This window comes from Suncus etruscus, chromosome 4, assembly GCF_024139225.1.
Source record: "Suncus etruscus isolate mSunEtr1 chromosome 4, mSunEtr1.pri.cur, whole genome shotgun sequence".
In the NCBI taxonomy this organism is placed as follows: domain Eukaryota; kingdom Metazoa; phylum Chordata; class Mammalia; order Eulipotyphla; family Soricidae; genus Suncus; species Suncus etruscus.
In genome coordinates, this window is record NC_064851.1 from 241,626 (window position 1) to 379,753 (window position 138,128).

Below are 138,128 nucleotides of genomic sequence, written 5' to 3' on the forward strand. Positions count from 1 at the left end.
TAGCTTGAGGGACAGGAGTGAGGGGTCCTTCTGTGAAAAGCTGCTGGCTGCAGGAGGATTCTCTGGCTCTCCTTGCCCGATCTTTTAAACCCTATCGTTCTTGTCTGTGTGGATTATTACTTGCTGCGGATAAATATTACCAAGGCCTTCCCCCGAAAGGGGACAAGGGGATGGGAAGTAATTTCTCATTCTGGGGACTGTTCTTGGATTCACAAATACCCAGCCAAGATAACGGCGAAGGTACCCTAAGACCCACCCATTTCTGGGAGGGGTCTGAACCGGATAGTAGGTGTAACTTTACCTGCTAGACCTCCCATTTCTGGGAGGGGTCTGGAAAAGGATAGATAAACCTCTGAGCCAGGGGATTCGGCCCTTTTTGCCGTTTCTCTCTTGGCCCGGCTTGGCTTCCTGGCTTTTGGATCTTTGGGCCGCATGGAGCCCAAAGGGAAGATGGCTAACAGGAGATAAGATGCAGGGCTAGCAAAATATTGCTGAATGCTTGAAAGGTTGACATAGGCCACACACCTGTGGTGGCAAGGGCATGAATAAAGATGATTCTTCCTGAAGCCTGCCTGTGAGTGATTTTACCTGGGCCTGAAATCCGCCAGCTGGATGGGGATGAAGCCACGTGGCTGGGGCCTAAGCACAAAGGCCTCCATCCATCGCCATCCAGCCCCATCGTTAATTATTTTATGCTACAAATGGCGCTCCGAACTTTGACCTGAATCCTGGACCCAACAAAACAGCAAAAATGGTGAGATTTCTGCTCTTTTGTTTCATTTTGGCTCTTTTCGGGTGCACTGAGCCCAAAACACTGGGCCACGTGGAGCCATGTTCAAATATGGCCGTAACCCCTTCTAGGAAAAGAAGGGCAAATAAAACAAGAGAGGTGGAAGCTTTCATCACCTCCAGCCCAGGCCCAGGCCCAAAACTGAAACTTTGTTACAAGAAACAAAAACCTGGGCCTCTTCAAAGACTTATTAAAAGCTTAAATTGGAAACGGAGGAGAAAAAAGACTGTATTTAAAGTGGACTGATTTTCTAAAAATGACCTTTGGCTTGAATTTGGATTTCGACATTGGAAATTTCGAACTGAACTTTTAGTTTAAATCACTTGGAACTCTGAACATCCAAAGTGCTCCCAGAGGGGAAAAAGGCAGCGGTGAAGCCCCTGCGGCAAAAAGCTCCAAGCGGCAAGCTCCAAGCAGCTCGGCTCGGCTGGGATCTCGGCTGGAATCGGCTTGGCTGGGCTCAGCTTTGCCCGGAAAAGCGAAAAACCTGGAATCCTCGCTCCAGATCACAAACCGGCAGCGGAGCCTGGAACTACGGAAAAAGGCCACGTGGTAAGATCAGCGTGGAACAAACCAACATCTGAACTTTAAAAGTTTACAAAAGCCACGTGGTGAGATCAGCGTTGGACAAATTAATCTAAACTATGGTTTTAGGTGTAGAAAATTAGTGGGTAATAATATTTTACTCATAGTTGGTAGTTGGTAATGCAAGAAGTTTTACTTAGTTAGTAGTTAAAAAATAAAAATAAAAGGGAAGTAATTCAGTTTAGCTCATTTAAACATCTAATTTCTAACCACCTGCATCTTTGTCTTAGTCATTTTCTTTATAATTTAAATGTGTTTTGTTGTCTTTCAGAGTTAATATTTTCAATTGCAAAATGTTTTACTGTGTATTTTAATGTACTTAGCCTGTTTTTAAAATGTATGTTATGCATGTATGCTGAAGTACTTGTGTATAGGAAAAATATAGGAACAGTAAAGTTCCCCCAATATAGTTTAAAAATATAGGAACATGAAAGTTCCAAATAGTGCTTGGTAAAAAAGCATTAATAGAATTTTAGGTTACAGGTGTAAAGTATATTTTGCAAATGATATGTTTTGAAAAGGGCTGGTATATTAATTTTCACTTTATTACGTTGGCGCATGAAAATATTTAAAAAGGGGGAAATGTGGTGTACCCTAAGACCCACCCATTTCTGGGAGGGGTCTGAACCGGATAGTAGGTGTAACTTTACCTGCAAGCCCCTCCCATTCCTGGGAGGGGTTTGGAAAAAGGTATATAAGGCTGGGACCAAGGGAATTCGGCCCTTTTTGGCTCTTTGCCCTTTTTGCCGTTTCTCTCTTGGCCCGGCTTGGCTTCCTGGCTTTTGGATCTTTGGGCCGCATGGAGCCCAAAGGGAAGATGGCTAACAGGAGATAAGATGCAGGGCTAGCAAAATATAGCTGTGCTTGAAAGGTTGACATAGGCCACACACCTGTGGTGGCTAGGGCATGAATAAAGATGATTCTTCCTGAAGCCTGCGTGTGAGTGAGTTTTGATTACGCCGATTACCTGGGCCTGGAATTTGCCAGCTGGATGGGGATGAAGCCACGTGGCTGGGGCCTAAGCACAAAGGCCTCCATCCATCGCCATCCAGCCCCGTCGTTATTTATTTAACACAACAATACCTTGTGGCATAGACACATTAAAATGGGAAAATCTTACATGTGCAAACAAGTTCTTATCTAATAGAGATAGGAACACATACATTTTTTGTTTTGTTTTGTTTTGTTTTTGGACCAGACCCGGTGACGCTCAGGGATAACTCCTGGCTATGGGCTCAGAAATCACTCCGAGCTTGGGGAGCCATATGGGATGTCAGGGGATCAAACCACGGTCAGTCCTAGGCTGGCGCACATAAGACAGATGCCCTACGCCCTCCACCACCACTCTGGCCCAGAACACATAAATTTTATATTGCAGTGGGGCTTTACACCCTGAACACTTGTCATGGAGTCTTGGCTTAGGCTTCAAAAGATTGGACATTGACCCCTGAACCTTGGATACCATCTACAGAAACAACCATGGTTTTCACCATCACCAGGAATCAAACTTCTACCAGGGAAGACCCTATTGCTGCCCTACCATCGACTTACTCCCAAGAGGATTCTTATGACATCTTGATGACTTGATAACAGTAACAACCTGCTTTCAGGGCAGGTTACTCTGCATTGCCACCTAATGGTGAGATGAAACCAGAGGACTCTCCATGTCACCCTGACTTCAATGTAGGATCTGTACACAAACCAGGATCTCTAACTACAGAAACTGACAGCAACAACTATGATTGTCAAGAGCTTTTCCTGAGAAAAGACTTTGGGGTTGGACAACCTAGTATGTCTGGAGCCTGGAGGTCTCTGTTTTTAGGCCAAAGGTTTTTTCTATTTTTCCCATATTTTGCTTTGCCTATGCAAACAATAACAACTGCCACACACACAACTTTTTATTGTATTTTTATCTCTTATCTTAAAAATAAAAAGCTGACTAAACGTTTTACTGTTTTATTAATGACTTATTGGAGATACAATAATTTTCACAAATATACTTGCTACTGAACTTTTTCATCTTTCTTTTATTTTCTCTTCCATTTTAGTTTTTCTTTCTATTTTTAATAACTTTTTTTTTTTTTTTGGTGTTTGGGCCACACCCGGTGATGTTCAGGGGTTACTCCTGGCTATGCACTCAGAAGTCGCTCCTGGCTAGGGGGACCATATGGGACACCGGGGGATCGAACCGTGGTCCATCCAAGGCTAGCGCAGGCAAGGCAGGCACCTTACCTCTAGCGCCACCGCCCGGCCCCTATTTTTAATAACTTTGCTTTCTGTCACCTTGAAAAAAATGTATTATGATCAGTTATGTCAACTTTGTTATGCATTTTCTTTAAGTAAAAAAATTTTAATTAAAAAAATAAACCATAGAGGATAGAATTTTTTGTATGTTTTGGACACTGCAGAGCAGCAGTTACTTCTAGCTGTAGGACAGTCAATGAGAAATGCTAACCTAGGTTTGATTCCCCAAGCACTACCAAGAGTGATTCCTGAGCACAGAGTCAGGAGTAAGCCCTAAGCATCACCTGGCCTCTCCCCCAAAAATGAGCCTCCAGCCAAGTTCTTACCCCCAGCTCCACTGAAGGGCTGAAGGTCAACATGTGGCCCCATGTGGTCAACATGTGGCTGTTTCGTGGTTTGTTCCATGATTTGATCGGTTCTGTGGTGTGTGCCATGGTTTGACCAGTTATTTGGTCAGTGGTGAGTCCGAAGAGAGGCAGTGTCCTCTCCCTACGGCTCAGAGATCCAGGAAGGGATGTGGGAAGTGCAGGACTGACTCTGCAGTGGACGCCCAGCAGCCACTGAGGCGCCTCTCGTCAAGGCTGGTGAGTTCCAGCATGTGGAGCAGCAAGGGAGTTCCCCGCCCTGCACTTGGGGTCTCACCCAACCCCCACAACCGCATGTCTTCCTCCCTGCTCCTCCTCACTTGAGCAGTCCAACTCGAACCTCGTCCTCTTCTCAACCTTATCCTGAGGCCCAGAGCGCAGCCTTTCCAGGCCAGCACTGAATGGGAGATGTGTGGGAGAATGGCTCAGAGCGGCAGCTCTCCAGAGCCCAGAGATGGTGCTCTGAAGCTAAGACAAGTGAAACAAGTAATGCAGGAGTGAGAGCCCCATGTGGGAGGGGAAGTCTTAATTCCAAGGCTTCCAGAGCCAGACATACACAGCCGCCCCACAATCTGTGCGCTCCAGGAATGGGGCTTTCCGGGGGCCATTTTCATGGTCACCTGGCTTCCACACTCACCATGGAAAGTGTGCCTTCTTCCAAGCACCTCCCAGGTCCCTGCAGCTGCCCATCCTGACCCCAGTCCTCAGGTCCTGCCCAAGCTATCTTCCCCAAGGCTTCTTTCCTTTCCCTTTCCCTTTCCCTTTCCCTTTCCCTTCCCCTTCCCCTTCCCCTTCCCCATCCCCTTCCCCTCCCTTCCCCTTCCCTTCCCCTCCCCTCCCCTCCCCTCCCCTCTCCCCTCCCCTCCCCTCCCCTCCCCTCCCCTCCCCTCCCTCCCTCCCTCTCCCTTCCCTTCCCTTCCCTTCCCTTCCCTTCCCTTCCCTTCCCTTCCCTTCCCTTCCCTTCCCTTCCCTTCTCCTTCCCTTCCCGGGGTGAGGGTCCTGTCCATCTTCAGCTTACCCCTGGCCTGCCTCTTGTGTCCTTTCCAGACCACTGCCCACTTCTCGGCAGGCACAGGCCTCCCCACTTTCTGTCACTCCGAACTCACCTGGTGAAATTGGACAGGAGGGAAGGGGCTGGGCCCGAGGATACCCAGTCCCCTCCCAGGCCTCATCCCATGGGCAGCCTCCACTGGGGAGTCCAGAGAGAAGGCGAGTTGGGACTTGGGAAGCTGCAGAGACAGAGCACGGGGAGGTGGCCAGTGCATGTCTGTGTCAAACAGGCCCCTGAGCACGACTTCATTTCTTATAAATTTATTTCATAATAATATTATAATAATTATCGATAATAATAGTATAAGAAACATAGATCTCTGTGGGGTGTATCACAACGGCAGGGTCGGGAGACCGCAGGACTGGAGCGGGGAGAAATCCCCCGCGGACTCCATACAAAAGGAGGGGGAGAGCGGGGCTGACCCTGGGAGTTAAAAACCCCAACGGAAGCGGACGGAACCCCACAGGAGACTGTGTGTGCAGCTGCCGCGGGCTGCGTGTGGGACCTGGTCTGTCAGGGATTCTGCCCAGGGAAGCGGACCGCTGGGCCAGACAGGGTGGCAGGAGGGGGGAGGGCACAGACCGGCGTGCCAAGCCCCTGGGCCGTGAAAACTTGGTTTTCTGGTTTTTTCTTTTATTAAAAAAAGCTAGAAATAGAAACAGAAACTTGAGTGACGTGGATGGAGCTTGGTCTGGACTCCAAACCAGGTTTAAAAACGTCCCAGTCCCCACCCCACAGACATTGCTGAGCGTGAGGAGTCACAGTAAGGGGCTGAGAAGCCACAGGGGTCTGGGCTTTCCGCAGGGCTTGTGACGGCCTGCTGAGGGGTCCCTGATGACACCCCCGGAAGCCTGAGGGGGCGTCACTGCCTCCGAAGCCCTCGTGGCCTCCCCAGGCAGCTGGGCGAGGCTCTGCAGGGAGGGCCAGGCCAGGCGCCAGCAGGACCCGGTGCAGGACCGGCCTCGGCTAGAGTGAGGTGGTCGCTGTCTCGGGCACACGCCTGCGCGCTCGTCCAGAGCGGCCCTGTGGGGACCACTCTCCTCCGCACAGGCACCAGGCTTCGCGCACACGTGTGCGCACGCACGGGATCCCAAAGCACCGGGCTTTACACACGTGCGCACACAAGATTCCTGGGGCCCCAGGCCTCCCACGGCGAGTGCACACGCGGGATCCCAAGGCACCGGACTTCACACTCTCGCACACGTGTCTGCACACACAGGCTTCCAGGGCTCCAGGCTTCGTGCACACGTCGTGCACACACAGGCACCGGGCTTCACGCGTGTGTGCGCGCGCGCACAGGCTCTGGGGCACCAGGCTTCACATTCACGTGTGCACACAGGCGGGATCCCGGGGCACCAGGCTTCGCACGCACACGCGCACGCACACGCACACACACACACAGGCTGGGAAGCCGGGCTCTGCGCCGAGGCAGGGACGCTTCTCTGCTGCGGTGGCTCCATGCACGGGGAGGGTCCCGGGGGCGACGGCGGGGTCAGGTGTCCGGCCCTGCTCCCCTGAACGAGGGTCTCCTGAGCCGCCCGCCCTTGCCAGTGTCCGCTAGGACACGGCCACCCCTCCTCGACGCAGCACCTGAGGGGTCTGAGGGGCACAGGACAGCTCGGCGCGAGGAGGGGGCCGAGCTCGGGCCCCAGGGTGGGCTGCCAGGACCCTGGCCAACCCCAGACCAGCTGGAGCGTCCCCTGCCCCGTGTGGGGTGGCAGTGGCAGTGAGGGGCCAGAGATGGAAGACTGGGCAGCCGCAGCGGAAACCAGAGGTACCGGCGGGGAGTGGAGGGGAAGCTATTGAGGACAGAGATATTTGTTCCTTTTCTTGTTCCAAATATAGAGTGGATTAAAATATGCAAAACGGGGGCTCCTTGGCCCCCAACCAAGAACCCCGGCGTGTCCCCCTCCCCCCGCGTCGACAGGGTGTGTCCTGACTCGCATGCTGGACTAGGTCCCCTCTCTGGGAGGGCGGCCCTGGAGGAGCTGGGGGGCGGCGGGCCCTCCCGCCCCGCTCCGCCTCCGGCCCCTCGCCCTGCCCGGCCGCGCGGGGCGCTAAGCAATGTACAGGGCGAGCCTCGGGGCGCGCGCCGGCAAAGGACACTCATGCAACATTCCTGGCCCGGGCGCCGGAGCGGGGCGGGCGGGCGGGGCGGGCCGAGCCGGCGGCCCGGGGCGCGGCGGGGCGGGGGCGGGGGCCCTGCCCGCAGGGCGCGGGCGGCGCGGGGGTCAGCTGCCGTCCAGCTGCCGCAGCGCGCGCTCGATGTTCATGCGGTGGCCCACGCGCGTCACGCCCAGCTCCACGAAGTCGTCCTTGGTGAGCGCGGGCAGGTGCGCGCCCTCGATCTCGTGGTCCTCGAAGCGGTCGCGGTGCTCGCCCAGGTGGATGCTCTCCAGCCAGTCGCCCACGTCGAACTTGCTCCACAGCTGCAGCGGCTTCTGCTGGAACGGCCGGCGCGGCCCCGGGGCGCCGCCGGGGCCCGGGCCGGGCGCGGGCGAGGGCAGCGGCGACGGCGAGGGCGAGCGGCTGCGCGCGCTGACGCTGCGCACCACGAGCGCACCTCCTTGGGCTCGTGCGGGATGGAGAGGCTGGACGACTTGAGGATGGTGGGCGGCGTGAGGCCGAAGGGCCGCCCCACGCCCCCCGCGCCCGCCCCCAGCCCCTCCACCCGCTCCAGCGACGCGGGCTTCACCGGGCTCGGGGCGCGCCTCGCCACGGGGTAGCGGCCGCCGGGCCGCACCGGGTAGGAGGCCCCGCCACCGGGGGCCCCGGGGCTGCGCTGCGCGGAGGAGGAGATGGTGCTCAGCTCACCGAGGCTGCTGAAGAGCCTGCGGAGGGAGAGGAGTCAAGGCCAGGGCGGGGGGCGCCGGGGAAGGCAGGCCGGGGGCTACCGCGGTGGAGGCGGCGCCCCTGAGGTGCGCAGGGGAGAGCCGGGGGAGCCCCAGACCGACGGACGGGCAGGGGAGAGCCAGGGAGAGCCCCCAGACTAATGGACTGGCAGGGGAGAGTTGGGGGAGGCCCAGACCGATGGACGAGCAGGGGAGAGCCAGGGGAGCCCCAGACGGATGGACGGACAGGGGAGAGCCCCCAGATCAATGGGTGGGCAGGGAAGAGCCTCCAGACTGATGGACTGGCAGGGGAGAGTTGGGGGAGCCCCAGACCGATGGACGGGCATGGGAGAGCAAGGGGAGCCCCAGACCGATGGTCAGTGGGCTCTGCGTGTGGTCCTCTGGGCACTGCAGGAGCAAGCCAGAGTCTCCCTGCGCTGATCATCCCATGTCGGGCCTGGAGCATATTAACCTCCAGGGGGGGGCTGCCTTAGGCAGTAATGACCCCGTTCCTGCCTGGGCAGTATTAACCCTGGAACATACCTGGGGAAGAATTCTCCCCAGGTATGCCCAGGCAGCATCAACAGCTGGGTATGTTGGGGCAGCATTACCCCCCCCCCAAGGTTTGCTTGGGGTTATGTCATCCCAGGGTTGTCCAGGGCAGTACAAGGCCACACAGAAGGAGCCCAAGGCAACCCAGCTGCTGGTGAAGGCTGGTGGCAGCAGGACACGATGGGACCGGTGACATGGAGACAGACATGGCAGCTTTTCACCCGTGGAGCAGCTCACATGCAGCACGGGGTGAGGCGAGGACCCTGGGCCTCAGCACTGGTGTTCCTGACATGCAGCAGCCCGAGAGCACGCCGGCACACAGACACATGCACAAGCCACAGGCATGCGATCAGTGCCCCCTTCCAGCATCACCTGCCAGGCCCCAGGCCTCCAGCCCCTCTAGCAGGCACCAGGACAGCCATCCTGGCAGGTTCCTCCAGGGACCCTTCTCGTGGGCCCTCTCTGCTTCCTTCCCCTCCTCTGCTGCAGTCAGAGGATGCCTGGGGCGAGCAGCCGCTGGGGTCCTGAAGGCTCCCAAAGCTGACAAAGCCAAGCGGAGCAGAGACCCAGAGGCCAGCACAGCGCATGGACGGCATGGAGAGGCATGGGATGGGCATGCTCACTTACACGGCCGCCGCTCGGGACCACCGCGCAGCTACACAGAGCAGCCACATGCAGATGGGCAGGAGAGAGCAATGAGAGAGAATGTTAGCCTGGGGCAGGACCATACCCGGCCACCGCAGCAGTGTGGCCGATACCCTGCCACGGAGGGACTCAAGATTCCAAGAGCAGCTGGTCAGGGCCCGGTGGCGTGGCCTGCACACTGGCCTGTGAAGTGCCTCGCACAGGCGGCCATGGTGCCTGAGCACTGCCAGCAGGGCCTGGTCCACCTCCAACACACAACCCATCTGCACAGGCGGCAGCCACACAGCAGCAGGTCCCCTCAGTCTTTTTTCTCCTACTGTGTCTTCACCCATGTTGGTTTCATCCCGTTTCCCAAGAGCCAGCTCTGCCCCTCCATTGACCTCTTCAGCCCCAGCCACTGGGCAGCCCTCAACTCCTGACACACATACCCGGGGTAGTCATGCAGCTCACACCCTCTGCCCCCTGAAGAGGATGCCCGGGCCCTGGGGTATACTCAGAGGATGCTGTCCCTGCGCCCCACCTCGGTCTCCAAGGGGGTAGGAAAGTGAAGGAGCAAGAGGAAGGGCAGGTCCACAGGTGGAGGCTGAGTTCAGTTCAGGCACCACTGCAGTCCCACCGGCACTCCTGTACTTCATAAAGCACCCCAAGGACCCTGCACTGACAGATTAGTTCGGCCGACACCATGGCTGCAGAAACCACAGGGGTGAGGAGGGAAAGGAAGGCTGCAGAGACACTCCCCGGAGACTGTGGAAAGGGAGGATAGGTGAGGCATAAAAGCCCCACTGGGTTGGCAGGAGATCGGGGAAGACAGAGGAGAGGGGCAGAAAGTGGCCCGCTGACCCCAGGGCAGGAAGCAGTGAAATGTCCCTGCACACACTCTCTACTACCCTTAGTACTGCTGGCCCTGACACGCCGACCTCACCCAGCACCCACCGAGCTGGGATCCGAGTGGGCCCACCCTTTCTCCAAGCATGGCCCGTGGTGGCCAGCCAGCAGTGTCCTGCTCCAGAGCCCCTCCAAATGCACCCAGAGCGCCCCCATCTGGTCCCACCCAGGTGCCATCCCTGTGGCTCCTGTGATGCTCCTGAGCAGCTTTCAGGAGCCCAGACATGCTCTGTCTCTCAGGGGCACCTCGCTGCTGAGTGTCCAGCCTACCTTCTTAGCCCCTAGCCTAGCCTACCCGTGCACAGGCCCACTTGCCCCACCTTGAGGGGACTGGGGCACATTCCCAAACCATCAGGAGGCCCAGAGGCGACAGAGTGGTAAAGATTTGGGCCCGGAGAGATAGCACGGCGGCATTTGCCTTGCAAGCAGCTGATCCAGGACCAAAGGTGGTTGGTTCGAATCCCGGTGTCCCATAGGGTCCCCCGTGCCTGCCAGGAGCTATTTCTGAGCAGACAGCCAGGAGTAACCCCTGAGCACCGCCGTGTGTGGCCCAAAAAAAAACCCAAAACACCCCCCCCCCAAAAAAAAAAAAAGATTTGTCCATATGGGAGTACCATGGCCAACTGGGCGCCAAGGTGGGCTGAACTTGAGACTGCAAGGTTGTGTGGACTCAAGGAGGGGTTCCCAGTGAGGACGTGGGGCTAAGGGTGCCCCAGAGAGGAGAGGAGGGCTCTCAACCGTGGGGTCCTCCCTGCCCACCAGGTGGAGATGAGGCGGGTAACCTGGAACCAACATGCCCAAAGCCAGAGCTATGAACTCCCAGAGGGTGCTGCACTCGGGTATGAATTGGCGTGGGAGGTGGACAGGTGAGTGTCCACTGGAGAGCCAAGCCTCAGCTTGACCTGGAGGTGCTCAGGCAGCAGTGACCCTTAGGCCGCGGGGGATGAACAGGCTCTGGAACGTGCCTCCTGGGGGAAAGGGTCTGCTGAATGGCAGAAACCCGTGAGGACTTCTCTGCACTACTGACCAAGGGAGGACTAGGCTAGATCTGGTCAGGTCAGAGGACATGACGGAAGGAGGCCTGGACAGGAGCAGAGGAGCTCAGTGGTGAGGGGTGGCAATTCGACTGTTGAGCCTGCAGCCCCGTGTCTGGCACTCACCGCCCTCCCACCCATGGTGAGCAGGTATGGCAGTGCTGGGTGTGGGGTTCCTGAATAGCATCCCCAGTCCATCCTGGGAGGCCCCTTTGAGAGACGGCAAGATGAAGTTTGGGCGTTGGCCTTATGGCCACCTTTGGACCGGGGTGGCTTTTTTCTGCCCACCTCCCAGCAGAAACAATGGGCATGGTGCTTCTAGGGGGAGTTTCTCCTTCAGAACCCTGCAGCTCCTTTGCAGTCAAACTCAGCTGCTATTCGGCAGCTCTGGCCGATGTGACAGGATGTGTGAGAAGATCCACGGACCATGGGCAGGACCTCCCAGGCTTAAGAAGCTCACTTTCTGGGCCCAGAGAGATAGCTCAGAGATAGCTTTGCCTTGCAAGCAGCCGATCCAGGACCAAAGGTGGTTGGTTCGAATCCCGGTGTCCCATATGGTCCCCGATGCCTGCCAGGAGCTATTTCTGAGCAGACAGCCAGGAGTAACCTCTGAAGGGGCCTGGTGTCTCCTTGGGAGCAAGGGACAGGAAGGGAGGGGCTGGAGGGAGCTGGCCAGGTGCAGCAACACATGGTCCCAGGGTGGCCACTCATGCCCATGTGCCCTCACCCTTCTGTCCCCTGGGGCAAGGGCAGGTCCGGGCAACCTCGGGGCTAGGGAGGGGCCAGCCAGACTGCTCACATCCCCACTCCTCTTCACACCTGACCTGGGAAGAGGCTACCAAGTCTCACTGCCGAGGACCAGCCCTGAACCCTGCCAGGAAGGGGCCCATGAGACTGATGTGCAGGGAGGTAGGAAGGAGAGAGGTGGTGGCCTCCACCTACTCCCAAAAACCCCAGAAAGGATGGGGCTCTGGGGTGCAGAAGGCAAGACAATTGGGAAAGGGTCCCCAAGGACTTTCCAGCAACCGAGTCAGGGGCATAGCACCTTCGCATCCCCAAAGAAGCACGTCAGCCCACTTAAGCTCCACTTGCTTCTCACGTCCCACTCTGGGAAGGGCAGGGCAGGGGGACAGCACGAGAAAGAAACGAAGATGGGATCCCTCTAACCTGGAGGCATTATGCACTCTGAAGCCCATTAGGGCAAGGAGTGGCAAAGAGTATTTGTATGCCCTGACCTCGAGAGACTGAAGTCTCCGTTATGGGCGACCCGGAATGGGGCTACGAAGAAGCCAAGTAGCTGGGAGGGGAAGGACAACTCCAGAGCGAACCCAGCACCAGCCCAAAGGACGGTGGAGGCGGCACAGGCTGGCGAACTGCAGAGGGGGTGTGGGCAGCAGGCCCGCCTGGGTGGTCTCTGGTGGACGTCACCCCCTTCCAGCTACAGAAGAGCCCGCAGGCAGCGACTGTCCGAGACAGACACAGCAAGCCGGGTGATGACAGAGCAAGGGGCGGACAGGACAGGGCACGGACAGTTGGAAAGGCTGAGGAGGGGAACGAGAGACAGGACACGGGGGGGGGGGGGGAGCAATGGGGCACGTCCCTCCCCACACTGCCCTGCTCCACCGGGCTGCAGCGATGGGCGACTTCTTGGAAGGGTCGAGCAGGGCCCCCAGGCCACCAGCGGGCTCCTCCCCGAGGGAGCGCGTGTCCTTGTTGAGCTGCTGCAGGCGGGAGCTGAGCTCGCTGATCACAGTTGGCTTGTCCTCGTCGGACCCGGAGAGCGTCCTCTCCACGGGGTCCCCCACAGCTTGGACCTTCTCTGGAAGAGGTAGCGAGGGCGAGCGGGCCCAGCAGCCGAGGCCAGCCCGGCGGCGGCGGCGGCGGCGTGGGTGCTGGGCCATGAGCTCGCTGTCCGAGGACTGCTTCAGCAGCGGGTCCCTGAAGGTCACCGGCCCCTTCCCCAGCGGGGGCTTGAGCTTGGGCTTGGGAGGCACTGGCGGCTTCTCGAGTAGAAAAGTGTGTCCGTTGGCGAAGGAGGTGTGGGTGTCGGTGAGCTCCCCGCTCTCGGAGCTCAGCGTGGACATGCTGGACACCGTGGAGATGGTGCTCGTGGTTTCCAGGTGAGGGTCGCTGGAGCTCCGCGTGTCGGCCTCCTCGACCCCCGAGTCTGCGGCCGACTCGGGGGCTGGCGGCAGCTCGCTGGCGGCCTTCCCGGGGACGGCGCCCGGGCTGGGCGTGGGCGAGGGGCCTGGGCCCGGGAGCGGCGAGGCCAGCAGCACCCCGTTGGCGAACTCTTCGGGGGGCGGCACCAGCCCGATCCGCGCCAGCTCTTCCCGGGTCTCCTCGTCGCTGGACGACAGCTGGGCGGGCGGCAGGTTCATTGGCGAACACCAGCTCGGGCTCCTCTTCGGAGCTGCCCTGGCCCGGGCCGGGATCCGGCGGGGCGGGGACCTGGGGCTGGGCCCGGGGGCTGGGCAGGGCTCCGCCACCACCGCCGACTGGACGGGCGCCGGGGCCAGCTCGGGGCGTGCCTGGCCGCGCCTCCTCGGCCGCCAGCCCCCCGGGCTCCTGCCCGTTGCTGGTGGCGTGCCACCACGATGAGGGCCCGCGGGGCGCTGCAGGGCCGTGTCCAGCACGCTGAGGATCATGGCCTTCTTGTCGTCGGGGGACTTGCGCTCCTCCCGGGGCGCCTTCTCGGGCTCCCTGCGCGCGGGCACCGGGACCCAGGCCGGGCTCCTGGGCGAGAAGGGCCGGGAGGCCCAGTGCCGCGCGCTCGGGGTCTCGCGGCTGCACGTCCACGAAGAGCGGGCCAGGGCGGTCGGCGTCGGGGCTGTGCACGGGCGTGGGGGCCCTCGACGAGGCCTGCGAGGCGAGCGCGCGCTCGCGGGCGGCCAGGGCCAGCGCCAGCGGGGAGCTGGGGTCCAGGGGCTTCCCGGTGAGCGGGTGGATGAAGGTGGAGCCGGACGGGCTCAGGCTGGGGCTGCCGACCAGCGGCTTCAGCGCGGACACGGGCGACGGCAGCAGCAGGTCTCGGGCGGGCGCCAGCCCGGGCCCCAGCAGGCGCTCGTCGATGGAGCGGGACGGCTGCAGCGAGGGCAGCTCGGCGGCGGGCGGGGGGCTGCCCTCCACGGCGCCCACCGACAGGAAGACGGTGGAGCGGCGCCGCTCCTCCAGCCGGCGGTCCTTGGGGCCGCCGAAGGCCAGCGCGGGGCCGTCGGCCGGCCCGTAGTCGGCGGCGCCGGGCCGCGGGCCGCGGTGCGTCGGGGACGGGTCGCGCGCGAAGCTGCCGCCCATGGGCCCGGGGCTGCCCACGGCCAGGCCGGCGCGGTCCTGCGCGTCCTCCACCTGCAGCTGCTTCACCAGCGGGCTCTTGCGGCGCTGCGGCTTGGACGGCGCGAAGAGGCTGGCGCTGAAGGCGCCCAGGTTGGCGTAGGGGCTGTCGGGGCCCGGCGCGCGCGGCCGGCGGCGCGGCCGCTCGGGCGGCGTGGCGGCCGGCCCGGCCCGGGGGTCGCCCGCCTCGGCCGCCGCGTCCTGCAGGATGATCATGGAGCGCGCGCGCCGCTGCCGCTCGGGGTAGGGCAGCGGGCCCAGCGGCGCGCCCGCCTCGTACAGCCCGGCGCCCAGGCGCGCCTCCAGCCCCGGCTTGAAGCTCGAGCGCGCCGTGTCGTAGGCGCGGCCGGGCGGCGGCGGCGGCGAGAAGGCCGGCGGCGGCCCCGAGTCCAGGTAGTACTGGGCGGGCGGCGGCGGCGGCGGCGCGGTCTGCGGCGGGGGGCGGGATGCCCCGCACCTCCCGGCCCGTGTCCTGCATGGACGAGCTCACGAGGGAAGCGCCCCTCCAGCAGGGATGCCAGCTTCTCGTCCTCCCCTGTGGGGACAGCACACGGACAGCGGGGTGAGGGGCGGGGGCTCGTGCAGAAGGTGCCGAGGCCGGAGGAGCACGGACAGGTGGGGGAGAGGTGCAGAGGCGCCGGGCGACGGACGGGAGGCCAGGGGGTGCGTGGACAGAATGGGACAGAGGGCCACGAGGCCGAGGAGAACACAGACCGAAGGCCATGGGGCAGAAGGGGCTCAGTCTGACCCTGACCTGAAGGGTGGTAAGGAGGCCCCTTAGAAATGGGTGAGAGGAGGCCAGAGCGACAGTACAGTGGGGAGGGCGTTCGCCTTGCATGCGACCAACCTGGGCTCGACCCCCAGCATTCTACGGGGTCCCCTGAGGCTGCCAGGAGTCATTTCTGAGCGCAGAGCAAGGAGTAACCCCTGAGCGATGTCGAGTGTGCCCCCAAAGAGAACTAGTGAGAGCAAGCGTGGGGGGGGGGGGCGGGGGGCTGAGCATGAGCACTTATCCCTGAGGCCCCCGGGCCTGCACTTCCCAACACTTCCCTCAGTGCTGCCTGCCTGAGGGCTGTGGTGTAGATGGGACAGCAAGCAATGGTCAGACACAGACCCACCAGCTCTGGGGCCAAACCCCAGAGCCTGACCACTAGCTGGACCGCTAGATCAAGGTCAGCCAAGTTCAGGCCCCAGAGCCGAGTGGGACCAAGCTGTAGGGACAGAGGGTCTGGGGCATCTGCTGCACACTGGCAGGGCCGAGAGGCACTGAGGGGCAGAAATGGCTGACGGGGTTGGAGAGGTAGACAAGGACACAGAGCCCAACAGGGGTGATGCCTGCTAGAGACCCTGGCTGGGGCCTTGTAGGGATGAGCCCACTTGTGGCAAAGAGCCCTGGATGGGTCATGGGAGAATGCTGGACAGCAGGATGTAAGGGAGCAGTCTCGCTTCACTCCTGGGGCTTGGGACCGCTCAGTGCAGATCTCACCACCTCATCCAGTGCAGGGCCAGGGCCCAGAGTCCTTGTCACCTGCAGCCCAGCCTTTCCGGCCTCCTGAGGACCTGTGGGCACACACCAGCCTATAGGGCCCTTCCATGAGGCTGTGGGGGTCAGAGACAACCTGAGAGATGCAGGTGGTTCCTTCACGTGTTTGGAGACCTGGGGTGTGTGTGTGTATGTGTGTGTGTGTGTGTGTGTGTGTGTGTGTGTGTACCTGTGATCATGGGTGTGCATTCGTGTGTGGCAGTGTCCATGTGCACATGATGTGTACTTGATGTGTGCACATGTCCATGTGTGCCTGAGTCTGTGCATGTGCCTACGTGTTTGTGGGTGCAAACATGTACACATATGTATATGCCTGGGTGTGTATATATGTGCACTATGTGCATGTACTGCCTGACTTGTACACGTGTGCACACACGTGCACATGTCTGTATGCGTGCATGCCTATCCTGGTCACCAGATCTCACTCAGGGCTTGCTCAAAACTACAGGCTCACTTCCTGTTCCCAGAATTCTCTGTGGCTACCACAGGTTCTGGGCTGTGCAGGCAGGGGGGACTTTGGTGGACAGCCTCAGCCTCAGGTGCAAATCCTTGTTCTCTCCGGGCATTGTCTGATGTTCCTACCCCTTAGAACCTGTTCTCCAACCTCAGAGGAGCTGCCGCCCCCAGGTGAGGGCTGTGGTGAACTGGAGCTATTTAAAGCTGACAGCTCAGGGCAAAGCACCCAGAAGCATCCCAGAGGCAGCCCGGGTCGTCACCGGCTGCACCGCTGTGGCTTTGTCTGCCTCCACCAGCGCTTGAATTCAAGCAGGCTCTGCTGGGCCAGCTCCTGCAGTGACCAGACTGTGGCTGCACTCCCTGCCAGATGAGTCACTTGGCTGAGGAGGGAAGGGGGACCCAGGGCAGGCCTGGTGACAAAGCAAGAGAGGGCGGTCTCTGCTCCACCTGCTGTGACACACACACAGCAATGGCACACGGGTGTGCTGGCAGGGCCCAACAGAGGGCAAGTGCTCGGCGGCTGCCATGTGAATGTTTTCTTTCAGGGACCCGTTTGCATGCCCAGGGCCACAGCCGTGGCCAGTGGCTGCTCCGGCCAGCAGGCAACAGAGCAGGCTTCTTGGTGCCCTGGAGGGGCAGGGAGGGATGAGCCAGAACTGGGCAGGGGCCGACAACACGCCACAGGCAGGGAGGACAGCAGACTCAGACAGACAGAGAAAATGTCCCCAGAGAAATCAGAAGTGGGCTGGGCTGCTCCTCAGGAGGGTGATGGGTGATGCTCTGCAGAAGTCCCTGCTATGCTGGTGGAGGAGGGGGAGGGGGCTTTGGGGGCAGAGGCAAGTTGGGAGCTGATGCACGAGAAGCCAGACAGAGTGATGTGGGGTCACGTAAAAAGGCATGCAAGGAAGAAACTGCCCTTCTGAATCTGCAGAGGCCAAGCATGAGCGGCCTGGAGGTGAGCTTCAAAGTGGTGCCACTCACCATTCCACCCCCAGGAGTGAGTCTCCTGTGGGATCCCCCACCCATCCTGTGAATTCAGGCCCCAGGGCCTCCTTCTGTAATGTCCAGCGTGGCTGGGTACAGAGCAGGAGCACTTCCCCCGAGGAGCCCCAAACCCCACCCCGTACCCAGAGTGTGAATCGAATTCTGGACAGCTGGTCAGAGGACAGCTGAGGGAGTTGTGAGGCCTGGGACAGGCCACTCTGTCCCTCATCAGGTTCATACCATTAATGCTCCCTTCACAAGCTTCCTCCGAGTATAAGCAACCCCGTGCTCAAGGCAGTGTCATAGTAGGTGCCCAGGAGCCTCTCCTCTGCAGGTCCCAGACTGCAGGACTGCACAGACAGACCGGTGATGGGACAGTGAGTGGCCAGATGGACAAAAGCAGCAGTGGTACAGCTGGCTACATGACACAACCTGGGGTTGGAAGGGGCCACTGACAAGTGTGGGCTGTGCTGAGGCCTTGAGAAGGACATGTGAGGGAGTAGGGGTGACAGAAAAGCCAACAGCCTGGGAGACACAGAAAGTGCCCGAAATCCCACGGCCAGCTGAGGTAGGGGAGAAAGCCAGGCCTACAGGGGCAGGTTCAGGTAGGGTAGTTTCAGGGTCTGAAATTGGACATATTCAGGCTATCAGGGACAGCCTGGAACCAAGGAAGGACACAGAAACAGTGACCCTGGTGTCTGCAGGTCCAACCCTGCTCAGGAGCCTGTGTACGGGACACCTCCGGATGAACACACCGTGGATGAGGAGTTGAGGACAGCCACCCACTAATAGGGTATCTGTATGAGGATGGGGCTGTTGAGAAAGCAGGAAGCCCCGGCCCTAGCATGGCCACAAAGGAGAGCCCTAAGCTGGGTTGAACGTGTGCTGGGCTCAGAAATACCAGCGTCTCTGCGGATCATGGGAGCCGTCCGTCCAGTCCCATCCTCCCGCCCTGCTCATGCAGCCCCAGCCATACCTACAGACTTTGTCCGTGGAATCCCCTTCCGGAGGGAGCCTGGCAGCTTCTCGGGACCTGGGAGGCCTTGGCGCTCAAACAGTGGACTGTGGGTGGGGTGCGGAGGTCAGAGGGTGCTACGGCCTCTGGCCCCAGACAGCCCCATCCATCCTCAAGGCCTGAGCTCAGGCACCCCTGTGAGTAGGTCCTCGCTGCTGGAGCCTATGACCCGGGGATCAGAGCAGACCGGGTGCAGGGCCGAAGGGTTAGAAGGTCAGGGGCCAGAGCAGGCCCCCGACGGGTGTAGGGGCTGATGCGGATGGTGTGAGGGAGGTTGGAAGGGTGCGGAAAGCACCAGGAAGAGGAGTGGGTAGGGATCAGAGGCAGTTTGCTGTTCCAGGCAGTGACCCTGAGGGCACTCAGGGCTGGAATTGGCACCACCTGTCTCCAGAAAGAGGCTTTCCCATGGGTCTAGACCAGTGGTTCTCAAGCTTTTAAAACAGAGGGCCAGTTCACTGTCCCTCAGACCATTGGAGGGCCAGACTATATAGTAAAAACAAAAACTATAAACAAATCTGTGCACACTGCAATATCTTATTTTGAAGTGAATAAACAAAACAAGAACAAATACAAAATGTGGCCCGCAAGCCGTAGTTTGAGAATCACTGGTCTAGACTCTAGAGGAGGTCCAGGGTTGGGTCTTTTACACCCCATGAATAACACACACATGCCCTCGCTCGCATGCTCATCCTTCCCAAAGCTTACACTGATCTCCGCGGGCGTGATCCTCCGGCTGGTGGGCCGCTGCTTAACAGTGGCTGCTCTGGAGTCGGCATCAGCGATGTCTGGCCTCCAGCGTGGGCTCAGCGGCCGCCGCCAGAATCTCGTCCCAGTTTTCTCTGCAGTCGAAAGGTCTCACCTTCAGCCCTGAGCTCTCAGGGCAGCCCCCTGTGCTGTCCTGAGACCCCTGAAGGTAATTCTGCGCGGGCACACGTGCCACCACCATCCATCCATCCCAGAGCCACCGACTCTGTCCCAGCCCCACCTTCCATCCTCAGGAGATACAGAAGACTGATTGTCCCAAGGACAGGAGCTGGGACAAGCCTCCAGAGGCGTCTCCCTAATGCTGATGCACCCCCGCCCACATCCCATCTCTGTCCTCATTGCACCAGAAGCTGCTCCTGGTTGGGTGGCGCCCAGGACCCCAGGACAGATCCTGTATCCTCAAAGGACCCTATTTGGTGCCAGGATCAAACCAGGTAGAACACCTTCATAGACACCCAGAATCAGGTAACTGGATCTGGAGACCCTTTGGGAGAACATTTTGCACCTAGGCAAGAAGCCAAGCACTGCCATCTCTGGAAGAACAGCCCCCACCCAAATGTGGGTGCAGAGAAAAGGGGGGCCAGTCATAGGAGTAGGGAGGGGGCATGGGTGTCCAAGGAAGCCATCAGGAGCAAAGAAAAACTGAGCTCACACAGTCTGGTTGCTGGTGGAGAAAGCCTATCTGTAGCTGAAGCTGGATAGCACTAAGTTAGGGGCCTCCCTTTCAGCAGGGCGTGCCAGCAGGACCCACCATGCACCTGTTGCATCCCTGAGTCCTTTATTCAGCAGCCCACCTTGTTCCATCTGTCCTTCAGGTTCTGATTCACAAGTTCAAGTCCTATTTGCAGGTGTCTGTGCCGAGAACCTGCTGTCTCCTTGGCCCGAAACACACCCACCGACTCTCCCTCTGCAACTTGTTCAAAGTTGGGGGCCTGTGGAGATCCCAGAGATGCCCAGCACCCAAGTAGATGTACTCTGAACACAGATTTAATCTACGGCCATGCCACCCTGAAATGCGCTCTATCTCGTCTGAACATAGATTTGTTTTTGTTTTTTGTTTTTGAGTCACACCTAGCAGTGCTCAGGGTGTTACTCCTGTCTCTATGCTCAGAAATCACCTCCATGGCAGGCTCGGGGGACCATATGGGATGCCAGGATTCGAACCACCGTCCTTTTGCATGCAAGGCAAATGCCTTACCTCCATGCTATCTCTTGGGCCCCTGAACACAGATTTAGTCCTGGATTAGCCTTGTGCCACTTTCCCTGGTCTGATAAAACAGACTTAAATACGGCAACTGAGTGTTGGAGAGATGCTCAAAGGGTTAGCTGAACTCGGGTTCTGCACACAGTGCTAGGGAGCACTGCCAGGTGTGACCCCAAAAACCAAAGAAACAAATAATTTTAAAAAAAAGACTGGTAACCTGGGTCAGGATGAGTTTGGAGAATGAGCACAAATGTAGCCGGAGCCCCAGCTGTGGCCAGCCCAGTGGCACTGAGGGCACGCGGCTGCAGTCCCTGTGTCCAAGTCCTCACCGGGCTATACCCAGTCCTCACTGCTGGCACAGGCTGGCATAAAGGGAGATCTTCCTGGCTGGTTTGCAACAATGCCATTTCCGTCAAGAAACGGAATCATCGTCTCTCAGACCCACAGTCACTCTGGGATCAGAAGAGCAATGACTGGGATCGGACCCATCACTGGCCTCCTCTCCTAGGAAAAGCCAAAACAGATGAAAACTGAGGGCAGGGTTCCCATGAGAGACAGGTGAGGTTCAAGCCCCCAGTGACCATCCAGAGGTGCAGATGCCTTTGACAGGGCATTCCCGGGAAAAAACAGCCCAGTGCTCACGGTGCGGGCCTGTGCCCACCTGGCCTGTCAGGGCCTGTCCACACTGGGGACTACAAACTGCTTATCTAGGTCCAGAACGACTCCATTCTAGAGGCCCAGCAGAGCACATTAATTGAGCAGAGTGTCAGGCCAAGTGAAAGCTGTGAGCAGGAGGTGGAGCTGAAGCTCTTCAGGGCTTGACAACGAAGACTTGACACAAATGTGAGGCCCTGAATTTCAGCCCAAACACCACAGAAGTTCTATAGCGTTGGGGCCAGAGCAATAACACAGCGGTAGGGCTTTTGCCATGCATATGGCCGAACTGTGTTTGATCACCAGCATCCCAGATGGTCCCCAGAGCCTGCCAGGAGGGATTTTGGGGGGGGCCACACCCGGTGGTGTGGTTGCTCAGGGATTACTGCTGGCTATGCGCTCAGAAATAGCTCCTGGCTTGGGGGAACATATGAGACACAGGGGGATCAAACCATGTCCATCCTAGGCTAGTGCACGCAAGGCAGATGCCTTACACCCTGCACCACCACTCTGGACCCCAGGAGTGATTTCTTTTTCTTTCTTCTTTCTTTTTTTTTTTTTTTTTTTTGGATTTTGTATTTTGGTCACACCCCAGCAGCACTCAGGGGTTACTCCTGGCTCTATGCTCAGAAATCGCTCCTGGCAGGCTCAGGGGACCATATGGGATGTCGGGATTCGAACCAATGACCTTCTGCATGAAAGAAAAACACCTTACCTACATGCTATCTCTCTGGCCCCCCAGGAGTGATTTCTAAGCATAGAGCCAGGAGTAAACCCTGAATGCGCCACCAGGTATGGTCCAAAAACATAAAAAGTTCTAACAGCCTAAGGTGCCAGAACGATAGGACAGCAGGTAGAGTGTCTGCCTTGCACATGGCTGACTCAAGTATGATCCCAAGAACCCCCGTGGTGCCCCTGAGCCTGCTAGGAGTAATTCCTAAGCACATCAGGTGTGAGTCTAAAACAATTCTATGGCATATCAGTGAATGGCATGGGACACCAATCTCCAAAAAAATCAGAAACCAGACTCCTGAGGGCTTTTGGTTCCTGTAAGAAATGACATAGAGGGCTAGGGGTGAGGTGCTGGGATGGCTGTGTCACTGCCGACTCACTGGTGCTGTGTGTGGTCACAGCTGGGTCTGAGCTATCTGCCCTCAGGACCACCTCTGAGTGATGGTCCTCGGTTCCTCTACAAGAGATATGAAGGATGACACACAGCACCCTGTGGCACACTACCGAGCCAGAAAGAAGCCTTCCAGGCAGGAGATCCATAGGTTGGCAGCTAAAGGTTTCCCAAGGAGAGGGTGGGGCAAGATGGCAGAGCTAGGCTGAGTGCTGGGGGTTCCGGTGAGGGTGGGAGGATTCGTGGACATGTGAGAGCATGCCTCGGTGACTGTGGGGCCAGTGCAGCAGCGGGAGGCCCGACCCTCACCAAGTGTGGCAGATGCCTGGGATCTCCCTGGCCCAGACTCTGGCCCCACACAACGCTGCCACTCCGTGCAGCCAGGAGGATTCCTAGGCACACTGGGAGCCTCAAGGACAGGGAAACCTGGCAGAAGCTGAGCTAAGGAGCGAGGCCAACATCAGGGATGTTGAGCACAAACCTGGCCCCACTGAACAGGCAGAGGAGCCTCCCAAGGAGAAGCATGAAGAAGCAAGGTGACTAGGAGCTGGGCGTCTCCTTCCCCCACTCCAGGTCACCATGGCTGCCCAGTACAGCTCTGGCCGCTGCACAACAGCAGAAAGGCCCGCCCAGCCCACAGACCCTCCTCACACATGGGCACCTGGCAGAACAAGTCAAGCTGGGCCAGGAAACAGCAAATGACTCACCCCCTTTCCTTCTCCGCATGGAGGCTTGGAACCAAGAAACAGAGCAATGGGGTAAGAGGTAGCACCGTGGCCCCACACCCAGCCTCCCCACAGCCGGGGCCTCCAAGATGGCCCATACTGCCCCGGCCTCCCTCTCTGTCCAGCACACACAGCAGAGCTGTCCAAACAGCAAGTCAGGACAGACTGGGAGCCAGTGAAGCAGTGGGCTCCCTGCACACATGCATACACGTACATAGAGAGAGCTCTCCACATATGATAGATCATAGTCCATTCTGTTGGTGCCTGTTCCGAGGACAGAGCTCACAAAACGTGCCTGGAGGTGGAAGGAGGTGCTTCAGGCCCTGAGCATTCCCAGTTGCACCTCAGCAGAGAGCAGCCCAGCATGTGTCCAGCCAAGTACCAGACACTGTGCCACCTGCCCTGACGTTCCCCTCCAAGGAAAAAGGTGCCCGGGTAGTTTGCAGGAAACATATAAACTGGGGGCTCCTGCCTCAGGCCGCCCAGCTTTGCAGGTAGTGGCCACAGATCTGAAGGTCCCGGAGTGTCTGCCCTTCCTCTGACACAGCCCATCTCAGGAGCATCCCGCATCTGTAGCCCCTGTGGCCTGTTTCCTCTGGGCCCACCTTTGCCTGGACCACGAAACCTTCTCCTGTGAGACCCACTTCCCCACACCCACAGTAGCCACCTGCTTTCCCTTGAGGTCCCTCTCTTGAGGCACTTTGGTGTGGCCCACAGACCACACTCCTGAGGGTGCCGTGCTCCATAGGACCTAAACAGTCCTGCCAGCAGTGTGGACAGAAAGCTCTTACCAAGCCACTCTCTGCCTTTCCTCAGATTCCTCCATGGGAAATGCCAGCGTGGGCCCACTAGCATGAATACCACTGGAAAAGCCAGTCCCAATGCAGACCGCAGCAGGACTGGGGGGAGGTCGGCTGTGAGCCCCTCTCTCCAGATAGAGGGGCCCAGGAGGAGAGGCAGTCCTTTCGCTGCTCAGGCCCTTGATGTCACCATGTTCTCAGGCCATCTTCGCTCCTGCGAGTGCAGAATGAAGAGGGTTCTCTGCATCCGTGCTCGGACTGCCGATGGTCATGGCACTTGCATTCTCCACTCTGCCTGAATACTGAGATATGCTTGCATGCTTACTTGTGCTTGTATGCCGAGTTGTGTGCACATGTCCAGTTGTACTTTATTCTTAACTTTGCTTGCACACTTGGCTGTACTTGTACATGCAGATATAATTTATTCTTCACTGCTTTCACACTTAGTGGTGCTTGCACACCCAGTTTGGTTTGTATGCTTGGTTGTGCTTGCATGCCCAGATATGCTTTATTCTTCACTGCTTTCACACTGAGTTGTGCTTGCATGCCTGGTTTTGTTTGCATGCTCGGTTATGCCTGCATGCCCAGATGTGTTTTATTCTTCACGGTGCTTGCACACTTGGTTATGGAACTGTCATGCTCAGGCATGGAGATTGCACACTCAGATGCACTTGTACACTTGGTTGTTTGCACACTTCATAGTGGTGCTCCCACTCTGCCCCACTAGCTCCTTCTCAGTGTTCAGCTGTGCTTGCACATCTGGCTGTAGTTCTTGCTAGGTAGGCCCCTGGTTGTTCATCCAGCTGTGGTACTGACATACAAGCTGGCTGTCATGCTGAGTGGGGTTGCTGTGGCATAGAGGCGAAGCCAGAGTTTGTGTGTGTTTCAAAAACAACATCACCAGGTATCACACATTATGGTGCTCATACACACTGGCTGAGCAGAGATGTGGGTCCCAAAGAGCAGAGTCTGGGGTCGGAGCGATAGCACAGCCCTAGGTGTTTCCCTTGCATGTGGCCCACCAGGATGGACCTGGGTTTGATCCCCAGCATATCTGATCCCCAGCATATCGTAGGGTCCCCAGAGCCTGCCAGGAGCAATTTCTGAGCCAGGAGTGACCCCTGAACACAGTCAGGTGTGGCTCAAAAACAAACAAACAAACAAAGAAGAGCAGAGCCACCTCATCTGCCATACTTGGGGGAGGGAGAGCAAATGTGCAGCCTCGCACAGGAAGGTGACCCTCCTGCCACCAAACCCCTTCCTGGGACTGGATTATGGCTACTCTGTCAGAATGATTGACCCTAGAGAAGCCTAAGGGCTCTGGGATGGAGCTCTAGGGTGAGCCACCTTACTTACTGGCTGTAGATGTCCAGGTGGAAAGGCATTTGACTCAGGACTTGAGGCGCAGCTTCTAGCGTCTCCGAGTATCAGCTCGACATAAGCAAAGTCACTACGGTGTCCCCACAATGGAGGCCCCAATCAGCCAAAGGCACGTCCCTACATGCCCCAGGTGCTCAGGTCCTAATAAGGTAGGCCGAGTTTGTTCACCTGTTCTTCTGCTTGGGATTTTTTTACTCTTTTCAAGGCTTGTTCAATCTTGGGAAATTCTGAACAGCCTGGTATTTAAATCCCTGGCTCCTTTTATTCTGCCTTGGAACACCCATGTGGCTGCAAATTCCTTTTCTTTGTTCCCTCTGACTCCCTGACACTTTGGGAGAAATTTCCAATGTGCCTTTTAACTCGATGTTTCTGTAACTCAACCTGGTGCACAATCTATCCTGACTCTAAACAGTGGCTCTAAATCTTGGCCTCAGTGACATCTATTGATTTGCTCTTGAGCTCCCTCCTCAAAAAGAAATTTTTGTTTTGGTTTGGTTTGGTTTGGTTTGGTTTTTGGTTTTTGGGCCACGCCCCTGATACTCAGGGGCTTAATCCTGGCTCTGTGCTCAGAAAACGCTCCTGGCTCAGGGAACCATATGGGACACCGGGGATCAAACCCAGGTCTGTCCTGGGTCAGCCATGTGCAAGGCAAACGCCCTACCACTGTGCTATCACTCCAGCCCCTCATCAAAAGTTTTGCTGGTTCTCTTCGACTTTATTTTTTTGATTTTGTTTTTGTTTTGGGGTCACACCTGGCAGCAATCAGGGGTTACTCCTGGCTCTAAGCTCAGAAATCTCTCCTGGCGGGCTCGAGGGACCATATGGGATGCCGGGTTTCGAACCAATGTCCTTCTGCATGCAAGGCAAATGCTCTATCTCCATGCTATCTCTCCAGCCCTTCGACTTTATATTTTACTTTTTTTTTTTTTTTGGTTTTTGGGCCACACCCGGCAGTGCTCAGGGGTTACTCCTGGCTATCTGCTCAGAAATAGCTCCTGGCAGGCACATGGGGACCATATGGGACACCGGAACTCGAACCAACCACCTATGGTCCAGGATTGGCTGCTTGCAAGGCAAACGCCGCTGTGCTATCTCTCCGGGTCCTCGACTTTATATTTTAACGTCAGTTCTCCTTCGGACTCTTCCATGAGTTCCTGTTGATCAGGGCTTTTGTTCTGGCGTTCCTGCCTCTCACGAGCTCACAGTCATCTTGAAGTCATGGGGCGGGGTGGGGGGAGCATTAGACCCTCGTCACCTTGGCCAGAACTGGATCCCAGTCCTCAGGGAGCACAGATGCCTCAGTTTCCTCTTACTCTGGCTTTCACTTCTCAACCCGTTTCTGGGACCCAAGAATTCCTCTTCCTTTCCGGTGAGTCAGTCATTCGAGGAGTTTCATTTCATTCAAATGTTCTTGGGGAAGAAAAGCCTTTGCCTGTCACCTTGTTTGTCTCAGGAGCTGTCTCCCACCTGGAGCTGAACTGCAGCGAAGAGCAGCCCCTTGGGAAGAAACATCCAGCCCGTGGCCAGAAGAGGCCAAGGCTGCGAGGCAGGTGGGGGGATACCGAGGCCAGGGAAGCTGCACCAGTGGCTGGGGCAGAACCAAACTGGGCATTAGCCCAGACCCTGAAGCGAGGTTCCTTCGGTGCCTGGAGCCAACGGGTGTCCAGCCTAGGCCAGCCACTGGGTCACACCACAGGGGGACAGGAGGGCACACGAACAGCCACAGTGAAAGCGGCGGGTGCTCGTGCATGGCAGCGGCTGCTCGATCACATCACATATGTCAGGGCATGATCACGTGCTCCCAGGCGTCCCGTGGACATTGCGGTGAACGGTCACAGAGCAGGACATGCCAGGATAAGCCAGTGCGCTTGCACAGCTGCTACATGCCCGCGACCCCTTTCCCGTGCCCACAACATGCCCCCCCAGCCCCGCACACTCCTATGGAGATCCTGCGCTCACAAGGGCACAGGGCTACCCCATCAGCCAGTCGTGCGCGGGCGTCGGAGGCTCGCGAGCAAGCCCACAGCTCCACCGTCGGACTGGACAGGGACAGGGGCTGGACACGGTGCCCGCCACCCAGGTCTGCTCAGTAGGACGAGAGTGCAGGGAGCCCGGCTGGAGCCACGGGGCACAGCGGCACAACACGCACACAGCATGCAGACACACGCACCGATCTTCGTCCCAGTCTCCGCGCCACCCCTGGTCCGCCCTCCCGTCCACCATCTACCTCTGGCCCATCCCTACGTCCGTCCGTCCGTCCGTCTGTCTCCACCGGGCCTTCCCGGCCGCTCACCCAGTTCCTCCAGTTCGGCCGTCATGGACTTGGAGCGTAAGGTCAGCGTGGTGCTCGGGGCCCTCTTGGGCGGTGGCGGGGCTGCAAAGAACAGGGAGGCCTTGGCCCTCCGGTCCAGCAGCAGGCAGCGGGGCGTGGCCAGGTGCAAGTGCCACCTGCGCTCCACCGCCTGGATCTCCTCGTACTCCCGGGACGAAGAGTCGCACTGCGCCAGGATCTTGTTCAGGCTGCGGCTGGACGCGAACTTCTTCATGGTGCTGGGCGCTCGAGGCGCAGGGGTCGGGGCGTGGGCCCGGGGGCCTCGGGGGTCCGGGACCCCACGGGGTCAGGGTGCTGCTGGCCGAGGCCTGCTCGCCCAGCCCGGCGGTCCCGGGGCCCGAGCGGGGCGCAGAGCCATGCGGTGGGGGCTGGGAGGGTCGCGGCCGGCCCGGCGGGTGGAGAGCTGCTGGCCGGAGGCCGCCCCCGGGGGCGCCCGGGGCGAAGCCCGCAGGGAGCGGGGGCCTGGGCCGCAGGGGCCGCAGGGGCCGCAGGGGCCGGGCGGCCGAGCCGACCTCGGCAGCGGGCGGGCGGGCGGCGCGGGGAGAAGACGCTTTTCCTGTTCCCGCAGGTGCCGCCTCCCCCTTCCCTTCCCTCGACAAGGAGGCAGCGTCAACCTCCCGTTACCATGGCAACTCCGGCCTCCAGGCAGCTGCTGGCGGAGTCTCTTCCCGCAGGGCTGGGGGACGGGAGGCAGGGGCGGCACGGGGCCGGGAGGGCGCCCTGTGGGCGCGCGGGTCGGGGGTCGCGAGCGCCAAGGCCCCGGGCGCCAGCGCGCGCGGCCCCTCACCTCGGCGACGCACCCCGTCCTCCTCCGGCTTCCGAGTCACAGACACCACCTTCATGACCAGCCGGTTTCCGCCCTGGCGGATCAGGGCCACCACCTGCTTGTGGCCCACCTTCACGACGTTCACCCCGTTCACCTGGGAGGGAAGGGGGCCGTGGGTGCCCGCGCTCCGACCCCGCCCGCGTTGGTGCCCAGGCCCAGGCCCCAGCCCCTCACCTCGATGAGAAAGTCCCCTGTCCGCAGCCCGGCCCTCCAGGCCACGCCTTCCACGTCCACGGACTCCAGGTACTGCAGCGCCGGGAAGGCCGGGGTGGGTGTGAACTCCTCGATGGGGGTCTCTGCTGCGGGGCAGGCACAGGCCATCAGGAAGCAGCTTCGGCAGTCCACCCCCAGGCGGGGTTGCCGCCGCACCACATCCCCAAAAGGGGCCACTGGGGCATCTGGGCTGGGTGGGCCCTCCGCACAGGAAGTGCTGCCCTTGGAGCCGGAGGCCCTGACCACGCTAGACACAGTGGCCATGGGGCTGAGCAAGAACACAGCGGGAGGGCATTTGCCTTACACACAGCTGGCCCTTACTCCAGCCCCGGCAACCCTAGAGTCTGAGTGCAGAGCCAAGAAGAGTCCCTGATCACAGCGGGGTGTGCCATCCCCAGAAAAGAACAGGGAGGCCTTCATCGAGCCTCCCCAACTGAGAGCAGAGTCCCAACATGGAAGCGGAAAAGAAGCGCAAGACCAGGGAGAGAGGTGAGGTGTGGGAGCGAGCAGGATGAAGAAAGGGACAGGGTAGGTAGGAGGGGATAGGGTGGGGTGGGAGGGGTCAAGGGAAATGCTGGGGACAGGGTGGGATGAGAGGGGACGAGGTGGCCGCGTTGCAGACCCAGCTGCTAAGAGAAGACTCAGTAGCCTATACACCGATACACCCAGTCCCTTACCTTTGGCCCCCCTGAGCACGAACCCAAATCCCTCATGGTCCCGTTTCTGCAGGACAGCCACCTTGTCGTCGATGACATAGTCACTGGTGGGTGGGGAGAGAGCAGGCGTGAGGGGCCCCGAGCAGGCTGACCCTGTTTCCTGGGCAGGATCCATCCCACAGGGCCAGCCCCCCCACCCCCCGGTCCACCAGTACCTGTGGGACGTGAGGCTGTCGTAGGACCCCACCGTGTAGTGACGGAAAAGTCGCTTCGTTCGGTCCTCCCGGGTTTCTGAGGGAAGAGCAGGAGCTGCCGGCCCCTTGACCGCACCGGCTCCACCCTCTGCACACGCCCCCTGGGCCACTAGGCCTCTGTTCACATGGGGACCCAAACCCCGGCCGGGGTCATGGTCCAGAGACCCCAGAAGGAGGGGCTTCCAGGAGGTCAAGGGCCCAACGCCCTTCTTCCCTAGAAGCTGAACACAGCAGATGAGCGAGGCCCAGCACCCCGAGTCACAGAGCCCAAGTGTGAGAGCAGGGAGAAAAACATGATCACCTGCCTGCGTGTGACCTCAGCCTGGGTCTCACACACACGTGCTTATGTGCTGTCAGCCACGTGCACACGTAGGCATGTCTGCATGTGTCACTGTAGTTGTGGGTTTGTATAGGTGTGTCTCTGAGTGCTCCCACGGGAATATGGTACCCACAGGCATGACCATGTGAACCACAACCATGTCTGCACGTGGCCACACAGTTGTGGAGTGTCTATATATATCCAGTGTCAAGTGTCTGTATGTGTCCAGAATCAAGGTTCTATGAACATATCCATTCATAAATATGTATTTGTGCATGTCCAGAGTCCCAGGTTCATATACACATTTCTGCATGTGTCCGGAGTCATAGGCTCATACATACGTGTCTGTGAATTCCCAGTCATGGGTTCCTACAGGCTTATCTGTGTGTCCAGTCACAGGTTCAAATGCTAATGTCTGTGTGTGCCCAGAGTCATGGGTCCATACATGAGTTTCTGTGTGTGTTGTGTCGAGTCAGCGAGTTCATATGTGCACATCTTGTGTGCCCAGAGTCATGGGTTCACATGTGAACTTATGTGACAAGTCAATCGGCTCATATGTGCATGTCTCGTGTGCCCAGAGTCATGAGTTCACACGAGAATTTCTGTGTGTCGAGTCAACGGGTTCCTAGGTACAAGTCTGTGTACCCAGAGTCCCAGATTCCTACAGGCTGTATGTGACCTGTGTCCTGTGCATGCATCCCACCACATCCCCACTACACTGGGAGTAGCTCTGCATCTTCACGGAATCCCTCCCCACAGCCCATCACCGCTGCATGCCAAGGTGCCCCTGGCTTCCTATGGCCTGAACGGGAGATGCAGGGGGATCTAGATGTCACCTTCCTAATGTCACCCTCCCCCAATGCCAGTGGTCTCAGAACCACCACACAGAAGACCGACTACAAGCCTTCAGGTTTCGGCTCCCTTTGCATCAGATTCTGCTTCCTGGTTCCCCAGAACCAATTTCCAGCATCCCTGAGAGCCACATCATCCCTCGGCTGCACCCCACCTCCCGCCATCACCACAGGACTTCTCTGAGTTGGGACTCTGAGTGCCCACTGTACATCAAGAACACAGCTGAGCACTCCCCAGTGTGTCTCTGAAGAGGAGAGATGGAAAACGGTGCCACACCGACATGTCACGTGCTGTTAATGTTGAGATGTGAGCAGAAAGGGAGCAGTCTGTGTCACCGGGCAGTTGCCATGGGATGCAGCGGGAAGGGAAGGGAAGGCAACAGGCTGGTCACAGGTCTGGGGCAGCAGAGACACTCAGGGTGCCGACTTGGGGTGCACAAGAGACACTGAGCAGGCTTTGTGGGATGTGAGGCCCAAGCAGGGAGCAGGGCTCAATTATGCTCTCCTGCACCCTGTGGTCAGGCAGGGGCAGCTTACACTCTGGTCAACCTGTGTCCTCTGAGTCTACCCTAGAGGCACACAGTGGGTCAACAGAGCAGGCTCTGAACACTCAAGGGGGAGGGGTGCTTTCGGGAGGTGACATAAAAGCAGAAGTGAAGGGAGGCTGACAGACAGGATGAGTGGAGGGGGCTGGGTGAGTGGAGAAGAGCGACTGCATGGCCAGTGGCTGGAAGGGAGGAAGAGGAAGAGGAGGAGGAGAAGGAAGAGACCTGCGGGTGTGGAAGCACAGAACTGGCAGCTGTCCTTAGACATGTGGAAGACTCAACACATAGCCTGCTCCCCCCCCCCCGCCCCGTGCTCCAGCACCACCTTACGTGCCCATGGGCCCCATTCCCTCGGGGTCAATGCCCCATGGTCCTCTCCAAGTCCAGCATCTACAGCCACAGCCCTCGTGCCAGCTCTGGGGCCACCCTGCTCAAGCTTTGTTCTGGGGGAGGGTGTTCCCCAGCCGTGGCCAGGGTGTCAGGAGACCCGCCTGGTGAGACTCGGACATTGGCCAGACAGTTCGATGCAGAGGACCCCAGGGCCACGTGCATGGTGCTGGGGGCCACAGGGGCGCATAGATGAAGCACCCAGGCCTGAAGTCTCTGCAGCCTGGTCTGCTCAGGTTCTATTTATTACATAACAAGTTCACTTTCCACTTTCATTGATCAGACACACACACAGAAGCCGGCTAAAGTGAAACCACCAGCACCAGGGCAGGAGGGCGGTGGTGGTGGCTGGTCATTTCTCTTGGGGTCCAACCCCCGCCTGCCTTCTCCACGCCACGGGCTCACACAGCCCCACCGTGACCCCAGGAGCCCTCTACCTGAGCCTCTCTCTGCCTCCAGCCCAGGCTCAGGGGCACCTTGTACACAGCTCCAGGCCTGCTGGGAGCTGGTTCACATCCTGGGCTTTCCTCTGGCCTCTGGCCTCTGACCTCTGCCCTGCAGCAGGACTTGGTCTTGGAGCCAGAGCAGCTATGAACAGAGGTGCCCGCTCCCCCATGAAATTCTCCCTCTTTCATGAATTCCTGACACACCGTCAGTGCCATCCCAGCCAGGGTCTGGAGGCCTGCCACTCTCCTGCCCAACCCCAGCCCCAGCCCCAGGTTCCCACCAGCTCTCCCCTCCCTGGAACCCGAATCCAGCAGGAGAGGGAGGCCCTACTGCCCAGGCCACATTCCACAAGATGGCCCCCTGTGGCATGAGTTCAGAAACAAGATGGGCTGGGGCAGCAAGAAGCTTTCACGACCAAGTGCTTAGAGCAGTTCAGGCCAGCAGTGACCTGTCCTCTCGGCTAAGCACTGGAGCAGGGTCTCCTGCCTGTGAAATGCCACTGAAAGACTGAGAGCACAGGTCAGGCCTGCAGGTGTGAAACGGCAGAAACCACTGGCCTGAGCCACTGTTTCTTGACCTCTCACCATGCCCCCTGCACTGGCGTAGGGACCTACAGCCCAGACGAGAAATGCGAAACCAGCCTTCAGGCTTCAGCACTAGGTCCCTCCATTGGCAGCCTTCGGGGCTCCTTCACACAGGGACACCACAGCTGCACACAAGTGGCCCCTCTGCTCTCCTGCTCTCAGGCTCTGTTCCAGGCTTGACAGTTTCTGCTGCTGCCAGCTTCACATGCATGCCCACGGGGTCTGGAGCCAACTTCTCAAATCAGGGTGCCAATACCCTGATTCACTTTAGAGTAAGTAAAGTCGCTTTACTTTTAAGTAAAGTCGACCCCCAACCTCCTCAGATCATGGTGATACTCCACACCCTCCTCAGACCATGGTGACCCCCACCTTCCTCATACCAGAGTGACCCATCTACCCTCTTCACACCATGGTGACCACCCACACCCTCCTCACACCATGGTGACCTCCCACATCTTCCTCACACCATGGTGACCCCCCACATCCTCCTCAGATCATGGTGACCCCAAACCTCCTCAGCTTATGGTGACCCTCCTCACACCATGGTAACTCTACGCCCTCCACAGCTCTTGGTGACTCTGCCCACCCTCTTCACACCATGGTGACCCCTCCACACCCTCCTCACACTATGGTGACCCACCTACCCTCCTCAGATCATTGTGACCCCCTTACGTTCCCCTCCTCAAACCATGGTGACCCCCCATATGCCCTCCTCACATCATCATGACCCCCAACACCCTCCTCACATCATGGTAACTACTCACACACTCCTCAGCATGGCTACCTCAGATCATGGTGACCCCACCCACCTCTCAACACCATGGTGACCCTCCTACACTCTCCTCACACTGTGATGACACACACCCACTCTCCTACCTATGGTGATCCACCCACCCTCTTCACAACGTAGTGACCCATTGACCCTCCTCACACCATAGTGACCCCTCCCACCTGTTCTCACATCATGGTGACCTCCCACTCCTTCCTCCCAACCTGGCACTGACCACAGCCTCTCTGGGCCCATTTGGCCTCATTTCCTCTGGGCTGGCAGAGCCCTCCTGCCCAGCCCACCTGGCAAACTGCCCACTCTGGGAGGAGGCCTCTTTTCTCAGACTGACCCTTTGTTGTCCACCTGCAGGCAGCATCACCTATGCCAGCACCCAGTTTTCCTGCAGGGTTGTGCGCTGGGAGGCCCCACACCCATCTGAACCTGGGCACGTGTGGGGGCTCCCAAGCATGTGTTTTACTGGGCACACATGTGATTCAGTGCAAATGTGCACTAAACATACCACGTGCACATGTGACCCTATTAGATGTGTGTTCTAAACGCTTGCAGGTATGCATGATTCTTTTGCACGAGTTCTCTTGGTATGCACATGTAACCTCCTAGGCACACGAGACCCCTCTGTGTTCATGGGATTCGTGTATGAATACATTCTTCCTTTAATCTGCACGTGTGGCCACATGTTCTTCTGGTGAGCACATGATTTCGCACGTGCGCATGTGTTCTTCACAAATGCATGTATATTCGTCCTGTGTGCGTTATCTCCCTGTGCACTGCTCTTTATGTGTCCTCTTTGTGGACAGATAACCTCCCGTGTATGTTCTCTGTGTACATGTCACCACCCTGCTATGTGCACGTGGGTTGCTTGTGCGTGTACACAATTTCCCATGCTCATGCTATTTCCCTGTGCATGTGTGTTCTTTTTCTTGTGCACTTTTTCTTGTGGACATGGTCTCCTATATGCACACGAGCTTTCCCAGGTGGACATGTGATTTCTGTGTAAATGCGTTTTTCCCTTGCTCATGTGATCCCCGTGGGCACGTGTGTGCATCGCCGCGTGTCTGGAGCAAGTTCGTTCAAACGCGTGTGTCGTGTCTGAGGTCAGCTTTTCCCCTGTGAGCACCACACCAGACCCGGGGGCACGACCAGGGGCACGGGGACCACTCACCATGCCTCGTGTCATGCTGCCTCATCTGCACCTCCTCCACGCAGTCGGCCGGGAACCAGCCCGTGCGGCCTTTCACGGTTCCCTCCCAGAAACCGCCCTCCCCAATGCTGAGCACTGTGGGGAGAGAGAGAGACCGGGCAGGCAGTGAGGGCAGGGCAGCCGGGAAGCCCTCCCCGCCACCCACCGCTCCTGCCCTCCCTGGCCTTTTCCCGAAGAAATTCTGGGAGCCACACAGGAGAGAGGAAGGAACAGATGGGCACAGCACAGGATGGGCATGTGGGGGACAGGGACGCACAGATGGACGCAGGGAGGGGGGGGGGACAGGAGGCAGGAGCAGGGCCACGGCCCGCGGCTGCCCTCCAGACAGACGGCCATCCTCCTCCCGCCTTGTGACCCAGTGGCCAGAGCTCGGGCCACAAGGTGGGCCGGGGAGATGGGCCCGGCTCGGGAAGATGCCGGAGCCCTGGGGCGAGGGGCGAGGGGCTCGAGGCCACGGTCCGGTCCATCCACCGGGAGGGTCACGGTCCGGGACAGGTGCCCACCCAGCAGGAGGCCCCGGCAGGACCCCCCGCCCCCCAGAGGGGACCCGGAGGGACCCGCGAGACGGCGCCCCGGCCATCCCCGCAGCGGGCGCCCCGGCCACCGCCCCCCGCCCCGGCCGGCCCGGCCCGGCCCCGCGCCTCGCTCACCCTTCACGGCCTCGCCGCGGTGCAGCGGGATCTCGCCTTCGCCCTGCGGGCTGTGCGCCTTCACGGCGATGAACTTGCGGCCGGGGACCGCGCTGTAAAGTTTCCGCTTCGGGCCCCGCGGCGGCGGCGCGGGGGGCGCGGGGGACGCGGGCCCGGGCGCGGACGCGGACGCGGGGCCCGGGCCGCTCGGGCTGTAGACGAACACGTAGGTGACGGACGCGATGCCGGGGGCAGCGGGCACGCGAAGCCGGCGCCCGGGGCCTCCATGGCGCGGCCGGCCCGGCCCGGCCCGGCCCGGCCCGGCCCGGCTCGGCTCGGCTCGGCTCAGCGCAGCCGCCGCCGCAGCCGCAGCGCCCGCCCGCCCCCCGGGCGCCCGGCCCGCAGCCGCCCCATGGGCCGCCGCGACCCCGCACCGCCGCGCCTCGGGCTCCCGCCTCGGGCCGCGGGGCTGCGCTCCGGGCGGCGGCGGCGGGCGGCGGGCGGGCGGCCGGGCGGCGGGTGGCTCGCTCCGCGCCCGCCGCGCCCCGCCTCCTCGCGCGCTCCTCCCTCTGCGGGCGCGGGGCCGCCCCCCGATCGCCCGGCCGGCCAGCCCGGGGGAGCCGGCGGTCGGGGGGCGCGGGGCGCGCGGGGCGGGGCGGCGGCCGCATCCCACCGGGGACCACCCCCGGGGCACGTCCACGCCCCTACCCCGCCTGGCTTCCCCGAGCCGCCCGCCCGGGCCACGTGGGGGGCTCCACGCCAGGCACTGCCCCAGATGTCGCTGCCCTCCCAGGGCTGGGCCTCCCCGGCCAAACGCCGGGGCCGCCTGGGCCGGACGGGGGCGTGGGCTGGGGGGCGGTCCACCTGCTGTCTCCCCTGTAAACCCTGCAAAACCTTCTCTGGCTGGCCGAAGCCCCTGTCCTGCCTCTCCACGCTCAGCCCAGCCCGCGGCAGGAGACCCTCCTCTGCTCCTGCTCTGCCTGGGCCCAGCCTCGAGACTCCGGACCCCCGGGCATACACAAACCGGCCACGGGTCTGCAGGACGCTGAGGGACAGGCCTGCGCCCCACAGAGCCTGGCCTGGAGTTCCCTGGCAGGTCTGGTTTCTTGCTTTCAGGCACCATGAGCGAGTGGAACCAGAGACCCAACCCAAGAGAAAGCCAAATGTGCCAGGGGCAGTCCTTGCAGGTGCTGGTGTCTGGGCAGAGAAGGGCGCAGCAGAAGCCATGAGCGGGACGGAGACCACACAGACGGGCTTGGAGGTGCCTCTGCTGAGTGCCCGGGGTGGAGCTGGGATCGGACACCTCAGGGCCTATCTACATCCTCTAAGCTCTGTGATTCTGGCCTGGTCAGCCTGTGAGGCGTGTGCCTGAAGCAAGCACAGCGCACCAAGGCCAAGGCACGGGGGCTGCCGTGCCATGCCCAGCCCAGCCCTGCTCCTGGGACCAAGTGCTGCTCCCACGAGACGTTCAAGTCCTGCCAGCACCTCCAGTCCGCTGCTCAGGACAGAGCCCACAGAAAGGACTCAAGGCTGCCATCCAGGGCGGAAAGAAGGACTCCAGGGTTCCAGAAGGCCCAGGAGCCCCATTCATCCCCGTAGAGATAAAGTGCAGGCTCAAAGTGGTCAACTGGGGCCATGGCCAGTGGATTCAGGATGCCCACATTTGCCACCAGTGTCCAAACCCCTCTTCCCACTGTGCACCTAGGCCATGGGCTCGAGAGTTTAGGGGATGCCCCGTGGGCCCCAAGGTGCCTGAGGAATGCCAAGGAGACCACAAGGCTGAGAGGGAAGCTCTACAGGCCACACCTCACCCTTTGGTGCACGCCAGCAGCTGAGACACCCAGGCCTTCCTCCCGACTGTATCTGCCGACCACAGGCCAGGCAAGACTGTCCTCCGAGTTCCCCTGCCCGCTGCCCGCTGTTCAATAGGGCTCGCCTCCACCTTCTGCCACTCTCCAGGGAAGTCTCTCGGGATATCTGGGGTCTCCCTCAGTCCATCCCAGTCTCAGTCCTTCTTTGCAGAAGTACCAGGCCCCCGGAGAGATAGCACAGCGGTAGAGCATTTGCCTTGTACACGGCTGACCCAGGACAGACAGTGGTTCGAATCCCGGCATCCCATATGGTCCCTGTGCCTGCCAGGAGTAACCCCTGAGTGCCACCAGGTGTGACCAAAAAAACCAAAAAAAAAAAAAAAAAAACTACCAAGCTCACCAGCCCCTCCCTGGCTCCCCGTCCGGCTCCTGCTGTTCTGGGTCCGGTGCCACCTACCTGATCTTGCTCTGGCTCCCCCAGAGTGGGGTAAGGCTGCCAACTTCATTGTGGTCACTGTCTCGGTCCCGGTCCTTCTCTTCCTGCAGCCTCTGGAGCAGCAGCTGGTGGGGAAGGCTTCGCAGTGTGGGTCCCGGGGAGGCTGCCGGCTGTACCTCACCCTTCAGGTTGATGTCACTGGCCGAGCGCTGCAGAGGCCGAGGGGAGGCCAGACCACTGGGGCCGGCCAGCCGCCGCCGCTTCGCGTAGCTGGGGGTCTCCCTAAATGGTACTGAAGGAGGGGAACAAATGAGGCTAGACAGGGTGGCCAACTCGCCTTGCTGGGCCAGGCTTTCTAGATTTTTAAAAGCCAAATCCTGGACTGGAACAGCAGTACAGCAGGGAGGGCATTTGCTTTGCACGCTGCTGGTTAGGTCACATCCATGGCACCCCATGTGGTCCCCTCAACTGCCAGCAGTGATCCCTGGATACAGAGTCAGGGGTGACCCCTGAACATAGCCACGTGTGGCCCAACAGTTCAAAACCAATTGTTTTAAATAACAAAAAAATAAAAGTTTAGACCAGCCCCAGGAACAGCCAGCCAGGACAGCAACCACCCAATCATCAGGTCTGACATGGGAGCCCACCCCAAGGTGCGGCGCGTCTAGTCTAGTTCGGGCAAATGCCTGCACCACCTGTCAGGTTGCGGAGTACCAAGACCCCACACAGGCCACCCAGCTGCTCAGCTGGCTGGAGCTGAGACTTCTGGATAGAATCCCAGTGCACAGCTTCTGACGGCTGTGGAACAGGTTGGAGGTGTTGGAGGTGCCGAGCATGAAGTCAGGGGTCAGGAGGTGGACAAAGGCTGAGTGTGTGCTGTGATTGCAGAAGACCAGCGCTTGGTCACGGTACAGAAGGGCCCCTAAGCACTTCTGGAAGTGCCCTACAATGGTGGGAAAGGCAGGACATGAAGACAATTACCGGATGGTTTCGCTCATCTGTGAAATATAAATAACCCAAGCAAATGAGCTTGCAAAACCCAACAAAAACAACTTTGGAAAACTGCAGTGTTATCAGAAGGATGAGAGGTGGAGGGCAGGGTGTCAGATCTGTGGCTAGTGCACAGAATCATACGGGTGCAGCGAGCTGGGAGGCTAAATTATCTATACTCCTGAATTCTCCTGATACTGTAAACTGATGGAAACCTAATATATATATATTAGTTTTGGGTCACCCCCCGGCAGCGCTCAGGGGTTACTCCTGGCTCTACATTCAGAAATTGCTCCTAGCAGGCTCAGGGATATGGGATGCTGGGATTCAAACCACCAACCTTCGGCATGAAAGACAAACGCCTTACCTCCATGCTATCTCTCCGGTCCCAGAAACCTAATTTTTAATTTTTTTTCTAAATATTGGGAATGTGGTCCAGTAGTTAAGCACTTGTTTCACATGTCTGAGGATTTTGTTTGCTTCCTCAGCATCAAGAAAAAATTATTTTGGGGGGCTAGAGCAATAGTGCAGTGGGTAGGACATTTACCACAGACTTGGCCAACTCAAGTTTGACCCCAGCATCCATCTGGTTCCCTCAACACTACCAGGAGTATTTCCTGAGTGCAGAGCCAGGAGTAATCCCTGAACATTGCTGGGTGTGGCTCAGAAACAAACAAAAATAAAACAACTTTTTTTCCTTTACTATTTCAGACTTTGTAAGTCACGTAATTTCTGCTGCAAGCCTCTCTACCAGGAAGACGGCCACAAATAACAGATAAACAAATGAATGTGGCTGAGTTCCAATAAAACTTTATTTAAAAAGAAGAGGTCACAATGTGCCAATATCACAAGCCAACTATATTACAAAATCTCACTGTAGCTCCAGAGATGAAGTAGGTTTAAAATACAATTGGGGGGGGAGGGATTGCAAAGGGTGAGGTGCTTGCAAGGCAGGAGCCCAACTGAGGCTCAATCCCCAGCATCCCATATTGTCTCCTGAGTCTCATCAAGGGTGATCCCCAAGTGCAGAGCCAGGAGTAACCCCTGAGCTACTGCGGATGTGTCCTCCAGCCAAAAATAATAATAATACAATACAGGGACAGGGCTGGAGAGAGAGGTCAGTGGCTGAGTGCAGGCTTTGCTTCCAGGAGGTCCAGGTTCCATCCCTAGCATGGCCAGGAGCCCCTAGCACCACTCGCATAAGCTAGCGAGCACAGGGCTGAGCGAAGGCTCTGAGCACCACTGGGTATAGCACCAAAACAAGAACAACAAACTACAAAGACTCAGAAGGATATTTTGTGTAAATGGTAACTGAAAGAGAGCTAAGTAACTAAGTAACTATTTTTTATCCTGCTTTTGGGCCACAGCAGTCATTGCTGAGGGGTTACTCCTGGCTAAGCTCAGAAATCACTCGTGGCAAGCTTGAGAGGCCTGCGGGATGCCAGGGATCAACCCATAGTGGGCCATGTGCAAGGCCAGCACCCTCCCACTGCGCTGTTGCTCCAGCACCTAAGTAACTTGGTTTCGTTCTTGTTTTGGGGTCACACCCGGCGGTGCTCAGGGTTTCCTCCTGGCTCTACACTCAGAAATCGCTCCTGACAGGCTCAGGGGACCAAATGGGAATCGAACCCGGGTCCGCCCGGGGTTGGCCATGTGCAAGGCAGACAGCCTACCGCTCCGCTATTGCTCTGACCCCTAAGTAACTATTTTTTAGTGTGAAAGCTACATCCAAGGGTGCTGGGCCCCAAATGCACAGACTCAGCCCACCGCTTTGGCAAACCAGCCCAAGTGCCCATGCAGGAGCAGGAGCTCACAACAGGAGCAGCCATATTAAGATCTGACAAAATACACATTTCAATGTTGCTGCAGATAGTAAAGGACTTGTGTGTTGCTAACAATTGATCAAGTAAAGCTCGGAATAATATAACCCACACAACGAAGCGCCAGAAATAGGAAACTAGTCCTGGCACTAGAGAAGGAAGTGGATATGCTGTGGGCCTTACGGTGTCAGCCCCACCTTCAGGCATGGCCTTCCTGAGAGGACACGGATGCCTGGACCTCAGACCCATGTCGAAGCAAACACACCCGAGCGGGAGCAGCGCATTAGTCCCAGGAGCTGTGGAAGGCTCATAGACACCTTGGGCTATGTCACGAACAGCTCTGAGGACACACAAAGGCTGGACTCGAAAGTCTCTTCTTCAATCCCAACGGAACAAAGCTCGGAATCAAGCACAGGGAACAGGGAATATTTCACAAACATGTGGAAATCAAACAACCGCTCTCAAGCCACCCATGTACGAGAATAGAAATGAGAAAAATTAGACAATGCTTTGGGACAAATGAAAACAAGAAGAGGCTAAAACAAAATAGAATCATAGCTACAAAAGCACTTTTTTTTGTTTGTTTGTTTTTGGGCTACACCAGGCTGTGCTCAGGGGTTACTCCTGGCTATCTGCTCAAAAATAGCTCCTGGCAGGCACAGGGGACCCTATGGGATGCCAGGATTCGAACCAACCACCTTAGGTCCTGGATCGGCTGGTTGCAAGGCAAATGCCGCTGTGCTATCTCTCCGGCCCCAAAGCACTTTTATTTTTTTATTTTGGTTTTTGGGTCACACCCGGCGGCACTCAGGTGTTACTCCTGGCTCTGCACTCAGAAGTCGTTCCTGGCAGGTTCGGGGGACCATATGGGATGCCAGGATTCGAACTGGGGTCCATCCAGTGTTGGCTACATGCAAGGTAAACGCCTTACTGCTGTGTTATCACTGTGACCTCGCTATAAAAACATATTAATGGTGGATTAGCCGAGGCAAGTGAAGCTCGAGGCTGAGCCTATCACTGGCACCACAAAGTGCTCTGAACATAGCTGGGACAGCCTGAGCACTGTGCATGGAGCAGTCCTGCAATCCACTGGTTTGCGTGGCCCACAAACCAAAACTCACTGAACCTACATCCAAGAATGTGCCAAGCAGATGGCTCAAAAAGATCTGATGCCTGGCGTGCTCGAGGCCCTAAGTTTGATTCCAGCATTGACTCCACCTCAGTACAGTGCTGCCGTGTAAGGTCCAGCACCTGAGTCAGCTCAGCTGTCAGGCCTAAATGCTGAGGTCAGGAGCAGGGACACCTGGACTGCCCAAGCACTGCTGGGGAGGCCCCTCCCCAGACATGTTTTTCTTCCTTTTTCTTTTTTTTTTTTTTGGGGGGGGGGCGGGAGAGGGTTGGTTTTTGGATCACACCCAGCAGCACTCAGGTCAGGGATTACTCCTGGCTCTATGCTCAGAAATCGCTCCTGGCAGGCTCGGGGGACCATATGAGATGCTGGGATTTGAACCACCAACCTTCTGCATGCAAGGTAAAACGCCTTACCTCTATGCTATCTCTCCAGCCCCAATGTTTTTCTTTTTTAAAATCAATAACAGGGGGAAGGAGGTGTGGTTCTGTGGTGAGGCACCAGTGTCGTCTATGTGTGGTGCCAAAAGTCATCCCCAGATCCACAGAATAAAGACCCAATAACCTGATGGCACATCTTAAGGAACTAAAAAGAGAATTCAAAGTTGGCAAAAGGAAGGTCATAATTACGTTTACACAGAAAATAGGAAACAGGAAAGCAATCGATAAAACCAAAAGTTTCTTTAAAATATCAACAAAACTGGGGCCAGAGTGATAGTGCAGCAGTAGGGTGTTTGCCTTGCACGAGGCTCACCCAGGACAAACCTGGATTCGATCCCCAGTATCCCATATGGTCCCCCAAGCCAGGAGTGATTTCTGAACGCATTGCCAGGAGCAACCCCTGAGCATCACCAGGTGTGACCCAAAAATCACACACACACACACACACACACACACACACACACTCACACACAAATCAACGAAACTGACAAAACTTTTTACTACACAGACTAGGAAAAAGATAGAAATGACCAGACAGACTATAGTTCAAGCCTGCTTCACACATGGTCCTCACCACCAGCTGAGCACAGAGCACTGCACTGGACTGGGTCCAAACACCCAAAAACAAATGCATTAATATTTAAAGAAAGAGAGGCTGGAGAAATAGCACAGTAGTAGGGTGTTTGCCTTGCACACGACTGATCCAGAACGGACCTGGGTTCGATCCCTGGCATCCCATGTGGTCTCCCCCAAGCCAGAGCGATTTCTGAGCGCAGAGACAGGAGTAACCCCTGAGCATCACCGGGTGTGGCCCAAAAACAAAAACAAAAACAAAATTTAAAAAAGAAAAAAGAAAAAGCTAGGAATAAAATGTGGGCTTCCAGCTGATCTAATAGAATTAAAGGAGTATAAGATTGCTCTCTAGGGACCAGAGAGATAGCATGGAGGTAGGGCGTTTGCCTTTCATGCAGAAGGACAGTGGTTCAAATCCCGGCATCCCATATGGTCCCCTGAGCCAGGGGTGATTTCTGAGCTTAGAGCCAGGAGGAAACCCTGAGCGCTGCCAGGTGTGACCCAAGGGGGAAAAAAGAAAAAGAAAAAGATTGTACTCTAAATAAATGTGTGATGACAAATGAGATGAACTAGATGATGACATTCACAAATTTCTAAAAAAACACAGATTTGCCAAAACTGACTTGAGGACAAACAGGTAATACAAATGGATCTTGATAAACAAGGACTGACCAGTATCAAATCCCCCACTGCCTGCTGCCTCAGACAGTGCCACTGATAAACATCTGTCACTATTCTGTGGTCACACTGGGCAGTTGGGGATGTTGGGGGGACAAGCGGGGCCGAGGGGAGTCTGGGTGCTCTCTATTCTGCCAGGTATCTGTCCTGTCTCTCAAGCCACAGTCCCAGGCCAAACATTCAAAGAAATTAACAGCAATCCTTCTTGAGTTCTTCCAAAAAAATACAAGAGGAAGTTCCGAATCCTTCCTAACTTATTCTAAAAGCAATTAAGAAATGAGCGAAGGACTTGACAAGAAACACGCGGCCAACGAGACCACAGGAAGGTGCTTGGCCTTGTAAAGATCAGGGGAAAAAGCACCCACGAGCTCCCACTTCACACCGACCAGAATTCAAGACACGAATCTTAGGGTCGGAGTGGTGGCACAGTGGTAGGGTGTTTGCCTTGCATGCGGCTGACCTACGACAGACTGTGGTTCGATCCCCGGGTGTCCCATATGGTCCCCCAAGCCAGGAGCGATTTCTGAGTGCAGAGCCAGGAGTAACCCCTTAGTGTCACCAGGTGTGTCCCCCCCCAAAAAAAAAAAAAAAAGAAAAGAAAGGTCAACAGGAGCACCACATGACTCAGTCCCAGAAAACGGATGCTGAGGTGAGGACAGGTATGTGAACACGCACACACCGCACCCTCCCCAGGGGCCTCATGGTCAAAGCACACCCTCCTGGCCAGATGCGTGTGGGGTACACGTCTGTACAGACCCTGGGGCTCTGCAGTCATTGGAAAGGGACCTGAGTGACAGCGGAGCCATCACTGGAGAAGCACTGCTGCAAAGGATGCACCTGGGCCACATACTGTCCACAACAAAGCCAGGACATCAGGCAGGATGCACGATGAAGACAGCAGGGCTGGTGGAGCTGTGGGCTGTCTTTGGGGTCGACAGAGGCAGTTAATGGAATAAATACTATCGGGTGCTTCTAAAGTTCTAGATTGAATGTGTGTGAATTTAATTCCAGATGACAATAAATTGAATTTAGTTACGTATTTGAGGCCACGAGTACTGAGATATAAGTGCCAAACTTCCATGTTGAAGCCTCAATCGAGCTTGAAATGCCTACTGTGGACGGGATCTGGCCGGGGGGGGGGGGGGGGCTTATTCTAAGCCCTGTTCGAGAGCCCAGTGTCAGGAAGTCTGGGCCATTCAGGAACCCCACTTGCAAGTTGAGCTGAGTCTCAGGCACCACCCTGGCCTGCTGAGTCAGAATCCACATTTAACCAGAGTGTGGGACTCGGAAGCAAGGTACAAGTTCTTCGCCAAGGCCCGGGAGAATAGAAAGAACAAAATCTGGTGAAAGCCAAGGCCATGAGCCTGCTTCTCCTCCAGACCAGTCTGTCTTGAGGGGAGGCTGCAAAGACTTGGAGAGGGTGACAGTTCCCATCGTACCAGACTTTCCAGGGCCCCTCTGTGCAGGCCCACCAAGGCAGTGACCCAGGTGGAAAAGAACACACTTGAGCACAGTTGGCTGTCACTATTGTAGGATTGAATCCAGGGACAGGGAGAGTCCCTTCTGTCCCTTGGGGCTCAGGTTCCCAGAGTGTAGAAACAGCCTCATGTTTAGCCTGGGGACTGTTGCAAGAGTGAATGGACTGAGGGCAAATGTCCACAAATGCACTGTCTGTGGCCTAGGCGATGTGGACCCTGAGTGAAGAGCCACACACAACCCATTTAAAGGGCAAACCTTGTGCACCCAGATGCCTGTGCATGACATAAGACTGACAAACCTTGGCGCCAGAGCAATAGCACAGCGGTAATGCATTTTCTTTGCACGTGGATGACCCAGGACAGACCTGGGTTCGATTCCTGGTGCCCCATATGGTCCCCCAAGCCAGAAGTGATTTCTGAGCGCAGAACCAGAAGTAATTTCTGAACATCACCAGATGTGGCCCAAAAACCAAAAAAAAAAAAAAAGACTGACAATCCAGTTTCCAGACACAGAGGGATGCACAGACAGACATAAGCTGCCTGAACCTTGGCACAGCAAGGCCCCAGCCCACCCAGAGGTGCTCAGAGGGCTGTCCAGCCTGTCACAAAGTGACCTCAGAGTCAAGGACTCGGGCACACTGGGAATATGAGGATCTGCAGAGGCATAGATAGGCTCCCTCTCGCTAACCTGCCTGGCCAAAGTTCAGACCACAGATTCGAACCCACGAAGATGGGGATGGGTGGCACTGGGTGCAGAAAGTCCTGAAAACCCTACTTTCACCCAGAGTGAGGCAAGAACACCTGCCAGCAAAGCTGATGGCTCACCCTATGCATGCGAGGGCCTCTACTGAGAGACGATGGCCAAGCTCACATGACCACACCCTCCTCACGCCCTCAAAGCCCACTGCATCTCAGCCAGATCCAGGCTAGTGCACTCTGCCTCCCAGCCCAGGCACTATAGTTCGACTGCAGTTCATTCCATCCAGAGGTGCCACATCCTGCGTACCACACACCCAGGGGCCACACTCTGTGCCACACACACCTCCGTGGGCCCCAGCCTAGCCTGGGGGCTAGGATTCGAAAGCAGCCTTCTGGGGCTGGAGAAATAGCACAGTGGTAGGGCCTTCGCCTTGCATGCGGCCAATCCAGAAGGAACCCGGTTCGATTCCTGATATCCCAGAAGGTCCCCAGCCTGCCGGGGTAGATTCTGAGTGCAGAACCAGGAGTAACCCCTGAGCACCACTGGGTGTGGTCCAGAAACCAATCACTCAACAAAGTTTAAAAAAAATTATGAAAAGAAGCAGCCTTCCGTCAGGCTGGCCAGCTTGACAGGTCCTCCAATGTGAGCTTGGCCCAGCTTAGCCAAAGTTCCCGAGTCTAAGTACAACTTCCCTTGGAAGCAGGAAACAGCTTCCAGATGCCCAGAACTTTGCTTCAACGCAGGCTTGGTGCTCACCCTGCATGCAGCTAACCCACATCGTGCCACCACCACATGGCACCCTGATCACTCCTAATCCGGAGTGGCCCTGAACAGAGCTCGGACTGTCCAGATAACGGGACACTGAACTTGGAGCCAAAAGACAGCCAGGATTCTTGCCTGGAGACTCCCCCAAGATACCCTGAGCCCACCAGGACAGGGAGAGCAGGGAGGTCCATCCTCCCGCATCGGAATCCCAGCATGGGGATGGTGGCAGGGCCAGATTTGTCCAGACTACACCCACAGAGACCGTTCCTGTCTCCCCAGGACCTCCCGGCTTTCCAGGGGCTGAGCTCCCCTGAGTGCTCAAGGGCCCTCAGCAAGCACAGACCCACCTCCCAGTGACTCCTTCACAAGTGCCTGTGCATGACATTGTCATAAACCACCCAGGCCACTAATGGTCACTTCCTTTTTTTATAGGGGGGAATAGATAGGGGCCCTTTTTTAAGGGCTGTGCTCAGGGGCCACTCCTGTCAGTGTCATAGGGAGCATATGAGGTGCCGGGGATGGAACCGGGCTCTGTGGCATGCAGGTAAGCACCTTAGCCCCTGTGCCATCTCTCCAGCCCCTGAACTGGCTTCCCTGATCTGGAGTAAGCCTTCAAGCTAAGGCTGAGACCCAGGCAGGCCCTCAAGGTAATGCACTCCCATAGGTAATGCACAGTGACCTAAATGCAATCCACACTCACCCCTAGAGGGACTGAAACAAGCCCAGCTTCAACCACATCCTCGCCAGCCACACGCTGGGCCCTGACCCTTGCCAAGGCCTTGCCTCTGTACATTCTCATCCCTGCAGGGGCACCACTGGACCACGGGCCACAGAGAAGAGCCTGGAGCCTTGAAATGGGGGTGCCCTCATGAGCCCCCTTGACAGTGCCCCCTGCCCGGCACAGCCAGCCCACCCCAGGCCCTGGGCACGACTCACCGACATCAGAGTCCTTGTGGGTCTTGATAACCTCTGCCAGCTCAAAGTTCCCCGCAATGATGGCCACCTGAGAGTGGGCAGGAGAGTCAGTGGCTCTGGGGTTCCTGAGATCGCTCTCCCCACCTGGGATCCCAGGCTCGGCCCCTGTCCAGTCTCCCGGGGACAGAAAGCTCGGAGCTCATCTGGCCACACCACAGTCCTCCACGAGGCCCTCCACACCCTCTTTCCTCAGTCAGGAGCCCTGCCTGCATCCCCTCAGGCTTCTGTGGCCCCTGTCTCGGCATACCCACCCCATCTTCTGTGGTCGCTATCTGTGATGTACCCCAAACCCCGGGCCACTCTGAGACTCTGTCTGTCCATGCTGGAGCCAGCCTCTGGGCCAGCCAAAGAAAGGGCCCATCACCTGGTGTCTCCTGAGCAAGGGGCTTCCCAGCTCTGCCTCCTCCAGAGCCCACACCAAGGCACTCTGTCCAGCAGGTGCTGCAATGAACAACTGTATGTCCCGCCCCTTCCCACCCAAGTCAAGGATCCCAAGTACCAGTACGCCCAACGGCATTTCATGCCCTGTCCCTGCACACCTGGAAGGCCGTCTGGCTGTTGTAGTTCCGGACGTCCTTGCTGGCCCCACGGAAAAGCAGCACACGCGCACAGCTCTCCTGTTTGGGGGAAGGGGGGGAGACAGGGCTGAAGGGATCAGTGCCCGCACATGGGCACTCACCCATTGGAGGGGTCAGCACCCACACCGGCCTCCGAGCTCCTCCCAGTCCTTCATCAGGTGCCTGCGTGGGAGCCCTCCCCCAGGACTGAGGGCCCCACAAGTTCACACCTGGTTGTAGAGGGCGCAGATGTGCAGGGCCGTGTTCCCCGATGCATTCTGGGCACCCATGTCAGCCCCATAGAACAGAAGATGCTCCAGATGCTGCACGTGCCCGAAGCGGCAGGCCTGGGAGAGGAGGGCGTGTGGGACCAGGCAGAGCCTCGTCTCCCCAATCCCCAATTGTACCCACTATCGCACCCAGTCCCCGTTCCCAATCCCCACTCTGCCTACCTGATGGATCTCCTGCCAGCCGTTCTCATCGGTGGTCCCCAGCTGCGCATGATCGTGCAGGAGCAGTTCGCAGCAGAGGGCATCGCCCCCCCCAGGGCACTGTGGTACAGGGCTGTGAGGCCCCGGCTGTCCTTGTAGTCCGGTGAGGCGACCAGGTCCAGCAGGTATGTGGGCAAGTAGCCTCAGCACCAAGCGGGTCAGGTCCGGCCCACCCCAGGCCACGCCCACGTCTTGCTCCATCCACCCCACCCACCGTCCAGTTCCCCGGGCCCTGCCCACATCCCAGCTACCATCCCGCCCACATCTGAGCCCACCCCCAGCCACACTCCACCCACCCCTCCCCTCTGGCCACGTCCCCACGCCAGTCCCATCCCACCCCACATCTGGTGGGGCACCCACGGCCAGGCCCGGCCACTCGCCCTTCTCACTAACCGTCAAGGCAGCTGCGTTCCTCTGGCGGGTGGCACAGTGCACAGCCGTGAGCCCATCCCGGGTACGGAAATCCAGGTGGGCCCCGCCATTCCTCAGCACCTTCAGTAGGTCCGTGGTGTGGTCCAGCTGGGCCGCAAGACTCAAGGGACACTCTGAGATCAGCGATAGAAGAAGGTCATGGCCCTGGTCACCCCGGGGTCCCGGCCCTGCCCACTCTTCAGCTCACCTCCTGAGTCGGGGTCATGAAAATTGGGGTCCAGCCCCTTGTCCAGCAGGCGGGCCACCTTATCTGTGCTGTGCAACTGGATGTAGTCCATGAACTTCTTCAGGTTTGCCTGGAAGAGCGGGGCAGGAAGGTCAGCCAAGACCACACATGGAGCCAGTGCCTCAGGCGACCTGGACGCAATTTTCCTGCGTGTTTTTGTTTAGGGGCCACACTTAGCAATGCTCAGGGCTTACACCTGGCTCCTCACTCAGGAATCACTCCGGGAGGTACTCGGGGGACCAGATAGGATGCCGAGATCCAGCCTGGGTCAGCCACGTGCAAGAAAAGTGCCCTCTCCACTGTGCTATCTCTCCACCACCTCTCTCATCTAACTGTTGCCCTAAGTGTGGCCTGTCCCACATACTCCTCTGGGCCAGATTCCACACAGGAGTCTAAAGCCCTTCCCTGCACCCCAATACTCCCAGCCCCTCATCACAGTGCCAGCTCACAGCCCACCCCCCTTGCCCACCACCCTGTGCTCCCCTAGGCCTCGGTGACAGCCTGGTAATACCATGCCACACCTCCTCTCTCCCAGGAGGGTCTGTCGCTGTCTGGTCCCGAAGCAGAACTTGCCCTGGGACCTCGCCACCCCCAGACCCTCCCACAGACATGGCCTTTGTCCCTTCACCAGCCACACACTGAAGAAGCAGCAAAGCCCCATGAGCGGCAGATACTATGAGGACGGAAGCACAAGCCCAGTGGCATTGACCAGAACCCCATCACAAGCAGCACTGGGCATATAGGTAGGAGGAACAAAATGGGGCCACACCGATACCAGGCGGCAATGAAGCAGAACAAGGGGGCTGGAAGGGAAGGGACCTCAGGCAGGCCCAGTGGGTAGTGCTAAATGGATAGCCCAAACTTCCAAATCAAAGGGGTTGAGTAACTTGACTTGAGCAGCTTTTTTCGCTCTTTCTAACTTGCAGGCCATACTTGTGCTGCCATGAGAAGGTGGCAGACCAGTACTTTTCCCTTTCTACATTGGAAGACCACACCTGTGGTGCCATGACCAGTGGCAGAACAGCACGCTCCACCTTTCAAACCACACCTGTGATGCTGTGACCAGGTGGGCAGACAGCGCTCTCCACCTTTCAAACCTGAAGACCACAATCGTGTGGCCACGACCAGGTGGCAGACCAACGCTTTCCACTTATCTACACCTGCAGACCACACCTGTGCTGCCATGACCAGGCGGCAGACCATGACCAGGTGCTGCTATGACCAGTGGCAGACCAGCACTTCTCACCTTTCTACACCTGCGGACCACACCTGTGCAGCCATGACCAGCGCTCTCCACCTTTCTACACTCGGACCACACCTGTACTGGACAAGCACCTGCTCTGCTCTCTACCTTTCTACACCTGTGGATGGTATCAGCTGTGGAGGGGTTCAAGGACACGCATTCGGCTCAGCAAGGCTTGCCAAGAGGCAAGTATTCTGCTGGTCACTGAGGATGTGTGAGGTAGTGGGAGCCATGGCGAGAGCTGGGATGACCGGCATGGTGGGCCCAGTCACACACCCTGCAGGGAGTTCAGAAGAGCCTCGGGGTCACAGAGGGGACTAGTGGCTGAATGATCCCAAAGTTCCAGACACTCAGGAGTCTGCCCACAGGAGGGGTGAGCATCCACCTCCACATGTCCAGACCTGGCAGCGAGGGGATGCCCTGAGAGCTTTGGGGGATCAGTCTCCACTGGTGACAGTGCCCAGAAGCTTGGTCCCAGGGATCTGTCTTAAGACTGGCTCAGGGGCTGGAGATATAGCTAGAGGTAAGGCATTTGCCTTGTGTGCAGAAGGTCGGTGGTTCGAATCCTGGCATCCCGTAGGGTCCCCCCGAGCCTGCTAGGAGCGATTTCTGAGCATAGAACCGGGAGTGACCCCTGAGCGCTGCCGGGTGTGACCCAAAAACAAACAAACAAAAAAAAAAGACTGGCCCAGCCCCCACTGAGAATAACTTCTCTGAGACTCCGCCTCAACCTGCTCTAATAGAAACCAGAGTCCCTCCCACTCCCAGGAGAGAATGGAGACCCCGTGACCACAGAGGCGAGTGACTGCGAGTGCAGGGCACCGTTCTTCCCATCTTTCCTCCTCTGGGACCCCCGCAGCATTCAGCCCATCACAGTCTGTTCCCCACAAGACCTGACCAGCCCCAACGCCTAGGCATCTGCACCCAGGGAGCTGCCCCCAGCTCCCCTGTCACCCACCCCTGCTCAGTCCCAACCAACCAACAAGATGGAAGAAGGTGGGCCGTCGGGAGAAGCGTGGCCAGCTGAGTAGGGAAGGCAGCAAAGCGGGTCCCCTGGGAGAGAACTTCTAAGAGACTTTGGAAACTCACAACACCCAAGCAAGACCAGGATGGGGTGCTGACCCAGAAAAGACCCCTGGAGGCCCCTCCCTCCCCACAGCGTTTCCTTACCTTGGTGTGAAGCTTTGCAAACTGCTTATCATCGATAAGGTTCTGGGCGTACACGCGTCGCTTATATCGAAACTGCTCGGGGAAAGGAGGCGCGGGGAGAAGGACGGTGAGCGAGCAGGTGCTGACCCCGTATGCCCCGGTGGGCAAGAACGCCCGGAACAGTCAGACTGCGCCTTGGGCTCCCTCCTGAGCCAGACGCCCAGGGAACCCACTCCTCTGTGGCATCGTGCTCCAGGATGACTTTCCAGACAACCATGTGCCCCCATTAGGGCAAAGGACTTGGGGTAAAGGACCCCAGCACAGCCCAGAAGCCCAGAGATCCCTGAGTCGGGGCTCTCTGTGGCCTCCGTGACTGTGAGCAAGGGGACAAATTGGCCCGCTCAGAGCACGCTGTGAACCCGCTGCCCTCACGGGACTGCAGAGGAGCACAGAGGCTCGGACTCCGCCACTCGCCACGCACGCTGAGGCGCACTCTGCTCCCACTGCAGGGCGCTCCCTCCTCGAGCTACCTGCCCACCACGCACGCTGCTCCCGGCATCCAGTCGGTGCGCAGTGCTCCCCGCACGCGCTGCACACACACACACACACACACACACACAGCCTTCCCCGCGCACACTGCTTCCTGCAGCACACGCGTTCGTGCAAGGCACATGCGCGCTCTGCACCGCGCGCGCGCGCGCACACACACACACACACACCTTCGTGCACGCACACACACAAACATACACACGCGCGCGCGCGCGCATCGCCCTGGTCGCGTGCAAACTCGCGCGCCCTTCCCGGGCCGTGACACCCGCGCCGCTCCCGCCGGTCCCCGCCGCACGCGTGGCGCCAGCCCCCGCCCGCCCTCCGTACCACCCCGGCCCCCTCGCCCTCCGGCGGCCGCGCGCACCTCCAGGTAGGGCAGGGGCGTGTCCAGGTCGGGCGGGTAGTCCCGCAGCAGCCGCGCCTCGTCCAGGAACTTGCCGGCGCGGCCCCGCGAGGGCGGCTGGAAGAGCCCGTAGTTGAGCGCGTCCTGGAGGCTGTGGCTGAGCGCGCAGAGCACGCGCTGCTTGGCGGCCCACACGGGCGCCGAGGGGTCGAGGCGCAGGCACTTCTGGGGGCGGGGGCGCGGCCGGTGAGCCGGCTGCCCGGTGGGCCGCCCGCCCGCCCGCTGGGGAGGCGAGGGCCGGGGAGAGGATGAGGACAGGAGAGGAGAGGCGGGGAGGGAGAGGAGAGGAGAGGAGAGGAGAGGAGAGGAGAGGAGAGGAGAGGAGGAGAGGAGAGGAGAGGAGAGTAGAGGAGAGGGAGAGGAGAGGAGAGGAGGAGGAGGAGAGGAGAGGGAGAGGAGAGGAGAGGAGAGGGAGTGGAGAGGAGGGAGAGGAGAGGAGAGGAGAGGCGAGGGGCGGCGGGGGGGGGGCGCGCGGGCCGCCGGGGTCGCTCACTCACCGTCTGCTGCAGGTCCGGGATGCCCACGCGCACCACCACCGTGGCGGCGCCCGCCGGGCCGTCCATGCCCGCGGCGGCCAGGAAGGCGACGGGGGGTCCGCGCGGCGCGCCCCCCGGCCCCCCCGGCGCCCCCGCGGGGGGCCCCGTCGGCCCGCGCTGCGCGGGAGGGGGCGGGGGGCGCGGGGGGCTCCGGCCGGGGCGGCGGCCCGGCGCGGGCTCAGCTGCATCGGCCCCGGCCCGGGCGCGGCGCGGCGCCGGCTTCCCCTGCCCCTTCCCCCGGGGGCGGGCGCGGGGGCGGCGGGGGGCGCCCTAGGGCCCGCGGGCGCGCGGGGGCTGCTGAGCGGCGGGGCCCGCGCCGCGCTCCCGGTGCCGCCGCCGTGCATCCGCCGTGCGAGCCCGAGCCGGGCGAGCCGGGCGAGCCCGAGGCGCGGGGGTCCTGCGGGGGCCGGGCGGGGAGGACGCGAGTCAGAGTCGGGCGGCGGGGGGCGCCCGTCGCCGTCCCCGCCCGCGCCCCGCCCGGTCCGGAGCTGCGGGGACCCGCCCCGGCCCGCCCCGGCCCGGCCCCTGCCCTGCCCTGCCTGCCCTGCCCTGCCCTGCCGGGCCCTGCGCGCGCTGGCCCGGACCGGCGCCCCCGCGACTTCGGGGAGTTGTCCCGGGCGCGGCCCCGCCCCTCGCCGCCCCCCGCGCCCCCGGCCCGGCGCCCCGCTCCGAAGCGTCACCTTAGCGACGGCAGGGTGGGGGGCGCGACCCGGGCAGGGCCCAGGGGAGGGGGCGCCGGGTTCCACCTGCCACCGGAAGGGAATTTGAGCTTTTGCGCGTTGTCGTGGCAACGGGAAGGTTGGCGACGTGGGCGGAGAGCGAGCGCGCTGAGCGAGGGGAGGCTCCGCAGGAGAAGCTGCTCGGCCGCCGCCCGCCACGGCGCGCCAGCCCCCCGGCCCGGCCCGGCCCGGCCCCGCGGAGGCGCCGCCCGGTGGGACCCCTGGCAGGGCGGCCCGGCCCGGCCCGGGCGAGCCGTCCTGCGCCCACGGGCCGGCGTCGGTCGAGCCTCCAGCTGGAGAGGCTGGGAGGAGGCTCCAGAAACCAAAGACGCTCCCTCCCGGTGCCAGCCTGGTCCCCCGAGAGGTGCTTCGCGCCCAGCGGGCATCCCCGTGTTCACAGACAGTCCTGCCCACTTGAGCCCTGCGCGCGCGCGGCCCCGCTTCCCTGAGCCCTGCGCGCACAGCCCCCGGCCCGCCCTCAGCCCTCTTCGCGCAGCCCTACCCGCTCAGCCCGCGCGCACGGCCTCTGCCCGCCTCAGCCCTGTGGGCCCGTACTCAGCCTCCCCAACTCAAGCCTCTGCCCCATCGACCCCCACCCACCCAGACAGAGCCTGGGCCAGCTTGGGCCCTGCTCTGTGCCCAGGGGCCAGCCCTGACCCCCCATTCACCAGCCCAGAAGACCCTGCGCCCCAGGACCCCCACTGACCGCCGAGCGCGTGTCCAGCACTGTCCAGAGACACCGTGTTCCTGTGCTTTCTTCCCAGGCCTGGGCGGACCCTCTCTGCCCGGAAGTGTGGCCCCAGGATGCCCAGACCCACACCCCACACACACACACCGAGCTCTCCAAGGCCATAGCCCTGGCCTGAGCGGGGAACCGAGGGTCCCCTGGGGTCCCGGCAGGATGGGAGGGGGTGTGGGGGTGTGCAGGAAGGGACCGCGGAAGCCCCCTTATCTGCAGGAAGCACCGGTGGAGACTTAGGCCAGCTTCCGACCATGGCCCTCTGGACAGGAAGCCCGTGCTTTTCCCGGCCCTCTCCCACCTCCACCACCTTCCTGCCCAGCCTGCTGTCCCAGGTTCCAACATCCCGGCCCGAGCCCTGGGGTGCTCTCAGGGCTGAGGCTGCTCCTCCAGCCAGACTCAGGGCCCCTGGATGGCCCTGAGGCTTCCCCACAACATCCCCAGTGGGTGAACCCAGCCAGCTCGAGCCTTGTTCTGTGAGAGAAAAGCACACTGACTGAGGGTGGCCAACAGCTGGCACGGTCCCGGCCCTGGCCGGGCGGCTCCGAGCTCTTGCTCTATCTAGGCTGGCACCCACCCAGGATGGGCCCAAGGTGTGTGGGTCCCAGCCTGCTCATCCTTGGCTCTGCCACTACTGCTGAGGTGCGTCACCAACTTTCCGCCCATCCTCGGAGTCTGTGGCCCCTCGTGTCTAGAGAGAAACCCTTCAGATCACCTGTCCCGCAGCGCCCCTCCTGCCTGCCTCCCCTCCATCCGAGACCCACAGCCAAAGAATCCAGAGTCCTGCGCACACTCGGGCACACTGTGTCTCCTGCACAGATGACAACAGGGGGCCTTTGGCTCCAGGCCCAAAGGCCGAGGACCTGCCTCACCCACCGGAGCACCGGACGCCAGACCGCGTCCCTCCCTCCTTCGCACGCTGAGGTCACTTCCCCAGTGCCACAGGCTGCTGAGCCTCGGTGGGCATATGGGAGCCCCTGCTACCCTCCCCACCCTCATCTCCAAGACAACTGGGAGGCAGCGGGTGTCCTGCTGGCCTGCCCTGCCCTTCCGCTGCTGACCCGATTTCCTCCCTCCCTAAGTATGCCCTGCTCTCCACCCTCCACCCCTTCCTCTCATCTGCTCCTCCCCCATGCACCCCTGCCTTCCCAGAAGCCACTTGTCACTGGGACAGGCGCCTTCCTGTGGCTCCCTTGAGCCCCTAAATGGCCAGAAGTTCCGCAAAGGCTGAGCAGATAAAGCAAAGCCTCCACGTCGTCTCCCAGGTGCCTGCACAAAGCTGTGCCTGGCCCTCTCACCATCCAGAGCAGCTGGAGGCTGGAACTGTGAAAATCCCTTTTTGTTGTTTTTGTTTGTTTGTTTTTTAGGTCACACTTGGTGGCACTTGGGTAACTTACTCCTGGCTCTGTGCTCAGAAATCACTCTTTGAGGGCTTGGGGGAATCATATGGGATGCCAGGATTCGAACCACTGCCCGTGCTGGGTTGCTGCTTGCAAGACAAATGCCCTATTGCTGTGCTATCTCTCTGGCAGCTGAAAATCCTTTTTTTTTTTTTTTTTTTTTTTTTTTTGGTTTTTGGGCCACACCCGGTAACGCTCAGGGGTTACTCCTGGCTATGCGCTCAGAAGTCGCTCCTGGCTTGGGGGACCATATGGGATCGCCGGTCCGTCTCCTAGGCTAGCGCAGGTAAGGCAGGCACCTTACCTCCAGCGCCACCGCCCGGCCCCTGAAAATCCTTTTCATAAGGAAACAAATGCTCTATATTTGGGGGTTTTGTTTTTTGCCACACCCAGCAATACTCAGTGCCAGGAACTGACCTCGGGGCTCCTACACCGGAGCACCTGTCCTCATCGTTGGTGTCATCCCTGTTGCCTGTCAGGGATGTTTTCTGTGCATCCATTTGGCCTCCCCAGCACTACTCAGAGGCCTGCCCACCCCCCAGAGACACTCAGACAAAGGGACTGGTGGCTCAAGGCAAGGGCCTGAGGATGTGCTGCTCTGCTCGGGGGGCCTCTGTGCTGCACAGGACTGGACCATGGGACACCAGGGGTCAAACTGGGTGGACCACAAATAAACAAGGCATGTGCCTTAGTCACTGAACTCTTTCCGGATGGTTTCATACTCCTACTTATTTAGTATTTATCAATCTGTTTACATCCTATTTAATCCTGGTTTTCTTTTTGCAGTTTTATTTTTCTAGGAGGATAGTGGGTTGGGTTTTGGTTTGGTTTGGGGGACAGAGGCACATCCGGCTGTGCTCAGAATTTACTCCTGGTTTCATGCTCAGGGATTACTCCTGGAAGGGCTCAGGGGATCAAATTCTGGTTTTCCACATGCAAGGCAAGTACCCTGTCTATCTCTTGGAAGTACTATCTCTTGGGCCTAGAATACAAAAAAAAAATTTTTTTTTTTTTTAGTTTTTTTGGGTCACACCCGGCAGTGCTCAGGGGTTACTCCTGGCTGTCTGCTCAGAAATAGCTTCTGGCAGGTACGGGGCACCATATGGGACACCAGGATTCGAACCAACCACCTTTGGTCCTGGATTGGCTGCTTGCAAGGCAAACGCCGCTGTGCTATCTCTCAAGGCCCTAGAATACAAATTTTTTAAAGAATTGTCCATCTTGTTTATTCTGTCTCTATTTCTTTTCTCTCTACTTTCTCAATTTTTATTCTTTTTCTAAGTTTTTAAGCTTACACATCTCATTCATCTTTGGTCTTTCTCTTTTATCTTTTAATTTATTAGTTATTTATTGGGAGGTTGGACCACACCAGCAGTTCTCAGGAGTTCCTCCTGGCTCTGAGCTCAGGAATCGCTCCTGGCAGGCTCAGTAGACCATATGGGATGCCGGGGATCGAATCTGGGAAGGTCAAGTGCAAAGCAAATCCTCTACCCACAGTGCTGTGGCTTGAACCCCTCTCTTTTAATTTTGTATTTTGGTTCTTGGGCCACACCCAATGGTCCTCAAGGCCCACTTCAGACTCTGTACTCAGGGGTTGCTCCCAGTGGTGGCTGTCTTTCTCTTTTCTGATAGAGCATTTCAGACTGTAAAGGTCCAAGTACCACTGTAGTTAAGTGGTACTGAGAAGTACTGAGAAGTTTAAATGTCTTACCTCCTTCTTGTCTCCTAATATCGATTATATATGTTTTATTTAGGAGTTGGGGGGAAGTTGTTCCTATTTGATTTTTTTCTGCCCTGCCCCTATTTAATTTTTTAAACTTGATTGATTGATTGATTGTTTTGGGGGGCCACACCCAGTGGTGTTCAGGTGCTACTCCTGGCTCTGCACTCAGAAATCCTCCTGGCAGGCTGGGGGCCCATAGGGAATGCCGGGAATCGAACCGGGTCCCTCCCGGGTCAGCCGCATGCAAGACAAATGCCCTACCACTGTGCTATCTCGCTGGCCCCCCATTTAAATTTTCAAATACATATGTCAAGTTCTGAAAAGTACTTTATTCAGTCTAGTTTCTTTGTGACCTTGAAGAGAAGAAGAAATTCTAGGGACGCTGAAAGAAACACTCTTTTGAGAACCCACCCTCTTGTTTCACATAGAAAAGCTGTGGGCCCGGAGAGATAGCACAGCGGTGTTTGCCTTGGCAAGCAGCCGATCCAGACCAAAGGTGGTTGGTTCGAATCCCGGTGTCCCATAGGGTCCCCTGTGCCTGCCAGGAGCTATTTCTGAGCAGACAGCCAGGAGTAACCCCCGAGTTTTTAGGTGTGACCTAAAAACCAAAAAAAAAAAAAAAAAAAAGAAAAAAAAAGAAAAGAAAAGCTGTGCTTGTGCTTGTGCTGATGCTCTGGGGTCCACCAGAATACTTCGTGACTTGGGGCTGTAGTGCCCCAAGAACTCAGGTGAGCCACACACAGCTGGTACTGTGTTTGCCTTCCAGGCAGCTGATCTAGGTTCAAGCCCTTGCGGTCCCTCGAGTCCTCAGGAATGACTCCTGAGCACAGAGCCGGAAGTAACCCCAGTGCATTGCCAGGTGTGGCCCCAAAACAAACAAAAACATACAGCAGACTCACAGTCTCCCCAGCCCAGGCCACAGTTTCCAAGAAGTGAGCAATGGCCTTGAGCGAGACGCTCATCTTGGGTTGATTTGACCGAAGTTTCTGGCTTTCCATTGTGCTGCTGGACTCGGGAGGTGATCTAGATAATACTGATTGAGCTCCTAAAGACAAAAAGAGCAAACTTAGAAGCTTTGGACTTGGTTTAATTAGTCTCTAAAGTCTCCAATTTACCAAGTTAGGTTTTATGTATTATGTACCTTTGTTATTAAGTGCTATCAGGTTTAGAATTATAGCTTCCTGGGCCTGGAGAGATAGCACCGCAGCGTTTGCCTTACAAGCAGCCGATCCAGGACCAAAGGTGGTTGGTTCGAATCCTGGTGTCCCATATGGTCCCCCGTGCCTGCCAGGAGCTATTTCTGAGCAGACAGCCAGGAGTAACCCCTGAGCACTGCCGGGTGTGCCCCCCCCCCCAAAAAAAAAGAATTATAGCTTCCTGATAAATTATTCCTTTTATCATTACATAGTACATTTCTTTATCCCTAATGCTTTTCCTCTTGTTTTTATTTTTTTTTTCTTTTTTTTGGGGGGGAGGGTTTTGGGCCACACCCGTTTGACGCTCAGGGGTTACTCCTGGCTATGCGCTCAGAAATCGCTCCTGGCTTGGGGGGGGGGGTCGTATGGGACGCCAGGGTATCAAACTGCAGTCTGTCCTACGCTAGCGCTTGCAAGGCAGACACCTTACCTCTAGCGCCACCTTCCCGGCCCCTTGTTTTTATTTCTTATTATATTTATTCTCTTTCTAGTCATTAAAACAGCTACCGTATTTATGTGTGCATACTGATCTATCTTTTCTTTGTTTTTCTTTTAGCCTATTTATGTGTTACGTAATTTTTTTTTTTTGGCAGGGGCACAACTGGCTGTGCTCAAAGGTTACTCCTGGCTTTGCCCTCAGGGAACAATATGAGATTCTGGGGATCTACCCAGGTTGGTCATGTGCAAGGCAAGTGCACTACCTACTGTGCTATTGCTCCAGCTTTATGTTATATATATTCTTTTTTTTTTTAACTTTATCGATTGATTGGTTTTTGGGCCACACCCAGCAGTGCTCTGGGGTCACTTTTTTTTTTGGCTTTTTGGGTCACACCCAGCCACACTCAGGGGTTCCTTCTGACTCTACGCTCAGAAATGGCTCCTGGCAGGCTCAGGGACCATATGGGATGCTGGGATTCGAACCATTGTCCTTTTGCATGAAAGGCAAATGCTTACCTCCATTCTATCTCTCCGGCCCCTCAGGGGTCACTCTTGGCTCTGCACTCAGAAATCATCCCTGGCAGACTGGGGTGCCATGTGGGACTCTGGGAATCAAAATGGGTCCCTCCTGGGCTGGCCAAATGCAAGGCAAACGCCCTACCACTGTGATATCTCTCTGGCCCTTGTTATATATATATTCCTTTTTTTTCTGGCCACACCCATTTGATGCTCAGGGGTTACTCCTGGATAAGCACTCAGAAATTGCCCCTGGCTTGGAAGGACCATATGGGATGGGGGGGGGGGGGTATCCTGGCTAGCGCTTGCAAGGCAGACACTTTTTTTTTTTTTATTATTTTTGGGCCACACTTGGGGGTGCTCAGGGTTTACTCCTGGCTCTGTGCTCAGAAATAGCTCCTGGCAGTAACGGGGGACCATATGGGACGCCAGGATTCAAACCATCCACCTGAGGTCCTGGATCGGCTGCTTGCAAGACAAACGCCCGCTGTGCTATCTCTCCAGCCCCTGTTATATATATTCTTATGTGAGCTAAGTAAATAGCCATGTTAGCTGGCCCAGAAAGTAAATTCAATCTAATTATGTCCAACGGTTAGTGTTGTGTCTATTGTAACCAATGATATTAAGTTTAAATTCATTTTTATCATCTAGCTTTATGCAGTTTTTATGCAGTTAAGCTTTATTTTTTTTGGGGGGGGGGTCTCACCAGGCAGTGCTTGGGCGTTACTCCTTGCTCTATGCTCAGAAATCGCTCCTGGCAGGCTCGGGGGACCATATGGGATGCCGAGATTTGAACCACTGTCCTTCTGCATGCAAGGCAAATGCCCTACCTCCATGCTGTCTCTCCAGCCCCTCTCCTTTGGCTTTGTTTTAAAAATATTTTTTCTTTAGTTTCAAGTTGACAGTTCTGCTGTAGGTATTATGAAGGGCTTCCTACCCTGTTCTTTGCTGCAGACTCACTTCTGATGGTGTTTCTGTGACCTGATTTTATGTGGGACTTGTGTCTGCAGAGAGGATGTGAGGCTGCTTTTATGTTCATTCCTTAACTTTAGGGTTCTGGGGATATGCAGAGGAGAGAGTTCAAACCCCAAAACTGGTAGAGGAAGCACAGGGAGGCCACCAGACCATTTTGTGAGTGTGGCCTAGAGTGAAAGGCTTTAAAAGCATAAGTGCTGGAAGTGATGGGACTCTGCAAACCCATATCATTCAGCATAATTGGCATGTCTTCATTCCTTTGGTTATGACGTGCTCCTTTTCAAATTCAGCATATCTTTTTCCTTTCTTCTCTTTCCTAATCCTTTCTGGTAATTTCTGATTCATTGTTCAGGTCTCCAACTGCATTTGGGGGGGGCAACACCCAGTGGTGTTCAGAGCTGCCTCTAACACTGTGCTCAGGGATCAGGCCTAGTGATGTGTAGGTGGTGATATAGGGTGCCAGGGTTCGAAACCTGGCCATCGCATGCAAGCCAGTGCAGTGCCTTTCCACTGTGGTTTCTCTGGCCCCTCCAACTGCACCTTTTGTCTCTACGAATATGTTGGCATGCTCACTCGCACATTTGGTGGATTTAGACGGGGTCTGTGTCTGGCTGATCCATTCTCTAGGGCCCTGGAATGACTAAGTTGAGACTGGATTTCCCCTGCCAGCATCAGATGATTTGCATTGGCTCCTGCTGGGCACTCATGCTGCCACCTACAACCACTTGAATTTCATTCCAAACCGCCCAGATAGTATATATTTAAACTCACACCATTTGAAGGGAAGTCGATGCTGTGAATTCTGAAGGGAGACTGCTTTCCCCAGGTGGTGAGGTGGCTACAGAATCTATCAACTCTGCTTTATCCTTTCCCATAAAGCAGATTTCCCCTCCTGGGCTTGTTGGCCTTTCCCTGAGACAGTAGATCTTGACTCAAACTCAGATTCGATCCTCAGTTCTTTTGAGGGGGCACATGGTGCTGGAGAACTGAATGCCTCATTCAGTCCTGGGAGATATCTCCCCTGATCCCTATATTCCAGCTTTCAGGGTACATGGCCCCACCCTGCAATCAGAGTTCTGAGTTCCTGGAGTTTTGTTCGAGGGGCCCCAGGGTGCCATTCGAACTTGTCACTTCAGGCTCCACTTCCTTGTGTGTCTGAGGAAAGCACTTGCCTCCTCCTGACCTTTCAGAAGATGCTGCTTGTACCTGTCAGCATGTCCACACATTCATAGAGAGTTTTAGGTTGTATTCTGGAGTTTCTGATTCAGCCACATGCATTTCATGACTCTCCTCTGGGCAGAAAGCTCATAAAGGCAAACACACAGAAGGACATGCTGCATTCTGAGCCAGTTCTGTTTGTATGACACAGGAGTAATGACATGATCAATGGTACAAAGTGACATTTCATGGGGGGGGGGGACACAGAGGGAGGTAACAGTGAAGCTCCAAAGGCAACATAACTAACCACGTAGTTGAGTATTAAGTTGGAGGGGTGAGAAGGATGCGTGATGATGAGTTATGTTGAAATTATGTCCATAAAAATTATAATAGCATTGTAAACCCCCTAAAATCAACTAATTAAAAATATTAAAACCAGGGGCTGGAGTAGTGGCACAAGCAGTAAGGCGTTTGCCTTGCACATGCTAACCTAGGATGGACCGTGGTTCAATCCCCCGGTGTACCATATGGTCCCCCAAGCTAGGAGCGATTTCTATTTTTATTTTATTTTATTTGGTTTTTGGGCCACACCCAGCTGCGCTCAGGGGTTACTCCTGGCTATCTGCTCAGAAATAGCTCCTGGCAGGCACGGGGGACCATATGGGACGCTGGGATTCAAACTAACCACCTTAGGCCCTGGGTCGGCTTCTTGCAAGGCAAACACCACTGTGCTATCTCTCCGGCCTCTAGGAGTGATTTCTAAGTAACCCCTGAGCATCATAGGATGTGGCCCAAAAACCAAAAAAAAAAAAAAAACATTTAAAAGCAATGAATACAAAAAAGAAGAAGAAATAGCAATATAATATATTTAATTTTTGACCTATTTTTTCTGGTAAAATATGCTATATAAAGCAATAGAAGTGACTAACTTGTGGATATGTTAAGACCTTGCTTTATGGAACAATCTTGCTACTGATTTAGTTGAATGCATACTTATAAGTTCACTATTTTTTGGCAGGGTGGGGAGGTCACACCCGGCAGCACTCAGAGGTTACTCCTGGCTCTGCACTCAGAAATCACTCCTGGCAAGCATGGGACCATATGGGATGCCGGGATTTGAACCACTATTAAACTAAAACAAAGCTTAAAAAAAAAAAAAACAAAAAAAAAAACAGTGGGCCCAGAGAGATAGCACAGCGGTGTTTGCCTTGCAAGCAGCCAATCCAGGACCAAAGGTGGTTGGTTCGAATCCCGGTGTCCCATATGGTCCCCCATGCCTGCCAGAAGCTATTTCTGAGCAGACAGCTAGGAGTAACCCCTGAGCACCACCGGGTGTGACCCAAAAACTAAAAAAAAAAAACAGTGAATACAAAACAAAGACAAGATCAAATGAGTTTCACTTGGCCAGCCACACTCTGCTCTGCTGAGCACTTTGGCATCTTGGTCCCAGTTTGCTGTTCACTCAGGTTGTGCCTTGGAGTCTTCCCTGCCAAGTCACTCCCATCACATAGGCTGTAAGTGCGAGGATATAGATGTACATTCCTGACCCAAGTGTTGGCTGCTTTGCGTACATAGTGGTTTGGTTATTGGTTTAGTTGTTTGGAGCTGTCCCTGCAGTGCTTGGGATCACTCCCAGCTCTACTGGCAGTGCTCAGGGAAGCAGGTGGCATCTGGAGTTGAGCCCGGGATTCCTGCTGCAACGTACGTGCTCTGATAACCAAGCTGTCTCTCTGGCCTGAGAACTGTGACTCCATCATGGATTAGTGCCTGCCAAGTCTTGAGAAGAGCTGATTGAGAGCATGTAGGTCCTGCGTCATAGGAGCTTCTAGAAACACTGACCCCCACAGCCTCCAAGAATCAACTTCCAGGGAGCCATTTAGAGAGATGAGAAACTTGGGGTCCGAAAGTTGGCATCCCAGTGTTGAACCAACTCCTTCTGCATGAGGACCTGTTTTGGCATCTGAGGCTGATTGCTCTGGAGTGAGGTATAGGCTTTGGTCACCTCTGCATTTTCCCTCTGAGCCCTTGTTTTTTGTTTGTTTGCTTGTTTGTTATTACAATTGGCAGGATTTCTTTTATTTTAATAATAACTTATTTATTTAAGCACCATGATTACAAAAATGTTCATAGTTAGGTTTCAGTCATCAAATGAAACCTTCACCAAGGTCACTTTCTTTTTTTTTTTTTTTTTTTTTTTTTTTTTTTTTTTTTTTTTGGGCCACACCCGGTGACGCTCAGGGGTTACTCCTGGCTATGCGCTCAGAAGTCGCTCCTGGCTTGGGGGACCATATGGGACGCCGGGGGATCGAACCGCGGTCCGTCTCCTAGGCTAGCGCAGGTAAGGCAGGCACCTTACCTCGAGCGCCACCGCCCGGCCCCAAGGTCACTTTCTTACCACCAATGTTCCCCCTTTCCCTGTCTTCAGAACAGGCATTCTACTTCTCTCTCTCTCTCTCTCTCTCTCTCTCTCTCTCTCTCTCTCTCTCTCTCTCTCTCTCTCTCTCTCTCTCTCTCTCTCACCCTCTCCTCCCCTCTCCTGTTTTCTGCTCCCTGCCTGTGGGTATCCAGAGTAACTCTGGCTGAAAATACAACATTTCTGTTTCTGTTTGTCTGGGTCCCTGGAGCACCACAGGGAACAGAGAACACCCCTGTCCATTTTGTAAGCTGGCTTTTCTGTAAGTAAGAAATCAATGCTATTCTGTTAAGTCACAGAGATTTGGGCTTGATAAAAGCTGCTGCTCCCTGGAGCTGGAGTGGTAGCACAGTAGCAGGGCATTGGCCTTGCACCCAGCTGACCCAGAACGGACACAGGTTTGATCCCCGGCAGCCCATATGGTCCCCCAAACCTACCAGGAACGATTTCTGAGCACAGAGCCAGGAGTAACTCCTGAGTGCCACTGGGTGTGGTCCATAAACAAAACAAAACAAAACAAATAAGCTGCGGCTGATGGGGGGAGCTCTGGGCTTCCCTGGCCTGCTGCCCCGTGCACCTGCTCAACCTCATGCTTGAGAACTAGAGACTAACATGAATGGGGGACACACCCAGGCCGCCTCTGGCCTGTCCAGTGGCCTACCCAGTGGCCTCACTGAGCCCCTCTGGTTAGCCATGGTGGTCTGATGGCCTGAGAGTGGGGTTAGCCTGCAGTGGCGGCACTCGGAGCACTTGAGTGCTCCTCCCCATGGGGTGGGCAACAGGGGACTCAGCGTGCCCAGCTGTTTGTGCAGGGCCCTGGACCCACGGTGACTCACATCCAGGAATTGGGTGTACAGTGCTGTGAGTCAGCTAGGCCTCTTTCCAGAGGGTGGGGGTTCTCTTCGCTGCCCCCATCTCCCCTGGCAATGAGCACTGCTTCTGTCTTGGATGGTAAGCTGGTAAGACTAGCCTGGCACCTGCTTCTGCCTCCCTTCTGCCCTCCAGACCAACTGTCGTTACCATACAGGCTCGACATCACTTCGACCGGCAGTCACAGGTCCAGAAACTGTGCTTAGTTCAGGATCATCGTGAACAACACTGATCCCTACTCTTGTTTCTCTTCCTCTTTGCTGCTTCGGGTGGAGTTTGAGAAATTCCCCCATGCTCGGTGAGTGCTGAGCCGTGTTGCTGCAGCACCTCTGCCAACAGCCACCCCGGACAGTTCTCCACTGTATCAACCTGGGCCTGCCCATAGTCCCTGCTTGCCCCAGCCTGTGGACCTGAGTATGACGGGTCCTTTCACCCACGGCCTGACCTGCACCACTGGAGCACCACTGCTTGCCTTGCACAGAGTCCAGCCTGGGACCCCATATCCTGTCTGCTCTTGAAGATGGTCTTGCTGAGCTTGGAAGCAGTGGGACAGAACGACTGCCACCTGCTGGCCGGGCAGAGAGGCACATGTCTGAGCAGACACCCACAGACATCCCACTGGCACCAATGTCCTTTCTTCACCTACTTTGTGAAGTAGATACTTTGTGAAGAAGATAAACACCTACTTGGGTGTTTATCTTGCTGCATGCTCTATTCAGGGATGGTTCCTGAAAGTTCTCTTGTCCGCCCCAAGGATTATCTGAGGTGTTACTGGAGCTTCCCTTGCCCAGCCTGAGCCTCACCTGCCTGATGCTCTATCTCCCACCCTCACCTGTTGTCTCCCAGCCCTGATGTCTTGGGCCCTGGCAGCCCCATCCAGCAGCTGCAGACACTGACAATGTAGCAGCGATGGGGGAAACTTGGGTCAGGTTGTGGTTCCAGGGCGGAGCACATGCCTGGCAGGTGTTCGACCCCCTGGCCCAGAATGTGACTGAGAATAACGCTGGCTCGGGCTAGCTTCCAGCCTTATACAACTGAGACATGTCCCTTCTAGGGGAATTCCTTTCTCCTCCCACCACAGACACTAAAGGAACAGTGAGCACAAAGGGGAGAGAGGGAGGGTGCTTGGACTGAGAACGAGACAAGTGAGGGACAGAGATGCCAGCTGAGCCAGTGTGAGGTCTGGATTCTGAAACGAAGCAGTCCTGGTCCCTCATCTGCTGTCGTCCCGGCCTCAGCCTGAGCCTTGCGCCCAGGACACCCACCTGGACACCCTTTCCTGGATGAGCCTTTGTCCATTTTTTTGTTTTGTTTTGTTTTGGGGGGGGCCACACCCAGTGACGCTCAGGGGTTACCCCTAGCTGTGCACTCAGAAATCGCTCCTGGCTTGGGGGGCCATATGGGATGCCGGGGTCCATCCTAGATCAGCCATGTGCAAGGCAAACACCCTACTGATGTACCCCTGCTCTGGCCCCGAGTCTCTGTCCTTGGCTCTAGCTCTCACCCCTTTCGAGGGTTGCTCCTGGTCATTGCACCATGCCAGTGGGTGTTATGAGAACCCTCAAGAGAGCATTTTTTGGGAGGGTCACACCCAGTGGCGCTCAGGGGCTACTCCTAGCTCTGCACTTAGAAGTCGCTCCTGGCAGGCATAGGGGACCATACGGGATGCCAGCATTTGAACCACCATCTGTTCTGAGTTGGCTGCATGCAAGGCAAATGCCCTACTGCTGTGCTCTCTCTCCAGCCCCAAGTCAGCCATTTTTTGTTTTATTTTATCTTCGAAATATCTTTACACTAGACAGTACTCAGGATTCCCTCCTGGCTCTGTGCTCAGGGATCACTCCTGGCAGGGTTCCTGGGACTGTATGAATTCCAGGGATAGAACCCATGTTGGCTGCATGCAAGGCAAGAATCCTCTCTCCCCAGCCACGGGCAGCACCTCATGAGAGATCACACAGATCTTCATGGCAACCTGTAAGATGGTGAGATCCACTTTCTCAGGAGCACTGCTTTAGGGAGTCCAGACTCCAAGATGCCACATGCCACCTTGCCATGAGGAAACTTGGCCATGAGAAAGATTGGAATAGCTCTAGTAACAGCAGAAGCAACAGGGCCTTCTAGGGGGTGGGTACAGAGCCTGGCACCCCACATGGCATGAGAAACAAGGCCCAATAAGGGTGGCAGAGCAGGTACAGGAAGACATTGGCGCCAGGGGCTGTCACAGATGGAGAGTGAGTGCCCTGAGCTCAGCCCACCTCACTGGGGACCCCTCCTCCCCAAACCTAGTGACAACCACTCTGACCATTTTTTTGTTGTTGTTGTTGTTGTTTTGTTTGTTTGTTTTTGGGTCACACCTGGCTGCACTCAGGGGTTACTCCTGGCTCTCTGCTCAGAAGTCACTCCTGGCAGGCACAGGGGATCATATGGGATGCGGAGATTGAAACCACTGTTCATCCTGAATTGGCTGCATGCAATGCAAATGCCCTACCTCTGTGCTATCTCTCCAGTCCCCACTGACTATTTCTTTTTTTGATTATTCAAACAATGTAGGGGCAGGAGCAGTGGGGCAAGTGGTAAGGAATCTGCCTTGTCCATGATAGCCTAGGACAGACCGTGGTTCGATCCTCCAGCGTCCCATATGGTCCCCAAGCCAGAAGCGATTTCTGAGTGCACAGCCAGGAGTAACCCTTGAGCGTCACTGGATGTGGCCCAAAGAAAGAAACAAAACAAACAGTAGTTACAAGGTTGTTCATAATGCAGTTGGTTTTTTCCTAGATACAGTTACTCATGATTGAGTTTCAGTCATGCAGTGTCCAACACCTGTCACCAGCACACATTTCCTGCTACTAAAGTCCCCAGTTTCCCTCTCCCGCCCTCCCCTACTGCCTGTGGGGCCTACATTCTCTCTCTCTCTCTCTCTCTCTCTCTCTCTCTCTCTCTCTCTCTCTCTCTCTCTCTCTCTCTCTCTCTCTTCTCTCTCTCTTCTCTCTCTCTTCTCTCTCTCTCTCTTCTCTCTCTCTCTCTTTCTCAGACATACTTCCTCCCCCACTTTTATTTTTGGGGGCGTCACACCCTGAGGCGCTCAGGGTAACTCCTGGCTCTATGCTCAGAAATCGCTCCTGGCAAGCTCAGGTACCATATGGGATGCTGAGATTCGAACCACTATTCCTCTGCATGCAAAGCAAACACCTTACCTCCATGCCCCTCTTCCCCCACCTTTTAGACTCTGTGGTTTGCAAGATTGTTCCTGAGGGCTATCATGCTATCACTTCCTCTCCTTTCAGTACTGAGGCTGTCAAAATGGGTTTTCACAACCAGAGGGACCTGGGGGAAGGTTCCAGAGTCTGAGTCAAACTTGGTCAAGCAAAGGACCCTGGTCCATTGGCCTCTCTCCTCTGTGAAGTTCTGCACATGACCCCTGGAATTGGGATCAAGTGCATGGAGACCACCTGGACAGGTGGGCATAGGAGCAGGGAAGATGGACGGTGGATGGAGCATACCTGGGCAGGGAGCCCTTCGGGGGTCCTGGGCCCCACAGGAGCGCGTGTGGCACCTCTCCTAGCTGGTGGCCTGTTTCCACTGAAGCAGCCCACACCAACCCCACCCCCACCCCACCCAGGCAGCCAGCCCTTGTGCAGACTTCTCTGGCCCCCGTCCTAGGTGCTGAAACCACCTCAGCGTGGGTGTTCGTCCCAGATTAGCCACGTCCCAGGTATCCAGGCTGCTTCCTGACCCTGGTAGGCCACCCCCCACCAGGGCTCTGTCCCAAGCTGACTCCCCTGCCCACGCCACAGCAGAGCCAAAAAAAACTCACAGCTCGGAAAAGACTGCCTCCTGCAGAGATTGGGCTTTGAACAAGAAGAGCTGGCAGCCCAGCTCCCACCTGCTCAGGGCTGGGCGCTCAGCGGCCCTGTGCACGTGCCTGCCCCGGGCCCCAGAAACTGCAGGGGCCGCAGAGCCGCCTGGCTGCAGGCTCTTCCTGAGAACGAGGCTAGTCCTCTCAGTCCTCTGGCGGCAGAACTCCCTAGCCGGCGTCCACAGTAAAGAGAGTGCTTTGGTGAAGAGCTTTAAAAGTCCGATTCACAGCACCGACCAGCTGTGAGAGCTCCAATTACAGGTTCAAAGGTTTCTGGGCCATGGAAAAGTTTGTCCCCGCAGCACAGCTGCTCCCGTGCGGTCCCATCACACGCGGGAAGGTCACGACAAAGCCATGTCCCCGGTGTTGGTTCCGCAAAGCCACAGGGCCCGCCGCCAGCCCATCTCAGGGTGCAGGGGGCCATGCTGCTCTCCAACATGATGCCGCAGCATTCATTCCCCTCAGTGCCCACACAAGTGCCCAGGCCCATCCGAGGCAAACCCTCTCCCCTTCCTGCAGGTTTGGAGTCGCAGACGCCCTTCCCACTCAGGGCCTCCCACTGCTCTTCCTGCAAGCACCCACTTCAGAAGATGCCCTTCCTGCTTTCTGGGGTGTCTTCCCTTACTTGGATACCATGAACCAGGGACCCGAAAGGCTACTGATGTCGGGCACAAGGCTTAGTGGCAGACACCTGACTCAGGAGCGAGGCTGCCGCACCACACCACGAATTCTGAAGGATGGCATTGTTGGCCCAGTGCTCTTCGGGTCTGGAGCCTGGACCCAGGCACCTCCTTTCAGATGACTGTCAGGCCAGACACAGACGCACAGCGCACCTGCAGCACACAGTTAGGTGGCGTGCATGGCGCACACAGGGCACACAGTATACGAAGTGACACACGGCACAACCGCAGGTAAGCACGCAACACCAGCCCACACGCCCCAGCCCGCAGCCGCAGGGAAGAAGGAAGGCGCCAGGAATGGGCTGTCCAGGAGAGTCCGGGAGCCCAGAAGAGCGGCAGGCAGGTCAGGCCTATCTACCCCTGTCCCAGGTTCGCGCCAGCAGCTCGGCCTCAGCGGGCAGGCCCTGTGCGCCTCTCCCGTGCCAGGGCCCACTCCCCGCGCGCCCGCGACCTGGGCACCAACTGCCTTGGGGCTCGCAGCGCGAACTCGCCCGCATCCCGCGCGCACCCCGCGCCCCGGCCTGGCCGCCGGGGCCTCCGTAGAAGTCGCCCTCCCCGACCCGTCCCAGCCCTGCCCGCCCCGCCCAGCCGCGCGCGCTGTCACGGGGCCGGGGCGGAGCGGGACGCGGAAGCCTCGGGCCTCCGCTGCCGGCTGGGCCCACACAGCTCCGCCTCGCCCGGCCCGCACCGCCTCCCGGTGACCCGCAGGGCTCGGCCCTGCCTTGCCCCGCGTCGCCGCCGCTGCCCTCGGCTGCGCCTTGGACCCCCGAGCGCCTGCCAGGGCCCCACGCGTAGGGGAAGCGCCTGGATCCCAAAGGGGACGACGGAGACCGGGCCGAGGGCTCCCGGGGAAGGGCAGGAAGTGCCAGGGGGTCCCCCGCGGGGCGTCTGTGGGTCCGGAGCCCGCCATGGACGCCCTGTGTCTGCTGGCGCTGGCGGGGGCCGCCAGCTTGGCGGCCGCTCTGCCCCCCAACATCCTGCTTATCTTCGCCGACGACTTGGGCTACGGAGACCTGGGCGCCTATGGGCACCCCAGTTCCACCACGCCCAACCTGGACCAGCTGGCGGCGGGCGGGCTGCGCTTCACCGACTTCTACGTGCCCGTGTCTCTCTGCACACCATCCCGGTAAGTGGGTGCCCAGGGGTTCCGGGTCAGGGCTGGGGGGCTCAGCCTCCACCCACCCTCCCTCCGCGCGTTCCTCTGCAGCGCCGCCCTGCTGACCGGCCGGCTCCCGGTGCGTGTGGGCTTGTACCCCGGAGTCCTGGAGCCCGGCTCACGGGGAGGCCTGCCCCTGAAGGAAGTGACCCTGGCAGAGATGCTGGCCAGCCGGGGGTACCTCACAGGCATGGCTGGAAAGTGGCACCTTGGGGTGGGCCCTAAGGGGGCCTTTCTGCCGCCCAACCAGGGCTTCCACCGCTTCTTGGGCATCCCCTACTCCCACGACCAGGTAGGAGCACCTGTTGCCTCCTTCCGCCCAGCCCCCCCAGCCCCCCACTGCCTGCCCAGCCGCTGAGCCCACCCCTGCACCCCCAGGGCCCTTGCCAAAACCTTGTCTGCTTCCCACCGAACACCACCTGTGAGGGCACCTGTGACCAAGGCCTCGTGCCCATCCCACTGATGGCCAACCTGTCAGTAGTGGCACAGCCGCCCTGGCTGCCCAGCCTGGAAGCCCGCTACGTGGCCTTCGCCCGAGAACTCATGAAGGATGCCAAGCGCAGGGGCCGCCCTTTCTTCTTGTACTTCGCATCGCATGTGAGGGCCCCACACCCCCAGTCGCCCCGTGCACGTGAACACATGCAAACGCACGTACACGTGTGACCGTGCACACACACCTGCCCTGCCCCGCCCCACCCCCGCTGACTCCGCTCTCTGCCCCCAGCACACCCACTACCCTCAGTTCAGCAACCAGGCCTTTGGGGGCCGCTCCAGCCGGGGACCTTTCGGAGACTCGCTGATGGAGCTGGATGCAGCGGTGGGGGCCCTGATGACAACCGTGGGGGACCTGGGGATGCTGCAGGACACGCTGGTCATCTTCACAGCAGACAACGGGTGCGCTCAGGCCACTGCCGCCCGCTCCTTCCAGGCCCCCGTCCTGGAAACACGGGCCCATCGGGAGTGGGCAGGGCTGGGTGCCTGCTCGATGGCTGACCCTGCCCATGTACCCCAGACCTGAGACCCTGCGCATGTCCCGCGGCGGCAGCTCTGGCCTCCTGCGCTGTGGGAAGGGAACCACGTTTGAAGGGGGCCTCCGACAGCCCGCCCTGTTCTCCTGGCCAGGCCACATCACTCCGGGTCAGTGCTCACACCCAGGTCTCCTCCTCCCCTGAGCCCCTCCCGAGCCGGTGACTGGTGGGGTGACGGCAAGGCGCCTCCTCAGGTGTGACCCACGAGCTGGCCAGCACCATGGACCTGCTTCCCACCCTGGCAGCCCTGACCAAGACCCCGCTGCCCAACACCACCTTGGATGGCTTTGATCTCAGCCCTGTGCTGCTGGGCACAGGCAAGGTGAGGCACTGGGCAGCCCCTCGCCCGACAGACCTGAGCCACAGCACTCCCACCCTGCTGCTTATGGTGGCCTCTGGGGCAGGTGTGAGGGGCTGAATCTTGGAGCAGCTGCAAGGGGAGGAGCCCTGGGGCAGGTGGAGGGAAAGCAGCTGCATGTGACACTGTCCCCACCTGTCCCCCAGTCCCAGCGGCAGTCTCTCTTCTTCTACTCGCCTTCCCCAGACATGGTCCGCGGAGTGTTTGCAGTGCGGCATGGGAAGTACAAGGCTCACTTCTTCACCCAGGGTGGGTCTCAGGGTCTCAAATAGGTACACCCACAGCCCTCATCAGCGCCCAGCCCAGCGCCCCTCACCCTCCACCCTCCTGGGCCCTGTGCACAGACCACTGCCCTGTCCCCCTTCCCCACCCCTCCCCCAGGCTCCATCCACAGCGACACCACAGCGGACCCCGCTTGCCATGCTACAAACATCCTGACGGCCCACGAGCCACCGCTACTCTTTGACCTGTCTGAGGACCCGGGTGAGAGCTACAATCTTCTGGAGAGGATCTCGAGCGTGTCTCCAAAGGTGCTCCAGGCACTGAAGCAACTGGAGCTGCTCAAGGCCCAGTTCGATGCTTCTGTGGTCTTCGGGCCCAGCCAGATGAACCAAGGACAGGACCCCTCACTGCAGATCTGCTGTCAGCCCAGCTGTAGCCCACGGCCCACCTGCTGCCACTGCCCAGAGTACCCGCACTGAAGGCCCCAGGGGAAGGAGGGGGGCATGCCTGAGAACCAATAACACCAGCTAACACTTCTCCTGTGCTCTTTCATCTAGTCTGGGCAAACCCAGAGCTGGGCCAGACCCTACACTACCTATGGGGCCTGGGGCCGGAGTGATAGCGCAGTGGTAGGGCGTTTGCCTTGCATGCAGCTGATCCAAGATGGTTCGATTCCCGGTGTCCCATATGGGTCCCCCAAGCCAGGAACAATTTCTGAGCGCAGAGCCAGGAGTGGCCCTTAAGCGTCACCGGGTGTGGCCCGCCCAAAAAACAAAAACTACCTATGGAGCCTGTTCCCACCAGCAACTCTCCTGGGTGGGACAGGAAGAGGGTTGGAGCTGAGGTGAGCAGGTGCCTTGGAAGCAGCTTTGGGGAGGCAGGACCTGAACCAGACTCTCTCCAGGTGAGTGGGGGCTGAAGTTCCCCTGGGCACACCTGGCCAGGGATCCCTGTCTGCATGCTCTTCCTGTGCTCTCGCACCTTTGCACAGAACACACTGGGTCTGGAGAGGCCATCAGAATTTATCCCGGACGGAGCAATGGCACATTGCGCACAGTCCACCTGGGTTTCACTCCTGGCATCCTAGAGGGTCAGAGTAATTATTTTTTAACTTGATTGATTGATCGATTGGTTTCTGGGCCACACCAGTGGCACTCAGGGGTTACTCCTGGCTCTATGCTCAGAAATCCCCCCTGGCAGGCTGGGGAGCCATATGGAATGTTAGGATTCGAACTCCCAGGTCGGCCGCATGCAAGGCAAATGCCCTACCACTGTGCTATCTCTCCCAAGAGTGATTCTTGAGTTCAAAGCGGGAAGTAAGCCTGAGCATCGCTGGGTGTGTCCATATCTCCCCAAGGGGCTTGCCCTGTTCCCCTTTTCTTCTCAAGGTCTAACATAGAACCTGGCTGGCCCTGGGGACATAGCTCACAGGGTCACCTTCCCTCCTTACCCCCAGAGGGCTGCCCCCTCCCTGCTCCTGGGCCTCCACTTTCCTGGGGCAGGTGCCACTGATAGCCCCATACTTGGTGCAGGTCACATGCATGGGAGGGGCGAGCCCTGGGTCCCTGAGGGTGCTGAGCCTGGGCCAGACATCTGCCCTGCAGAGCTCTCCACTCTCTGGAGGGAAAGAGGATTCCAAGTGGAGTGCACAGGGCCTAGGGGCAGGGCAGGGCAGGGCATGGGAGCAGCCGGGGCAGGTTGGACAGTAGGCTCCACAGCTGCATTCTTGCCTCTGATGGTCTGGAGGCTTTGCTGCTGACCAGGACTCCAGGAGTCCCGCCCACTGCTGACTGTGAGCTCCATGTGACTCTCCAGGGCACACCCCCACTTCTCCCAGTGATGCTGACTGTCCCCTGGTGGCGCAGGAAGGTAAGAAGCCAGACTCTGAGTTTCTGAGTATGCATCCTCCTTTCATGCATGTGACGAGCACACATGCATGTTCACAGATGTGCCCGGGGGCAGCTCTCTGATGCAAGATGTGGGCAGGAGCTCAGTTGTGGCTGGTACCAGGAACAAACTCCCAGGCTCCAACTAGCAGGTGGCCCAACAACCCCTGGGAGGCCTCCAGCCCCTGCTCACATCTTTATCTCCATCTGCAGTTGCATTTCCCAGTTGCTCCTTGGTGCTCACTGCTTTCTCGTCTCTTCCTGCTGCCATAGCTGGTGAGCCGGCTGTGGGTCTGTGGGCTCATTGGTGGGGAGGGTGCCTGGGGAAGTGTCAGAGGCTCTGACTCCTGAGTCTTGCAGGCATCCCAAGCCCCTTGACAGCTTTCTCTGCATTCCAGCGCCTGACACTTTGTTGTTTTCCTTTCCACTGACTCTTCTGCCCTTCATGACTGCATTTGGAGGGGCTTCTGCAAAAGCAGTCACCGTACCTTCACCCTGCACCTTGCATTTTCACCTGCCCAGGGCTGAGCACAGTGCTTGAGGCACAGCAGCATGCATGCAACTGGGAAAACAAAGGCAGGACTGAGAGTCCAGGACCAGAGAGGAGCCTGCTGTTGGCACCTTTCAGGCTCCTTTCACACCAGGTGCACTGATGCATCCAAGGTGCTCCTGGTGTCTCCTGCATCCCATCCCTGTTATGTTCTCTGAGTGACTTGTACCTGAGACATGGGGGAGACACTTGGGAGAATGTCACCATCTCTATGGAGAAGACGCAGCTATGGGTGTCGGGTGAGGCCGCCTGTGTGTGAACTGAGGAAGAAGCCACATCCAATTTGGGCCACGCAAGTATCAGTGGTGGATTGGGGCCAGGGAGAGAGAGGCAGGCAGCATGGCGGGAGAGACAGAGATGGGACCAGGGAGAAGGGACCACAGGAGTGTACTACAACTGCCTGAGCACCACCAAGAGTGATCCCTGAGCTCAGCCAGGTGTGCTCCCAAATCCAAATAGCAAGAAATTGGCTGGTGGGACCAGAGCAACAGCACAGCAGTAAGATGTTTGCCTTGCACGCTGCCAACCCCAGACAGACCCCAGTTCAATTCCCGGCACCCCGTATGGTCCCCTGAGCCTGCCAGGAGTGATTTCTGAGTGCAGAGCCAAGAGTAACCTCTGAGCGCCACTAGGTGTGACCCAAAAATCCAAAAAAAAAAAAAAAAAAGATTGATGATTCAGGGACCAGCAATTACCACATGGCCACCGAAAGGTGACCTCGCTCCGTGGCTTCCATCTTTAACGAACAGCCCCCTTTTCTCTGACCTCCCAGATCAAGAAGCAGCAGCAGAAGGGAGACCACCAGGTGCTAGCCCGATTTTATGCCTTCTCAACATCAACGGTGCTGGCCAGCGCTGACCCAGGGCATCCCGGCCTGGCAAAATCTGGACTTGTTACCTCAGTGGATTCTCTGCAGTTTCCAGATTTCCTGTAGTAACATTACTCTCCTTTCTGGACACCGAAGAAATTCTACAGCCTGTGATGCTCAGAAGGATTAAAAAAAAAAAAAAAAGCCACCAACTTGGTGGGCCAGGAGACTGCATTAACAGACACACCTTTACCTTCCTATGCTGAGTTTTGGGGGCTGTTCCTGTTTGCATTGGCTGCCTCTGAGAAGTGCCTGTGAAACAGCGAAGATGTGTTGGCTGTGGAGGAAAAGGGCGTCCACTTGGGCTGGCCAGGACTGCCCCCACAGGGCCCCGCACTGCTTTCTGCCACCTGTGGCTACACACTTTGCTTGTTTTGTTGCTGTGTCGGTGACACTAACCCACTTATATGTTGGATAGTTCCCCGAGGTAAACGTGCAGCACCCTCCTTTAGTTCCTTCTGCTGTTCAGACCACTTTCATGCTCGCCGTGTTTTCAGCAAGACTCTACAGAAAGCTTTTATTGCAGATGCTGCCCTGAGCTGGGCTTCCAGAGCTCAAAGTCCCAGGACCATGAGGCTCATGTATTGGCCCCGAGCCCACGCAGTGTCTAGGTCCGCCCCAGGCTCCAGAGGGCAGGGACAGAAAAGGAAGGCCCTGGGTAGACATGGCACAGCAGGCCAGATGGGGTCTGCAGGAAGCCCCCCTGAGAGCAGGATGAGGATGAGGCTGGTGGGGGTCTGGATTAAGCATCTCCAAGGCCAACTGGAGCTCAGCCTGTTTCTGGCACACATGGCTGGAAGGGTGGCTGGGTCCAGTAGGCAGGGGACAGAAGAGGGCGTGACAGAGCAGAGCACAGGGGATACCTAGGAGGTTGCCCTAGCAGATAGTCACTGATGGTGTTGCCCCAGGGAGTCGGGCTGGAGGGGCAGACTAGGATATGGTTGCACTCGGGCACTCTGAGGCCTAGGGAAGGAGAGGCAGGTAGACACAGCTGAGCAGGAAGGACTAATAATCCAGAAAGTGGAGAGATGAGGGAGGACAGGATCAGAGAGGGTGGGCTGAGGGCCAGGCTAGTGCAGGGCACAGAGGCCCACACACCTTCCCATGAGCGCCTCCTCTCCAGGCTCCTCTGGACTAGCAGAGATTCAGAGGGTGGAGTGTGGGAGATCCCACGGGTGTCCAGGGAGCTGCCTATAGTCCAGGGGCTTCTTTCTCCGGGAGGCAGCACCTCCGCAGGTCTTTCAAGACTCCCCTAAACTCCAGCCTCCTGATCAAAGTTCTTTGTGAGCACACCAGCGTGCACACACAGCCATGCACACACACTCCAACTCAACCCCAGCCACACCAGTCCTTGTCACCTCTCCCCCAGCTTCCACATGGGAGGACCAGATATGGCAGGAAAAGGACCGTTTCTGGGGGTTCAGCTCCCCACGCGAGTGTAACTGGGGAGAATTCTGGAAGGAATCACAGGGACACAGCCTGTTCCGCAGAGCACTGGGAGTCACTTGCCAGGACCCCGCTACCTGGTCTGTCCACCATCACCCACAAAGGCCCCCACAAACAGCCAGGGTCACACCAAGCAGAGAGTTTATTGAGGCGCTGGTCTGCGGGGAGCAGTGCAGAGGCGAAGCGGTCGCTGGTGTGGCCAGGGCCAGGCAGGGTCCCTCCTCCCAGTAGCCCCGGTGTGCTCGGGCGAGCCTCGGCCACTGTCTTTTTTTCAAGGCCCTTCCTGGGACCCCTCCCTGCTCCCGAGCTCCACCTGGGGTGTTAAGGGGGTCCCTCCCTCGGTCCCCATGGTCAAGGAAGCAATAATCCCTGGAGATTCACTATAAAAATTAAAATTCCTTTATAAATCATGGGGAGGGGCAGGGAGGGGCGCCTGGGGGCCTGCATCTCTACCACCTGCTGCCTCCCCTCCCCCCCAGTTCTGACCCCAAAGTAAAGAGCAGAGGGCTAGAATGTGCAGGCACAGAGGGGACAGGGGGGGAGACGAGGCGGGGAGCGGAGAGGCAGGCCAGCCCAGCCCGGCCCCACGGGCCCCCAGTCCAGTCCTGTGGGCTTGAGAGCCCAGCCCCAGCTGCACGTGGAGCGCTAGGCGACGGCTACTCCAGGTAGATGTCCTCTGTGGGGCAGGCGTACTCCAGGTGCTCCTGGTAGTACTCCAGGAAGGCGCGGCTGCAGACAGGCCTCACTTCAGCCCTCGGCTCACCCTGAGTGCCTGGGCCCCGCCCTGCCTCTCCCTGTGACCGAGCCCCCGCACTCAGGCCAGCCTGATTTGCTCCACCCGAGGGCCCCACTCACCCCACGCTCTGGGCCACGGCCCTCATGGATTCCTGGGAGACAAAGACGTGGCAGGCGAAGCGGCTCAGCAGTGGGTGTTTGGTTATGAAGCCAAAATAGCTACAGAGTGGGGGGGGGGGTTGTCAGGGGCACGTCCCCTTCAGAGACCACCCAGGCCACATCCCACTGGATCCTGCCCCTGACAGGACATGCGCCAATTTGACCAACCCACACACCAAGTCTCTGAGACCTGCCTCTCGGGGTCACTGCAGATGCAATTCCCAAAGGCCCACGTGGAGCACACACAAGACCCCCAACGGTGAACTCTGCTTCCTGGGAAGGCTGGTTCCACCCCACATCCCACGGACCCCTGCTGGCTCTTCCCGAGTCCCAGTCAGTTCTGTGGCCGGACACCACACACACCACGCACACTCACACACATTCACAGACACACAATCATAGACATACAGATACGTGCACAGGCACACACAATCACACAGACACATACACACACAGTCGCAGACACACACTTGCAGACACTCACAGACTTTCACATACACACATTCGCACAGACACATTCACACCCAACAGACACACGTTTATGTACTCATGAGACTCACATGCACCCTGCCAGACACTGCAGCGCACACACCTACATTCACATGTCACACACTTGCATACACTCACACAACCCTACATACACGGCTCCCTGTGATCAGTGTACTGGATTGGGGTGTTGTGGCCCTGTCTATGGGAGCCCTCAGGACACCTGCCCCGTCCCTGCACTATTAGGGATCCACATTTGGGGGGAGCCACACCAGACGGCACTCAGGAGTTACTCCTGGCTCTGAGCTCAGAACTCGCTCCTGGCAGGCTCGGGGGACCCTATGGGATGCCGGAACTCGAACCACCATCTCTCTTGGGTTGGCTGTGTACAAGGCAAACGCCCTACCACTGTGCTATCTCTCCAGCCCTAGATAGGCCCACTTTTTGGGCCCCACACTCAGCTGAGACTCCCCTTGGCCACTAGGCACCACTCCCACCCTGCTGTGCATGCAAATGCCCCCTCCTCACACACAGACACCCCCTCCATGCACACATTGAGGTGAAGTAATGCTTGTTCTGGCTCCAGAGCACACTCTACAACTGTGGCGAAGCTGCTTTTCTGCCTCTGGCAAGGGACACTGTCCCCCCATCCACCACACAATGGCATAGCCAGATAAGCCCCACCACAGCCTTGCAAGCAGAGGCCCAGCTGCCCTGGACACGCCTCACAGTACCTGCGTAGTAGCCCAAAGTGTCTGACCACCTTCCTTCCCAGACACGAGCACTCATGCCCCACCCACAGGAGACAGGGCCATGGCAGGTGCCCCAGCACTGGGCGATGGCCTCTGCAGCCATCAGCCCTCCACATCTGGCCGTCCCGTTCCTCTGGCCTCTGCGTCTCCAGTCTCAAGGCCTGGCTCTGCACAGCAGGCGACTCGCCTGTCCTGCCTCACTGGCACATCCCTCCAGCTTGCCCAGCTGAGCCCTGGTGGTCCTTCCTCACAGGGTCCCTGCTCACCAGCTGTTGCGGGGGTGGCAGCCACAGAAGGAGATGTTCTTCATCTGGAAAAAGTGGCTACAGCGCTGGAACTAGATGGCACGGGTGTAAGAGTGGGAGGACGGTCACAGTCCTGTCAGGCACCACACCCCACTACACCTACCCACCCCGGTCCTGCCTCTCTCCACCTCGGGGCCCCCACTCAGACTCAGCTTGACACCCCGGAGGGAAATCTCCAGGTCACAGGAGGCCGGCGGGCGCAGGTGGACGGTCAGCTTCCGGGCGGTGGCGATCTGGGGAGGAAGTGGCCGATGGGGGACAGGAGACTCCCAGGGTTACAGACACCCCCACCGGGCCTGGGGACAGACACTGGTGCTGGGGATTCAAACTCCTCCATGCAGCCCTCGGGCAACTTAGCCCGGCGTGCGTCTTTCCTGTCTGTCCATCCTCCCTGCCTGCCCAGGACTTCCTCGCCATGCCAATCCAGCCCACCCAGACAGGTGTGGATGAACGTCTCCAAAGGGACCCAGGCAAGAGAACAAAGGCCACAGGGCAGCAGGGTCAGTGGGAGAGAGTGTCCCGTGAACTGGAGAGGAGGCATGGGGGCGGGTGTGGGCTCCGCACTGACCTTCTGCATGGCCGCACAAAGGATCCCATTGCCCTGGTGGCAGGGCACCTCCACGGAGCCCAGGAACTGCACATCGAAGCGGTCCACCCAGCATGGGCCACGCTTGCTCCCTGGGGAGGGACAAGTTGAGGGGAGTGAGGTCTGGGCATGTCCGGTGCGGTGAGGCCTGGGACAAGTCAGGGTCAGGGCGGTGACGTGTGAGACTTCAGTGGGGCGGGGGGTCTACGGCACCGCCCTGACCCTCACCCAGCAAGTCCTTGGCAGTGCCGGGCACAGCGTGGGCATAGAAGGCAGGGAAGACGCCACGCTCGCCCGTGCGCATGTTGAAGCCCCTGAACCAGAAGTCGTCCTCCTCCACCTCCACCAGCACCGGGTCATCGACGTCCAGCTCCAGCTCGTCAGGGTGACGCGGGATGAACCTGAGAGAGGGACAGGGGGGCATTACGGGGACTGGGGGATGTCATGGGGACGGGAGGCTCACAGGCACAGGCGCCCCTCACCTGAAGACCGCCCGGTGGGTTTGCTCTCGCTCCTCTCCGTTCACAAGGCAGGAGAAGAGGCCGAAGGACTCTGTGCCTGAGAGGGGACACTTGGCAGGAAAGGCCACAGCCTCTGGGCCCCCAGTCCCTCCTTCTGCCCACATTGCCGTGGCCCGCGGGACCGTCCTGGGCTGGGGGAAGCAGGACTGGGACCCTCGTTGGGTGTTGGGGCTGGGCCGCGGTCACTCACTGGAGGAGCGGGAGGTGCTGTTGACAAAGACGTTGAGGAACTTCTTGGAGAAAGTGAGGTCGGGGCTGTCGGGGGACTCGACCCGGGGGTCCTGGTCGGCGTCCAGCAGGGCCGCGCCCGACTCTTCCTCGCTGGCCTCGCCCCCGCTGTCCTGGCTGTCGTCGCCCAGGCCGGCGCAGCGCCGCAGGCTCACCAGCTCGAGCTGCGTGTGCTCGTCCACCACCAGCGTGTACTTGACGGCGTCGTACACCAGGGACGCGTCCAGGGCGGCCTGGCCCGGCGGCCCGGCGCGGCCGCCCTGGTCCTCGTCGACCTCGTCGTCCTCGTCCTCATCCTCCTCCTCGTCCTCCTCCTCGGAGCCGGCGGCCGAGCAGGCGCGGCCCAGGCGGGCGTTGCGCCCGGCGGCGCGCAGCGGCGTGATGGTGTCGCGCGTGGGGTTGCTGAGGAAGAGGCAGGGCGCGGCGGGCTCGGCGGGCCGGGCGGGCTCGGCAGGCGGCTCGGCGCGGCCGGCGGGCGACAGGCACTGGCCGGGGCAGCGGATGGGCGCCGAGCCCTCGGACAGCATGCGGCTCACGAGGTTGCTGAGCAGCCAGGGCGAGTCGGCGTCCTCGCTCACGTCCGCCTCGGACTCGGAGCCCGACTCGTACTCGCTGTTGGTGTCGTCGGGGCCCACGGGCAGGAAGGCCGGGCGGCGCGGCGCGGGCTGGGGCGCGGGCGCGGGCTCGGGCTCGGGCTCGGACGCGGGCGACGACGCCTCCTCGATGGAGTTGGTGAGGTGCGACGAGCGCCCGCTGCTGCTGCTGCTGCTGCCGCCGCCGTCGCCGTCGCTGCTCAGCTCCAGCTCCGTCTCCGAGATGGACGAGATCATGCGGCCCAGCCGCGCGCCCTCCGAGTCCGAGCCCGAGCCCGAGCCCGAGCCCGAGCCGGGCGACCACAGCTCCGCGCCGCCGCCGCCGCGCCGGCTGCCCAGGTCCGCCTCGATGCCCGGGTCGGACGACGACGGCGACGCGCTGTCCGGCCCCGGGCCGCCCGCCGGCCGGTTCCCCTCGTGGTCGCGCTCGTGGGCGGCGGGCGCGGGCGGGCGCGGGGCGCGGGCAAGGGCGGCGGCGGTGGGTGCGCGCTGGACCGGCGGCTCTGCGGGGAGAGCGCGGCGGCAGGTGAGCTCGGGGGCGGCGCGGTCGCCCGGACGCGCCCCGGACACGCCCCGCTCTCGCCTCGCCTGGGTCTGGGCCCGCCCGGCGCTGAGTCGCGCCCCCAACCCGCCCCCGTGGACACGCCCGAGAGCTCGTCGCTCGGTGCCGCGCCCCGCGCCCCGCGCCCCGGCCAGCCAGCGGGGCCCAAGGCTCCGGAGAGCTCCGCCCAGGCCCCGCCCATTCCGCTTCTCGCCGGCCCCGATCAGCCCCGCCCCGGACAGCCGCTCCCAATCACCTCCGCCGCTGTCCGGTGGCCCCGCCCCGCCCCGTTAAGCCCCGCCCATGTCCGCTCCTCCTCGGCCCCGCCCCGTCCCCGATCAGCCCCGCCCCGGACAGCCGCACCCAATCACCTCCGCCGTTGTCCGGTGGCCCCGCCCCTCCCCGGTCAGCCCCGCCCCAGACAGCCGCTCCCAATCACCTCCGCCGCCGTCCGGTGGCCCCGCCCCTCCCCGGTCAGCCCCGCCCCGGACAGCCGCTCCCAATCACCTCCGCCGCTGTCCGGTGGCCCCGCCCCCGGCCCCGCCCCTGCGTCGTTGGCCCCGCCCCGCCCGTCTCACCTCGGAGCGGCTCCCGGGCGGGCGAGCACAGCTCCGTCTCGGACCAGGCGCGCGGCGGGCCGGGCGCGAAGCCTCCGTTGTTGTTGAGCGAGTCCTGCGGGCGGGCACCGGAGAGAGGCGCTGAGGAGGGGCCCGCTCTCGGGGCCGGGCCAGGCTGCGAGGGGCGCCGAGGACGGGGGCTCACCTGGGCTCCCAGCTTGGTCAGGTGGAGCGTGGTGGGCCGGTGCTTCGGGGGCTTCTCCAAGGCCGGGGAGGGAATCAGGGGCGCGGGCGGGCCCTCGGGGCCTCCGTGGTCGCCCTCCTGGCCCTGCCTGCTGCCCTCCTCGTCGTCCTCCTCCTCGTCGTCCTCCTCCTCCTCTTCCTCTTCCTCTTCATTGTCATCGATCATCTCAAACTCCTGGAAATCGTCCTGGAAGGAGCAGATGGGGTGCAGCTGCTCCGAACGCCCCAGGGAGAGGCTGTCCTACAGGAAGGAGACAGGGCGGAGCTGGGGAGGGGAGGACGGGCGCCCCCACGCCTCTCCGCTCCCACGCGGGGGTCTCTTGCTCTGTGAGCGCTTCGGCACGCGGGCCAGAGACGAGGCTCGGGGGCAAAGCAATGCCCGCAGATTCTATCCTGGACAGCGGGGCGCCTGAGCACCACGGGGTACAGTCCTGGGGGCCCCGAGCCTGGCATGCCCCCACCCCCAATAAATCCGCTTTGGTAACATCCATAAGGATCACTCGATCTATCTCGGGAGAAGCCCGAACTCCTAAATACAGGATGTGAGAGGCCTGGCCTATGAACACCGCAGTCCCACTTGCTCCAAACCCCGTAGCAAACACCAACTTCTCCTTGGCATCAGGACCTGTACACAGCTGTAGCAATTCAGCCCCTGAAGAGGTTGACTGATGGTGGGATGGGGTGTCGGCCCTACCCAGACAGACCCCACCCGGATGAGGCCAGGCAGGAAGCTCCTCGCAAGCAAGAGATAGCAGGGCTGATCTCAAACCCCCCGCCCCCTCCAATCCCCACCAGCTCTGCCAGGCCTCCCTAAGGACACGGTCTGAGCGCCAGCCTCGTCTTCCCCTGGAGGCCTGTCTAGGCAGGGCAAGCTGCACCTGGGGCCTCCCTCAGGAATCCAGCCTTGCCTCCCTCATCTCCCCTGCCCCGCCGGGAGAAGAGGTGGGAGAGCCTCGGTGGCAGCTGGGAGAGGCTAGAAAGAAATTCGGGGACCAAGGCCAGCAGTCACACACACACACACACACACACACACACACACACACACACACTCACTCACTCACACACACACACACTCACACACGCGCGCACGCACGCGCGCACACGCACAACGGCCCCCACCCAGCCCAGCTGTCTGTCTGCCGGCGTCTGTGGGGGCTGCGACCAGCTGAGGGGCCCGGCAGGAGAGACCCCAGGCCAAGATGCTGTTAGCAGGTCCTTGGGAGGCTGAGCTTCGCCCACCTGAGGCCCAAGCAAACCCACACCGGTGGGTGGGTGGGCAGGCAGCGACCCCCCTGCCCACCTTCTCGCAGTGGTCGGAGTCATAGCTGAGACCCAGGCCGCAGTCATCGGTGATCTCGGACAGATCTTCGTCGTCAAATTCTTCCAGGCTTATGTCCTGGGGTGGCCTGGAGGGAGACGGGCCAGCGGGCAGGTGGGCCCTCGGGCTGGTCCTCAGGCGGCGCCGGGGGTCGTGGGCCAACTCAGGGCCCCTTGTCCTGCCACCATCTTGAACCCTGAGCACCGCGGTCCAGCGGTCCCCGGGAAGCTGAGCATGACCACTAGGGCTGTCCCCGCCGCCACCCTCTACCGGGAGGGCGCCGCGGGAGGGAGAGGAAGGGATGGCGCCAGGGCGGGGGCAGGGTGCGGGTCTGGGGTGCCCAGCTCCCGGCCCTTCCCCAGGGGCCCTGCCAGCCAGCCTGACCCCACGGGGAGGCTCCGCGCACGGCCACAAGGACGCGGCGGGGTGGCGGCGGCGCGGGCACCGCTCGGCTCGGCTCGGCTCGGCTCGGCTCGGCGGGCCCCACCAGGCCTGGGATGCGGGTCCCCGCGGGGCCCAGGACAAAAAGAGAGGGAGGGAGGCTGAGCCCGGCAGGGGAGGGGAGCGGGGCCGAGTGGGGCCTGCGGCCTCGGGCGGGGCGGGGTGGGGGCTTCGGGCCTCCGGGCCGCCGGGTGGAGTGCGGGGTGGGGGCGGGGAGGGACGGAGCGGAGGATGCGGATGCGGATGCGGCGCGCTGGGATGAGGAAGAGGACGGGGACGGGGATGGGGATGGAGCTGGGGCTGGGGAGGATGGGGATGGGGATGGGGATGAGGATGGGGATGGGGATGGGGATGGGGATGAGGATGGGGATGGGGATGGGGATGGGGATGAGGATGGGGATGGGGATGGGGATGGGGATGAGGATGGGGATGGGGATGGGGATGGGGATGAGGATGGGGATGGGGATGGGATGGGATGGGGATGGGATGGGGACGGAGGTGCGGGTGCGGTGCGGGTGCGCGGGGCCTGCGGGCGCGCGGGCCGGGGCCCGCCGGGCCTACCTGCACCCGGGCGGCGACAGCGAGTGGAAGGTGGACAGCGAGAACATCTCCGCGCGATCCGCCATCTTCTCGGAGCCGCTGCGGGGGAGGGGAGGAGGCGGGAGGAGGGACGGCCGCTCGCGCCGCCCGCTCGGCCCGCCGGCGCCCCGCGTGACACGCCCTGCCCTGCGACACCGCACGGCTCGACGCGCCCGGCCGCGCGACTCCGCGCACCGCGCCGCAGGGAGGCGGGGAGGGAGGCCGCGGGTTGGCGGAGACGCGGGGCCCGCAGACCGGCCGGCCGGGGCGGGGCTGCGGCGCGCGGGGCTGCGGGGCGGGGCGGGGCGGGGCGCGGGGCCGGAGCGGCGGGGACTGGGTGTGGCGGCGGCCGGGGAAGGGGTCCCAGGCTGATGAGGACCGATCAGGGCCGGGGAAGAGGTTCCCAGATGCACCGGGGCTGATCAGGACGGAAGGAGAGGTTCCCAGGCTAATCGGGGCTGGGGAGGGGGGCCCGGGTCTGGCCGAGGCCGGAGAAGGGGGCCTGGGGCTGATCAGGGCCGGAGAAGGGGGCCTGGGGCTGATCAGGGCCGCAGAAGGGGGCCTGGGGCTGATCAGGGCCGCAGAAGGGGGCCTGGGGCTGATCAGGGCCGCAGAAGGGGATCCGGGGCTGATCAGGACAGAAGACTGCCGGGGCTGGAGAAGGCTCGGGGCCTGAGTGCTCGCCGCCTCCGGTGCTGCCCGCCTGCGGCCTGGAGCTGTCCTTCCGGCAGTGCTGACCGGACCGTGCTGGGGAGCTGCTTCCCAGCCGCAGTCCAGAGCTGGGGGAACGTGCCCCTGCTGCTTGCCGCGGACCTCGGTCAGCACTGGCCACACGGACTGCCGGATCGGGAGTGGGGGGCCGAGGTGGAACCTGCAGAGCCCGACGCCTACCCGGCTGGTGGGTGCGGGAGCTGACGGGCACCCACAGACATCAGATGCCTGGGGTGGAGTGTTCCAGAAGATCTAGCTGGATGGTGGCTGTGCATAAGGACAGATTTGGTTGTGAGCTGTGGGGCTCAGGGCTGTCAGCTGTTAACAACGCAGTTAGGAGATCCAGGCTGGGCCAGCATGTCCTGCCCCCTCCATGAGGACTGTGCCCAGAAACGTCCCGGTATGAATGAAAAAATCATTTCTATGAAAAACGTGATGCCAGGGGCCGGGCGGTGGCGCTGGAGGTAAGGTGCCTGCCTTACCTGCGCTAGCCTAGGAGACGGACGCGGTTCGATCCCCCGGCGTCCCATATGGTCCCCCAAGCCAGGAGCGACTTCTGAGCGCATAGCCAGGAGTAACCCCTGAGCGTTACCGGGTGTGGCCCAAAAACCAAAAAAAAAAAAAAAAAAAAGAAAGAAAAACGTGATGCCCTTGGCCATCAAGCTTGGGTGCCCTGGGGCAGCTCATGCAAATGAGGAAGGTCATCCTGGAGCGGAGGTAGCAGAAGAACCTTGTGGGGTACCCTGGTACCAGCTTCTGTTTTCTTGGTCTTTTATTTGTTTGTTTGTTTTTGGACCACACCCGGTGACGTTCAGGGTTACTCCTAGCTATCTGCTCAGAAATAGCTCCTGGCTTGGGGGATCATATGGGACGCTGGGGATCCAACCAAGGTCTGTCCTGAATCAGCCGTCAAGGCAAACGCCCCACAGCTGCTCTATCGCTCTGTCCCCTGTCTTCTTGATCTTTTTTTAAGACTCTGGTGCCTGACTTCACCCCCGTTCTAGTGACTGAGCCTGGGCAGAGCTCAGACTCGCTCTTCACTCTCCAAGCCCCAAGCAGTGTCCGAAAGCATGCAGCAAGTGCTCAGCACAAGTGAATGAGGGGATTGTGGCTCTGCAAGGCTGGCACACCAAGATGGTGCCATCCTGCTGCTCTTTCCACTTCAAAAACACCGGAGACCCTATGAAGCCCACCCTGGCTTTGTCCACAGAACTCTAGGTTTCTTCCCAGAATTTGCAAAGTTGGATCCCAACTTCCCTAGTTTCCATCCGAGGTTGCCTGTCACATAGAACCACTGTTCCTCCACCTGAATCTGCCAACCACAAATCCTTGTAGTCCTAGATTTCATCACTGGCCATTGTAGTATTAAATAATTAATTATGGTGCTGGATGGAGATGGATGGAGGGATCTTTCTCTGCCATCCCAGGCCACGTGGCTCCGCAACCCCCATCCAGCTGGCGGGTCCCAGGTTTGGGTGAATGGCGGAATCAGGCTCATCCAGAGACAAGCATCAGGAAGTATCATCTTTATTCATGCCCTATCCACCACATTCAGTCATTCTTAGCTACCCTGCATCTTAATTCCTTTCAGCCATCTTTCCTTTCACCTCCATGCTGGCAAAAAACCAGAAGCACGAGAGCGCCAGCCAAAAGCCCTAATCCCCTCTGGTCCATACCTTATCTACCTTTTCCAAGACACCTCCCAGAAATGGGCGGGGTCTTGCAGGTAAGGTCAAGTTACCTAGGGAAAAGGGTGGGGGGTGAGGCTTCAGCCATCACCCCCCAAATTTCTCCTATCCTTCGCTCCCTCGTATGAAATGCCTTGCACAAGACAGGAATAGAAGATGGAGAACTGTTGGAGACTGTTTGGCATAACTAAAAGCCCTTTTTACTAAAATCAAAATGGAGTCTCTGAAAGTCTGAGCAAAAATGCCTACGTGACAATTAGCAGGAGCTGCCAGCCTGAGCAGCTAGCAGATGTGGCCTTTGCCCTTGGACCTAAAGAAAAGGGGAGTTGGGCCCGGAGAGATAGCACAGTGGTGTTTGCCTTGCAAGCAGCTGATCCAGGACCAGAGGTGATTGGTTCGAATCCCGGTGTCCCATATGGTCCCCCGTGCCTGCCAGGAGCTATTTCTGAGCAGACAGCCAGGAGTAACCCCTGAGCAATGCCGGGTGTGGCCCAAAAACCAAAAAAAAAAAAAAAAAAAGATAAGAAAAGGGGAGTTACTGCATGCCTCAGAACTAGGGGAGTCGACCACAGACACCAAGATGTTCCCATAAAGATAGGGGCTGGTGGGCCTAAGCAGAGATTAGATCTTATACTTTGTTGCTCTAACACAATGTGGGCCTCATGATTGATGAATGCCAGCCTCATGATGTATAACCTTGTTAATTTTGAAAAAAACAAGATGTGCCTATGGAAAGTTACAGTTATTCCAAGAATGCCTTGCCCCCTTTCTCTTTGTTTGGCCTGACTATATAAGGTCCACCTTTCCCCACAATAAACGGACTCTTGATCAGAACTTTTCGCCTTGAGTCTCTTTATTTCCCAGCCCCTCTTTTCTTTCAGGCCGGAATCCTCTTCGTGACTCGTGAATAACTGTTGTGGTCTCCAGCCTCTCCCGCAGGTCGGGAACAGGGTTCCTGGGAGGGGCGCAGAGAACCAGGTGTTTAGACTTTCTGCGTAAGTCCAGGACTTTTCCTTTTTCCCTGCAACAAATGCACGGTCCTCATCTGCATGAAGGTGTGAGCAGCCAAACCTGCTTTAAGACATCAATTTTCTGAGCACAGACTTAAGTTTCCCTATCCTGGGCCCCATTCACTGGTGCTACAGGGATCAAGCCCCAGGAATGAAAGAGCTTTCTTTCATCTTGCTGATGATTCCATGCTCCTTTCCCTTCCTTCTTATTCTGGGACCTGGCTCTCCCCAGACCCTCAGGCTGCTCCTTCAAGCACAGGGATAGTGACAAAAAGGTAAATTAATTTCCATAGGGGCCAGAGCAATAGCACAGTGGTAGGGTGTTTGCCTTGCAGGTGTCCAACCCAGGATGGACCTGGTTTGGACCCCCAGCATCCCATATGCTCCCCTAGCCTGCCGGGAGTGATTCTTGAGAGTGTAGAACCAGGAGTAAACCCTGATCACTGCCTGATACCCAAACTAAAACCAAAAATAAAAAGTCACAGAACTACAGCTAATTAGCTAAGAGTGAAGATAAAAATACTGAAATAGGGCCCAGAGAGATAGCATGGAGTCAGGGCATTTGCCTTGCATGCAGAAGGACAGTGGTTCAAATCCCAGCATCCCATATGGTCCCCCGAGCCTTCCACGAAGAATTTCTGAGCAAAGAGCCAGGAGTAATTCCTGAATGCTGCTGGGTGTGACCCAAAAAGCAAACAAACAAAGAAAAAACTGAGATAGGGGCTAGTAAAACATGTAGTTTTTGTTGTGCATGCAGCCAACCTGGGTCCAATCCCCAGCACCTCATATGGTACCTGAAGCCCACAAGGCATGATTCCAATGTTCAGAATAAGGAGGAAGCTCAGGTGTAAACTCAAAAAACCATGACAGATTTTATTAATACAAAATAAAGCAGAGGGGCCAGAGAGATAGCATGGAGGTAAGGTATTTGCCTTTCATGCAGAAGGTCGGTGGTTCGAATCCCGGCATCCCATATGGTCCCCTGAGCCTGCCAGAAGTGTTTTCTGAGCATAGGGCCAGGAATAACCCCTGAGTGCTGCTGAGTGTGGCCCAAAAACCAAAAATAAAATAAAATAAAATAAAGCAATGTTGTGTATGTAAATATTTTATGGGATTATTATGTTACTGACCCTACCCTGATCGGTGATTGTGCCCTATCCTAGGATGTGACCTGACATTCTGCCCCCACACTAGGGTGGTATCTGATTCTGCTTCCACCATTGGATGGTATCTGATCCCACCATTGGGTGGGATTAAAACAAGGGTCTGTGGAAGGTGAGGGGCTTTTGGCTGGAACTGATGCTGAGGCTTTGGACTTCAGTCTTGACCACCAAATAAAGCTAATATTTCCACAAGCCTGACTGTCTGCGAGCTGTTTACCCGCCGCTTCACCTCAGAACCGCCAGTAGAACAGAGTGGCAGATGCGTGCTCCAAGCTGGAGGGGAAAGACCTCATCCTCCATCCCTCCATCAGTCAACCTCTTCAGGGGCTGACTTGCAACATAATCACGCCCTGACAGACTGAACCTGGACTCTCAATAACTGTAAGTGAAATACTTCATTGGAAATTTCCTCTGCTGACTATTAAATGTTTCTGTGGTTAGTCGTGTGGATTCTGCCACATTTTTGCTTACGCATTGGTTCTCTAGTATACAAGTGGATTGTTTCATTTTGTTAAAAATAATTGGGTTTTTTTTTTTTTTTGGTTTTTGGGCCACACCAGGCGATGCTCAGGGGTTACTCCTGGCTGTCTGCTCAGAAATAGCTCCTGGCAGGCATGGGGGACCATATGGGACACCAGGATTCGAACCAACCACCTTTGGTCCTGGATCGGCTGTTTGCAAGGCAAACGCCGCTGTGCTATCTTTCCGAGCCCAAATAACTGGTTTTGATCTAAGGACAATCACTGCAGTTGGATGGTTGTGGTCTATATTTCAAATGAAAATTGCATTGTCTCCAGCCATCAAAGTTTGTGGACTTTCTGTGTTGGCTCACGTTGTTACTGTGAGCATAGTTATTGGCTAGTACTTAGGAAATAGAAAGTGTAGAAGAAATAGTGAGGCTAGGGGGCCGGGCGGTGGCGCTAGAGGTAAGGTGCCTGCCTTGCCTGCGCTAGCCTTGGATGGACAGCAGTTCGATCCCCCGGTTTCCCATATGGTCCCCCAAGCCAGGAGCGACTTCTGAGCGCATAGCCAGGAGTAACCCCTGAGCGTCACCGGGTGTGGCGAAAAAAAAAAAACAGAAATAGTGAGGCTAAAACCAGTATGGATAATAAGGAAATCTTTCCGACGAAAATTCAGACCAAGGTGCAGGCTGACAAATCCAGCCCCACCATCAACAATATAGGAATTTTTGCTGGAAAAAAAAACAACTCGGAAAGTTAAGCCTGATTCTAGCGAATCCCATGACAGTAGTGACTCAGACAATGATCAACCTCCAGTGCTAACTCCAGAAGTGAGGCCTGATTCTATTCACAAAATTGAATCGCACAACAGTGCAGATACAGATGATGAACCACGCGCACGGCCTCAGAGCTCTATTCAGAGTAATTTTGCTAATCCAGCTGCATCCCCTTTACACAGGGTAAATGTTTCTAACTATGTACCCTATCAGATGGAAGAATTAGATCGGTTTAAAAAAGCATGTAAAGAGTATGGGCCAAAATCGCCATACAGTGTAGAGTTACTAAGACTTTGGAGTCATAACTCATCTTGGACTTTGTATGATTTTAAAAGAATCGCTGAAATATGCCTGTCATCTAAACAGCAAACTGAATGAGAAATGTACTATTCAGAAGGTGCAATGGCCAAATTATATAGTCCGGATGGTATGAATAAAACAAGTGGCAGGTGTTACTCTATTATATGAATTATTGATGGCAGAAAATCAATTTGCAAATATTCAGACACAAGCAACTTTACCTAAAGAAATCTTAAATTTAATTAGGGATATTGCATTGTCATCATGGGAAAAAAATTGATTCTAACAGCATTGGTAGAGGAAACTTTTTAAAAATTACCCAAGGCCCTTATGAGTCATATGCAGAGTTTGTAGGTAAGATTAAAGATGCTCTGAAGTTACAAGTCGAAGATGAGGAGATGAGAAACTTCCTAGTAAAATCTTTGGCTTATCATAATGCAAATTCAGCCTGTAGATTAGTATTGAATACATTAAATGAAAAGGCAGATGTGAATGATTTCCTTTATGCCTGTCGGAATGTCTATGGGGAACCCCAACTCCCACCTCACTTAGACTCGGTACAAACCTTCCCAGTTACCAAGGGAATGATGCCTTACTCCCCTCATGGATAGGGCACTTTGCATAAACCAGGTCTTTGCCCAAAATGCAAAAAGGGTCACCACTGGGCGAAAGATTGCAGATCCGGAAACCTCATTGATAATAACCTAAGTAGAAGTTTCAACACAGGGGCCGGGCGGTGGCGCTAAAGGTAAGGTGCCTGCCTTGCCTGCGCTAACCTTGGACGGACCGCGGTTCGATCCCCCGGTGTCCCATATGGTCCCCCAAGCCAGGAGCAACTTCTGAGCACATAGCCAGGAGTAACCCCTGAGCGTTACTGGGTGTGGCCCAAAAAACCAAAAAAAAAAAAAAAAAAAAAAAAAAGAAGTTTCAACACAATCCCCAGGAGGCAAATCGCTTGCTACCATTATGGAAAACAGGGGCATATCAAAAGAAATTGCTGTTTTCTATAAATTCAGCTCCTCAAGGGCACACATACAAGATGCAAGAAAACGCCCACAGGGCCTCCCCCCAGGCCCTTCCAAATCAGGGGCAAAGTTCACAGACAATAATACTTTCAAGCCCAGCCCAAGAAAATTCATCATGATAAGGGAATTAATTCACTCCACATAAGGGAGTGCCGGATTAGACATATTATGCCCAGAGAACATTGCAATTTATCCAGGAGCATGCTCTTACAAGTTAGAAACTGGCATTGTGGACCTGCCACCCCCAGATACTATGGGTTTGATTCTTGGCAGAAGTTCCCTCAATATAAAGGGTATATCAGTAACCACTGGTGTCATTGACTCAGATTCGATGGGAGAAATCATTGTAGTATTACCATACCAGTTACATGGACCTTTAAAAAAGGAGATGCGATTACCCAGAGAGTAATAGTGCCTTATGTCAAATTTGGGACTTCAGATAAGACTAGAATTGGAGGTTTTGGAAGCACAGATCCGGGTGCTGCTCAAAACCCAATCGTGGCTCTGGTTACCAAATTTAAAGATGAACACCCAATAATCAAACTTCACTTGGAAGGGCAACCAACCCTTTGATGGCGTGATAGATACAGGTGCGCAGGTTACCGTAATTTCTGATAAACAATGGCCAGAAAATTGGCCTCTTCAGGATATCCCGCTACAAGGAGTAGGAGGCCTGAGCTCCTGTCTGTTGAGTACAAGGACTATGATATTTTACGGCTCAGAAAATCAAAACGCGATAATCAGACCTCACGTGGGCCCGTTTTCACCATCTGTGTGGGGCCCTGACCTACACAAATAGTGGAAAGCAGAATTCTACATCCCATTAGCCCTAACCTTCTTTTGATTTAAAAACCCAAAAAAATTTTTTTTTTTTTTTTTTTGGTTTTTGGGCCACACCCAGCGGTGCTCAGGGGTTACTCCTGGCTGTCTGCTCAGAAGTAGCTCCTGGCAGGCATGGGGGACCATATGGGACACCGGGATTCGAACCAACCACCTTTGGTCCTGGATTGGCTGCTTGCAAGGCAAACGCCGCTGTGCTATCTCTCCGGGCCCTAAAAACCCAAAAATTTTTATTTTATTTTTTTTGGGGGGTCACACCTGGCAGTGCTCAGGGGTTATTCCTGGCTCCAGGCTCAGAAATTGCTCCTGGCAGGCACAGGGGACCATATGGGGCGCCGGGATTCAAACCGATGACCTCCTGCATGAAAGGCAAACGCCTTACCTCCATGCTATCTCTCCGGCCCCTAAAAACCCAAAAATTTTAGTAAGGACCACTACCATAAAAACACCAGCACCAATAAAAATAAAAATGGAAATCTGACAAATGAATTTGGACAGGTCAGTGACCCCTTAAAACTGATAAATTAAAGGTGCTGACAGAATTAGTGGAGGAACAGTTAAGTTTAGAACATATTGAACCATCTTTTCTCAATGAAATTCACTTATATTCACTATAAAAAAGAAATCCGGTAAATGGAGACTTTTGATGGATCTTAGAGCTGTAAATTTATCCATGATACCTATGGGCAAATTGCAGACTGGTTTACCATCACCTGTAGTTATACCAAAGGAATGGCCACTAATTATAACTGATCTGAAAGACTGCTTCTACCATATTCCTATCCACCCAGATGATAAAAAACGTTTTGCATTCTCAGTTTCTTCTCTCAATAACACACATCCCTGCAGACGTTTCCAATGGACTGTTCTCCCCCAAGGCATGCTGGATTCCCCAACAATGTGCCAGTTTTTTGTAGATAAGGTTTTGAGCTCTGCTCGTGAAAATTTTCCGCAAGCCATGATATTTCATTATACAGATGATATCTTGCTCACAATGAACAATGAAACAGATTTACAGGACTTATACTCTTATGTTATGGACTGTTTACAAACATTGGGACTGAAAATAGCTTTAGAAAAAATACAGACAATGCCACCATATCAATATTTGGGTTTTATTTTGGACCGGACATAAATACATCCACAAAAAATTTCTATCAAAAAAGAAAACCTCAGAATGCTTAATGATTTTCAAACTTTTAGGTGACATAAATTGGCTCTGCCCTGCACTAGGAATCCAGAATGCAGAATTGTCTGTTTAAAACTTTGGAGGGTGACCCTGCTTTAGATAACCCGAGAAACTTAACAACAGCTGCCAAAAATGAAATGGACATCTTCTTGAGCAGATTACAAAAATCGTTTCTCTTAAGATTCATCTCAGGGCCCGGAGAGATAGCACAGTGGTGTTTGCCTTGCAAGCAGCCGATCCAGGACCAAAGGTGGTTGGTTCGAATCCCGGTGTCCCATATGGTCCCTCGTGCCTGCCAGGAGCTATTTCTGAGCAGACAGCCAGGAGTAACCCCTGAGCATCGCCGGGTGTGGCCCAAAAAAAAAAAACAAAAACAAAACAAAAAAAAAACAAAAAAAAAAGATTCATCTCACGGGGGCCGGTGAGATAGCATGGAGGTGATGCGTTTGCCTCCCATGCAGAAGGACGGGGGTTCGAATCCCGGCATCCCATATGGTCCCCCGTGCCTGCCAGGGGCGATTTCTGAGTGTAGAGCCAGGAGTAACCCCTGAGTGCTGCCGGGTGTGACCCAAAAACCAAAAAAAAAAAAAAAAAAAGATTCATCTCAGGAGAAAAGGTATTTCTGTTAATCTTCCCTACTATAGAAACCTCCAAAGGGGCCTTGATGCAACAGTCAGGACCTTTGGAATGGGTGTATTTACATAACAAACAGCCTCGCTCAGTTGACCCCTACTTGGAACTGATTTCAGAGATTATTATCAAGGCAAGACTCAGATCAATATCTTTACTAGGTTTTGACCCAGATATAATAGTTTTGCCAATACCAAAAAAGGAAATTGAGTCAATATTGCCTCTTAATGAATCTCTACAAGGGGCCCTCTCATTTTCACAGGAGAAATATCCTCCCATTATCCAGCAGGAAAAACAGGACTTTTTAAAGAAAACTCAGTTTGTTATTTCTTCAATTGTTAGGTCTCTGGAGCAGGGAACAAGGATTTAGCTGTCACACACCATAAATTGAGTGAGACTGGTGGTGGTGATAAACCCTTACACTTCGAGATGCAAAAGGAAAGACAGGAACCTGTCTTAACTGGGCTCCAAAATATAGGAAACTCTTGCTACATAAACTCAATATTGCAATGCTTGTATAATATTTCAGACAACTCAGTATTTTCATCAAGATCATTATAAAAAGGATATTAACAAGAAAAATCCAATGGGGCATGAAGGTAAATTAGCTGAAGAATTTGGTCGGCTCATCAAAACTATAGGAAATGGATTTCATAGATATATTAACCCTGAAAGCTTCAAAGTAACAATTGGTTTACTTAATGACCAGTTTGCTTGACACAATCAGCAGAATCCACATGAAATACTGATGTTTCTAATAGAGGGAGTACATCAGGACTTGCTTACTGTAAATCTAATGACAGACAAAACTACACATCTTATGGAAAATAAAAATTATGAACAATTTAGTCCAGAACACCAAAAGGCTCACAAATCTATTATTTATGATCTCTTTCAAGAATAATTCAAATCTATACTACAGTGTCTCACATGCCACCAAAAGTCTGAGGTTTATGAGACATTTGTTCATTTGTCTCTGGCTGTTACCTCTACAGATAAATGTACATTACAGGAATGCCTCTCTGAATTTTTTAAAGAAGAGTTAAGGGATGAAAACAAAGTTCAGTGCAACAGCTGAAAAACTAGAAGGGATTTTTCAAAGAAAACGTATTTATGGAAATGCCACCAGTACTTATAATACACTTGAAACGTTTTGCTTTTGATAGCAAACAAATAAAAAAATTGCACAATTATGTAGATTTTCCTTTAGAAGACCTCAATTTAGTAGAATTCACTTCAGAGAATAAAAGCAAGATTAAGGAATACAACTTATCATCAGTGTCAAAGCATTATGGTAAGGTTCACTATGGACACTGTACTTCATACTGTAAAATGGCTGCAAAACAACGCTGGATCAATTTTGATGACAAGAAGATCAAAAAAGTCCCTAATACATTGGTGAAATTCACAGCAGCATACAGTCTGTTTTATACTTTTTTTTTTTTTTTTGGGCCACACCCTGTGACGCTCAGGGGTTACTCCTGGCTATGCGCTCAGAAGTCGCTCCTGGCTTGGGGGACCATATGGGACGCCGGGGGATCGAACCGCGGTCCGTCCTAGGCTAGCGCAGGCAAGGCAGGCACCTTACCTCCAGCGCCACCGCCCGGCCCCTGTTTTATACTTCTTAAAGATCTACAATGAACACCTGATAATCATTTCACTTCCTTATCGGTTGCTATTAATGCTCTATGATTCTATCCACAGGCATGATCAATGAATAGGATTGAAAATCATGGAACCCCAATTGTCTTAATTTTATTATTGCTCTAGGTCTCAGTTAATCATGAAATCTTACAATTTTAGTCAAGGTTCACCAGAAAGAAAAATTTCTCATCATATTAATGTTGTTTTTCTTTCTAGGTATACTCATTTAACGACTTTCACTCTTTTTATTTTAACATCATTGCTTTATTTCCCTCAATTTAGGTTTTAAGATACTGACATAATGATAATTTTTAGGTGGACTTTCTTCACAGTGCTTCTAGCCTATGATTGACTATCATAGAGTTACTGTTATACAATAACTATGTATATATACTGTTATACACTTAAGAGTTTTCCATGTTTGTATTATGCATGAAATTCTCTTTCAGATCTGCTCTGCTCTGCCATTAAAACAGTTTTTTTGGGGGGCCCGGAGAGATAGCACAGCGGCCTTTGCCTAGCAAGCAGCCGAACCAGGACCTAAGATGGTTGGTTCAAATCCCGGTGTCCCATATGGTCCCCCGTGCCTGTCAGGAGCTATTTCTGAGCAGACAGCCTGAGCACCGCCAGGCTGAGCACCAAAAACCAAAATAAATTTTTTTTTTGAATTTGAAATGATTCATCTAAACAGTTGCTGGCTATTACATTTTAAAGCGCTTTTAGTTGATTCAGCTGAATTATTTTTTTCTTTTGCTCTATTTTGTATCCTTTCCAACAAATATTTTTTGGTATGAGTATTATGGCCATATATATATATATTTTTTTTTTTTTTGGTTTTTGGGCCACACCCACCCGGCGGTGCTCAGGGGTTACTCCTGGCTGTCTGCTCCTGGATTTCTGAGCAGACAGCCAGGAGTAACCCCTGAGCACTGCTGGGTGTGGCCCCAAAAACCAAAAAAAAAAAAAAAAAAAAAGAAATAGCTCCTGGCAGGCACGGGGGACCATATGGGACACCGGGATTCGAACCAACCACCTTAGGTCCTGGATCAGCTGCTTGCAAGGCAAACACCGCTGTGCTGTATCTCCGGGCCCATTTTTTGGGAAGTCTGTATGTATATGTCTTGTTCAATGTCTGTCTGTTTTTCATATTTTGTATATAGTTCCCTTTTTCCTAACTTTATCTTCCCCAGTTTAGTCTTTCTTATCCTTCTTTCTTCATGGTCCTTAAAATTTAATTTTCAGGATTCCCTTCACATGTGCAACTCATCTCCTTTACCTACAACTACAAGCCTCCTGATCTCGGCCTGAGGAAGAAATCCATGACTGTTGGAGTTTTGTTCCATGTTTGCTGCAAACTTGTTGGAAATGAAGCCACTTGGAATTTGTGTCACAATATAACCCCAGAGAAAAGTTTAACTGTGCTATCTAAGTTTCTGGTTTTCCATCCACATACACAGTGCTATTGTTGACCATTTCTACAATGGCTACCCCAAGATTGCACCGATCCCAAAGGAAATGTAGAAGCCCAACCAACTCATGATGGTAAATATGTAACGCTTGGGGATGCCCCAATACATGGATGACTGTACTGGCCTTCCTTCTTCATTCAGCTTGATATTATCTTCTATACCAGGCTTCAACCCGCTTTTCCAGACCCATCAAGTGTCTTTTGCCGGTCTTTTTGGAGTTCCAGACCCCTCATTTTTACAGATTGGTATTGGATTCTGTAGAAATTTCACCTTTTGTATTTTTCTTATAATTGTAATCCTTTGAATTTATATTTGGTACTACATTTCTTTTGACTATTTGGAATTAATGTTTTTCTATTTTAGTTTTTACTCTTAGAACTTGATATTATATTACATTACGGTTTTGCTTTCTTGACTTTAGGTTAGTGGTTTTGATATTGTTGTCTATAATTTCCTAAATGATATTTTTGTCTGTTCTCAGGGTTTTTTGCGTGGGCACATCATAGGCAAAATACTAGGTTTATAGGAGGTTCCATCCATTTTGGATGGATCCTCAAGTTGTTTATTTACACAGGGAGGGTCTCTGCCTTAAACATTTTGTTTTGGTTTGTGACTTAAGCTCCCATCTATAAATAATCGACCATATTGGTAAATCAATTTTGGACATCATATGGACTTCAGCCTAAATTAAGAACTTGGATTAGGGGCCGGAAAGATAGCATGGAGGTAAGGCATTTGCCTTTCATGCAGGAGGTCATCCGTTCAAATCCTGCCGTCCCATATGGTCCCCCGTGCCTGCTAGGAGCAATTTCTGAGCCTAGAGCCAGGAATAACCCCTAAGCACTGCTGGTGTGACCCAAAAACCACAAGAAAAAAGAACTTGGATTAAGTTCAGAAGCCTATTGATCATCATTGCAGTGCCCAGGGGGTATATGATTCTTCCTCCAAAATAAGGGCCTAATTCAATACCCTCAAAGATGGGCTTTCTGGTCTACCTGAATGAAAATGGGTTCGGAGAGATAGAATGAAGATAAAGTGTTTGCCTTTCATGAAGAAGGTCATTGGTTTGAATTCTGGTATCTGCCAGGTGTGATTTCTGAGCATGGAGCCAGGAGTAACTCCTGAGCACTGCCAGGTGTTACCCAAAAACCAAATACCAAAAACCACTACCACCACCACCAACAACAACAACAAATAAAGTAAAGGTGCTTCTTCTCGCCTGCTACACAACCTTTCTGACGTCTCTTCGAAGGATCTATGTACGTCTTAGATTTATCTTCTCAGGAGCTTGTAGTTGATTCTTTGATACATGTTTCTGGCTTTAGACACCCTGTGTTTAGGTTAGAAGTTTTTCTTTACATTTTTCTGTGGTGCACTTACGCAAACAGCCGTTCTTTTATTATTGACTAGTTTTTCCTTTAATAATTGTAGACAATATTGTTTACTAAAAACAAATGGAGGAATTGTTGTGTATGTAAATATTTTATGGGATCATTATGTTACTGACCCTACCCTGGTCGGTGATTGTGCCCTACCCTAGGGTGTGACCTGGCATTCTGCCCCCAACCTAGGGTGGTACCTGATTCTGCTCCCATCATTGGGTGGTACCTGATTCTGGGGGATAAAAACAAGGGTCTGTGGAAGGCGAGGGGCTTTTTGGCTGGAACTGATGCTGAGGCTTTGGATTTCAGTCTTGTCCACCGAATAAAGCTAATATTTCCACAAGCCTGACTGTCTGCGAGCTGTTTACCCACCCACCGCTTCACCTCAGAACCGCCGGCTGAACAGGGTGGCAGACGCATGCTCCAAGCTGGAGGGGAAAGACCTCATCCTCCATCCCTTCATCAGTCAACCTCTTCAATGGCTGACTTGCAACAAACCAGAAAAGAGAGGAAAAGGAGAGATGTGACAAATACAAAACAAATTTCAATTCAAATCCAACGAGAGTAGGCAGATTAAAGGGAAAGCTTTAATAATCAGAGATTACCCAAGTATATGAAAAAAGAAATTCAAACTTTCGCTGTCTCAAGAAATTAACTCACTGCTATTAAGCAGTGATGCTGCGATAGGATATTGGCCTTGCACACTGCTGACCTAGGACAGATTGTCGTTCGATCCCCTGGCATCCCATATGTCTCCCAAGCAAGAGCGATTTCTGAGTGCATAGCCAGAAGTAACCTCTGAGCATCACTGGGTGTGGCCCCAAAACAAAACAAAAACAAAAACAAAAAACTTGGGCCAGAGAGATAACTCAATGATTTGAGCACATGCTTTGCATGCAGAGCACTGAGTTTGATCCATAGCACCACATGGTCCCCAAGCACCACCAGGAGTGGGGCCTGAGTGATAGTACAGGGGGTAGGGTGCTTGCCTTGCTTGTCCTGGTTCAGTGCCCAGCATCCCATATGGTTCCCTGAGCCTCAGGGGTAATCCCTGAGTGCACAGAGCCACAAGTAACCCCTGAGTATTGCTGGATATGCCCCCCAAGCAGAAACAAACAAACAAAAATCACCACCATAAATGAGCCCAAGCACCACTGGATGGGACCCAAAAACCAAAATAATAAAACAGAATCAATGAAACAGAATTATAGATACACTTGTGAAAAATAAAGTCAAAAGCAGACTCTGGGGGGCCGGAGAGATAGCGTGGAGGTAAGGCGTTTGCCTTTCATGCAGGAGGTCATCGGTTCGAATCCTGGCGCCCCATATGGTCCCCTGTGCCTGCCAGGAGCAATTTCTGAGCCTGGAGCCAGAAATAACCCCTGAGCACTGCTGGGTGTGACCCAAAAGCCACAAAAAAAAAAAAAAAAAAAAAAAGCAGACTCTGAACAAGCCAATAAAGTGAAAACCTCTAGTTAAACTACTCAAGGAAAAAAGTAAGCAGATATAGCTGGCCAGTATCAGGTATAAAATCAAAAATATCACTATAGAATCAACAGATATTAAAGGATAATAATACTATGGACTGGGATAGGAGAGAGAGTACAGAAGGGAGGCGGTTTTCTACATGCTCTGCATGTAGCTGTGGTCACATACTGGGATGAACCCCCATCATCCCATATGTTCTTCCAAGCACAGCCAGGAATAATTCCTGGTGCAGAGACAGGAGACATTGCCCTGAGCATAGCCAGATGTGGCCCCAAAACACCCCAAAATATACCAGAGACTACTTATTTTGGATGAGCTTCACACCTGGTGGTACTCATGGCTTACTCCTGACTCTGCCCTCAGAGATCATTCCTGTCCGACTTGGTACCATATAGGATGCTGGGAATGAAACCGGGTCAGCCGTGTACAAGTCAAGTGCTACACACTACATTATCTGTCTGGTTCAACTATGGCAAATGTTTTACTAATAAATCTGAAAACTTAGATTAAGTGAACCAATTCCTTGAAACACTTTTTTTTTTGTTATGTTTTTTTGTTTTTGGGTCACACCTGGCAGCACTCAGGGGTTACTCCTGGCTCTAGACTTAGAAATCACTCCTGGCCGGCTTGGGGGACCATATGGGATGCCGGGATTCGAGCCACCATCCTTCTGCATGCAAGGCAAACACCTTACCTCCATGCTATCTCTCCAGCCCCTCATAGGTGCTCAGGGGTCACTCCTGGCTCTACACCAGGGGTCCCAAACTCGTGGCCCGCAGGCCATTTGCGGCCCATTTTGTGGCACACGGCCAGCCTTCAAATATCACAATATTCGCCATTATTCACTTACCGAATAATTGCAATAAAAATCGCATTAGTAAGAAAAATATTGCATTAAACATTCGCATACCCCGAGCAGTTCCATTCGGGGTATGCAAATGTTTAATGCGATTTTTTGCTATTTTTTTTCTTACTAATGCGGTTTTTTATTGCGAATATTCGGTAAGCGAAATCCCTTATGCGGCCCTGCCTCACCCCGACTTTGCCTCCTGCGGCCCCCAGGTAAATTGAGTTTGAGACCCCTTCTATACACTCAGAAATCGCCCCTGGCAGGATGGGGAACCATATTGGGATACCAGGAATTGAACCAGGGCTCTCCCAGGTCATCTGCTTACAAGGCAAACACCCTACCATTATCAAAGCTGGAACTAGGGAAGAAAAAAAAGGAAAATCTAAATGGCCCTGCAGCCATTAAAGTTGAATTCTGGTTTTAAAACGGAGCTTAAAGGGCCAGAGCCAAGCCTGGGGTACACAGGATGCCGAGTCTGATCCCTAGCACTGCCAGATCTAGTCTTGGTGACTTCCGGGACCATGGAGAAACTAAACACCCAACTCAGAATCTTCCAAAAATAGCACTAAGCCTTAGACCACTTTATTGAAATTTGTAGCTGACATTTAAGCATAAGGCCCAAGAGAGAACTTAATTTCAACTGCATGCTTTGCCTGCAGGAGACCGGGTCTGAGCCCTGGCTGTTAGAGTCGTCCTAACACAGCCAGGAGTGGCCCCTAAGCAAAGAGCCAGGAGTAGTCCCTGAGAACTATGCTGGCATTGAGCCATTAAAAAAAACTAACAAAGGGGCCGGGCGGTGGCGCTGGAGGTAAGGTGCCTGCCTTGCCTGCTGCGCTAGCCTAGGACGGACCGCGGTTCGATCCCCCGGCGTCCCATAGGGTCCCCCAAGAAGCCAGGAGCAACTTCTGAGCGCATAGCCAGGAGTAGCCCCTGAGCGTCACAGGGTGTGGCCCAAAAACCAAAAAAAAAAAAAAAAAAAAAAAAAAAACTAACAAAACTTAGGGATTAAGTAGTACCAATGCTACATAAACCATTTCAGTAGGAAACATTCCCTATTCCTCTTATAAACCCAGAACTAGTATGAAATTGGGAAAACCTATTTCCACAAAAACTAGAAGCCTGGTAAGCCAGCGAACTTTCCGAGGACTTTTGAGGAAATCGCAACATATGCATATGAAGGTGAGCAACAGAGAGCTTTGTAGCTCCAATCCAGGATTCTCTTCAGAGTTCCTCCCTTGTCTAGGAATGCAGGGCCATTCCTGAATAACGCAGGAATTTCAACCCTTGCCCGGGGAGGAGTCCTGGGTATATTTTTACAGCAGGATTTGCAGACAATGTGGATCAAGGCGTCTTCTCTGGGCAGCAGACATACAATGCCCTGCTCGGCAGATTCAGTCACCAGGTCACCCAATGCACCATGGGCGGGCCCTCCGTCTTCACCTTGGTGAGATCCCACCTGAAAGGCTTTTTCTGATGTGCCACTCTGGGGAGGGCAGGAGAATCTCACAGGTTTTCTGCCTTAACGATTATTCCAAAGATCAGGGACAATGTAGCCTCTGACTATTGCTGAGTGGGACACACATGCACTGGCATCTGAGAAGAGACCACAGGACATGGTGAGGATCTGTCACCTGACTTCAGCAGATCAAATTCTACCTACCTGGTCAGGTGCTCAGACACCCGGGCAGGAGTCAGCCCAAACCCTGTGTTATACAACCCTTCAACGGTCTGTGCACGCCCATTTCCAAAGTGAATCAGTAATTTTTTTTTGTTTTTTTGGGGGGGTCACATCCGGCAGCGCTCAGGGGTTACTCCTGGCTCTAAGCTCAGAAATTGTTCCTGGCAGGCTCGGGGACCATATGGGATGCTGGGGTTCGAACCACTGTCTTCTGCATGCAAGGCAAACGCCATCTCTCGGGCCCCGAATCAGTAATTTTGTCAGTGGCTCTGGACCCCTTTGGGAAAGGGACGTCACTGAATGCCCGGCGTCGCCGATGTGGCCTGTCTTGGCCTATTTTGGCTCCGGCGTTTAACCCCAAACAATAAAAAGGGCCAAGAGGTGCTGACGCTGCAAGTCCTTGAGTCGTCCTCAGGGTAGAAGCAGAAATGCAAGCGGCATGCACGGACAAGGGCACCCCCTAGCCTGCAGGATGGGGACTGGTCTCGCCTTGGGCCGACCTGGCTTCGAGCCCCGGAATCCCAGAGGCCCCCCGAGCCTGCACAGAACCAGGAGTAACTAACCCCGAGCATCGCCTGGCGTGGCACAAAAACTAAAGACGAAAGAATCAAGGGGCTCCCGCCCCACCCCAGGGTCTGCTCCAAGGCCGGAGCCGCCCCCTCTCGGGTCTGCAACGGGCTCCGGGCTGGGGTGAGCCGGGCCATCAGCGCCGTCCCTTGGCCCGACGCAGAAACGAGGGAGAGCCGAGGGCAGGCCGCGGCAGCCCGACTCTGAGCCATTGCTCGCCCGCAGCTTCCGGGACGCGGGACTCCGGGCCGCAGACTCAGCTCCCGCAACGCCACCCGCGGCAGCCGCTCGCCCCACGGCTTCCGGGCCCCTGATTGGTCGGGCCGTCTCTCCGTCGCGGGAGGCGGCCCACCCAGCGGCCAATCAGCGGGCAGTCCCGCCACCCAGGCGCGCGCTCATTGGCCGAGGCCCGGGGAGGGCGGGCCCAACGCGGCGCGCGGGAATTGCCCGTCAGCGCGCGGCGAGGCCGGGCCTGCCCCGAGGCTCCGACGCGCAGGCGGGCCGGAAGCGGGGCCGAGGGCAGCCGGAAGGGGCCGGGCCTGCCGGAGGAGACTGAGCCGGGCGTTGGGCCGGCCGCACCCTCGGAGGCCATGGCTACCGAGGGGGTGGCGGTGGCCGGAGACGGCGTGGTCGCGGGCCGCCGGGCCAAGGAGAGCTCGGAGCAGAGCCCGAGCGTGGGCCCGAGCCGGCGGCGCTTCTCGTCGCTCTCTCGTGACGCCGAGCAGCGAGCCCACCAGTGGTGCCGGGAGTTCCTGGGTGGGGCTTGGCGCCGGGTGCCGCCCGAGGAGCTCAGGGTCCAGCCCGTGAGGTAGGGCTGGGGCGGGGGCTGGGGCGGGGCGGCGCGGCGCGGCGCGGCTCGGCTCGGGCCCCGCGGCGCTGTGGCGGGAGGGCGCCCCGGGGCGGGGCCTGGGAGGGGAGGGCGTGGCCTCGGCGGGGTAGGTGGGGAGGCGCGTCCCTGGAGGAGGTGTGGGCGTGGTCTCTGGAGGCTGGCTTGGGCGTGGTTTCTAGAGGGGCGTGGCCTCCGGACGAGGTGGGCGGGCGTGGTCTCTGGGGGTTGGGCTTGGGCGTGGTTTTCCAGAGGGGCGTGGCCCTCTGGTTCTGTTTTGGGCGTGGTTTACAGAGGGCGTGGCCTCTGGTTGGTGAGGTTCGTGGGCCTGGGTGTCGGCGTTGGGCATGGTTTCCCAGAGGGGCGTGGTTTACAGGGCGTGGCCTCTGGTTGGTGAGGGGCGTGGCCTGTGGGGACTGGGTTCGGGCGTGGCTTGAAGAGGGGCGTGGTTTTCAGGGTGTGGTCGGGTGGGTGGGCGTGGTCTCCGGAGGGGCGAGCCCGGCCGCTTCTGAGCACGCACGCGCCCTGCGTCCGCAGCGGAGGCCTCAGCAACCTGCTGTTCCGATGCTCGCTTCCGGACCACCTCCCCACCGTCGGCGAGGAGCCCCGGGAGGTGCTGCTGCGGCTGTACGGGGCCATCCTGCAGGTGAGCCGCGAGGACCGTGGTGGAGCGCGTTGGGCTCTGCCTTTCGCTGGCCTCCTGGCGGGACTCAAGCCGTAGAACCACTCGGGTCTTCTGTGCCCTGGCTGCTCCGGACCCCAGCACTAAGCCGCTTCCGCGCGGTGCAGCAGTAGCAGCAGCAGTGTGGGCCCCGGGCCACCCTCTTCCCCTCTTCCCCTCTTCCTCTCTTCCTCCCTTCCTCTCTTCCTCCCTTCCTTCCTTCCTTCCTTCCTTCCTTCCTTCCTTCCTTCCTTCCTCCCTTCCTCCCTCCCTCCCTCCCTCTTTCTTTCCTTCCTTCCTTCCTCCCTTCCTCCCTCCCTCCCTCCCTCCCTCCCTTCCTTCCTTCCTTCCTTCCTTCCTTCCTTCCTTCCTCCCTCCCTTCCTTCCTTCCTCCAGGGCGTGGACTCCTTGGTTCTGGAGAGTGTGATGTTCGCTATCCTTGCGGAGCGGTCGCTGGGGCCCCAGCTCTACGGAGTCTTCCCCGAAGGGCGTTTGGAGCAGTACATCCCAGTATGAGCCCGAACTCCCCGAGGCCCCTCCTGCCCCGGCCCTGCACTCCACCCCGTCGTGTATCTTTGCATCCATCCCTCACCCCGCTAGAGGCCAGTCCCCGAGACCCTGACCTCCCCGCATTCCCCCACCCTCCCCTCCTGCCCCAGCCCCCTCAACACCCTGATAGGTTCCTGGGTGCAGAGCCGACCACTGAGAACGCGAGAACTTCAAGATCCTGTGTTGTCAGCCACCATTGCCACCAAGATGGCCCAGTTCCACGGCATGGACATGCCTTTCACCAAGGAGCCACACTGGCTGTTTGGGACCATGGAGCGGTGAGTCGGGAGCCCTGACCCCTGCACTGAACCCTCATCCCGGCCAATGCTACAAGGTGTGGCTGGACGAGAGGAGGGGTGTGGAGGGAGTGAGCGGCAGGAGTAAACACACCCTATGGTGATGGCGGGCGGGTTTCAGGTACCTTAAACAGATCCAGGACCTGCCCCTGACTGGCCTCCCCCAGATGAATCTGCTGGAGATGTACAACCTGAAGGACGAAATGGGCAACCTCAGGTGAGGGTGGCAGGATCAGGAGAGAATGCTGCAGGGGGTGGAGCCAGGCAGGTTCTGCTGAGGGCTAGATGGGCCTGCAGCCACTCCGTTTTCCTGCAGGAAGTTGTTGTCCTCTACCCCGTCCCCGGTAGTCTTCTGCCACAATGACATCCAGGAAGGTAGGAGAAAGCGTGGGGATCCCAGCGGGGGAAGGCGCTGGAGGGCGCTGGGGTGACCCAGCCCTTATCTATCACCGTCTCCCAGGGAACATCTTGCTGCTCTCAGAGCCACAGAGTGCCGATAACCTCATGCTAGTGGACTTTGAGTACAGCAGCTATAACTACAGGTGAGGACGCCCTTGCCTCCTGCAGTCAGCCCCACAGTGCCTAGGCCAGATGGCCGGATTATGTCTCCGCACCCCAGGCCCCCAGCGTCTCTGCAGATTTAAGTGCCCTCCTCCTCCTCCTCCTCCTCAGGGGCTTTGACATTGGGAACCATTTCTGTGAATGGGTTTATGATTACACACACGAGGAGTGGCCTTTCTACAAAGCACAGACCGGTGACTACCCCAGCCGGAGACAGCAGGTACAAGCATAGGCCAGAACCCGGAGAGGGAGAAGGTCTAGAAGGAAAAGGAAGAGGGGCTATTAGCTGGGGGAAAAGAGCACAGGCTCTCCAGCTCCTGACTCTCCTCTCTTACCTCAGCTCCATTTCATTCGTCATTACCTGGCAGAGGTTAAAAAAGGTGAGGCCGTCTCTCCAGAAGAGCAGAAGAAACTGGAAGAAGATTTGCTGGTAGAAGTCAGTCGGTGAGAAAAAATGGGGTGGAGGGAAGGGCAGAGACAGGGGAAGGGGGGAGGGTGAGGAAGCAGTAGCTATTCAAGCCCTGTGCTGCAAGGAAGGGCCTGGTACAAAGTAAGGCGGGGCCAGTCTGGGAGTGGAAAGAGCAGGACAGGAGCCAAGAAGTAGCACAGGTCTCAAAGAACATTCATCCACACTGTTGAACCCGGTTTCATCACTGCCATGCATGGTCCCGCCAAGCACTGCCTGAAAGAGCCCTGAGCACCATTGATGTGACCCCACAGCCCCAGATACGGACGGCAGGACAGGATTAGGGTTTGGTAGTAGGATAAAGTTAGAGCTTATTGGTTAACTTGGAGCAGAGGACCCGGCGATTGCGCTCCAAGCCCCTCACTTTCTTTCCGTCCCTCAGGTATGCTCTGGCTTCCCATTTCTTCTGGGGCCTTTGGTCCATCCTCCAGGCATCCATGTCCACCATAGAATTTGGTTACTTGGTGAGTAACTGGACGTGTGAAGTAGGCGGGGAGGGCAGGAATACAAGGACACGCCTGGGTCCCCTGGCCAAGGGTCTGGGTGCCTGTTTCTGGGCTCTGCCCCACACGTAGATTGGTTTCCTCCCCAGGAATATGCCCAGTCTCGCTTCCATTTCTACTTCGAGCAGAAGAGTCAGCTGGCCAGCCTCCACGCCTCAGCTTGACTGCTGAGTTCTTGACCTCCGAGTTCTTCTGCAGCCTCTAGGGCAGGACCTTGGAGGGAGGGCAGAGAGCAGAAGCCCTCTGGGGACCAAGCCGGCTGAGCCCCAGCCAGCCCTGGGCACTCTGGCTGAGGCACTGACCTCTCCCCGAGTTTGAGCCGGCTGGTCCCGTGGCGAGCGGGCAGTAGGCGGGCACCTCTGGACTGTTCGTTCACCTTCATGCAATAAACACTCTTCTCCCACTGAGTCCTGTGGTCCTGTGGGGCGCTGGGAAGGACTGGGGAGGAGCACAGGTGGTCAGCGCTAGCGGTGGTGGTGTGGGTGTGTGGGGGGGGTCCTGACCTCAGGTCCCCTATTCTTCCTTGGCTGCTGCTTAGGAGTGAACGGGCGGGCCAGAGGGTCCCAGCGGCAGCGGCAGCTGAGCTTCGGCGGCATCACCCCTGGCGCCCACAGGGATGAACATGACCTTTCCTCTATATTGGGCTATTTTTAGCCCTGGGGGGCAGGCCGCTGGGCCCTCGGATCCCCAGTCCTTGGAGCAATCCTCTCCGCGGGCACCCAGGCCGCCCAAAGGGGAGGGGGCTCTGGGCCCGCCCCTTCTCGGTTTGCGCGACCCAAATTTGGGAGCCGGGATCAGGTTCCCTGGACTGGACGGGAAGGGCGGGGCAGTGGCCGCCTGAAGGACGTGGGGACACGGCCAGAGCCGCCGGCCCGCACGCGGACCCGCAGGAGTGAGCAGAGGCGTGAGTGAGGGGTCCGCCGCCCGCCCCGCTCGCGAGTGGGTCCAGCCGGTGGCCCCGGGGTCGCGGCGCCCCTGCACGGCCTCGGCGGGGCAGCCCGCCCGCAGGCCTCGAACCCCGCACCATTGTGGCGGAGCGGCCCAGAACGCGGCGCGCGAGGGTCCGGGGCTCGCAGCCGTTGGCGGACCGGGGGTCGCGGGTGGGTGGGCGCGGGGCGATGGGCCGGGCGGCCGCGGCGGGGCGGGGACGCGGGGGGCGGCCGCGGGGGCGGGCAGGGTCTGCCGCCGCGGGCAGGGGCAGGGCCAGGGCGGGTGAGCCGGAGCCTGCCCGCGCCCCCTCTTGCCCCTCGCAGGTGCCGGCCGAGCCCCAGCATGGCGGAGGCGCACCAGGCCGTGGCCTTCCAGTTCACAGTGACCCCGGACGGGGTCGACTTCCGGCTGAGTCGGGAGGCGCTGAAGCACATCTACCTGTCGGGGGTCAACTCCTGGAAGAAGCGCCTGATCCGGATCAAGGTGGGCGCGGGGGCCCGGGCGCAGAGCCGGCGGCTGCTGGGCAGGGCAGGGCAGGGCAGGGCAGGGCAGGGCAGGGCAGGGCAGCGCGGGGCGGCCGGCTCCGGGGGACACTCGGCCGGCAGGCGCTGCAGGAGCGGGACCGGGGACGGGCAGGCGGGCGGGCGGGCGGGCGGGCGGGCGGGCGGGCGGGCAGGCAGGCAGCCAGCCAGGGAAGGGGGCCGACTTCCCGCCTCTTGCCTCCCCAGAATGGCGTCCTCCGGGGCGTGTACCCCGGCAGCCCCTCCGGCTGGCTGGCCGTCACCATGGCAACCGTGGGCTCCTCCTACTTCGATGTGGATATCTCCCTGGGTCTGGTCTCCTACATCCAGAAGTGGATCCCTGACAGGGGGTGAGCAGCTGCAGGGGAACCCCCTGGGAAGAGGGCTCCGGAGCTGGACAGATCCCAAAAGGCGGCCCGCCCCGCACCCCGACCCTCTGCGAGAGACACAGCTCCGAGTGTGCCTCCCAAGCTGGGCCGCCGCCCCCAGGACAGCAGAGTCAGACACACACACCACCGCCCCCAGGACTGCAGAGTCAGACACACAGACATACACACACCATCGCTCCCAGGACTGCAGAGTCTCTCTGTCTCTCTCTCTCTGTCTGTCTCTCTGTCTCTCTCTGTCTCTCTCTGTCTCTGTCTCTCTCTCTCTCTCTGTCTCTCTCTCTCTCTCTCTCTCTCTCTCTCTCTCTGTCTCTCTCTCTCTCTCTCACTCACTCACACACACACACACACCATCACTCCCAGGACTGCAGAGTCACACACACACAAACACACATACACACCATCGCTCCCAGGACTACAGAGACACACACACATACACACCACCGCCCCCAGGACTGCAGAGTTAGACACACACACACACACCATCGCTCCCAGGACTGCAGAGTCTCTCTGTCTCTCTGTCTCTCTGTCTGTCTCTCTGTCTCTCTCTGTCTCTCTCTGTCTCTCTCTGTCTCTCTCTGTCTCTGTCTCTCTCTCTCTCTCTCTCTCTCTCTCACTCACACACACACACACACCATCACTCCCAGGACTGCAGAGTCACACACACACAAACACACATACACACCATCGCTCCCAGGACTACAGAGACACACACACATACACACCACCGCCCCCAGGACTGCAGAGTTAGACACACACACACACACACCATCGCTCCCAGGACTGCAGAGTCTCACACACACACTGTCCTGGAGGGCACCCTCTGAGCCCTCTTCCCCCTTCCACAGATTTAGCTCCTTGCAGGTGGAGCAGACACGGGAGTTGGTCAGCATCGCCATCTTCTCCACGGGGTTGTGGATGACGGGCATCTTCTTCTTCCGCAAGTCGCTGAAAGTGCTGCTTTCCTACCACGGTTGGATGTTTGAGATGCACGGCCAGACCAGCCGCTTCACCAAAGTCTGGGCTGTGAGCAAACACGAGACATGGGCTGGGGCAGTGGTCTGAGGCCCCAGGGCACCCAGGTCTGGGCAGAGCTTGAGGGAGAGGCTGGCAAGACCAGGACCTGTGTGGGACTGTTTGTGCTGGTTGCTAGGGTCTGGGTTAGCATTTCACATGGCTTCATTGCAACACTCTCTGCTTCATTCTACTTGTTTGCTTCACTGGTTGGTTTGGGGTTTTTTTGGTTCATGTGTTGGGTGTCTGGGCCACACCCCGCAGTGCTCAGGGCTCACTCCTGGCAGGGCTTAGGGCCCCTGTGTGGTGCAGGAGTCAGAGCCAGGCTGGCCGTGCGCGACGCAAACGCCAAACGCCTTCCCTCCTGTCCTCCCTCCCTCTCTGGCCCTACTTTGTGCCTCCAGATCTGTGTCCGCCTTCTGTCCAGCCGGAAGCCCATGCTCTACAGCTTCCAGTCATCCCTGCCCAAGCTCCCTGTGCCCAAAGTGTCAGCCACGATCCAGCGGGTGAGGGCCAAACCCAAAGAGTCTGTTCACCTGAAGGGCCCCATATCCTGCCGACAGGCGGCTTTAGGGAAGGGGCCAAGGCGGGGGATGGAGGATCCGGACAGAGGGTCAGACAGAGGCAATTGTCCCTGCTGGTCCCACACTGACAGCAGATACCCTGACTGTGCAGTACCTGGAGTCTGTGCGCCCCCTGTTAAATGACGAGGAATTTGACCGCATGGAAAATCTGGCCAAGGAGTTCCAAAACAAAACTGCCAACAAGCTGCAGAGGCTTCTCATTCTCAAGTCCTGGTGGGCCACAAACTATGTGAGTTCCTCCTGTCTCCTGGGCAGCTTCCTGTGCCCCTACCCGCCATGGCTCTTACCGCCCCCTCTGGCCTACAGGTGAGCGACTGGTGGGAAGAATTTATCTATCTTCGAGGCCGGAGCCCCCTCATGGTGAACAGCAACTATTATGCCATGGTGAGAGTCCCATGTGCCCTGCATGATCAGCTTCGTCCCTGGCTTCAGGGCTCAGGGCAAGGACCCTGGTGGCAGATGCCACGGGAACCGGGGGTTCTTAAGTGAGGGGAATTCTGGAATGGTCAGGAAGTAGCTGAGGAGCGATGGGCGTACTGAGAACCTAGGGGTCTTGGAGACCCCACTGGTGCTCCCCCACGGAGGCCTCCTGGGCCAGCTGTCCGCTCAGCACAGGCTCTGTGGCCACAGGAACTCTGTTCAGCATGCCTCCCAATGTGCTGTTCTACGGATCTAGGTCTATCAGCAGCCCTGTGCTCCTCCCCTGCTCTACACAAAAGACTAGGTGTGGGTGGTCTACACAGGGAGCTCATCTTCTCTCCTGAAGCCCACAGTGGGCTCTGAGCAGTGTGCTGCCTTTCTGTGTGAATCAGAGGTCCAGAATCATCTTTTTAGTGTTGGCATGCCCCTTTCCAAACAATTGTAAATACAAAGTGGGCATAGAAAGCAGCTCAGAGACCCATGGGAGGGGCCTGAGTGATTGCACAGTGGTAGGGCTAACCTAACCCTGCCTTGCACGCAAACCACCCGGGGCAGACCCAGTGTGATCCCCAGCACCTCATCTGGTCCCCAGAGCTTGTCAGGAGCAATTTCTGAGTGCAGAGCCAGGAGTAACCACTGAGCACCGCCGGGGGTGGCCCAAAAACAACCAAAAAAGCTAAGAGACCCATGGGGGCCAGAGGAGCAAGGGGTGTGTCTCAGGCACTTCATCTGTCGGCATGCAAAGGACCCAAGAGAGGAACAGGTCACTGAGGGCTCCTGTGAGGGAGTGTGGCTGCTGCATCCACCTGTCCCAGCTCCCTGCAGGTCCTGCTCTTTTTTTCTCGGTAGGACTTTGTGCTCATCACGAACACAGAGGTGCAGGCCGCTCGCCTGGGTAACATTGTCCACGCCATGATATTGTATCGCCGTAAACTGGATCGTGAAGAGATCAAGCCTGTGAGTTGTGCTGGGGTGAGGGTTTGGTCTGGTAGGGGCGGGCTGGGGCAGACTGTCTGAGCCGTGCTGGGCTTCCTCCCCAGGTGATGGCACTGGGCATCGTACCCATGTGCTCCTACCAGATGGAGCGAATGTTCAACACCACCCGCATCCCTGGCAAGGACACAGGTGTGGAACGTTGCTGGGTTCCGTCACCATGAAAGTTGGCAGCTGATCCAAGACAGCTGCTGCTTAAAGCGCTACGCTAGTGCCGTACCTGTCAGAAAGCTGCCCCCCAACTCTAGGAACTCATGGTGCTACGGAGAGATTGCTGCAAATGCCTGGGGTCAGGGGTGGGGGACTGACCTGGGGGTCTGGTGGGAGCCACTGGGACTATTTGTATCACTCCCAAGAAATTCTGAGCGATAGCACAGCTGGTAGGACATTTGCTTTGCATGCGGTTGACCCAGGTTTGATTACCTGCATTCCATAAGGTCTCCCAAGCACTACTAGTGGTAATTCCTGAGCACAGAGCCAGGAGTAATTCCTGAGCACTACTGGGTATGAGCTCCCTCCAAAATAAACCAAAACAAACCAAAAAAACACCACCTCCTGGGGGCCTGAGCAATAGCACAATGGGCAGGGCATTTGCTTTGTACGTGGCTGAACCGGGTTTGATCCCAGGCAGCCATATATGGTCCCCCAAGCCCCACCAGGAGTGATTCCTGAGCTCAGATCCAGGAGTAAGCCCTGATCACTGCTGAATGAGGCCCCGCTCCCCCAAAAAAAAACACCTCCTGGGTCTGTTCTAGCCCAGATATAGGAAGCCCTGGCACAGGCCCCTTCCCGCCCACCCTGGGACGGGGTCCCTAGACTCTGGAGACCAGGGCCTGCTAGCACCAGGTGGAACATCTGCGGTGTTGGCGCTCAGTTCAGCTTTGGCCCCACCCTAGACCTGCTGCAGCACTTGAAGGAGAGTCGGCACGTGGCTGTGTACCACAAAGGCCGCTTCTACAAGCTGTGGCTCTACAATGGCTCCAGCCTGCTCAAGCCACGCGACCTGGAGATGCAGTTCCAGAGGATCCTGGATGACCCATCTCCACCACAGCCCGGGGAGGAGAAGCTGGCTGCCCTCACAGCGGGGGGAAGGTAGCAGCACCCCACCCCCACGAGAGAGGCAGGGGCCACAGTGAGGGAGGACAGACATCCCTTCACCCCAGGACCTGCCTCCCACAAAGCCACTGCCTTCTTCCCACTGGGAGATGGCTGTGAGACCATGCTGCGGGGGGGACTTACCCGGGTGGCCACCTGTGGCAGCCAGCAGATTCCCCCTGCCCTGTGCCCCCAGAGAGGAGTGGGCGCAAGCACGCTGCAAGTTCTTCAGCTGTGGCAAGAACAGGGTGGCCCTGGATGCCATTGAGCGTGCTGCCTTCTTCGTGGCCCTGGACGAGGAGTCTCACCAGTACAACCCCGACGAAGAGGCCAGCCTCAGCCTCTACGGCAAAGCCTTGCTGCACGGCAACTGTTACAACAGGTGTGGCCCGTCCCCCACCCCACCGGTTCTTGCTTTATTCTGGATAATACTTTGCATCTGCTTATCTCTCCTGGGCAGGAAGTACCTCTGGATGGGCCCCTACCACAACCGTTCTCCACTCATGGAAGTGGACCTACTCTTTCCAATAAAGAACTCCGGGCAGGGCCCAGAGAGATAGCACAGCGGCGTTTGCCTTGCAAGCAGCCGATCCAGGACCAAAGGTGGTTGGTTCGAATCCCGGTGTCCCATATGATCCCCCGTGCCTGCCAGGAGCTATTTCAGAGCAGACAGCCAGGAGTAACCCCTGAGCATCGCTGGGTGTGGCCCAAAAACCAAAAAAAAAAAAAAGAGAGAGAGAACAACTCCAAGCAGAGAGACATTTTCCAGTTTCAGTCCCACAGCTGCCTGCTGGCAGATAGCTTGTGGTAGAAATTCCTGAATCTGGGGCCCGGACAGATAGCACAGCAGCGTTTGCCTTGCAAGCAGCCCATCCAGGACCAAAGGTGGTTGGTTCAAATTCCCGGTGTCCCATATGGTCCCCCGTGCCTGCCAGGAGCTATTTCTGAGCAGACAGCCAGGAGTAACCCCTGAGTCCTGCCAGGTGTGGCCCAAAAACCAAAAAAAAAAAAAAAAAAAAAAAAAATCCTAAATCTGTTTGATCTCCCTAACCTGTGTGGATTCTTTCCTGTGTCAGTGTTACTTACGGATCTGCCGCCTTCCCCAATCCCTCAGGATTGGGGCATGAGGCTTCTACTACACCCAGACACACACAAACACACACACACACACACACACACACACACACACACACACAAACAGCCATCCCCTAGCCCCCAGCATCACTGCCCTTTCCTCCCACAGGTGGTTCGACAAGTCCTTCACACTCATTGCCTTCAAGAATGGCAAGCTGGGCCTCAACACGGAGCATGCGTGGGCAGATGCCCCCATCATCGGGCACCTCTGGGAGGTAACCAGCTTAGGAAGGAGCCTGATTGGGAATAGACCAGAGAGCAAGGGGAAGGACAGCAGTCATCTCACAGCCTGACTTTCTCCCTGCAGTTCGCTCTGGCCACTGACACTTTCCACCTGGGCTACTCGGATACTGGACACTGCCTGGGCAACCCCAATCCTATGCTGGCGCCTCCCCAGCGGCTGCAGTGGGACATCCCTGATGAGGTGGGCAATGATAAGGGGCCTTCTACCACTTCTCCCCTTCGCCTGGCCCCACACTCAGCAGTCAGGAGATGTCAGTGGTTAGAGTGCATGGCTCCAGATGCCCTCTTAAGCCCCGTCCCTCTTAAAGCTCAGCCTGGCCTGGTTGTCCTAGGCCTCTTCTGAGACCTGGCAGGCCTAGTCACCCCTCAGAGATCTGCTCCTAGCTGACCCCCTGTGTGTCTCGGCAGTGCCAAGAGGTCATTGAGCAGTCCTACCAGGTGGCCAGGGCACTGGCAGACGATGTGGAGCTCTACTGCTTCCAGTTCCTGCCTTTTGGCAAAGGTCTCATCAAGAAGTGCCGCACCAGCCCAGACGCCTTCGTGCAGATCGCCCTGCAGCTGGCCCACTTCCGGGTAGGTGCCACCGGCCACCCAGTGGGCACGTGACCATGGGTCCATCCACCTGCTGGATTCTCTCTTCTGTGCTTCCTAGGACAGGGGCAAGCTCTGCCTAACCTATGAAGCCTCGATGACAAGAATGTTTCGGGAGGGACGGACCGAGACCGTTCGTTCCTGTACCATGGAGTCCACCGCCTTTGTTAAGGCCATGATGAAGGGAAATGTCCTGGTGAGTCCTGCCCTGCAGCCCCCTGGAGTAGCCCCTGCATTTCCCATCCACCTGAGTCAGGCTGTTCTTCCCCTCTCCACTCTGGTTCTAGAAACCGGACCTCATCGACCTCTTCCGGAAAGCTGCGGAGAAGCACCAGAACATGTACCGCCTAGCCATGACAGGGGCTGGGATTGACAGGCACCTCTTCTGTCTCTATGTGGTCTCCAAGTTCCTAGGGGTCAATTCCCCCTTCCTGGCTCAGGTCAGTGTGGCCAAGGCCTCCTATTGTCTCTAAGTGTCTCAGCTCTTTCTCAGCTCCCCAACTTTCCTGAGACTCATTCCCCACCGGGCTGTGGTCCTGGTACCATCTCAGAATGTCATTGTAGAGCAGGGAAGTGAGCAAAGCTGAGGGAGGTATCTGAGTAGCCAGGGGAGGGGCCTTCTTGGTGCAGACATGGAGGAGGGATGTGCAGGGTGCCAGGAGCTGTGGGAGGGGCCGGGGCAAGATGGGGTGGGAGAAGAGACTGGGTCATAGGCAGGTCATTGAGCCCTAAGATGCCACTATAGCTGTGGTGGTTAAAAAAAAACCTGGGCCCGGGGCCGGGCGGTGGCGCTGGAGGTAAGGTGCCTGCCTTACCTGCGCTAGCCTAGGAGACGGACCGCGGTTCGATCCCCCGGCGTCCCATATGGTCCCCCAAGCCAGGAGCGACTTCTGAGCGCATAGCCAGGAGTAACCCCTGAGCGTCACCGGGTGTGATCCAAAAAACAAAAAACAAAAAAAAAACAAAACAAAAAAAAAAAAAAAAAAAACCTGGGCCCGAAGAGATAGCACAGCAGTAGGGTGTTTGCCTTGCACGCAGCCAGTTCAGGACAAACGGTGGTTTGAATCCCGGTGGTTCGAATCCCGGCATCCCATACGGTCCCCTGAGCCTGCCAGAGGCGATTTCTGAATGCAGAACCAGGATTAACCCTTGAGTGCTGCCGGTGTGACCCAAAAACCAAAACCAAACAAACAAAAAAAATACAGGGCCGGGAGTAGGGGCCATGGGATCCTAGGCTCCACTCATGTTTACATTTTCTGTCGGCCACCGCAGTGTCAGGCTCAGCAGGTGCTCCAGCCCCTACTGTTAGGGAGCATGTGCTGAGCATACTCATGTGGGGCCAGACTCTATGACCTCCCTGTTGCAGGTCCTCTCGGAACCCTGGCGCCTCTCTACCAGCCAGACCACTCAATTCCAGATTGGCATGTTTGACCCAAAACAGTACCCCAATCACCTGGGCGCTGGAGGTGGCTTTGGCCCTGTGAGTACCCTTGCTAGAGGTACTGGGAAGGACCAGCCTCAGGAGCTTCTGTGGCGGGTGGAAACTTGAAGGCCCACAGAGAGATGGGAGCACTGTGTGCAAATGGGAAGGGAAGCTCGGACCCTGCAGACTGTCCCTGCCAGCATCCCACACCCACAGCTGATATCCTGGGACAGGGGCTCTGGTTTTCACACTCTTCTGAAACTTCCCCTCACACTGGCATAGGTGGCAGACGATGGCTATGGGGTTTCCTACATGATCGCAGGTGAAAACACCATGTTCTTCCACATCTCCAGCAAGTTCTCCAGCTCAGAGACAGTGAGTTACTGCCCACTGGGGCCACAGGAGGGGCAAGAAAGGGTGTGCACTCCCCAGGGTATGTGTCTCTCAGAGCTGGGTCTGAACTCTGGCTCCCACAGAATGCCCAGCGCTTTGGGAACCACATCCGTCAAGCTCTGGTGGACATTTCCAATCTCTTCAAAGACTCCAAGAGCGACAGCTGAGCGCTGAGAGTGTGCCAACAGCCCCATCACCTGGTACCTGAAGGGACACCATGCACACATGCTGAGGCTCCAGTGACACCTGTGGGGATGGGCACAGATGGGTCGTGGATGCTCCCCAAGGCCTTGGTGGTGGAGGTGGGGTTGGAGCAGGGAGGGAAGTTTGATTTTTTTTCTTGCTGGATACTAATAAAAATAAGGCTGTCTAATTCTCTCTTAGCCTTCGATGCCTGTGTTTTCTGTGGGAACAAGCCCAGACCAGAGAGGTGGTTAGAGAGGGCTAGGGAAGGGGCCTGTAGGAGGCTTGTGACCTGCCCTGAACATGTCTCTAAAGTCACTGTCCACATCCACCATGGACTTGGCATAAGTTCTTACTCCAGAACCTTAACCTGGTCCCAGCCAGAGCTGCTTCCCTTTGTCTACCTTTCTAGCCCCACCAGGTCACTTTTTTTTTCTGTCTTGTTTTGGAGCCACATTTGACAGAGCTCAGGTACTATCTTGACTCCATGCTCAGTGATTACTTCTAACAGTTTTTGAGGGACCATACATGGTGCTGGGGATTAAATCAAGATCAACCTCAGGTCATCTACATGAAAAGGTAGTGCCTTGCCTCCTGTATTATTTCTCCAGCCCTGCGTTTCTTTTTTTTTTTTTTTTTTTTTTTTTTTGGTTTTTGGGCCACACCCGGTAACACTCAGGGGTTACTCCTGGCTATGCGCTCAGAAGTTGCTCCTGGCTTGGGGGACCATATGGGACACCGGGGGATCGAACCGAGGTCCGTCCAAGGCTAGCGCTGGCAAGGCAGGCACCTTACCTTTAGCGCCACCGCCCGGCCCCCAGCCCTGCGTTTCTATTAAAACAATACGAAGGGGCCAGAGAGATAGCACAGGGGTAAGGCAGTTGCCTTGTGTATGGCCAACCCAGGATGGACCCGGTTTGATTCCTGGCATCCCATTATGGTCCCCCGAGCTTGCCAAGAGCAATTTTTGAGCACAGAGCCAGGAGTAACCCCTGAGCATCGCCGGGTATGGCCCCAAAACCAATAAATAAATAAACTGCTTAAAAAAAAAAAAAGCTAAAAGTAAACCAAAGAGTTTGTTTTTGGGGATTTTTTTTGGGGGTGGGGAGTTAATTAAGGGTCCAAATCCGGCTATATTCAAGGCTTGTTCCTGGCTCTGTGCTCAGGAATCACAACCTGGAAGTGCTTACGAGGGAACCATATGCCATGCTGGGGATTAAACCGGGGTTGGCCACATACAAGGCAAACTCCTTACTCTTTGCACTACCTCTCTGTCCCCAACAAAAGGTAGTTTTTATGGAACATGGGACTGGAAAGATAGTATAGTAGGTAGGGTGCTTCCATGGCATGGGCCAACCTGGGTTCAATTCCTGGTCTCTGTAGAATCAAATAATTAAAGATGGATAAGGATGGTGATGGATGGAGGTGGATGGAGCCCTTGTCCTTAGGCCCCGGCCACGTGGCTTCATCGGGGGTCCAGGAAAGCGACGGGTATTGAACTCACTCACAGGCAGGCATCAGGAAGCATCAACTTTATTCATGCCCTATTCACCACATGTGTGTGGCCTATCTCATAACCTTTCAAGCATTCAGCCATTCTTAGCTACCCTGCATCTTAATTCCTTCCAGCCATCTTCCTTTGACCTCCATGCTGGTCCAAAACCAAAAGAGGCAAAGATCCAAAAGCCAGAGAGCCCAGCAGGGCAGAAAACCCTAATCCCCTGGCTCAAAGGCTTATCTACCTTTTCCAAGACCCCTCCCAGGAATGGGCGGGGTCTTGCAGGTAAGGTCACACATAATATCTGGTTCCCAAGACCCCTCCCAGAAATGGGTGGGTCTCAGGTAGCTACACCTAAATCCAGGGTAGAGTTACAGTCTCCTGTTTGGTCCCTCCAAATCTGATGGGTAATTCCTACATGTAGAGCCAGGAGTTAACCCTGAGCATTGCCAGGTGTGGTCCCTCCAAAAAAACAAAAAACCCAAAACCATTAGTCTCACCACCTGGATGAGACTAAATCTCAGCACTCAGCCTGGGCTGAGGACCCAGAAGTAGCTGGGCATCAGTTCTGCCTGAATCTTAGGAATCAATCAAGTACCATGAAGCTCACGACTTGGTGAAGCAGGCCTGAATCAGGAGACCAAGGGGCTGGCAGTGAAGCAGGAGGCTTGGAATAATCTACTTAGCAAGTACTTATTGAGTGCCACAGTGCGGAAGGCGCTGTTCACAGCAGTGAACAGAGCTGGCGAAAACAGTCCCTCCCTATGGGGCTGAGAGTCTGGGGAGGGAGACAGGCAGTAACCAGAAGAATGAGTAAATTATATAGTAAGTCAGATGGTAATAAGTGCTGAGGAGAACAGTCAGTAAGGGAGGGAACAATTTCAGACAGGGTGGCACAGACAGGCTCTCCTAAGGGCGGGCATCTGGCTACAAATGGAAGGAGAATGGGGTGCAGTCACGGAGGGATGAGAAGGTGGATAATTCCTGCTACAGGGAAAGCCAGGGCTGCACAGGTGGGAGGATCCTCCTACAATGGAGGACGTGGGGTCTCAGTAGTGGGAGCCTAAGGGGAAGCACAGAGTGCAGTGGCCAGGCCTAAAGGCTACACTGACTTCCAAAGCATCTGAGTTTGAGCAGATGGGATCATGAATCCTCAGTTTTCCCTCTGCCTGACTGGGAGGAGAGCTGAACTTGGTGCCACTGGATTAGAAACTGGGAGGCTAGACAGGTCCCTTCTGTCAAAGCGGGGCACAAAAATATAACACACACTGCCCTTTGTGGCCACTGGGTCCTAAAATGTGATTTTCTTTTTAAATGTTTGTTTACCTACAGGAACTATTTGTAAGCAGCCAGGGCAATAATACAGAGGTTAAGGCACTAGCCTTGTGCATAGTTAACCATAATTCAATCACTGGCACCCCATATGGTCCCTTGAGCCTGCCAGGAGTGAACTCCTGAGTGCAGAGCCAGGAGTTAGGCTTAAGCACAGTGGGGTGTGGCCTAAAGACAACATTTGTGAGTGAGGGGCCAAATCGATAGCACAGTGGGTTGGCCTTGCAAGTGGCCAACCCAGGTTCAATCCCTAGCATCTCATATGGTCCCGAGTCTACCAGGACTAATTTCTGAGCACAGAGTCAGGAATAACACCTGAGCCCTTGGTGTGGCCAAAAAACAAACAGATTTTGTACATCTAAGATGCACCTACTCACTCCCATACAGCCCAGTGCCAAACCCACTCAAGTCTGCACCCAGGGGGGCCACCACAGTGTTCCTCTCCAGGACCACCACTTCCTGGCCACCCCACTGTCATCACCCACACACCCACACCCACACCCACCCACCCACACACACACACACACACACATAGACACACACAGCCTAAATAGTCTGGTTCCTAGCGCCCATCACTCCTCTGCTGCCACCTTTGGACTGATCATCACCCTATGAATGCACGCAGAGTCTTTGGGGTGATGGAAAGAGCCCATAGGTCAAGGCAGTCTTAGGTTCTCTCCAGTTTGATCTTGGGTACCCCATGAGCCCCTGGGGTGCCTGTACCCCTCAGGTGGCTCAGGAAAGCCCCAGCCCCGCAGTGCTCCTCAGAGAGGCTGCAATCTCGCCTCCTCACGGGGGTGGGGGGGGGGCACAACTCAGAGGCCCCTGCACCCTGTCCTCCTGTGGTGGTTAGTGCTTGGTACTGAGCTCGGTAGTCGGGACCGCGCTTCGGTTCCCTGAGCTTCCTCAGAGGCCAAGTGTCCCCCTATGCGCGACAGTTGCGAAGGCCAGACCCCAGGCATTGGACTTCCCCAATCGGGGCCTGGCTCACACCCAAGAGCTGCGGGGACACACGGGCCACAGCCGGCCAGGCCCTGGCGCCTCGAGTCCCCCGCCCCTCTGGCCAAGCAACCTCGAGGGCGCGAGCCCGAGTGAGCGTGAGAGTGACGTCAGCCGAACACGAGCCCCGCCCTCCCAGCCGGGCCAGCCAATGGGGGCTGGAGGCTGGGGCCGGGGCGGGCCGAACGCCGGAAGTGGGCGTGACCGGGAGCGGAAGCGCGTGCCTGAGGCAGGCCGGGCGCGTGGCGCGGAGCTGCCGGAGCTGAGGTGAGCGCTGAGGTGAGCGAGGCCCCGGCGCTGCGCCCACGTCCAGCCAGACCTTCCCTCGCCCGCTGGTCCTTCCCCCTCACGGCCCGGCGCACTCTTCACTCGGACCCTGAGCCCGCCCTTGACCCCCCCTGCCCGGGGCTGCTCCCGCCTCGCCCTCCCTCCGCACGCCTCCACCTCGCCGCCCCTCAGGTCCCGCCTCGCCCTCAGCCCCAAAACTCCCTGGTCGCCTCTGCGAGAACGCCGGCGACCGTCGTTGCTGTCGCGATCCATCGCTGCCTCCCGAGCTGAAGCCACAGGGCGGCAGGTGCTCGCGCCACCCAGGCCCCGGCTGCCCCGCGGTGTTTGTTCCCTGCGGCCGCGCGTGCCAGGAGAGAGCCTTGGCCCCTTGGCAGCGTTGCCCCAAGTGAAACGAGACACAGGAACCCTCCTCGTCAAAATAAACGAATATGGATATCCAAAATGGTGGCTCGGGACTAGGAGGCATCTATCTGCCTTGCCGGCGCCGGCCTAGGACAGGACAGACCGTGGTTCGGTCCCCCGGCGGCCCGTAGGGTCCCCCGAGCCAGGGGCGATCTCTGAGTGCAGAGCCGGGAGAAACCCCTGAGCGCCACCAGATGTGGCCCAAAAAACAGCAGCAACACACACACACACACACACACACACACGCACACACACACACACACACACGCACACACACACACACACGCACACACACACACACACGCACACACACACACACACACGCACACACACACACACACACACACACACACACACACACGCAAACAGATACAACGAAATAAAGTTGACTTCAGGCTTCAGTTCTGGGTCACCCAGCCTGAGTGTTATCTTAGAGATGCCATTGGAAGGTCAGACTGTCTCACTGAAGTCTCTCTGTGCACCATTTAGATGGCTGATTCCAACCCTGAGGGGAGACACTACGACAACATACTGAAAATGCTATCAGATCTGAATAAAGACTTGGAAAAGCTACTAGAAGAAATGGAGAAAGTCTCAGGTAGGAGGTTTCCCAAGCAGGATGCCACACACATACCCCACTTTTTTGTTTGTTTGGTTGGTTGGTTGGTTTGAGGGCCACATCACACCTGGCTGTGCTCAGGGCTTACTCCTAGCTCTTGTGGGTCCCAGTGGACCATATGGGGTGCCAGGGATTAAACTCAGGTTGGCTGTGTGCAAGAGTCCTAGCCACTTGACTAACTTTCTAGTCCCTGGATTATTATCTTCTTTTTTTTTGTTTGTTTGTTTGTTTTGGGGGCACACCCAGTGACGCTCAGGGGTTACTGCTGGCTATGCGCTCAGAAGTCACTCCTGGCTTGGGGGACCATATGGGACGTCGTGGGATGGAACCGGGGTCCGTCCTAGGCTAGCGCTGGCAAGGCAGGCACCTTACCTCTAGCGCCACCACACCAGCCCCAGGATTATTATCTTCTTAAGGGTACAAATAGTGCCTTCTTTTGTACCTGAACATTACTAGACTCAACTTCAAGTAATCAGTAAAAGACAAATGATGTTAATATAACACCTAAGAGCCAAATTAGAACATTTTTTCAGTGTCTCATTTTTAAACAACAAAAACAAATTTTTGCACAGTGCTAAGATTGGTGAGACACTGAAGTGGAAGGTACAGCCAAGTGCAGTAGCAGTAGAATGGAACACATTTGTTCATTTTGTAAAAGAATCTATTAGTCTGTAAGTCTGCCTTTTGGGGGGACCACACCCAGCAATGCTCAGGGCAACCATGTGCAAGGATAGGCCTACTCATGTACTATCACTCTGGATCTGTTGGTTTGTTTTTTTATTCAGTGTGTTTGTAGAGACATATCACAGTTGGAGTAAATGTCATGATATCTTTAAATTTGTTCATTACTAGAGAAAGTCATAATATAAAACATGTTTAGAAAACATATTCTAGGGGCTGGAGAGATAGCATGGAGGTAAGGTGTTTGCTTTTCATGCAGAAGGTCATCGGTTCGAATCCTGGTATCCCATATGGTCCTCCGGGCCTGCCAGGAGCGATTTCTGAGCCAGGAGTAACCCCTAAGCAATGCCGGTGTGACCCAAAAACAAAAAAACAAACAAAAAAATCCAGAAAACATATTCTACTCAGAGGAAAACAAAGTGCTTTGTTTATTCTTTAAGGATAAATATTAAAATGTATTAATATTTACAGTAAAGTAGTCTTTGAAGGAAATTATTCTCCAGGCGCTAGAGAGATAGCACAGCAGTAGGGCATTTGCCTTGCACACAGCTTCCCATATGGTTTCCCAAGCTTGCCAGGAGTGACTTCTGAGCACAAAGCTAGGAGTAACCCCTGAAGGCCACCTGTGTGATCCAAAAACCAAGAAAAAAAAAAAAAGAAATGCGTACAAGAATCTGAGAGATCATACAGCAGGTATGGTGACCCAGGTTTGATCTGCAACATCCATATGGTTCCCTGAGCACATCAGAAGTGATCCCTGGGTCCGGAGAGATAGCACAGCGGTAAGGCGTTTGCCTTACAAGCGGAAGGTCGCTGGTTCAAATCCCGGCATCCCATATGGTCCCCCGAGCCTGCCGGGGGTGATTTCTGCGCATAGAGCCAGGAATAACCCCTGAGCATTGCCGGGTGTGACCCAAAAACCAAAAAAAAAAAAAAAAAAAAAAAAAAGAAGTGATCCCTACGTGAAGAGCTAAGAGTAAGCCCTGATGGAGCATAGTTGGATGTGAGCCACCCCCCCAAAAATAAAAACAAATGCCTGAAGTTTGGGGAGCCAGGGAGATAGTACAGGAATTAAAGCACTTACACTGCATCGGCTGAGCCCAGTTCAATCTCTAACACTGCATATGGTCCCCAGCACTGCCAGGTATGACCCCAAACAAAAACATACAAAGAAACAAATATTGAAGTTTTTCACCTATATAGTAAAATATATATATGTTTGAGCTACACCCAGTGACATTCAGGGCTTACTCCTGGCTCTATGCTCAGAGCCATATGGGTGCCAGAGATGGAACCTTGGTAGGCCAGATACAATATATATGCATATATTACATATATGAAATATTAATATTATACATATACATATATATTATACGTATACATATACATATATGATATATATATTATGCTTACCTTTTTTTTAGCACAGCGGGTAGGGTGTTTGCTTTGCATGCAGCCAACCCAGATTCGATCCCCATCATCTCATGTACTCCCCAAGCCTGTCAGGAGTGATTTCTGAGCACAGAACCAGCAGTAAATACCGAGCCCTGCTGAGTATGTTCCAAAAACAGTATCAGAAACAAACTTGGGGGCCACATCTGGTGGTGCCCAGGACTGACTCCTGGTTCTGTACTCAAGGATCACTCCTGGTTGGCTCAGGACACTGTATGAGTTAGTCATGTGCAAGGCTAGTGCCCTACATGCTTTACTATTTGCTCTAACCCCTAAACTTAAAAAAAAAAAGGTTTGGGGGCCAGGAATGTAGGTTAGTGGTAGGGTACTTGCCTGATACATATAAAACCCTAGGTTCAGTACCTGGAATCTTTTTTTTTTTTTTTTTTTTTTTGGGCCACACCCGTTTGACGCTCAGGGGTTACTCCTGGCTATGTGCTCAGAAATCGCCCCTGGCTTGGGGGGACCATATGGGATGCCGGGGATCGAACCGCGGTCCGTTCCTTGGTAGCACTTACAAGGCAGACACCTTATCTCTAGCGCCACCTTCCCGGCCCCACCTGGAATCTTTTAAAACATAATAAAGTCTTTAATTATATAAGTTATATAATTCCTTGGGTATAATTAAATACTCTTATTGGGGGCCAGAGTGATAGCACAGTGGATAAGACATTTGTCTTGCACCCTGCCAACCCAGGTTCAATCCCTGGCATCCCACATGCCTCCCCTCAGCCAGCCAGGAGTGATTCTTGAGCATAGTGCCAGGAGTAACCCCCAAGTACCACTGAGTATGGCCCCAAAACAAACAAAAAAATTAAACACTCCTACTTCACAGTGTTAGTATGTAAATGTGCTGTTCTGAGAATACGAAGTTGAGTAGAGATGGTTCTTCATGGGAAAAGTTGGTGAGAGGCCAAGGAAGTTTCTCAGTGTAGAACACTTGTCTCATTTTTTTTTTTTTTTGTGGTTTTTGGGTCACACCCGGCAGTGCTCAGGGGTTATTCCTGGCTCCAGGCTTAGAAATTGCTCCTGGCAGGCACGGGGGACCACATGGGACGCCGGGATTCGAACTGATGACCTCCTGCATGAAAGGCAAACGCCTTACCTCCATGCTATCTCTCCGGCCCACTTGTCTCTTTTTTTTTTTTGGTTTTTTGGGCCACACCCCGTGACGCTCAGGGGTTACTCCTGGCTATGCACTCAGAAGTCACTCCTGGCTTGGGGGACCATATGGGACGCCGGGGATTGAACCTCGGTCCATCCTAGGCTAGTGCAGGCAAGGCAGGCACCTTACCTCTAGCGCCACCGCCCGGCCCCACTTGTCTCATTTTTATGAAGCCCTGGGCTCTATTCCTGGCACTACATGAGTATCTGAGCACTGAGCCAGTGATAGTTTCTCCCAACCAAAAAATCTACATCTGAACAATTTTAGATTTGGCCCCAAACAAACAAATAAATCTGCTAAGGGGTCGGAGTGATAGCACAGCAGTAGGGCATTTGCCTTGAACGTGGCTGACCCAGATGGACCCAGGTTTGATCCCAGCATCCCATAAGGTCCCACAAGACTGCCAGGAGCAATTTCCGAGCTCAGAACCAGGAGTAATCCCTGAGCATTACCAGGTGTGGCCCAAAAACTAAAAAAATCTATAATGTTTTTCTTTTCTTTTAATCTACTTTATGATTTATTCCCATTACTTTGAAACCTAGAGTATCATTCCATAAACTAGTATCAGTGAAAGGTATGCTTACATTTTTCTACTACTTTTTGGGTTGTTGTTTTTGTTTGTTTGTTTTTGGGGGTTTTTTTGTTGTTTTTGTTGTTTTTGGTTTTTGTTGTTGTTGTTGTTTTGGTTTTTGGGTCACAGCCGGCAGCACTCAGGGAGTATTCCTGCCTCTGTGCTCAGAAATCGCCCCTGGCAGGCACAGGGGACCATATGGGATGTTGGGATTCGAACCACCGTCCTTCTGCATGAAAGGCAAATGTCTTACCTCCATGCTATCTCTTCGGCCCCTACTGTTTGTATTTCCTTTTAGCTTTTAACTTTTTTTTTTCTAGTTTTTGTTTTTGGATCACACTCGGTGGCATTCAGGGGTTACTCCTGATTCTGCACTCAGAAATCGCTCCTGGCAGGTTCGGGATACCATATGGGTTGTTGGAATTGAACCGGGGTTTGTCCTGTGTTGGCTGCATGTAAGGCAAATACCTTACTGCTATACTATCACTCCAGCCCCTAACTTTTTGTTTTTGTTTTTTGAATTTTTGGCCATACCTGGGAGCACTCAGGGGTTACTCCTGGCTCTTTGCTCAGAAATTGCTCCTGGCAGGCAAGGGAGACCATATGGGATGCCAGATTTCGAACCAACACCAGTCCTGGGTCGGCCAGTTGCAAGGCAAACGCCCTACAGCTGTGCTATCTCTCTGGCCCTCAGTCCCTAACTCTTTTGGTTTTTTTGTTTTTGTTTTTGTTTTTGGGCCACACCCAGCGGTGCTCAGGGGTTACTCCTGGCTATCTGCTCAGAAATAGCTCCTGGCAGGCACGGGGGACCATATGGGACACCGGGACTCGAACCAACCACCTTTGGTCCTGGATCGCCTGCTTGCAAGGCAAACTGTGCTATCTCTCTGGGCCCCTCAGTCCCTAACTTTTAATTTCAATTAATCTCGACTACCAAAGGAAACAGGCCATGTATTATATTTTTGTTTTTGGGCCACACCCGGTGACACTCAGGGATTATTCCTGGCTATGTGTTCAGAAATTGCTCCTGGCTTGAGGGACCATATGGGACGCCGGGGGATCAAACCTCAGTCCGTCCTAGGTCAGCCACATGCAAGGCAAACGCCCTACCACTGCACCACTGCTCCGACCCCAACATATATATATTTTGGTTTTTGGGTCACACCCAGCAGCACTCAGGGGTTACTCCTGGCTCTAGGCTCAGAAATCGCTCCTGGCAAGCTCGGGGGACCATATGGGATGCCGGGATTCGAACCACCGACCTTCTGCATGCAAGGCAAATATCCTACCTCCATGCTGTCCTTTCAGCCCCAGCATATTATATTTTTATTTAGATTCACTAGAGGTTCTTTTTTGTAAATATCACAATAACAATTAATAGCCAAGTAAATCATAATAGTTAAGTAATTACTGGGCCCGGAGAGATAGCACAGCGGCATTTGCCTTGCAAGCAGCCGATCCAGGACCAAAGGTGGTTGGTTCGAATCCCGGTGTCCCATATGGTCCCCCGTGCCTGCCAGGAGCTATTTCTGAGCAGACAGCCAGGAGTAACCCCTGAGCAACGCCGGGTGTGGCCCAAAAACCAAAAAAAAAAAAAAAAAAAGTTAAGTAATTACTAATGCTTAGGTAATATTTCTAAGATAACTGTATAAAAAGTGTTCTCTTGGCACCCAGAGAGATATTACAGCAGGTAGCACACTTGCCTTGCACACAGTGGATCTGTATTTAGTCCCCAGTGTTATATATGGTACCTGAGCAATGCCATGTGTGATCCCTGAGCATAGAGCCAGGAATAAGCTCTAGACACTGACAGATTTGACCCAGTACTGAGAGAGGGGATACACTCTTATCTCAGAGACAAATTTGAGGGGCCAGAGTGGTAGCACAGCAGTAGGGCATTTGCCTTGCATACAGCTGACCCTGGACTGACACAGGTTCGATTTCCAGCATCCCATATGGTCCCCCAAGCCTGCCAGGAGAGATTTCTGAGCACAGAGCCAGGAGAAAACCCTGAGCGCCACCTGGTATGGCCCCAAAAAAAACAAAAACTAAAAGAGACAAAATTGACAAGTTTTATTGAAACCGTCACATAAGAGAGTTGATATTTACATTTTATTAAAAAATGTGTTTCAGTTTTCTAAGTAAACTAAAAGCTGTTTAATGCATACAGCTGCTGAATTTAAGCATCCACTCATTTTGGAAGATGGATGTGTTTACTTTCTCATAGGAACAAAACAAGGTGATCCTGATTGGGACGTATTCTTTTTTCTTTTTGGTTTTTGGCCACAACTGGTATTGTGTAGGGGCTACTCCTGGCTCTACACTCAGAAACTACTCCTGGTGGTGTTTCAGGGACATATGCATGCCAGGGATGTAGTCCAGGTCAGACATAAACAAGGCAGATGCCCTACCTATGGTATAATCGCTCCTAATTGGGACTCTTTTTTTTTTTGGGGGGGGGGCCCACACCTGGCAGTGCTCAGGGGTTACTCCTAGCTCTGTACTCAGAAATCACTCCTGGCAGACTTGGGGACCATATGGGACACCAGGAATCAAACCTGGGTTTGTCTCTGGTTAGCTACATGCAAGGCAAATGCCCTACCACTGTGCTATGGCTCCAGCCCTGATTAGGACTCCTTTAATGTAGTGTTATTTCCTCTGGATGTATTTTTACCACATATTCCTTAAAATTATCTAAATTCCTTCTTCCTTTCTTTTTCTTTTTTCTTTTTTTTTTTTTTTTTTTTTTTTTTTTTTTTGTGGGGGGCCACACCCAGCGATGCTCAGGAGTTACTCCTGGCTGTCTGCTCAGAAATAGCTCCTGGTGGGGCCGGGCGGTGGCGCTAAAGGTAAGGTGCGCCTGCCTTGCCTGGACCGCGGATCCCCCCCCCCCCCCCCCCCCGGTGTCCCATATGGTCCCCCAAGCCAGGAGCAACTTCTCAGCGCATAGCCAGGAGTAACCCCTGAGCGTTACCGGGTGTGGCCCAAAAACCAAAAAAAAAAAGAAAGAAAGAAATAGCTCCTAGCAGGCACGGGGGACCATATGGGACACCGGGATTCGAACCAATCACCTTTGGTCCTGGATCGGCTGCTTGCAAGGCAAACACCGCTGTGCTATCTCTCCAGACCCCTTACTTCCTTTCTTAGCTGATTTTTTCTTAGTTTTAGTTTCACATAATTTTCTCCTTTTTTTTTTTTTTTTTTTTTGGTTTTTTGGGCCACACCCGGTAACGCTCAGGGGTTACTTCTGGCTATGTGCTCAGAAGTTGCTCCTGGCTTGGGGGACCATATGGGACACCGGGGGATCGAACCGCGGTCCGTCCAAGGTTAGCGCAGGCAAGGCAGGCACCTTACCTTTAGCGCCACCGCCCGGCCCCCAATTTTCTCCTATTTTCATTTTTTTTTTTTTTTTTTTTTTGGTTTTTGGGCCACACCCGGCGTTGCTCAGGGGTTACTCCTGGCTGTCTGCTCAGAAATAGCTCCTGGCAGGCACGGGAGACCATATGGGACACCGGGATTTAAACCAACCACCTTTGGTCCTGGATCGGCTGCTTGCAAGGCAAACACCGCTGTGCTATCTCTCCGGGCCCCTTTTTTCAATTTTTATGTAAATGTTCTGTAAGAGTCTCTAGGATTAACATAACCTTTAACTTTTTCTACAATAATTCATCAGGAATCATAGCTTAATTAATATAAAATATGTACAATTTATCTTTGATAATTATTTTGGGGGTGTTTGGTTTTTGGGCCACCATACCTGATAGTTCTCAGGACTTACGCCTTTGCACTTTTGGTTTACCCCTGGCAGTACTGGAGGATCATTCATGGTGCTTGAGATCAAACAGGTGTTGGACACTTGTATAGCAAGTGCCTTAACCACTGTATTATCTTTTTTACCCTTCTAATTAGTGATTTTGTATTGTTTGGATATATGCCAAAAACTAGAATTACTGGATCATATGGTAATTTTATTTTTAATATTTTGAGAAGTTTATATACTATTTTCCATAGAGTCTGGACTAGATTTTATCCCTACCAATGGTGAATGTGAATCACTTTTTCACTGCATTCCCCATCAGCATTGACTGTTTCTGGTCTTTTGTGGAGGTGATGCTTCATCATCATTTGATTTGCACTTCCCCAGTATAAGTGATGATGGACACCTTTAAATGTGCCTGTTGGTTATCTGTATATCTTCTTTGGAGAAGTGTCCATTAAGATTTTTCCTCCCAGGGGCTGGAGCTACAGCATAGTGATAGGTGTCTGCCTTGCATACCACCAACCCCAGATTCTAGTTAAATTCCCAGCATCCCATATGGTCCTCTGAGCCTGCCTCTGAGCGAGACTTTTTTTTTTTTTTTTTTTTTTTTTTTTGGTTTTTGGGCCACACCCGGTGACGCTCAGGGGTTACTCCTGGCTATGCGCTCAGAAGTCGCTCCTGGCTTGGGGGACCATATGGGACGCCGGGGGATCGAACCGCGGTCCGTCTCCTAGGCTAGCGCAGGTAAGGCAGGCACCTTACCTCGAGCGCCACCGCCCGGCCCCTGAGCGAGACTTTTGGGTGCAGAGCCAGGAGTAACCCGAGTGCCATCAGGTGTAACCAAAAATACAAACAAACAAACAAACAAAAAGATATCATCCCTTTGTCAGATGTATGACATTTAAATATTTTCTCCCCTTTTAATATAGTCTTTATTTTAGCCAAAGTTTGGTTTAAATTTGTTTAGTTTCTTTAACCATGCAGAAGCTTTCTAGTTTAATGGAGTTCCATTTGTTAATTTTTGTTTTGTTTTCTTTTTCTTTCTTTTTTGTTTTTTCTTGGGTCACAACCAGCAGGCCGCGGGATTCCTGCCCCTTGTTTTTTTTTCTTTTTCTTTTTTTTTTTCTTTTTTGTGGTTTTTGGGTCACACCCAGAGTGCTCAGGGGTTATTCCTGGCTCCATGCTCAGAAATTGCTCCTGGCAGGCACGGGGGACCATATGGGATGCCGGGATTTGAACTGATGACCTTCTGCATGAAGGGCAAACGCCTTACCTTCATGCTATCTCTCCGGCCCCCCCTTTTTTTTTTCCCTTTTGGTTTTTGGGCCACACCCAGCGGTGCTCAGGGGTTACTCCTGGCTGTCTGCTCAGAAATAGCTCCTGACAGGCACGGGGGACCATATGGGACACCGGGATTCGAGCCAACCACCTTTGGTCCTGCATCAGCTGCTTGCAAGGCAAACACCGCTGTGCTATCTCTCCGGGCCCTTGTTTTGTTTTCTTTGCAAAAGTAATTGAAATTTGGGCTGGAGAGATAGCACAGTGGTAGGGCGTTTGCTTTGCATGTAGCCAATTCAAGACAGACGATGATTCAAATTCCAGCATCCCATATGGTCCCCTGAGCCTGTCAAGAGCAATTTCTGAGCACAGAGCCAGGAGAAACCCCTGAGCACCACTGGGTGTGACCCAAAAACAACAACACAAACAACACAACAACAATAATAATAATAGCCAGGAGTAACCCCTGAGCGCTGCTGTGACCCAAAAACAACAACAATACTACTACTAATAATAATAATTGACATTTAACTTTTTGTTTTGTTTTGGTTTCTTTTTTGGTTTTTCAGGCCACACCCATTTGATGCTCAGGGGTTACTCCTGGCTAAGCGCTCAGAAATAGCCCCTGGCTTGGGGGGACCATATGGGACGCTGGGGGATCAAACTGTGGTCCTTCCTTGACTAGCGCTTACAAGGCAGACACCTTACCTCTAGTGCCACCTCGCCGGCCCCGACATTTAACTTTTTTAACTCAAGACTATTAGAGATACAGGGGCCGGAGAGATAGCATGGAGGTAAGGTGTTTGCCTCTCATGCAGGAGGTCATCAGTTCGAATCCCGGCGTCCCGTATGGTCCTCCCGTGCCTGCCAGGAGCAATTTCTGAGCCTGGAGCCAGGAATAACCCCTGAGCACTGCCGGGTGTGACCCAAAAACCACAAAAAAAAAAAAAAAAAGACTATTAGAGATACGCGTAAGCAGCTATGAATCTCTTACTTATATTTTTGTACTCTAGTCACTGTGATTTACAATTTTTGTTTTGTTTTTGGTCCATACCCAGCTCAGGGCTTCAGGACTTAGTCCTGGGTCTGTTGAACAGGGTTCAAAAGCAGGTTGGCAAAGCAATCACCATTCCTACTATTCCGTGCTCTGGCCCCTATGGCTTTCAATTCTATTAAGGGCCAGAACCATAGAAGAACTGATAGGGTACTTAACTTACACATGGCCAACCTGGGTTCAATTCTCAGTGCCCCGTATTTCTCTGAGCCCTGTCAGGAGTGATCCGTGTATGCAGAACCAGAAGTAAGTTCTGAGCACTGCTGGGTATAGCAAAAACAAAAACAAAAAAGGCAGCAGAACATCCTCCAGCCACTATTTGTGAACTGTGTATAGACAGGAATCTAGGATAACCCCAGTGTTCCCTAAGATTTCATATATGACTATTCCCCCCAGCCTTTTGTTATCTTATTATCTATTATTATCCTATTATTACATCTCTAGAGTTCAGGCCATGTGAGATGAGTAAAGTTCATCACTGCTATATGTCAGGAGGAATTCTGGTAAAGTTTTATGAGAGAGCTCCCTACCCTTTCTTGCCTTAAAGTCACATGGCGACTCAGTGGAGTCTGCCCTCAGGATAGTCAGCTGGCTGGAGAATCTATACTCACACTCCCAACTGCCCCTAGCTGTGGCTTGACCAGTTCCCATCTGCTTGTTTCAGTGCAGGCTACTTGGCTGGCCTACGATATGGTCGTCATGCGCACCAACCCCACGCTGGCCGAGTCCATGCGCCGGCTGGAAGATGCCTTCCTTAACTGCAAGGAGGAGATGGAGAAGAACTGGCAAGACCTGCTCAGTGAGATCAAACGAACCCAGTAAACCAGTATACAGTGGAAAGCTGTCTCTTGGCCCAGGCACAGCCATGTGTACTTATTTGTATTTCAGTAAATCTATTTTAAAACTTTCTCTCCTACTCCAGTGCTCATTAACCTGGTGAGCGGAGCAGAAATGGGGGCAGCATTGAGGCACCGTGCAGGCAGAGAGAGAGCAGAAGCAGCAGAGTTCAATCAGGTTTATTGATCTCCTTATGGAAGTTCCAGAGTGGGTAAGGGGAACTGCATTAATTCATCTCTGTGTCCTGGACTCTGGACAAGTTGCTCATCCATGTGGCCTCATACTTCCATAGTTCTGAATGATGGCGATATCTCACCCCATTTCACAGACAAGAAAGGTGGAATTGAAGTCTCATCAACGCACAGAGCTAGTAAGGAACAGAGCTAGAGTTCTTGGAAGCTGCAGAGGGGTCCCAGTGGTCCTGGTCCTGTCCTGGGCTGGGTTATGAGCCAGGGCTACTGACAACAGAGCTTCAAGACCCTTCAAGACCGATCAAACAAGTGGGAACTTTTTGGGAGTAGTATATACTGACAGGGCTGTTCCTGAGGAGACCCACACTAGACTCCTCAGAGGCTCCAGGACAGTCAGAAAGTCCTAGAGACCATCGGCCAGAAAGAATTTAGCAGGTAGGGCATTTGCTTTGCAGATGACTCACCTGGGTTCTATTCCCTGCATTCCATATGGTCTCCTGAGCACTAACAGGGAAAATTCCTGAGTGCAGAGCCAGGAGTAATCCCTGGGCATTGCCAGGTGTGGCCTAAAACAAACCAAAGAAGGTCCTAGCGACAGGAAGTCTGCCTGCCGGAACAGGTAGTTGTGCATGGTACAGAGCCCGCAGCCCCGGAGTGGGGCCTCGGCGGGCACGGGGTCAGCACCACCCCCTCCCCCATGGGCTCCTCGTCTAGCCTGGATCCGATGGTCAGAACCACGTTTCCATCTCCTTCCTCCGCTCAAGGAGAGCTTGGGTCCATAACTGGGTCGCCAAAGCAAGTGAGCTGCAGGTGTTGGGAAGCATGAGCCCGAGGTGACAGCCAGCCTCAAGCACAGATGCCAGAGCCTGGGTCCCAGAGGGAGCGGAAAAAGGGGACTCCCTTCGGGAGCGGCATCACACCAGAAAGTCGCCTCAGAACTTTCTGGATCCCTGCCGGACAAGCCACACCACGCCACGCCACGCGGGGAGCCTCAGAGAGCAGTCTGCTGGGGAACAGCCGGGGGCAGAGTCAGGACGAAGGGACAGAGGATGCCCGTGCTCCCCAGAGGGCAGGGCTGCAGCTCATTGGCCTGGAACTGGGCCGTGCCCTCGGACACGGTGAACGTGGCCGTGACCCGGTGGTTGAGGCAGTAGATGGTGTTGCCCAGCACGGCGCAGCGCAGCGGAGCGGGGTCAGGCAGGGGCAGCGAGGCCGCCCGGCTCCAGGAGCCGGTCACCGTGTTGTAGCGCATGACGGCGGCGCCCACGCCTCGCAGCAGGTCGAAGCGGTACAGGAAGCCCCCCAGCGCCACCATGTCGCTGGACCGCCGGTGGCTGGCGCTGTACGGGCACTCGTCCCACGCGTCCTGCTCGGGGCTGTACCTGAGCAACCGGTAGAAGAGGTGGCCGCCCGTGATGTAGATGTCGCCGCGGCAGGCCACGGCCTCGTGCGCCACGGGGAAGGTGCCCGCGGGCAGGGGCGCGCGGGCGGTCCAGGCGTCCGTGCGCGGGTCGTAGCGCTCCATGCTGTACAGGCACTCGCCGCCGATGGCGTAAAGCAGCCCGTCCAGGGCCACCAGCTTGAGCTGGGCGCGCGCCTGCTGCATGGGCCGCACCTGGCTCCAGATGTCGGTCAGGGGGTTGTAGCAGAAGACCTGGTTGGAGCAGACGGCCTGCGCGCCCGAGCCGCGGATGCCGCCCGCCAGGAACAGGTAGTTGTGCATGGTGCAGAGCGCGCAGCCCCGCAGCGGGGCCTCGGTGGGCACGGCGGTCAGCGGCCGCCAGGCGTTGTCCTGGGGGCTGAACACGTGCAGCTGGGCGCGGGCGGGGGGCGGCGCGGGCCCGGCGGCGGGAGCCCCTTCCGCGAGAGCCCGGCGCGCCAGCCCGGCGCGGCCCGCCTGGTAGAGGCTGGGCAGCACCAGCACCGCCAGCACCGCCTGGCCGCGGCGGGTCCGCAAGCCGAGGATGCGCTCGCGCTCCGCCGCGCTCAGCTGCCGGTAGAGGCCGGGCTCGGCCAGCACGCGGAGGAGGTTGTCGCTCATGAGCGCGTACGTGTCGTGGGCCAGGCCGGGCTCCCCGCGCTGCTGGGCCCACGCCAGCGCCTCCAGGCAGTTGCCCAGGTCCAGCGTCCGCTGCACGGGCGCTGCTGCCGTCGACGGCGGCTCGCGGGCCGCCGCGCGGGGCCTCCGGAGCCCCTCCGCGGCCCCCCAGCGCCCCGGCTTCTGCAGGAAGGCCAGCAGCCTGCGCGCCTCCCTCTGCGCCTCGCTCTGCCGCGCGCCCTGCAGCCGCCCCGGGGGGCTCCGGGCCGCCTCGCCCTGGCTGCGCCTCCGCGGTCGGGGCTGCGGCCGCGTGTCCCGCCGCGCGGCGCGGGGCTGCTGCGCGGGGGGCGCGGCGTGCGGGTCCTTGGCGTCCCCGCGTGGCCCCTCGGGGCCCTCTCCCGGGGCGCGCGCGGGAGGCTGCGGCGTCGGGGAGCCGCTCCGCGGGGCTGGGCTCGCGTCCTCAGCCGGGCCCCCCGCGAGCGTGGCCGGGAGGCCGGGGGCGGCCCCTGCGGGGGTCGCGGGCGGTGCGGGGAGGCCGGAGGCTCCCCCTTGGGGGCCCTCCCGCCTGGGGAAGGGGTGATTCCTGAGAACCATCGAGATCAGGTTCCCCCAGCTGGTCGAGGGGCGCCCCTCGTGCTCGCCGCCCGCGGGGGCGACCCCAGGCTTCTGGGACGCCTGGCCGGGCTCCGACGGCCCCGGGTCGGGGCTGGGGGCAGGGGCGACGACGGTCGGGGCAGGGGCAGGGATTAGGGTCGAGGTGGGGGCAGGCGTCGGGGCAGGGATCGAGACGGGGGTCGGGGCTGGAGCGGGGACAGGGGCTGGGGCTGGGGCTGGGGCTGGGGCCGGGGCCGAGGCCGGAGCCGGGGCCGAGGCCGGAGCCGGGGCCGAGGCCGGAGCGGGGGCCGGGGCCGGAGCGGATACTGGGGCGGTGGCAGGGGCAGGCGTCGGGGCGGGGGCGGGGGTGGGGGTGGGCGCTCGCGTGGGCGCAGGGCCGGGGGTTGGGGCGTGGGTGGGAGCGGGGACAGAGGCGAAGGCAGGGCCGGGGGCTGCGGCCGGGGCGGGCACCGGGCTGCGGGCGGGGGTGGGCGCCGCAGTTGGCGTCAGGGCTGGGACTGGAGCCGGGCCTGTGGGGCCTCGGGCGGGGGCGGGAACGTCGACAGAGGAGGCGGTGGGGCCCGGGCCCGGGGTTCGGGCTGCGGAGGGAGTGGGGGCCGGCGTGGAGACCTGTGACGCTGAGGTACCGGCGGGCGCAGAGGTGGGGGTGGACGGGCCGGGGCGAGCGGGGGCAGGCTGTGCCTGCACCTGCAGTGATGCTTTGTCGCCTGCCCCCTGCCCACCGCTCTGTCCTGCCTGGCCCTGCCCCGGTCTGCAGGATTCAACAGGCCAGTGCACCTCCGGTGTTGCCGCGCTGGGCGCCTCTATGGTCCCCTGCGCTTGGAGTGGCCCGCCCTGTGCCGGCTGTGGGCACAAGGGGCTCCCGGTGACAAGGACTTCCTGCCTTGCCCAGGGCCAGCCTTCCCTGGAAGTCGGAGACCCCTGAGACTCGCTGAGGGCCTGGGGCCCAGCCTTCTTGCTCTCCTCAGCTTTGGCCCCTGAGGCTACTGTGAGCTGTGGAGCTGCTGGCTGGGGGCAGCTTTCCCGGCCATCTGTCGGGACCCCAGCCTGCCCGGGGTGTGACGGGGGCAGCTCCTGGGGGAAAGGCATGTTCTGGGCACCGGCTGCGAGGCTGAGGGCTGCATCCACTGTGTCCCACACACTCACCACGTTGCCCAGGCAGAGACGGTCTGATTTGGGGCGGCCTCGAGGTGTCGCTCCTAAGCCGGCCGCCTGCCCCTGCAGCCGGGTGCGGGGGCTTCGCCCCAAAGAACTGCGTGGTCCCGTAGCCCTTGGCCCCGGTCCACTATCTTCTGCTGTGGTGTGGGCCAGTAGCTTGGCTCCGATGCTCCCTGCTGCCACCCCATCTTCACCAGGACTCCGAGGGGTGAAGTATATCAAGAGGGGGGCAGATGCCCCTCCGACTTTGCTTCTCTCCAGGGGTTCCTTTCCTGGCCCTTGGGGACCCTCTGGAGTGCTGTCGCCATGTCTCCTTCTGACAGCCACTTGACCAGCTGTCTGGAGCCGAGAAGCTTCCGTGGCAGCCGGCCCTCCTCCACCTGCCAAAGGCTTCTGCTTCGGGGCCCCCGCCACCGCCGCATTCCCCTCACCTTGTCCCGGAGCATCTGCCTTTCCCTGCCCTGGGCTGTGTCCCTCGATGCCGCCACTGGCCTTTGGCGGCAATACTTGCCCGGGTCCTCCAGCCTGGGCAGTTTGGGCCCCGGAGTCTGTGGCCGCTTGTCCTGACGCTGCCTGGTGCTGCCCAGAGCCAAACCAGTGCAAGGCCAGAGCCGTGGCGGCCACCACAGCGAGAGCCAGCAGGCTCAGAATAGGGCTGTCCCAGTCGTCTTCCTCTTCCCACACCCAGCCCCAAGGGGGACCGGCAGACTCCAAGCCACCCTGCGTGGGCATCCTGGAGATGCAGGCCCAGACCCGGCTGTGGTGAGTCCAGTGAGGGGCCTGGGTGCCCTCTGCACCGTGCAAGCAGCGTCCAAGCAAGAGCCCCACCCAGAGGCCGCCAGTTAAGGTAGACTGCTGGTGCCAGCCACTCTGCCTGGCCGGAGGGTTGGGCTGAGCATATGCAGGGCCAAGTTTGGGTCTCCAAGAGCT

At 56.3% G+C, this 138,128-nt stretch overlaps 7 protein-coding genes and 1 long non-coding RNA gene across 9 annotated transcripts; 5 read left to right on the top strand and 3 right to left on the bottom strand.

Annotated features, from left to right (window-relative positions):
* Window positions 1-7,236: 7,236 nt before the first annotated feature.
* SHANK3 (SH3 and multiple ankyrin repeat domains 3) lies at window positions 7,237-52,403 on the bottom strand. Its single transcript, XM_049771486.1, is given in 34 exon segments — window positions 7,237-7,592; window positions 7,595-7,866; window positions 12,606-12,774; window positions 12,777-12,861; window positions 12,863-13,363; window positions 13,365-13,459; window positions 13,462-13,507; window positions 13,509-13,583; window positions 13,586-13,729; window positions 13,731-14,753; window positions 14,755-14,799; window positions 14,801-14,847; window positions 18,272-18,355; window positions 19,015-19,102; window positions 19,104-19,147; window positions 22,764-22,787; window positions 27,255-27,335; window positions 28,081-28,213; window positions 28,294-28,418; window positions 29,010-29,092; window positions 29,204-29,279; window positions 34,328-34,441; window positions 35,017-35,207; window positions 37,264-37,534; window positions 46,752-46,818; window positions 47,330-47,407; window positions 47,578-47,694; window positions 47,800-47,894; window positions 47,897-47,980; window positions 48,228-48,383; window positions 48,458-48,566; window positions 50,910-50,981; window positions 51,802-52,005; window positions 52,338-52,403. Coding segments are annotated over 34 exon segments (5,190 nt in total). The 3' UTR covers window positions 7,237-7,266.
* A 17,288-nt stretch (window positions 52,404-69,691) lies between these two features.
* Window positions 69,692-72,359, top strand: ARSA (arylsulfatase A). The gene is made up of 8 exons (XM_049771484.1): window positions 69,692-70,185; window positions 70,267-70,507; window positions 70,594-70,812; window positions 70,940-71,109; window positions 71,228-71,352; window positions 71,438-71,565; window positions 71,748-71,850; window positions 71,983-72,359. Exons 1-8 carry the CDS (start codon window positions 69,968-69,970, stop codon window positions 72,300-72,302), a joined length of 1,524 nt encoding a protein of 507 aa, XP_049627441.1. The 5' UTR covers window positions 69,692-69,967; the 3' UTR covers window positions 72,303-72,359.
* Window positions 72,360-73,386: 1,027 nt separating this feature from the next.
* Window positions 73,387-74,640, top strand: LOC126006136 (uncharacterized). 2 transcript variants are annotated; one of them, XR_007494840.1, is made up of 3 exons: window positions 73,387-73,692; window positions 73,770-73,985; window positions 74,070-74,640. It is a non-coding gene; the product is annotated as an uncharacterized LOC126006136 (long non-coding RNA). The 2 variants fall into 2 exon arrangements; XR_007494841.1 differs by having other exon boundaries at window positions 73,834-73,985.
* A 2,057-nt stretch (window positions 74,641-76,697) lies between these two features.
* On the bottom strand, window positions 76,698-84,869 carry MAPK8IP2 (mitogen-activated protein kinase 8 interacting protein 2). Its single transcript, XM_049771487.1, has 12 exons — window positions 84,600-84,869; window positions 83,580-83,685; window positions 82,242-82,520; window positions 82,058-82,151; window positions 80,308-81,441; window positions 80,079-80,154; window positions 79,825-79,997; window positions 79,579-79,688; window positions 79,139-79,243; window positions 78,972-79,042; window positions 77,429-77,527; window positions 76,698-77,302 (listed from the first exon to the last, which is right to left on the bottom strand). The coding sequence occupies exons 1-12, from the start codon at window positions 84,662-84,664 to the stop codon at window positions 77,230-77,232; spliced, it is 2,385 nt and encodes a 794-aa protein (XP_049627444.1). The 5' UTR covers window positions 84,665-84,869; the 3' UTR covers window positions 76,698-77,229.
* Window positions 84,870-103,995: 19,126 nt separating this feature from the next.
* CHKB (choline kinase beta) lies at window positions 103,996-107,753 on the top strand. Its single transcript, XM_049771647.1, has 11 exons — window positions 103,996-104,296; window positions 104,852-104,960; window positions 105,372-105,485; window positions 105,669-105,802; window positions 105,942-106,037; window positions 106,137-106,195; window positions 106,281-106,362; window positions 106,493-106,601; window positions 106,722-106,825; window positions 107,230-107,311; window positions 107,440-107,753. Exons 1-11 carry the CDS (start codon window positions 104,079-104,081, stop codon window positions 107,512-107,514), a joined length of 1,182 nt encoding a protein of 393 aa, XP_049627604.1. The 5' UTR covers window positions 103,996-104,078; the 3' UTR covers window positions 107,515-107,753.
* An 861-nt stretch (window positions 107,754-108,614) lies between these two features.
* Window positions 108,615-117,460, top strand: CPT1B (carnitine palmitoyltransferase 1B). The gene is made up of 18 exons (XM_049771753.1): window positions 108,615-108,763; window positions 109,009-109,151; window positions 110,036-110,213; window positions 110,606-110,707; window positions 110,877-111,014; window positions 111,092-111,169; window positions 112,055-112,162; window positions 112,246-112,330; window positions 113,095-113,290; window positions 113,490-113,675; window positions 114,537-114,642; window positions 114,735-114,851; window positions 115,079-115,243; window positions 115,323-115,457; window positions 115,549-115,701; window positions 116,628-116,741; window positions 116,967-117,059; window positions 117,161-117,460. The coding sequence occupies exons 1-18, from the start codon at window positions 108,623-108,625 to the stop codon at window positions 117,242-117,244; spliced, it is 2,322 nt and encodes a 773-aa protein (XP_049627710.1). The 5' UTR covers window positions 108,615-108,622; the 3' UTR covers window positions 117,245-117,460.
* Window positions 117,461-122,268: 4,808 nt separating this feature from the next.
* On the top strand, window positions 122,269-133,181 carry SYCE3 (synaptonemal complex central element protein 3). Its single transcript, XM_049771745.1, has 2 exons — window positions 122,269-122,377; window positions 133,024-133,181. Exons 1-2 carry the CDS (start codon window positions 122,269-122,271, stop codon window positions 133,179-133,181), a joined length of 267 nt encoding a protein of 88 aa, XP_049627702.1.
* Window positions 133,182-134,378: 1,197 nt separating this feature from the next.
* KLHDC7B (kelch domain containing 7B) lies at window positions 134,379-137,930 on the bottom strand. The gene has a single exon (XM_049771497.1). The coding sequence runs from the start codon at window positions 137,928-137,930 to the stop codon at window positions 134,379-134,381; it is 3,552 nt and encodes a 1,183-aa protein (XP_049627454.1).
* Between the last annotated feature and the right edge of the window lie 198 nt (window positions 137,931-138,128).

Coding starts and splice junctions, on each gene's coding strand:
- ARSA (XM_049771484.1), top strand. CDS start 69,968: ATGGACGCCCTGTGTCTGCTGGCGCTGGCGGGGGCCGCCAGCTTGGCG. Junction 71,110..71,227: donor ATCTTCACAGCAGACAACGG/GTGCGCTCAGGC, acceptor CATGTACCCCAG/ACCTGAGACCCTGCGCATGT. Junction 71,566..71,747: donor TGCTGCTGGGCACAGGCAAG/GTGAGGCACTGG, acceptor CCTGTCCCCCAG/TCCCAGCGGCAGTCTCTCTT.
- MAPK8IP2 (XM_049771487.1), bottom strand. CDS start 84,664: ATGGCGGATCGCGCGGAGATGTTCTCGCTGTCCACCTTCCACTCGCTG. Junction 79,998..80,078: donor ACCCACCGGGCGGTCTTCAG/GTGAGGGGCGCC, acceptor TCCCTCTCTCAG/GTTCATCCCGCGTCACCCTG. Junction 79,043..79,138: donor GTCTGAGTGGGGGCCCCGAG/GTGGAGAGAGGC, acceptor CGTGCCATCTAG/TTCCAGCGCTGTAGCCACTT.
- CHKB (XM_049771647.1), top strand. CDS start 104,079: ATGGCTACCGAGGGGGTGGCGGTGGCCGGAGACGGCGTGGTCGCGGGC. Junction 105,803..105,941: donor CTGTTTGGGACCATGGAGCG/GTGAGTCGGGAG, acceptor GGCGGGTTTCAG/GTACCTTAAACAGATCCAGG. Junction 107,312..107,439: donor CCATAGAATTTGGTTACTTG/GTGAGTAACTGG, acceptor TTTCCTCCCCAG/GAATATGCCCAGTCTCGCTT.
- CPT1B (XM_049771753.1), top strand. CDS start 108,623: ATGGCGGAGGCGCACCAGGCCGTGGCCTTCCAGTTCACAGTGACCCCG. Junction 111,170..112,054: donor ACAGCAACTATTATGCCATG/GTGAGAGTCCCA, acceptor TTTTCTCGGTAG/GACTTTGTGCTCATCACGAA. Junction 113,676..114,536: donor CACGGCAACTGTTACAACAG/GTGTGGCCCGTC, acceptor TTCCTCCCACAG/GTGGTTCGACAAGTCCTTCA.
- SYCE3 (XM_049771745.1), top strand. CDS start 122,269: ATGGCTGATTCCAACCCTGAGGGGAGACACTACGACAACATACTGAAA. Junction 122,378..133,023: donor AGAAATGGAGAAAGTCTCAG/GTAGGAGGTTTC, acceptor TGCTTGTTTCAG/TGCAGGCTACTTGGCTGGCC.
- KLHDC7B (XM_049771497.1), bottom strand. CDS start 137,930: ATGCCCACGCAGGGTGGCTTGGAGTCTGCCGGTCCCCCTTGGGGCTGG.